The sequence below is a fragment of the Gopherus evgoodei genome, chromosome 21, assembly GCF_007399415.2.
Source record: "Gopherus evgoodei ecotype Sinaloan lineage chromosome 21, rGopEvg1_v1.p, whole genome shotgun sequence".
Taxonomy (NCBI): domain Eukaryota; kingdom Metazoa; phylum Chordata; order Testudines; family Testudinidae; genus Gopherus; species Gopherus evgoodei.
Window position 1 is genome coordinate 9201679 of NC_044342.1, and position 126677 is coordinate 9328355.

At 42.0% G+C, this 126677-nt stretch overlaps 5 protein-coding genes and 2 pseudogenes across 5 annotated transcripts; 2 read left to right on the plus strand and 5 right to left on the minus strand.

Annotated features, from left to right (window-relative positions):
• Positions 1-3937: 3937 nt before the first annotated feature.
• LOC115637991 (olfactory receptor 6F1-like) lies at positions 3938-5797 on the minus strand. The gene is made up of 2 exons (XM_030539597.1): positions 4812-5797; positions 3938-4118 (listed from the first exon to the last, which is right to left on the minus strand). Exons 1-2 carry the CDS (start codon positions 5795-5797, stop codon positions 3938-3940), a joined length of 1167 nt encoding a protein of 388 aa, XP_030395457.1.
• A 14874-nt stretch (positions 5798-20671) lies between these two features.
• Positions 20672-21604, minus strand: LOC115638272 (olfactory receptor 13A1-like). Its single transcript, XM_030539856.1, has one exon. The coding sequence runs from the start codon at positions 21602-21604 to the stop codon at positions 20672-20674; it is 933 nt and encodes a 310-aa protein (XP_030395716.1).
• Positions 21605-33870: 12266 nt separating this feature from the next.
• Positions 33871-34769, minus strand: LOC115637992 (annotated as a pseudogene).
• Positions 34770-40439: 5670 nt separating this feature from the next.
• On the minus strand, positions 40440-41375 carry LOC115637993 (olfactory receptor 6N2-like). Its single transcript, XM_030539599.1, has one exon. The coding sequence runs from the start codon at positions 41373-41375 to the stop codon at positions 40440-40442; it is 936 nt and encodes a 311-aa protein (XP_030395459.1).
• A 23145-nt stretch (positions 41376-64520) lies between these two features.
• On the plus strand, positions 64521-65459 carry LOC115637994 (olfactory receptor 8S1-like). Its single transcript, XM_030539600.1, has one exon. The coding sequence runs from the start codon at positions 64521-64523 to the stop codon at positions 65457-65459; it is 939 nt and encodes a 312-aa protein (XP_030395460.1).
• A 19758-nt stretch (positions 65460-85217) lies between these two features.
• On the plus strand, positions 85218-86165 carry LOC115637995 (annotated as a pseudogene).
• Positions 86166-104037: 17872 nt separating this feature from the next.
• LOC115637996 (olfactory receptor 11G2-like) lies at positions 104038-105617 on the minus strand. The gene is made up of 2 exons (XM_030539601.1): positions 105588-105617; positions 104038-104979 (listed from the first exon to the last, which is right to left on the minus strand). Exons 1-2 carry the CDS (start codon positions 105615-105617, stop codon positions 104038-104040), a joined length of 972 nt encoding a protein of 323 aa, XP_030395461.1.
• Between the last annotated feature and the right edge of the window lie 21060 nt (positions 105618-126677).

Below are 126677 nucleotides of genomic sequence, written 5' to 3' on the forward strand. Positions count from 1 at the left end.
CTCCCTGGATCAACAGCTGTAGTTACACTAGCACACATATGCCTATGACAGTGGAGTAAGCTCAGTGAATCTCTGGACTTTCCATTCCCCCTTCAGCTGATATACTCAGTGACAGAGTTCGACTTCCTTATTCATGTTGAGTATTTCTTTCTCTTGTGAGCAGTCCCATTGAAATTCATGTAACTCCTTAACATAAGGCTCTAAAAAAACATGAGTAAAGGTGGTAAAATCTGGCCCAAATATATACTCAGTGTCATTCAGATCTATTGAACTTTTCTTCCCTTACTTCTGCAGAAACAGCACAGCCGTAAAGAGTCAACTACAGTTGTGCCAACCACAATCTAAAGCCAGTTTTGAATTTAAAGTTCAATTGCACTTGAGCAATGAAGGTAGTTCATAATGTGCTGATTCCCTGGCAGGATGATTCACTGGGACCCCTGCCTTACTCGGGGCACAGTATGGACGCACAGGGGGTGAAATTAAGGAGGTGCAGGCAGCCACACATCAGGCATTTTCCAACATTCAAGTCCTTGTCTTTGCAAGTCAAATATTGCCTTTGTCTGTTGTTTAAGACAGGTTTTTAATACAATTTAATTACATGATTGTAGTAGAAAGATAGCCTGAAGAATGGGTCTGGTGTAAAGCCTGAGGCCTGAACCAAAGCCAGAAAAATTTATGAGCAACAGTCAAGCCCTATCAAGAACAGATGCTTGCCTGAAATGCAGCACCAGTATTGCTAGCATTCCTAAAACACACTTAATGCGTAAACACATTCCAGCAGTCCAACGCAGCAACACCCCAATCTAACACATAATGGCATAGTTTGACAATAGCAATGAAGAGTGCCATTTTTTTTTGTGAAACACCAGAAGAAATGTACAAAGACAGGTGGTGAATGGAGGAAAAAGAGGGCGGTAACAAACACATCATGAAATATATAAGATTATATATAAGTTGGTTACTCCCAGTTGTTTGTCTCAGTCTATAAATGTCGGGATACATCACTTTAAGCCTTCAGCTGGCCTAACTTTAGGAGTTTGTTTGTCAGTAATAAGCCTGACCAGGTGCCTTCACTACTAACAGGTCTCTGATCACTGGGCAGTTCGACTGGATCCTGCTGTACAGTCAGTGAAGCATGCAGAGAGAACACACGTGCAGCCAACATCTGACAATTGAAAAGTTTCATGGTTTACACAGTTTCATCACGTTTAAGGCCAGAAGAGACATGATCTCAACCGTCTGATCTCCTGTATCTCTCAGGCAATGAAAGTTCACCCAGATACCCCTATGCTGAGCCCAACTACTTTAGCTAAACTAAAAATTTAAGTCCTCAGGAGACTGCACTATGGTGAGCCAAAGGCAGAGAACAGGACAGACCAAGGTGACCCAATTGCAGGGAATTGATCAGCTGAGACATGATTTTGACGTGTGTTCACCAGGAAATGGGCCAAAGATATCAGATTGTCATCATGTTTTACCAGCATTTAGAAAGTAGCAGAAGCACCTGTATTCATATCAGTGGAAAGCCCAGCTGACTGCTCCCGATGAGCTAGCCTGTTTGCAACAACTGGGGAATTGGGGATTTAAATAACTGACATATAAACACAACACACCTTGATGGACTTTAAACTGTGTCTTCACTAATATATCCCATTGGTAATGGAGGGTTTGCAGTTAGGACATTTAGATATCAATTAACAGCAGCATTGATTGTGTCATATCCTCTGAAATATTGCCAGTAAGTTGCAATGAGTTTTCAACAGCGAAGTCCAAATTGTTCCCTGGTGTAACTCCTCTGTTTTCACTGGTTACACCAGGGGTTCATCTGAAACAGTGAGTTTTTATCACTGAAATACTGAGCTTGGTTCTAATAACAGATACGACGGAGACTGTAAAAAGACTCAAACATAGCTGGAGAGTCTTGATCCTTTATTTCCAAACACTCCGAGCCAGAGTTTTAATGATATTTATTTGCCTAAAAATGCAGACAGGAACCTAGTGAGATATTCAAAAGCAGCCGGGGGCGAGATACAAAAAAATGGACTTTGACTCCTAACTACTATAGGTGCCTAAGTCCCAGAATCCTGCCTCAGTGGGATTCTCTAAACATCCACGCAGCTGCTTCTGAAGTCTAAAGGCATCTGAACTCAACTTGTAGCCTACTTTTTGCAGTCAAATTCCTTAGTGGGCTTAGAGTTCTGTCTCTGGGCAGGTGCACTGCAGCCTGAGACCAGGCATCTGGATGCATACATCCCTGAGTCTCTCCACCTAACTCACCTGAGAGGTCCAATCTGGTAGGTGAGCTCACAGAAAAAGGCTGATGTAGAAGTAGGGACTTCCTTGTCACTTTTAGCCTAGTGCTTAGGGTACACAGCTGGGATGTCAGAGATCCCTGGTTCAAGTTGCCCCTCTGTTGGAGGAGGGAAAAGGGGAATTTTTGCCTATCCTTAATTGAAAATATGAGTATACTGAATCTATGCTGAAGTGATAGCTACAAGTGTTCTAGAAGAATGAAGGAATGAAAGAATAACTTGGGCCAAAAGTTTCAATCCTTGATTCATGATGTTTAGGTTCCTATATTTTTATTTGGCTGTGGAAATTAGCTTAGAAACCCATATTCAAAAACAATCTACCCAAAATAATGAGGCTGTTTTTCATTGCTACACACTGATTTTCTCAGCTAACTCAGACAGTTCCAGATGTGGATATATGCATTCTGTAGTTTATTATGTATTGAGAGATCTTCATGAAGCAAACCGCTCCTATCATACTAATTTTCTATCACCACAGCCTGATTAAAAAGAGGAAAACAAAAAGTCAGAAGCCACTAATCTATACCCCTCTGACTCATTAAACCAGCAGAATTTATCCTACATTCCTATACATTGACAAAAAAAACACATTACTTGGATTCTCTGAATTCATGTGCAGTTTAGCCACAGAATTTCTCAGGGCCTCCTTAACACTGGTATTTCGCAGGCTATAAATGAGGGGATTGACTAGGGGAGTCAGGACTGTGTAGAAGGGACAGAACCCTTTGTTCAAGTCTCTCAGTGTTTTGGATAATCAAAGTCTTGTAGAATAGTGTAACAAAGATGAGGTGAGAGAAGCAGGAGGGAAAGGCCTTTTTCCTGCCAGTGGTGGAAGGTATTCATAGGATGGGGAGAGATGATGCAGATATAGGATATTAAAATTAAGAGGAAAGGAGGCAGAATGAAAACACAGGCAAATGTTGCAATGTATCATTACTTTATTTCTCTGAATTCAGACCCATAAGATGCAAGAACACAAAAACTGAGAGACAAAGCAGGCTGCTCCCTAAAACAGAGAGGCACAAGTCTAGGCTGGCTGGCTGCAGAATGACTCACAACAGCTAGACAAGGTCAGCTCCCAGATTGCTGCACTTGGTGGCACAGTATGGGGATGAGGTGAGCAGCCCTCAGTGGTGAAAGAATAGGTTAAGGGCTGTTGAGAACAGCTGGACATGCACAGATCCATGGGACCGGATCTAATGCATCCGAGGGTGCTGAAGGAATTGGCTGATGTGATTGCTGATCCATTAACCATTATCTTTGAAAGCTCACGGTGATGACTGGAAAAAGGCAAATATAGTTCACATCTTTGAAAAAGAGAAGAAGGAGAATCCGGGGAACTACAGACCAGTCAGCCTCACCTCAGTCCCTGGAAAAATTGTGATGCAGGTCCTCAAGGAATGCATTTTGAAGCACTTGGAAGAGAGGAAGGTGATCAGGAACAGTAAACATGGATTCACCAAGGGCAAGTCATGCCTGACCAGTGTGATGAAAGATGAATGCTCAAAAAGTAACAGAGTAACAGAAAGAAAGAAAGAAAGAAAGAGTAAGCTCAATAATGGGTAACCCTTTTCTGAAGGAATGAAATGGCCATGTCTAAGGAACTATATCAGTGAATCTGTATTTTATACAGGCTGAAATTTTCCCTTTAAGATTCTATGCCTGCTTCTGAAATCAACTCGATTCAGAATAGTTTTTCTCAGGGACTGTTTGACCTCTTTGTTTCTCAGGCTGTAGATAATAGGGTTGATCATGGGAGTCAGAACTGTATAGAAAAGAGAAAATATTTTGTGTAGGACCTTGGGACTGTTGCTTGATGGAAACACACAGGGCCAGTGAAAGGAAGTTTCGCGTCCTAGGTGAAATTTTCACCTTGCTCCCCCCTAGCCCTGCAGTGTGCCCCCGCCCCCATGGCAGCTCCCCGCACTCTGCAGCAGCTCCCCACCACCTGGCCCAAGGAGCCCTGCGGTACCTCCCCACTCCAGCTCACCTCTGCTCCGCATCCTCCCAGAGCACTCTGTCCTGCTGTAATTCTCCTCCCAGGCTTGCGGCGTCTCATAGCTGATTGGCGCCGCAAGCCTGGGAGGCGAGAGAAGTGAAGCAGCGACTGCGCAGTGGAACCCTTGGGCTGTCGGCGGTGTGCTGACCCATGGGACACCCGGGGCTGTCGGCTGCCATGGGGGCGCACTGACCCAGGGGACCCCCTGGGCTGCCAGCAGCGGCACACTGACCCAGGGGACCCCCTGGGCTGCTGGCTGCTGCAGTGGCGCACTGACCCAGGGGACCCCCTGGGCTGCCAGCAGCGGCACACTGACCCAGGGGACCCCCTGGGCTGCTGGCAGTGTAGTGCTGACCCAGGGGACACCCTGGGCTGCCCGCTGCAGCTGCTGCTGGCAGCTCAGACTCCTATCCATCCCAGCAGCAGCGGCCGCTCAACCACTTAAAAAAAATGAAGGGCGCTGGTTTTTGGAGCCTCCAAATCTTGGTGCCCTAGGCAACCGCCTAGTCCGCCTAAATTGTTGCACCAGCCCTGGAAACACATAGACAGTAATCACGCTCATGTATAAAATTGTCACCACAGTGAGGTGAGAGGAGCAGGTGGAAAAGGCCTTTTGCCTCCCTGTGGTGGAAGGGATTCTCAGAATGGCAGTGATGATATAAATGTAGGATGTCAGTGTCAGTAGCAAATGCACAAGTGTCCCAATGGTAGAGACAGTAAATGTCGCCAGTTGCAGAGTCTGGGTGTCAACACAAGACAGCTTTATCATGGGTGAAAAATCACAAAAGAAATGGTCAATTTCTTTGGAACCACAGAATGTTAATTTGAACAAGGAATAATTTAGTGTGCCAATGACCAGAAAACTATATACCCAGGATCCTGCCACTAGCTGGAAACAAACTCTACCATTCATCAGAGCAGCATAACGGAGTGGATGGCATATTGCTAAATACCGATTGTAAGACATTGCTGCAAGCAGCAGATTTTCTGTTGTTGCTATGACAGCAAAAAAATATGTTTGCACAAGGCAGCCCTTAACAGAAATGGTTCCATCCCCAGTTAGTAGACTGGCCAGCATCCTGGGCAGGATGGTGGATTTGTAGGAGATCTCCAAGCAGGTCAAGTTCCCAAGGAAGAAGTACACGGGGGTGTGGAGGTGTTGATCAACCACAACGAGCATAATGATGAGGATGTACTCAAGCACGGTCACAATGTAGATCACGAGAAACAGCAGGAAGAGAAGGGGCTGCAGTTCAGGGGCATTCCCAAACCCTAAAAGGATGAAATCCATTACCAGGTTTTCATTTTTTCTTCTGCTTTCTCCATAATATGTATCTAGAAGCATAAAGCCATTAAATATTAATGGAGTATATACAGTCAGGTTGTTCTGTCGGTTACACTGCTGGGAAACTGGACTAGGTAATCTCACAGCACTGCATCTTTGCACTGGAAAAATGAAGTTGTCAATTAACAGAGGAAGACTCATATTCTTAAGAGGCTGAGCTTCCAATATAGGTGAACCAAGAGCATGGAACCCTATTGAAGTACAGAAGTGTCCCATCTAAGTCCCGTAAGCTCTCTTGAACTCTAAATAAAGACTTTTAAGCTCCAATTTTGAAATATCTTTATCACATCAGTGTCACATCAACAAATCTATAAGACATAATAAAAAAATAATAGATTGGAAATGAAAGATGTTTAGAGTTCAACCAAGGGTACATCTCCCCTCCCCCCACAAACAAACAAACAAACAAATAAAAACCCCTAAACATACATCATGAGTGTTTCCTGATCTCATTTACACCAGGGTACATTACATCAGCGTCATATGGATTTACACAAGTGCAACTGAGATCAGAATCAACCCTATATAAAGAAATGTAAAGGAAATAAAAATGAAAAGGCATCAGGAATGAAAGTAGAGAGTCATTTTTATCCAGAAGGGAGAATGATGTGCCTGCAGAAAAATGAAAAAAAGGAGAATCACAGAGATATAGAGAGAATGAGGTGAATATATGGAGAGAGAGAGAGAGAGAGAGTTTATTTCTCAAAATTTTATGAGTAATAAAATACAGATAAGTTTAAAGAGAATTAGCAGATCCTAGCTATTAAAGCAAAGGTATCAGACTCAATCACTCTGAAATCTCTTCCTGTTTTTTATCCTACACACTTAGAATCATAGAAGACTATGGTTGGAAGGGAGCTCAGAAGATCATCTAGTCCAAACCTGTGCTGAAAGCAGAACCAATCCCAACTAAATCATCCCAGCCAGGGCGTTCTCAATCTGGGCCTTAAAAACCTCTAAGCATGGAGATTCCACCACCTCCCTAGGTAACCCATTCCACTGCTTCACTACCATCCCAGTGAAATAGTGTTTCCTAATATCCAACCTAGACCTCCCCCACTGCAACTTGAGACCATTGCTCCTTGTTCTGTCATCTGTCACCACTGAGAAAAGCTGAGCTCCATCCTCTTTGGAACCCCCCTTCAGGTAGTTGAAGGCTGCTATCAAAGCCCCCTCACTCTTCTCTTCTGCAGACTAAACACACCCACTTCCCTCATCTTCTCCTTGTAAATTATGTGTCCCAGCCCCCTAATAATTTTTGTTGCCCTCCGCTGAACTCTGTCCAATTTGTCCACATCCGTTTTGTAGTGGGGGACCCAAAACTGGATGCACTACTCCAGATGTGGCCTTCTTGATATATCTTTATATATCAATTCTTGATATATCCTAACTTCTGAGCTCTTTATCCACTGATTCATGATGCACCCATATAAATTATGTCTACACCAGGAGTGGCAACGGTACATTGACACTGGTGCAACAGAAGTGTATGTGACAGAAAAATGGAAATGTAGAAAGACACATATGCACAGAGAAGTGAGACTATATTTTTGTTTCAAAATTTTAACAAGCAATAAAACTCATGTGGTGAAAAATATAATACACACACACAAGGAGCCAAAAAACTAGAAAAAATCCTGGAGGATAGGTCCATCAATGGCTGTTAGACAGGATGGACCGGGATGGTGTCCCAAGTCTCTGTTTGCCAAAAGCTGGAAATAGGTGAGAGGGATTGGGTCACTTGATGATCAGCTGTTCTGTTCATTCCCAGTGAAGCACCTAGCATTGGCCACTGACAGAAGACAGGATACTGGGGGAGATGGACCTTTGCTCTGACCCAGAATGGCTGTTTTTATATTCTAAATCTGACAGCCATTCATTGCTCTTTTGGGGGCATGTTTTGCTATAACTTATCTACCTTCATTTCCTTTCCCCCTGGATTGAACAAGCAATCCTATTCTGTTTTATATGGCGGGTGCCTGAGCAAGTATTTTTCTTTTCTAAATCAGATTATTTCATTTTTCCTGTGCTGCTTTTACTTTCACATTGAGGATCTATTGTCAGCTGTACCCTAACCCTAATCCTTCCTTCAGATTTTCTGAGATAAGATTATAGTCTTTGCACTACCTTTTCCATTCTCTTCTACTACTGATACTCTTCAATTATCTCAGTAAACTGAGCTTTGGGTTCCTATCTGGCTGCAGGGCCGTCCAGAGGATTCATGGGGCCTGGGGCAAAGTGTGGGAGCTGCGGCACTTGTACTCATCTGGCTGCTGTCCAAGTCTTTGGCGACATTTCAGCAGCTGGGGGCCGTTCAGTCGCTCCATATTTTCAGCACTGAAGGGCCTCCCACCGCTGAAATGCCGCCGAAGACCCGAACCGGCACTTGGCCAGGGCTTATGGGGCCCTTGCCCCACTTGCCCCCGCCCCTGGGCGGACCTGTCTGACTGCCCGCATCTTACAGTGATTCTTGGTTTATTTATTTATTTTTATTATTCCCTTTCACAGAAATTAATGTGTCTCCTGGTTGGTAATTGCTCCTTCAGATGAGATCATGTAATCTCCCAAGCTATTTCTGCTGGTGGGAATCTGAAATTATTGCATAGAGGAAAGTTAATATTAGTTTTTAGAAAGGAAAAACAATGGTGCAAAGACAGTCCTATTACTAAACTCAAAGGGGAAGTCATGGAAAACAACTGATTCCAAAGGGAAAATAATGGAGGCAGGAGAACCGTTGATCCCAAAGACAAAGTTACAGAAAAAAGGGAATGTCTCATTTCAAAGGAAATTAATGCAGACAGATCTCAGTGGAAATCTCTGTTGGTCATCTGCCTTTAGCATTGGCCACACAAGGGAGTTAAAGGGTGCATATGTTTTTTGAATGACCTCTTGTTGCTCTAATTCCTGGATGGTTGGGTCTCTGCCTCCCTCGGGTAAGAATATTGTGTTTGTGGAGGCACAAATTCCCCAGCAATCTTAACACAAGCATTAATTTTACTGCAATCTGTTTTCTTCAGAGTCCATACTGAAGGGAATTTTAAGTGCCATTTTTCAGCTTGTTCAGCTGAAGTGCAGCTACTGGACTCTCTCCCCCTTTGGTTCATATAACATCCCGCCCAATATTTCCTGAATGGTGAGGAGGAATTTCTAACTTCTAAAGAGTACCTCTAGGAATATTAATCACCACACTGTTTTTCAACAACCAGTCAGATCCCAGAATAATTTCATCAACCATATCAGGACTATGGATCAAATGCTCTAATGTTAAAAATCCTTGTACCGAAATGGAGACTTGAGTCCATTCCCACTTGAGACTAGGTTTCCCTTGAAAGGATTTCAAAACTACTGTTTTAATCTTTTCCTGCTTTTGGGGTTGTTTTCATTAAGAATACAGTGGCTCCTGTATCTATTAGGGATATATCCACCCTGCTTAATGTACTCACATGGTCGTCCCTCAGGATTCCAGGAGACCATGCCTATGAACCTCCACTTCTGTGCTGCTACTGGTGGTGGGGGTTCCTCATTCAGTGGGTCCCTCTATTCTTTCTCCAATAAAGAGTGTGGATCTGGGAAGCATTGCATCAAGGAAGAAGAGGGTGGTGCACTAGCAGTTAATATTAGTCACCTCTGTTGGTGGGGTTTGCAACCTCATGGCCTCCCTGACTATCTCTAGTTTGAGGGACCCATTCCAGTGTTCTTGGTTTGCCCCGGGCGATCTGGTGAACCTCATTTTCCGTGTGCCCACATCTCTCCTTTGACTACTGGGGGGAGGCTGTCTGATATTGCCAGAGGTCTGGGTATAACTGAGCTCCTTGTGGCCCCCATTTCCCCATCCATGGCACTGGCCTCTAGTATATCCTCCTCGGGATCCCCTGATTCCCTTTGTGCTGCTTTCGTTGGTGTATGTAACTTCTGGTTCTAATGCAGCTACACAGGCAGCTCTTTGTATTTTTATAGTGGGCTGTGGTCCAGAATGGGTATTAATTGGTTGGAACAAGCCTCTTAGTTCCTCTAGGGTAGCTAGGAGACCCTCTTTCCAAATTCCAAGTCTTCCAGAGTAGTAAGGGATTAAGGAAACAGCACAATGTCTTTAGGATTCTATGGTGAATGTCACTGTATCCAGTGCTGTGGCCTTGCCCAATGACGGTAAGCCAGCCATTATCTGCATCAGACTCCGTCAGGTTAAATAATTCTTGGGGTATTTATTGGGCTTTTGGGTTGTGGCTATGGCTTGTGCTATGAAATTGTGCCTGCCTATTTGCTCCCCCAAAAGTTCCATTAAAGGCACTATGCTGCAGTTCTCATAGACTCTAATCCTATCTTGGCCTTCCCAAATATCTGAATCCGTGCAGACACTCATCAAGCAGTGGACTTCAGTGGTGTTCAGCTCTTCCCTTGGTGCGAGCAAAAATGCATTAGAGCACCATCTGGAGAAGTAGTCTTTTTTTAGGGGTCCCAAACTATCAGTCATAAGTCAGTGGCTGATACAGGGACAGTGGTTCTTGCCCCCCTCTCTGTGGGTGTTGTGACTGTAGTTTGTCGTATTGCTGCAATAGGGTTTTGTTGAATAGGTTCCAATCCCTGGGGTTCATCCCACATATCTCCATCCCAAGCTTCCCTAGGGTCCCATTTTCCCTCCCATTCAGGGATCTTGCCGTATTGGGCTTGATCCCATTCTCCTGCCATCACAGCCACTACTTGGCAGGTTAAAAACCCCAGTTTTGTTTTGAGATATTTAACAATAGATTCACAGCAGTTGTGATTGACAGGAGATTTCCTTGTTCTAAAGTTAATTTCTTTACCATTCTCTGTAAAATCTGATCCTCTTTTTGTGTTTTCTCTTTTTCCTCTACCTGTTCAGATAATCTCTTCTCTTTTATTTTAACTTCTCTTAGGATATCTTTGAGAATGTCTAATTGGCTTCGTACCCCAGTGGTCGGTATTTTCCATTTAACAGTTTCTTGTTCAGATACACCAAGCTTCTCATGCAGTGCGGCATTCTCCTCTCGGCAGCTAGCCAAGCAAAGGAATGCCTCATTGCATGCTTCCCACAATAGCCAAATTGCAGCCGAGCCTCTTTTTATCGAGGTCAATGGCCTGTAGACCAACAGATATATTGTGAATCCATCTGCCAAATCAGTTATAGTGTGCACATTGGCTAATGCTTGTTTACTCCATGGTCTGTGCCCAAACTTTTGCAAAATTGTCTAAAAAAGGAGTAATTTCCTGTATGAATTGCAATTTCTTCTGCTCTTATTGAGCTTTGTTCTTAAGGGACTCTTTTTGCCTGAACATATTTTCTTTATGAATCTCTTTTATCTTTATAACTTTTCTGTGCCCACACTTGTGCTGGAACTTACAAAGCACAAAAAATCTATATCTACTAAAAAATCTGCCTGACGGAGCAGGAGGGGGGAATGCAAAGTCCCCTACCTTTTGGGTTCGACCCTGCTACGACCGAGGTATATTCACCTAGGCAATTTTTCCCCAACAGACAGGAAGGAGCAAGGACTCTAATTCTCCCCATTAGGCCCCAGTATCTCTGTGATTGGGGGTTTATATACCTAGACAGTTTGTACAAACAGTTTACACATATATCTTATCTGTATAATTTTCCCCAACAGACGGGTCAGAGGGAGGACTCTAATCCTCCCTCTGTTGCCCAGGACCCATAAACCAGAGGGGTGCACACCTGAATGATCGATCACTTTATACGTATAGTATACCTTTTAGCAGGATTTCTACAATCAAAGAGTATGTCTTCCCCCTTTTGCTATTCTCCACCACAAATGTTATGCTTCTAAGAAGCACACTGGATCTTTTTTGGGAGGAAAGGCAATACACCATGTTTATTGACGATAAACAATTAGCATGTGCATTGAGTCAAACACACACACACAAAAGGAAGACAGGAGAATAGCAAAATATAGACCGTGGACTTCAGAAAATCAGACTTTGACTCCCTTAGGGATCTAATGGGAAGGATCCCCTGGGAGGCTAATATGAGGGGGAAAGGAGTCCAGGAAAGTGGGCTGCATTTTAAACAAGCCTTATTGCGGGTCCAGGAACAAACCATCCTGATATGCAGAAAGAATAGCAAATATGGCAGGTGACCAGCTTGGCTTAACAGTGAAATCTTTAGTGAGGTTAAACACAAAAAGAAAGCTTATAAGAAGTGGAAACTTGGACAGATGACTAGTGAGGTGTATAAAAATATTCCTTGAGCATGCAGGGGTGTAATCAGGAAGGCCAAAACACAACTGGAGTTGCAGCTGGCAAGGGAAGTGAAAGGTAACAAGAAGGATTTCTACAGGTATGTTGGCAACAAGAAAAATGTCAGGGAAAGTGTGGGACCTTTAATAAATGGGGGAGGCAACCTAGTGACAGAGGATGTGGAAAAAGCTGAGGTATTCAATGCTCTTTTTGCCTCAGCCTTCACAGACAAGGTCAGCTCCCAGACTGCTTTCCTGGGCAACACAGTCTGGGGAGAAGGGGAGCAACCCTTCATGGTGAAATAACAGGTTAGGGACTATTTAGAAAAGCTGGACATGAATACGTCCATGGGTCCAGATCTAATGTATCTGAGGTGCTGAGAAAATCGGCTGGTGTGATTGCAGAGCCATTGGCCATTATCTCTGAAAACTAATGGTGATCATGAGAGATCCCGGATGATTGGAAAATATAGTGCTCATCTCTAAAAAAAGGGAAGAAGGAGAACCTGGGGAGCCACAGACCAGTCAGCCTCACCTGAGTCACTGGAAAAATCATGGAGCAGGTCCTCAAGGAAACCATTTGGAAGCAGTTGGAGGAGAGGAAGGTGACCAGGAACAGTCAACATGGATTCACCAAGGGCAAGTCATGCCTGACCAACCGGATTGCCTTCTATGATGAAATAACTGGTTCTGTGGTTATGGGGAAAACAGTGGATGTGATCTATCTGGACTTTAACAAAGCTTTTGCTGCAGTCTCCCACAGTATATTTGCCAGTAAATTTAAAAAGTATGGATTGGATGAATAGACTATAAAGTGAATAGAAAGCTGGCTAGATTGTTGGACTCAATAGTTAGTGATCAACACTCAATATCTAGCTGGCATCCAGTATCAAACAGTCCTGGGGCCAGTTTTGTTCAACATCTTTAATAATGATCTTGATGATGGAATGGATTGGACCCTCAGAAAAAGTGCAGATGACACTAACCAGAGGGAGAGGTAAATACGCTGGAGGGAAGGGATAGGTTCCAGAGTGACCTAGACAAATTGGAGGATTGGGCCAAAAGAAATTCAATGAGGTTCAACAAGGACAAGTGCAGAGTCCTGGATTTAGGACGGAAAAATCCCATTCACCACTAGAGGCTGGTTACCAACTGGCTAAGCAGCAGTTCTGGAGAAAAGGACCTGGGGATTACTGTGGATGAGAAGCTGGGTATGAGTCAGCAGTGTGCCTTTGTTGCCAAGAAGGCAAATGGCATATTGGGCTGCATTAGTAGGAGCATTGCTAGTAAATTTAGGGAAGTGATTATTCCCCTCTATTCAGCACTGGTGAGGCCACATCTGCAGTATTGTGTCCAGTTTGGGGGCCCCCAGTACAGAAAGGATGTGGACAAACTGGAGAAAGTCCAGCAAAGGGCAAATGACAATTATCAGGGGGCTGAGGCACATGAGTTATGAGGAAAGGCTGAGGGAACTGGGCTTGTTTAATCTGCAGAAGATAAAAGGGAGGGGGGATTTGATAGCAGCCTTCAACTACCTGAATGTGGGTTCCAAAAAGGATGGAGCTCAGCTGTTCTCTGTGGTGGCAGATGATAGAACAAGGAACAATTGTCTCATATTGCAGTGGGGGAGGTCTAGGTTGGATATTAGGAAACACTATTTCACTAGGAGCGTGGTGAAGCACAGGAATGGGTTACCTAGGGAGCGGGTGGAATCTCTATCCATAGAGGTTTTTAAGGCCTGACTTGAGAACACCCTGGCTGGGATGATTTAGCTGGTGTTGGTCCTGCTTTGAGCAGAAGGTTGGACTAGCTCAGGGATCGGCAACCTTTCAGAAGTGGTGTGCCAAGTCTTCATTTATTCATTTTAATTTAAGGTTTCATGTGCCAGTAATACCTTTTAACGTTTTTAGAAGGTCTCTTCCTATAAGTCTATACCTTATAGAACTAAACTATTGTCGTGTGTAAAGTAAACAAGGTTTTCAAAATGTTTAAGAAGCTTCTTTTAAAATTAAATTAAAATGCTGATCTTACGCCACCGGCCCACTCAGCCTGCTGCTGGCCTGGGGTTCCGTTCATCTAACCTGACAGCAGGCTGAGCGGGGCCTGCAACCAGAACCCCAGCTGGCAAGGGGCTGGTAGCCAGAACCCCAGACCAGCAGTGGGCTGAGCGGCTCATCCCGCTGCTGCTCATGCTGCTGCCAGTCTGTGGTTCCATCTTCTGGCTCCTGCCAGTCAGGATCCATGCTTCCTGCCCCACTCAGCCCACTGCTGGTCTGGGGTCCCGGCCCCGCCCACATAGAGTTGGCACCTACCTTCTCCCTGGTTTTAGACCATTCTCTTCCTCTCTTTCTGCACTGAGTTGAGGGTGCGAGTGCACTGAGCACATGGCTGGGGGTTGGTGTGTAGGGTCTGGCCAGGAGCTAGACTGAGGGAAGGGGCTCAGGGTTGGAGCAGGAGGCTTGAGTGTGGAACGCTTACCTGGGCAGCTCCCATTTGGTGCAAGAAGTTCAGATGGGAATGTAGTGGGGGGTGTGGAGAAGCTTCCGTTTGGTGCTCAGGGTGGGGATGTGGGGGGTGCAAGAGTGAGGGCATGGGGTTTGGGGGGGCTGGGTATGTGTGGGGGGTGCAGAAGTCAGAGAAGGGGCATGGGATGGATGAGGGGGATGCAGGAGTTGAGACATGAAGTGTAGGGGAGTTGGGTATGTCTGGGGCGTGCCAGAGTCAGGGCTGCGGTCATGGGGGGTGCAGGAGTCAGGGCATGGAGTGTGGGGGAGATGGGTATGTGTGGGGGTGCTGGAGTCAAGGCAGGGGGATGAGTGTGTGTGAGGGGGGTGCAGGAGTCAGGGCATGGAGTGTGGGGAGCTGGGTATGTGGGGAGGTGCAGGAGTCAGGACATGGGGATGGGTGTGTGTGAGGGGATGCAGGAGTCAGGGCGGGGGATGGGTGTGTCTGAGGGGGTGCAGGAGTCAGGGCTGGGGTTGTGGGAAGATGCAGAGGTCAGGGCTGGGGACTGGATGTGTGTGAAGGAGGTTCAGGGGTCATTACAGGGGTCTGGGGATTGTGGAGGGTGCAGGGTGCAGGGCAGAGGGCTGGAGGGCATGGGGACTTCATGAGTCAGGACAGGGGGAGTGGGCTGGGATCGGAGGTGGTGGTGTTCCTAGCCCCCTGCCCTGAGCAGTTCACAGCAGGAGACTGGCGGAGATATGCCCTGATTCTTTCCTCCTTCCCCAAGGCCCTGCCCCACTTTTGCCTCTTCTCCGGATCTGAGAGCACGGCTGCCCCTACGGTTCCGGCCCTGCTTCTCCCTCTCCCTCTCCAAGGCCATCCGCTGTTCTGCCACTGGGCGGGTGCAGAGGAGGGGCAGGAACCCATCACACTGGGGGAAGAGTTGGGGAGGAGGGAACTTGGCTGCCAGTGGAGGCTGCCCTGCAGCAGCAGTCAGCAGGACCAAGCTTCTGCCCCTGCCCCCCACAGGAGAGTGCGGTGGGTGGGGAACGGAGAAGATCAGGCTGGGCAGGGCAGGATTTTTAATGGCACACTGCTGCCTGCTGGGATCCCGGCCACCAGCCCTGGTCAGCCCAGGGGCCAGCGGCCAGGACCCCAGCAGGCAGCAGCATGCCATCAAAAATTGGCTCGTGTGCTGTCTTTGGCACACGTGCCATAGGTTGCCAACCCCTGGACTAGATGATCTTCTGAGGTCTCTTCCAACCCTAATCTTCTATGATTCTATGATTGTATGACACACACACACTGTCCTGCCAGTCGATGTTGTAGTTACCAGTCCAGAGTTGAATCAAACCAGTGGCTAGGTAAGTTGATCACAGGTAGGGAGGAGCCGGGTTCTATTGGTTGTGACATGATGCTCCGGGGAAGTCTTGGCAGGTTGAAGCCAAAGTTTCTTGGCAGGGCACTCTGTTTATATAGTGATTTTCCTTCACTGGGACCAATAAGTTTTGCACTGTCATGCTGTAATCAATTGTTTGACGAGTACCTGTTTTCCTAAATTGCCTTTTATCTTGTTCTTTCATCAATGCTCTCGGGAACTTTCCCCATGCTGGTTTTGATCACAGCTATCTTGTCCCCATTTATAAGTGCCTGACTCATCTTTAGAGTCATCAGTCTGCCCTCTTCAGACATTTTAACAGGGGTTTGTTGTAATCTTCTGGTGCCCTTGAATCTGTCCTTGGTTCCTCCCTAGAACATCTGGTTTGGTGATGGCCTTCAGACTTATCTTCTAACACACACATTCCTCATGCACAAACAAAACATAACATTTTAACAGAAACATCGAGTTGCAAATGAAAAGAAAAACAATCCTGGCATTCTCTTACTTATTTTAAAATGCTAAACCTACAACAAAGTGGTGACCCTAAAAGGTCTGTTACTGCATTGAATAAGCCCAGATACAGATTCTAGCTGACACATCTCTACCAATGGCCCATTAGGCCAATACTTTCTGCTATTCAAAAAGCATGGCTGGCAGGATATGGTTAAATCATACACCGATATATTTAATGCACACTTAAAGCATGCATCAATAAACCATTTACTGAGGTCATGGATTTCACATCCAGTTAATGCTGCTGAGTCATATCATTATCTCCATCACTGAATATCTTTTTAAACTCTTTTATTAAAGTCCCCTCAAAAACCAACATACAAGCACAAACAGTTTAGCTCTATGTAAAATAAAGCATTAAGTAATGATTTCATGGCAACAATTTCCCTTATTCCCTTCCTTTTAGCCATATAGTCTTTTCTGTGGAAAACATCTGTTTACAGAGGGTTTTGTAGGGTATTAAAGATGGCTTAACTGTCCTTTTTGGGTAGAAAATAGAAAAAAAATAGTTTTGATGGTCATGAACTTTTGTTGTTGCTGGAGTCCAAACCTAGCATGAGAGAAACGCACATCAGAAAAAGAACACCAAAGACAAAGAAAGTCAACTTCTGTCTCTTGTGCTGACTCACACATGGCTAGGAAAACATAGGCCCAGCACATGGTCTGATCAGCCATTCTGAGACCTGGCAAATGCTTGTCAGGCTCTGGATGTTCAAGGGGTTGCTTTTAGCTGCCTTTCTGGTAACATGCCTACAGCTCTGTAATGTAGGTTTGAACTCCTGTGGTCTCTAAGTCAGACTCTTACTAGAAAGAAGACAAATGGAGAGGGATTAGAAAGAAGAGACACAAAGCAAGAAAGGAAAATGACACAAGGGGCAGTGACAGCAGGAGTCAGAGGCTCCTTTTCTTGTGTTTTGGGGGATTCAGCCAAAACCAGGGAGGTGAGGGTGATGTCAGTTGGTTCTCTCTGTCTGCCCAGGTTTGGTGCAGGCATCTTTCAGAAGCTGAACAAAGAAGTTCTAAAGAGGTCCTGGTGGAGCCAGGGTCTTGGGTGTTGGTGGGGTTAAACATCAAAATGATAAAGCTCTCTCCTTCCACTTCATCCATCCCTCTGTAATCCCGTGGAGTGACCCCCAGATAAATAATATTCCAGATGGTGCAGCCAAGCAACTAGCATTGGCCACCATCAGAAGATAGGATACTGGTCTAGATAGACCTTTGGTCTGACCCAGAATGGTCATTCTTATGTTCTTAGCCTCACCCAATCACAATTCACCAATCATTCTGATGATTTCATCTGTAAACATTTCCACCCATTTCTAGAATCTTTTGGCTCATTTCCAAGACAATCTGTGAATTTCCCAGGAGCTCTGGAGACTAATTAGCACAGTTCCATTCACTTAAACAAGCCAGTTTTTACCAGTCTATTTGAGACACAGTTTTGCTGAGATCTCCAAGCATCCCTCTGCAGTGTCCATCCCTTGGTACATTGGATATTCGCAGGTTCACCACTGTCAGATGATCCAGATCCTCGACTGGAGCAAATCTTATAACCGCATTGGTTTCATTGGAGCTATTGTGAATTAGAATAGCTAAGGGCTGGACAATATTTCATGCAGATGTAGCCACAGTTAGTACAAGTCCAGATATGTTTATAGATGGACCATTTGGAAATGAACTTCCCCATCATTCAGTGAGTATGTTTCACCACTGATTTGCATCTTGTGTAGCCATTTACCTTTGTGCAAAGTCCCTGACATTCTCCTCTCACCTACAGCAGCTTTACACAGGAGTAGGTCAGAAGTGCTCACCAGCACAAGGTATAAGCTGTTGGACAATCAGGTCCATTGCTTTCTTTCCAGTCATTTCAGATTCAAACCACTGTAAGCGTGAAGAAAATAAAATCAGGAAAACAAAGTGGATGTGATATGTGAAAAGGTGAAAACGAATGGGGAATTCTGATTTAATGCTCTTGTTTCCCATTTACACTAAGGGCTAGAATCACAAAGGGATTTAGACATTGCAACGCTAATGTCTGGTCTACACTACAGACCTATATTGGTATAACTATGTCATTCATGGGTGTGAAAAATCCACATCCCTGAGCAATATATTTACACTGACCTAACCTAATGTGTAGACAGTGCTATGTCGACAGGGGAACTTCTCCCACCAACATAGCTACTGCCACTCAGGAAGGTGGATTAACTATGCAGAAGGGAGAGCATTTTAAGGGTAGATGTTCCCTCTGAGTCATCACACCTATCTTTTGGGCACCTAGAAAATCACTGCAATACACAAAGCCAGAGTCAGGCATGATAGATGCCTAAGAATAGGATCCACAAAAGGTAGCATGTTAGGTGGCTGCGTGCCTAAGCTCCCCAATAGGAGATGTCAAAGAAAGAGTTGTGTACTAAGCCCAGCCCCTCTTAGGACTTCACCACCTAAACCCAGGCCAGAGGGAGACACCTACCTCTGCTTGGGATTCTCAGCTGTGGGCCTTCTCTTAGAGGTCATGGGGAAGGAGCTCCCTCATAACTCTCAGCTCCGTGGTGAAAGCACTCATCTGGTATGGGGGAGACCCTGATTCATGTCTCTCCTCTGCCTGAGGAGATGTGACCAGGAATCTGCACCAGTGCTGTAGCCATGATGATAGTATGTTGAGGGGGCTCCTTCAATCTCTCCTGCTGAAGCTGTTTCACTTTGGATAAATACTTCAAGAGCCATTGGACCAGAAAAAAAAAAGAGAGAGCGAGAGCGAGCATACAAGTATGAGAATGACTTTAGATCCAAGTGGTTAGAGCATGCACCTAGGATGTGACAGAACTAGGATCCTCTTCCTATGCTCCAGTGAATTTTTTAAAAATATTTTTATTTACAATAGAAGAGTTTCATCAGGAGAAACTGAGAGAGTCCAACATCAACATATTCCCTAGGCCAGCATTTATTGCATTCGCCTAAGAAGGACTATTGGCATCATCTACTCTGACCTCCTGCATGGCACAGGCCATAGGAAATACCTGAATTAATTTTTCTTTGAACTAGAGAAGATATTTTAGAAATAAAAACAACAACATCCAATCTGGATTTTAAAATTGCCAGTGAGGGAGAATCCACCAAACACTGATTAATTTGGACCAGATCCACAATGGTGTAAAGTAGCAGTGAACCAGGTCTTGTGGTGCAGAGGCATGTACTGTAAGCTTTGCAATGAACAAAAGCTGAACTCCTTCTTTTCTTTTCTTTTCTTTTCTTTTCTTTTCTTTTCTTTTCTTTTTTAAGTCAGAAATAGTGGGACACAAATAGACTGGTACAACCTGGCTCGTTTAAGTGAACAGAACTGTGATAAGTGATCTCTAAGGTTCCTGGTAACTTCTGGGATTGCCATGGAAATGAGCAGCAAGATTCTAGAAATGAGTGAAAATGTTTACAGTTGAAATCACCAGACTGACTGGTGAATGTTGATGGGATAAGGCCATTTGAAATATTACTTATCTACAATCACTCCATGGGATCAGAAGCAGGTGGGTGAACACCCCCATCAATTCCTGAGGCCATCGCTCCACTATGATAACATTAGGCCTTGTTTGTTGAGATTCTGAAAGATGTCCTGACCAAAACTGGCCATAGAGAGAGAAAAGAAATTATATCCTCTGACTTCTCCAGTGGTGCTCCTTAAATACCACATAATATTGGAATTGAACTCTCAGTTCCTGCTGTCATTCCCTCCCGTATGTGCCATTTTCCTTCCTTGCATTGGGTGGGGATTCCCTCCAAGGCCTTTCCCATTCCCCTTATCCAGAACACCTCATGTAGTTCTGGGAGAACTCTTCAATCAGTAATTCAGTTTGACTCTAGCTTAATCTCTAGATCTCAATAGAAATGTGGTTGAAAAATTCTGGGTTTTTAATGTCTCAAAAGAAATTCAAGAACAGAGAGAGAGTTTTATTTTGTTATTATACTTACTGACTCAGGAATAGAATAGAATAGAATGGAATAGAATAGAATATTCTGATTCAGCAAGACTGCATACAAAATAATGTGCTACACAATGGGACAGATTTTTATAGGTATTTAGGCACCTAAAGTGTTTTCCCAGCACATCTAGGCACCTCAGTTGCTTTAAAATTAATGAATTTTAGGTGCCCAGGTGCTTTTGAAAATCCCAGTAGGTACCCCGTGTGCCATAGTCCAGCTAGTGTCCCATGTGCCACAGTCCAGCTAGTGTGACTCAACATAATTCCACCAATGTCAGTGGGGTCTGATCCTCAGCCTAGCCCTACTGCAGTCAGTGAAACACATCCTCAGCTGGTATAAATTTTTGTATTTCCATTATAGTGAATGTACCAGAGCGCAGATGTATGTGTATTGAAATCCTTAGTTCTATGAAAATTTACATCACATTTAGACATGGCCTACAAGGGACAAAGCAGGTGACAATCAGATTCACTCTTGGAAAAATTGCTATTTTGAGTTGAAGGGAAGGATTTTCCTTATGGCCACTTTGATCTCATTATTGCGCAGACTGTAGATCACAGGCTTCAGGGTGGGAGTGACTAGAGTGTACATTATGGCCACCATCTTATCTTTATCCAGTGAGTAACTTGAAGTGGGCCGGATGTAGGTGTAGATTATGGTGGAGTAGTACAAGGAGACCACGAGCAGGTGGGAGGAGCAGGTGGAGAAGGCTCTCTGCTTCCCTTTGGAGCTCTGGATTTTAAAGATGGCAGTGATGATGAAGCTATACGACACGGTGGTCAGCAGGAAGTTCACCATTGCCAAGAAGATGTCAGCCATGAAGATCATTATTTCATTGAGATATGTGGAGCTGCAAGACAGTGCCAACACTGGTGGGATCTCACAGAAGAAATGCTGGATTAGGTTGGGTCCGCAGAAATCCAGGCGCAGCATGAGTAATGTGTGCACCAATGAATTGATGGTACCAACAGCCCAGACACCAGCTGCTAAACTGATGCAAATGTCCTTACTCATGAGATTGACATAGCGTAAGGGGTGGCAGATGGCAACATACCTGTCATATGACATAGCAGTGAGAAGCACAAGCTCTGTCCCTGATGACAAAGTAAAGGCAAAGAGCTGGGCCATGCAGCCATCAAAGGAGATGATTTTCTTCTCCTGCAACAGGTTTTTCAGCATTTTCGGTAGGACTGAGGAAGTGCACAAAATGTCAACCAGGGCTAAATTGGCAATGAAGAAGTACATGGGAGTGTGGAGAGGTGGGTGGATGGCAATAGCCCCAATGATCAATGAATTACCCATGATGGCAGTCACATAAAGGCAAAGGAATAGGCCAAAGATCAGCCGTTGGTGTTGAGGATGGTCAAAGAGACCCTGCATGATGAATTCAGTCACCCTGGTGTGGTTACTGGGTTCCATTGCTTGAGAGTTCCTTCTGTAGGAATAAAGATTGAATTTTTTGTCAGGTATTGCAAAAACTAGCAACGTGGCAACTGACGAATCTAGACTGACTGACAGAGAGAGAGAGAGATCTTTGTGATATTCTAGACCTTTCACACAGCATGTATTCAAACTGAGCTACATTAAAATATATTAGCACAATAAACTGTCTGAGATAATTGGTCTATATTCTCCCAACATTTGATTGTAGAAGGGAAAAAATAACATCCTGGATGTTCTCAAATAGAGGCACATGAAGTCTGTTAGAATATTTTTATAAACTACATGAATTAGGAGTTCACAGTATGATCTCAAACTTCTTTCATACACCAGAAGTCTTATTAGTAACCAAGATTCCACTCTCTGCACTAATTTTGCAAAATGTATCTATTGCAGTGTAGGACATTTACAGTATATATAATATATAGAATATATATAATCCCAAACATGACATAATAATATGTATATTTAGGTGGAATCAAGAAGCAAAAAATAAAGGATTTGATAACCCTTTTACTCACACAGGCTTAAATCAGGTTTAACCCCCTTGCAATCAAGGGGGCTAATTCTCCATTCACTGGAGATGCACTGATATACAGCAAAGAGTTCTGTGGCACCTTATAGACTAACAAACGAATTGGAGCATGAGTTTTCGTGGGAACATCCGACGAAGTGGGCATTCACCCATGAAAGCTCATGCTCCAATACATCTGTTAGTCTATAAGGTGCCACGGGACTCTTTGTTGCTTTTACAGATCCAGACTAACACAGCTACCCCTCTGATACTGGTACACAATTAGTGAAAATGAGAGGGGATTTGAGTTTCCCAAATTTCGTTTTTATGATAAGCTATACCTCTGCCCTGATATAACACGACCCAATATAACACAAATTCAGATATAATGTAGTAAAGCAGTGTTCCGGAGAGGTACAGCTGCACACTCCAGTGGATCAAAACAAGTTTGATATAACGTGATTTCACCTATAATGTGGTAAGATTTTTTGGCTCCCGAGGACAGCGTTACATTGAGGTATATATATATATTGCTTCATTATTTGGAATAGTATTAGCCTGATATGACAAGCAGAAAAGTTTCCCTCCATTATCTTCAAACTTGTCTAGTTTTAAATACAGCTTCTTCTGATTTTACTCTCATTCCTGCAGGAGTAAATCAGGATTATCTTCTTTGAAATCAGTAAGGTTACTCAATTGTAAAAATGATGAAACAGAGAAGACTATTGGGCCCCGGAAATCTAACTGATCATGAGATCATATTAGATAACTTTAGCATATTTCATAGTATAGTATTTTGTAAAAAAAAAAACACCTTTGCATTACATTTCAAATTTGATTGCAAACTTTTGAGGGGACAGAAAATAGGTTATGAATTTTCTTCCCTTCCTATCAATGTTGCTATTTAATTCATTTACTTTGGGCTTGACTACAATTAAATCCAAAAGAACTGCATTAATGTATGTTACAATTAAATCCAAATCATGAACATAGTTGTGGTAAGGTATATTCCTGCAAAGCACATTTAGCCAAATGACAAAGAGTATAACACAACACATAAATTAAATGTTACTTGACTTTCCAAAGAGCATAAAGGAATTAATCCTTTAACTCTCTTTTAATTTCATAGGGAGCTGGTGCCTATGTGAGAAAGCAAGCAAGAAATAAAGAAAGGAACAGGGAAATCAATCAAGTAAGCAAGAGGAATATTCTTACCTCTCATTCAAACTTCAAATGCAATAAAACAATCAGTAATTTAAAAACGGACTTCTAGTGAGATATGACTTGTTGAAGGTGATTGTCTTTGATATATAATGACCTTCTGTAGGGAGATCTTGGATCCCTTGTGAATCTGGTGAACATTTAACTCTCAAACAAGGTCCCAAAGGAGAATGTAAATGGGAGTCACCTAAAATAGTACAAATAAACTTTCTACATTAAGCTAACACAATTCCTCTTGATATTAGGTCCAAATGTAGATTTGTCTTCACTTTCCAAGAAACACACAAACACACACACACACACACACACACACACACACACACACACACACACACACACACACACACACACACACACACATTTCTGAACATAGTGCTACCAAGAGACATAGATACCATATTAATTAGCGGATAAACTCTCAAGGTGAAATCCTGGCCTCATTAATGGATGTCAATAGGAATGTTGACCTTTGCTTCAGTAAGGTCTGGGTGTTACTCTCAGGCTTCTTTTACTATCAATGATCCTTAATGCACAACAAATTGTATGAGCTGGCTTTTCAAGGTAAAATGCCTCCAATGTCTTTGGTAATACAATTAATAGACCAGCTTCTGGTATCACTGAGTAGCATCTTATGTCTCCATTGCTCCTGTCAAGTCATTGGGACAGATCTTCAGCTGGCATGAATCAGCTTTGCTCCAGATACCCAACAAGTGTAAATCAGCATAACCCCTTCAGAGTCAATGCTGTAAACCAGCACAGCTCCATTAATTTTGTTCTCTTTTACAAGAGTTGAGGACCAAATGGAGCTAGACAGGGGTCATTGCATGCAATCTCTGAAAGCAGTGAAGTTAAGGTTTTAATGATAGCCTTGTGTTACAACTTGATGCCATATCACCCTGCCTAGCAACCGATCTGCTACAAGTAGACACAACCAGTGGATCCCATGTGTTTCATGGTCTCTCTGAGCTTCTAGCTTAAACCTGTTGGTTACAGATTGTAGGAATGCAAGGCCTAGCAGCAGGATTTCCCTAACCAGACTCACTTTACTCTTAAAAATCCCTCAGTATTTCTAATAAAAAAGACCCTAGTCTGGTCTCACTGCCTCTGGGAGTCTGAGGTTTGTGAGTAACTGAGCCTAGGCACAGTCCCTCTTGCCCTATCTCTTCTTCTCTTCCTTCTTAGATGTGATCATGGTCAGATCCTCAATCAGAATAGTGTGTAGTTCCTATGTGGGTGTTATAGATACATCAATTTCTTGCATTATCCTTGAAAAACCTGATTAAATTATGTTTGGCATCCATTGCATTATATGCAAAGCTGATGGATTATTGTGAACCTTGGGAAGTATTATGAACTTCAAAGGACAGTACTGAACAATGGGGAAGGCAAGAATGGATTTTTGAACAAACAGTTTCAAGTGGTTTGCTGGGGGAATCTCTAGGGCAGGGGTTCTCAAACTGGGGGTTGGGATCCCTCAGGGGGTTGCGAGGTTATTACATAGGAGTCGCAAGCTGTCAGCCTCCACCCCAAACCTGACTTTGCCTCCAGGATTTATAATGGTGTTAAATACAGTGAAACCCCGCTATAAAGCAATGTTTGAGGTCCAAAAAATTCCATTGCGACAAATGCAGGGTCACAGAATAGAGGGGTTTCAAGCCAGTCAGTTTAAGTCAGTGGTCCCCAACGCGGTGCATTGATGTGTGCTGCCTAGTGCTTAGTGCCCAGCAGGACAGAGAAGCTGCGGCTCTGTGCCTGCCGGGGGCAGAGAACTCTGCTGGTGCTCTCTGTCCCCAGCAGGCGCGGGGCCGAGGCTTCTCTCCAGCTTCAAGAGGAGCCACAGATTCTATCCCCTGCTGGACACTAGGCGGGGGCACATCAATGTCCTGGCGGACGCCATGGTATTGGGGATGCTGGAGAAAAACTTAGTTCTTACTTTTTTGTTGGGTACAGCAAAGTCAGATACTTTGTTCTGTTTAGCAGCTACAACAGGGAGAGAGTGCACTAGGACATAGGGTCTCCCCTTCCTAGACAGGTCTCTCAACAGATAAACAATTACAGCAAGCATTTATACTTTTGTTACAGACTATAATACACAACAGCTGCATTTTGTTTGTACATAGGTCATCCTGATATCTTGTTTTTCTCACTTAAGAGACTCCAGTGTCCATTTCGTATTATCTACACATTATCTACACAAGGTCGAAACAACTTCTCACACAGTTCTTTTCCACTCGCCTCACACAATCCTCACTTCTACAAATCTCGCATTATTAGGGTTACAACTAGCCTGACTCTTGCTAACAGAGACTGTCTTACATTAAGATCCCCTACAAATCCCTGTCAGTTCTTTCTCTACTTCCACAGGGATCACTGGTATTAGGCCTTAAAGGAGAGCTAACTTAAGATTGCGTTATATGCGATTTCTCATGCCAGGGCACGTTATTGCGATGTTTGACTGTATTAAAAAAATTTCACTTATAAGTGGGGGGTCGCATTCAGAGGCTTGCTGTGTGAAAGGGGTCACCAGTACAAAAGTCTGAGAACCACATTTCTAGGGGGAAGTGATTGCAAATTTCCTCCTCTACTTGTGCAACCCCCCAGCCTTTTGAAGCTGGGGGATAGAGAATAAGACTGAAAATATATTATTGCCCTTATATAAATCCATGGTATGCCTACATCTCGAATACTGTGTACAGATGTGGTCTCCTCACCTCAAAAAAGATATTCTAGCACTAGAAAAGGTTCAGAAAAGGGCAACTAAAATGATTAGGGGTTTGGAGAGGGTCCGATATGAGGAAAAATTAAAGAGGCTAGGCCTCTTCAGCTTGGAAAAGAGGAGACTAAGGGGGGATATGATAGCCTAGGAGGGGGCGTATTACAGTGTAACGGGGAGATGGCAGGGGCAACAAGGTGCCTGTGGTACCTGTTATTTTAAATCCAATTAGGGAGAGCAATACATACTGAAGGATTTATCCAGAACACAGGGCGCAGCCTGTAGAACAAACCCCAAAATCCAATTAATATCACAATCCCAAGCATGGGTCCCACAATTTTTTTTCTGCCAGTGTGTGATTCTTTGTTTCTTCACCAGGGTCAGTTTTTAATGTCCTTTCTAGTCAGGAATTCCTGGACTTTGGCAGTTTTAGTGGAGCGAGTGTTTCTTCTTCCACGAAACAGTCATGGTTCAGTGTCCTACAGGGAAGAGGTTACCAGCACGTTGCCCTGCAACGGTTTTGATTCTTCTAGAAAAATTTAAAGATCTGTCAATGGACAAGGGAGAGGTTACAAACACTTCACCTTGTACTTTTGCCCTGCTGTCCAGAAGGCACAGTGGAGCTAGAAGGAGAAATAGGCTAATCATCAGCAGGAGAATTCTCCCGATGTGGAGGGGTCTGTTTGCAGTGAGAATCATGGGTCTAAGCAGTCAGTCTTTGGCACTTCACAGGTGTTGCTAGTTAACAGGACTTTCCAGCGTGGAGCCAGAGCAGTCTTTCGTTGGTGGACCTTTACACTGATCCAGTCTCCTGATTCCAAGGAGTGGCAGGGCTGCTAGTGTCTTTGAGTAGCGCTTCTTTACCTGTGAGAAAAGAAACCTAACGCATTTCATTAGTGCCTGGCAGAGTTTTGCAGATCTCATAGCTGCTTGGGCACCCCCCTTTTCTTGGTTATTAGCCAAGTCTTAGCTGTGAGCAGTGTCCTTGAATGGAGCCAGTGTCTTATTTAGAGTCTGCTAGCTATTTTTTTTCCAGTTAACTTATTTTGTTTTTTTTTCCTTTTCCCTTTTTGGCTTCTTTTAACCTACAAAGGAAACTTTCACTCTTCACTCATACACCTTTTCCCAACAACGAATACATAAACATTGCCATTATACAGTACATTAGTCTTATTATTTAATGTATGCCACATATACCCTTCCACTAAAATAACTTTATTACAGAGGTTTGGAGCAACAAGCCAGGACAAGCACACCCACTTTGAGGAGTTCATTTAGTACAATCTTTAGTCCAATAGCTTCCCACCATCCCCAGCCCTCTGGCTAGAAATCTGAGGTAGCCAGAAGGATCCCATGTACAATATGGGGAGTGGGTTAACCTTTCATGTCCTTGCTTCCAAAAACTGTTGGTATGCAAATTATAATAACAATTTTTAATTAAAAGATTTGGCCAATGAAGATTCTGTTTATTTTTACTTAAGCAAATGCATTAGACTTTAGTATATTACATTTTCCTGATTTATCCAAACACTTTGTATTTCAGGTTGAATAAAACAAGTATCTGCATTCCAATCCAACCCCTCTGCCTGATTTTAAACCAGACCATCCCATGAAAACACTAAACACAACAATTCCAGCCAGGAGACAAACACCACAAGACAGAACATAGAACACAAAACATAATTTCTATTGTGCCAGTAAATGCATGATATGTTGAATGCTGTTTAGCTGGCATCGGTTTTCTCTGATTATCTGAAAGACAAAAAAACAGGTCTGCCCCTTTTGGGCAGTCAATCATTACCTAAATATACAAATACCCTTGTTGATTTCAGGCAAAACAGAGGAATTACCCCATATTTTTTTGTATTCGTTTCATAGGCAGCCCAGGTTTCAATGATCAGATATCAGTTAGATAATTTGCATTAATACAGATGCTTTCTGGCTTGCTTTTGGATTCAAAGCTATCCACAGCTTAAAGATTCTTACCTTAAAAAGGACATAATTAATTTTACCAAAATTATGATTGCTTTTTACTTTTAACTCCTGCTTTTAAACATTGAAAGAAAACATCACCACTTATAGTGCCCCTTAGAGCCTAATAAAATTTCAATTACATAGCACTGTATATATATCTCTTTAGCTAATTTAGCTAAATTGTTCATAGCCGAATGATTGCAATTTAATAATTTCTTTGCCTGAATTTATTTACAAACATTTTAAAGACACCAAGAACTTTCCTCCTTAGCATTTTACAAAGTTCAACTGCTGTTCCCTCCAGCAACTACAGAGTTAACGTCTTACTCTTCCTTAAATCACTTGCTTGTCTCCCAACAGCCACTTTTATCAACTCAAATCACCATTTCAAGATATTGTCATGGGTATTTGAAATCTCCATGCGTACACTTACTTACTGCTTCCTTCCACTATACCCTCAGAATTTCCAACCTGTTTTCCAATTTCTCTGTCTGTTGCCTGCCCGCCTGGGCCTGATCCTGCTTTTTTCGCTGAACCACCCCTTCCGTGGGCACCAACTTGTTCCACTACCAGTTTAGCTAGGAGGGTGGGCTTCTCAACTAGCCCTCAACCTTCCTGGTCTTTTCCCTTAAACATTCTTACTCACAAGACTACCCGAGTCCTCACTCGTGAGGCTTGCCACCTGGGCAAAAACGCATAGTTCACTAGCATTTAACTATTCAGAGATCCAGAGACCCACCAATCTGTCTGCTGACACTCAAACAGAAAAGAGAATTACACAGAGAGCAGAAGGAATTACAGTCTAATTCAGGTTTTCCTACTTCTATTACACTGACCGCTACAGGGGACGGGACAGAAGGATCTCAGTAGAACCTCAGAGCTTCCTCGCACGCATGGCTTCCACTCCAAGGAATTACGAACGAGAGGTTCAGTTCCGCCCAGACTCCTAACACCCAAATGTATACAGAGCAGAAAAACAACAGTAACTGGTTAAACAGAACAGAACCAGAACCAGATAACCAGATAAGAGGCCCGCCTATAACCAGAACCAGATAGTATTTCCTTATCCTATTATCGAATCACGAACCCCAGGGGCTGTGGAGAAGTGAAGAAGAGGGGTTAAGCACCCCAGTGGCACCGCTCCTAGTTCACCGCAGCCGTCTGGATTCCAATGTCCGAGCTAGGAGAGTCCCATCTGGGTCATCAGAAACTGTTACTGAAATATCGGGTCTGCCTAGCTGAGAGCCAATTAACAGCCTGACAGGGATAAGGAAAAATGCTTTATTCTGCAGAAAAAGGAGAGCCTGTACCTTGGTACAAAAGACTCTGTCTTACACAAATTTCACAAACCTTTTATACACATTTAGACAGAGACCCTTGCATGTTAATACTTGATTGGTAAGTGTAAAATCTCATGTTCCCCTTATCTAAGTAGAACTAACTGGTTTGGAGCAGGATCATCTTGCCTTGAGGCAGAGGAAAAGAGATAGTGCAAAAATGCAGGCTACTGTGTCCGTGAACAGTACTTACTCCCCCACTCCACCTACTGGCCGCTTGTAATCTATTAAGGGGGGTCAATCAGCTTTCACAGAGGCATATAAAATCATGAGTGTTGTGGAGAAAGTGGATAAGAAAAAGTTATTTACTTATTCCCATAATACAAGAACTACGGGTCACCAAATGAAATTAATAGGTAGCAGGTTTAAAACAAATAAAAGGAAGTTCTTCTTCACACAGCGCACAGTCAACTTGTGGAACTCCTTACCTGAGGAGGTTGTGAAGGCTGGGACTATAACAATTTTTAAAAGGGAACTAGATAAATTCATGGTGGCTAAGTCCATAAATGTCTATTAGCCAGGAAGGGTAAAGAATGGTGTCCTTAGCCTCTGTTCATCAGAGGATGGAGATGGATGGCGGGAGAGAGATCACTTGATCATTGCCTCTTAGCTTCACTCCCTCTGGGGCATCTGGCATCGGCCACTGTCGGTAGACAGATACTGGCTAGATGGACCTTTGGTCTGACCCTGTACGGCTGTTCTTATGTTCTTATGTTCTTACTTCCTGAAGAAGGGAGCATTGTCTGCTGATTACTTCTTCCTAGAATCTGAAGATCAAAGGCCTATGCTGTATAAAGGAAAGACTGACCTACGCATGCAGGTTCCTGTTCTGAGCAAAAGCCAGGGATGAAAGTAAGCCGGTAAGAAGCCGGTACCAGCCTGCACGTCATTGCCCCTTCCCTCTTTCCCCGCTAGGCCATTGACAGGGTAGGCAAAAGGGGCAGCTGCACTAGGACCAGTGATTTAAAAGAGCCCAAGGCTCACGGCCACCTCTTCTGCTACCATGGCAGCAGCTAGAGCCCCAGACCCCTTTAAATTGCTACGAGAGCCCCGAGCAGTGTAGGCCAGGCAGCACGAATGGGCTGGCTGGGGAAGGCTAACCCCCAGCCCCACCCCTTCTGGGGGTCCGGAGCCAGGCCCCTGTACCAGTAAGAGTTTAATATTATTTTCACCCCTTGTTAAAGCTGTTATGAAATTGTAACCATAAAAAAAAACCCTGGGTGGTCTTTCAAGGGCTGACTCCTACCTCAAGCTGAGGTTTAGCTGGGGTGATCTCTGGTAAGCTCATTAATATGTGTATAGGTTCTTTTATTGTTTTAAGACATTTCCTCTATAATGCTTTCACCTGAACTATAAATGTGAAGTGGCTGTGTGGTAACTTATAACTATGGGCAATTACACTATTTATAGCCTCTGGAGAGAGAGCAGAGTGCAGACACAAGCCTTTTAGTACTTTCTGTGAATGACACAGAGGATATCAACACTACTCGCCGGATCAGCAGGTAGTGATTGATCTATTGGGGTTCGATTTATCATGTCTAGTGAAGACACGATAAAATCGATTCCCTATTGCTCTGCAGTCGACTCCAGAACTCAACTGTGCACAAGAGGAGGAAGCGGAGTCGATGGAGAAGCGGCAGCATAGCTGAAGTTGCTTATCTTAGGTCTAATCCCCCCGCCCCCACGCAGTGTAGACCTAGCCACAGAGTACACAGGGAATAGCAGCCTGAAAAAAACTCCAGTCAGGAGCTGAGAAGCCAGAAACCTAAAAGTTGGTTCCATTACTGGACCACAGAGGCAGAATACAGGTACAGATGCTGTGGGCTGTAACTGTAGGATACCTGTCTTCTTGCCATGTGCTCCATCCCTCAGTGCTGCTCCCCCAACTTGTGGGCCCCTGAATAGGAAAACCACTGAAATACTTAATACATCAAACATGCTATTTTGGGTAATGAAGTATGATTATTGACTTTGCAGTCATTGCCACAAACACTGTTCATTTTTTATATATATATATTCTTCAAATTTCTCATTTGTTTCCCCAATTAAAAAGAGGGCTAAGAAAACCCCAATTAAAACGAGGGCTGCAAAAAGAGTACTGTAAATCACATCAGCTTGATGCAGCTCTTTGTCCCCCTTTTGTGGCAGAATGACATGTATGAGTCTACTTCTCAACTCACATGATCATTCTTCAGCTCAGTCAAGAGAGCATAATGTTCTTAGATTCATAAATCCAGGGTTCAGTCCCTGCTGACAACATCATACAACTACACAGCAGAAGTAAAGGCCGACGGCCTCATTCTCAGAAGGGTATATGGGGATGAAATATTTTGTATGGCATTTCAGTTGAAGCATATCTTTGTTCTTGAAATAGAATCATAGAACCATAGGGTTAGAAGGGACCACAAAGGTCATCTCATATAACCCCTTGCCAAAATTCGGGATTGGTTGTGACTAAACCATCCAAGAGAGATGGCTATCCAGACTCCTTTTGAAAACCTTCAGTGAAGGCGTTTCCACAGCCTCCATAGGCAGTTGTTCCATTGTCCTCCCTTGTTACAGTTAGGAATTTTTTCCTGAGATTTAAGCTAAACCTGCTATACTATAATTTGAACTCATTGCCTCTTGTCCTGCCCTCTGTGGCAAGAAAGAACAATTTTTCTCCATCTTTTTTTTATGGCAGCTATTCAAGTATTTGAAGACTGCTATCATGTCTCCCTTAACCTCCTCTTTTCCAGACTAAACATACCCAGTTCTTTCAGCCTTTGCCCATATAGCTTGCTTTCCATCCCTTTGATCATTTTTGTTGCTTACCTCTGGACTCTTTCCAGTTTTTTTACTTCCCTTCTATACAGTAGTGATCAGAATTGGACACAGTACTCCAGTTGAGGCTTAACCAGTGCCGAGTAGAGCAGTACTTAACTTCCCATGACTTGCACATTATGCCTTGGTTAATGCAATTGAATTTAATCTTTTTTTTTTTGCAACAGCATCGCATTGTTAACTATAACAATGTGTGAATAATTGTACTTTGTAGCAGTGGAGCACAAGGTCTGTATATGACTTTCAGCACTTTGTAAAGGACCAGCACAAAGTCTATGGACCACAGAAGTCTATCTTTTCTATCTATGGTATTATTGTAGTATGTGGGTGTCTCACAAGCTATAACTTATTTATTCTCCAAACCCACCTGTAAGGTTGGGAAGTGCTATTATCTCTATTTTACATATGGGGGAATTGAGATGGCATGAGATTTTTCTTAAGCCTCTATGCCAGTAATGGGCACAATCTCTTCTACTTCCAATTGCATTTGTCCTCCTAAATCATTTATGTCCTTTCGTATACTGCCACAAATACCCTGATCCAGGTTCAATTTACTCTAAGTGACTTCAGTGAGAGCTGGATCATGAGTGATTTTGCAGGGTCAGCTGTAGAGTTCATTGTTGTCTAGTAGGTAGAGCCTTGCTTGCTTGCTTGATTTGTCACTGCTAGAGATAGATGCCTGACCATAATGATCTTGACCAAATTTTAAATCCATTGCAGAATTGACATGTGGCAGCAGTCCCAGGATCTCATGCATTTGTTTCTTATTAGGGTATTTTACTATTTAGAAAACATTCTGAGCTGTATGTGGAGGAAAATGCTTTTCACCCAACTTGTTTATCTAAGTGGCCTGTCAAAACTGCCATCAACAATTTGCTTTGAGAGAAATGAAACCCGCTTCTCTATGCAGTCTATATCGCTGCTGCTGCTGCTGATGATGATGATGATGATGATTAAAAATAATGACATTTTATTTCTCCATCAAAATATTGATTCACTTCTGAACAATGAACACTTTCTGAAGAGATTGATAGACAGATAGATAGATGTGTCTATATTTTGATTGAAAGAGCAAGAGAAGAAGAAAGAAAGGATTTTGACATGACTACAACCATACATTTACTCGAGTAAGGATGGGGGGAATGTCTCTAGGTAATCCCTATGGATCTATATACTGACATATTCACAATGAATAGCAACTTATCTCTAAGTCCCTTCAGTTACAATGAGCCACTCCTGGTGTAAGTTCCCACCCAACATGAATAAGAGTGAGAGATAGCTGACAAAGTAAACAGCAAACATTTGTCAAATAGTAGTCAAGTTCTGCCTGGAATTTTCAAAGGAACCTAATGGAGTTAGTTCTCTTAAGATCCATTCAAAATCCTAACTACAGTTTCTATCTCATTGAAAGATAAAATGTTGGGATTTTCAAAAGAACATCAGTGATTTAGGAACATAAATCCAATTGAAAATATATTGATATATCCCCAACAATACTTAAATAAATTAGAAGAATGAGTCCAACTGAAAATCAGTGAACATTGGCCATTGGCCATGGTATCCTAAAAGTCACTCTGGCAATTTTGAAAATCTACTCCAATTTCATATTCCACTTAATGCCCTCATAGATAGCACTGTGGTTCTTCCATATTACTGTCTCATTCTAGTAAAAGATTTCCATATGGCTTTTTTCACAGATCAGAGGGTTTAGCAGTGGGGTAATGACACAATAGAACACAGACACCTTTTTGCCTAAACCAAAGTAATATATGCTGGGGGCCTGACATAGGTGAAGATGATGGTCCCATAGTAGATGGTCACCACGGTGAGGTGAGAAGCACAAGTGGAGAAGGGCTTTTTCCGAGCTTTGCTAGATGTCAGCTTCATGATGTTGGCTATGATGTTGATGTAAGAAGACCTGATGATCAATAAGGAGCTCAGGATGACCACAGAGCTGTAGATGTATGCAATAGCCTCCTTAAGGTAAATGTCAGAGCAAGACAGTTTGAAGATTGGGTCTGAGTCACAGAAGAAGTGGTTGATTTTCTGAGGGCCACAGAATGAGAGCTGGGAGATTAGAATTGTGGGCAAGAGTAGGGAGAGGAATCCACCAACCCAGGAACTGGCGGAGAGGTGGAAGCATAACCTGTGGTTCATGATGGTAGTGTAACGCAGTGGGCTGCAGATTGCTAAGTAGCGGTTGAAGGCCATGACGGCCAGGAGGAAGCATTCAGTGGCTCCTAGAGAAAGGAAGAAGTAATACTGAGTCACACATTCGTTTACTGTGATGGCGATGCTCCTGGACAAGAAGTTGGCCAGCAGTTTGGGCACAGTGACTGTTGTGTACCAGATATCTAGGAAGGAGTTCTTCCCCAGGAAGAAGTACATGGGAGTATGGAGGAGAAGTTCTGCCAGGACAATGACTATGATGAGAAAATTTCCCATGAGTGACAGCATGTAAATGGACAAGATGAACACAAAGAGGAGAACCTAGAGATTCAGAAGGCTGCTAAATCCCAGGAAGATGAATTCCTTCACTGTGGTTTGGTCTGCTTTTTCCATTGCTGCGTAGTGATTGATCTGGGTATAGGAGATGAGATCAATGGAGTGATTCAACACTAGCAAACACTGGATAGTAAATAGAATATTCCTATGAATATAAAATAGAGATGGACCAGAGCCCCATGTCCAACCACTGTCAGACTAACCAGAAATTTATATCCTGATCTGAATATTGTGTTTGGCTCTTCAGTCTATACGATAAAGATCCCAGATAGGGTTACTTTCAAACTCTGAATCCATTGTAGATCGGAACACCATGCCAGGTTGCAGGACTCTTTATTTACATTGGGAAGCATTGGCTTATCTGAATGTAACCATTGACTTCATGTAAATACTGCTCACTCCTGTGATAAGGAGATTCACAGTTCAGCATTTCAGCATTTTAGGTCAATTTCTAATGTAAGCATCAGTGTGAAGTACCACAATGCAATAAACATGTTTTGGATCTGATTCGTGAAGTCATCACTCAGACCTTACTCAAAACTTTACTGACAATGGTATTTAGGTGCCAAAAGCTGCAGATCAATGCCAAGTGGAATTTACAAAAGTGCCTAAATGATTTAGGCACCTAACTCCAATTAACATTCTGGGAGTTAGATGACTAACTCATTTAGGCACTTGTTAAAATCTCACTTGGCACTTATCTATACCATTCAGTGCATAAATATCTCAGAAACATACATACATAGAAATACATAAATTAGCATATACACAAATAGACATTTGCAAACTGATAAACAAACCCAGACATACAGATATAAACAAACCATTGGGCTATAGAATCAGTCTCTCTCTCTCTCTCTCTCTCTCTCATAACATTCTTTGAAGGGTCTTGGTTTCATCTCAATGTGCTTTTTTCCCCACAAAACTGAATTATTGTTTTCCAGCCAGCCCTCGCAACCCAAACCTGAAATGAGTAATTTGGTCCAGAGCCTCAAAGTATTTAGGCTCCAAACAACACTGAAGTCTGAAGTCTACAACCTCTGAGGATCTTTGTCTTTCTCAAGGATATTTACATGAGTGTAAAGTATTTAAGTAAATCAATTTGTCGACCGAAATCCAAAGATATCAATTATGATGACAGGATAACGGTCTAGGAGGAAATGGACGGAGACCATAGAACACAAACACAAACAAACACACACCCTAAAGCCTTCAGACTGCCATGGAGGTCAATAAATATCAATCTAGGCTTGATTGAATGATAGGCAACTTTGAAACTAACAGAAACTAGATAGATAGATAGATAGATAGATAGATAGAATCTATCAATTTTGTGGTGTAATTGGTCTCCATCCTACATTTCAATCCCTTTCCCTCATATGTATGGCAAACTGAAAGAACATAACTTCATTGAAGTAAAAGGAAGTGAATCCATTTACATCTACCGATGGTTGACTCAAAAGGTATCTTCTGTTCTTTTCTATTCTAGGCCTTCTACCACATCAATATCCATGACATGACATCTGAACATTCTTCTTCCTTTTTCTGATTTTGCATGAGTGTGTGTACAATACCCTACCTTTCTGCACCTTAGATTTTGCTTTTGCATGTATCTTCAACAGGCAGCTCTTGCTTTCTGAGATCTAACTATACAAGCGAAGATCTGGCATTTATTCCAGTTTATTAGAGGAAACCCTCGGGAATCTGAGCTCTGTCTGAATACAGAATTTGTAAAAGACATAGATACAAATATATAGATAGTTTAATTAGGCAAACACTAGTGTGACCAATACTTATATTAATGTATCAGTTTAAATGTCAAGCAACAGATACATTTGCTTTGAGAGAAGTCACACTAGTCAGGAAGGATGGTGTTATCTTAAAAAACTGGGCAGGAACTTGGGGAGTCCCATGTAAATTTCTGGCTCTGCCACAGAATCCTTGTGTGATCTCATGCGAGTCACAGAAACCAAACCCTTTTGAATATATTTTGTCAGCTGTTCCCATTGACTCCAACACAATCTATCTGTCATAAACAGATAGCTAAGGGTTAATGTCTCTTTCACCTGGAAAGGAGTAACCTGAAACACCTGACCAGAGGATCAGTCAGGAAACAAGACTTTTTCAAATCTGGGTGGAGGGAAGTTTGTGTCTGAGTTCTTTGTTCTTTGTCTTGTGTCTGTACCCTCTCGGCTATGAGAATGATTTTTCTGTCTCCTGGCTTTCTAATCTTCTGTTTCCAAGTTGTAAGTACAAGATAGTAAGACAATAAGGTTTATATTGTTTTCTTTTTGTATTTACATGTGTGTGATTGCTGGAATGTTTAAATTGTATTCTTTTTGGATAAGACTGTTTATTCATTTTTTTCTTTTAAGCAAATGACCCTGTATTTGTCACCTTAATACAGAGAGACCATTTTTATGTATTTTTTCTTTCTTTTTATATAAAGCTTTCTTTTTAAGACCTGTTGGAGTTTTTATTTAGTGGGAACTCCAGGAAATTGAGTCTGCAGCTCACCAGGGAATTGGTGGGAGGAAGAAGTCAGGGGGAAAATCTCTGTGTGTTAGGTTTACTAAGCCTGACTTTGCATACCCTCTGGGTGAGGGCGGGAAAGAGATTAGCTATCTCGGTACTTGTGTTTTCCAGGACTGGAAACAGGGAGGGTGGAGTCCCTCTGTTTAGATTCACGGAGCTTGCTTCTGTGTATCTCTCCAGGAACCCAGGGAGGGAACACCTGGAAGGGAGAAGGAGGGGGAAATGGTTTATTGCCCTTTGTGGTAAGACTCAAGGAATTTGGGTCTTGGGGTCCCCAGGGAAGGTTGTTGGGGGGACCAGAGTGCCCCAAAACACTCTAATTTTTTGGGTGGTGGCAACTTTACCAGGTCCAAGCTGGTAATTAAGCTTGGAGGTTTTCATGCTAACACCCATATTTTGGACGCTAAGGTCCAAATCTGGGAAAAATGTTAACGCTGTCCCACTGATTTCAATGGTGCTACACTGAGTTATACCAGCTGAGCATCTGAACTAGGACAAATAATTGTCCTGTTCAGGGTTAGGCTTTAACTATGATCATTAATGATCTTATTCATGATAGAATGATGGAAAATCATTATAACTGACAGTGCTTATGTTTGCTTTTTATTTAATTTCTTACATTTTCATACTGAGTTATGTTTGTATAATGCAATTCATACGAAGAGCTGTATATTATACGAGATTTGTTTTACCCTCCACTGAAATGTAGCCACTTCTGAGGAAAAAACCACAATTGCCCAGATAATTTTCAGCTATAGCTGGTATTGTTAAATGAATATGTTTATGCTAATACATTTCTCCTCAGGTTGCTTTACCAGTTCTATAGGCACAGAACAATGCTACACAAGGGTCCAGGGAAGGAAGTAATATGCAGTTTGTGTAGGACGTGGGGCTACTTGTAATATGTTATTAATATTATTTGTTCCATCAGTTTCTCTGAGAGTTATTGTCATAGAGTTTAGAGTCAGAAGGGACCACCACATCATCTGGCCTGACTTCCTGAATAGCAAAGGTCATCAATCCCAACCATCCACCTACACACTAACCCAACAGACAATATGATTACAAGTAGTTAATTCAAGCAGGGGTTAGTTGCATGTATGCAAGAAAGGGTGCAAAGTTTTAGAAACCCTCCCCTATTTACTCATACTTATAAGACAATACAGGTATAATTCACTTTGAAGTTTTACTTCGGTTGATCTTGTTTGTTTTGGCAGTGGAGATGGGAGACCAAACACATGAGATATTCAAGATGGAAAAATTGAAGCAAAAATCTTTGGGTGAATAAAGGAACAGTCTCTGAAGGCCAAGGAAGTGTAAATGAGGAACAACTGGGAGCAGACTGAACTCCAGTCCTCAAGGGAAAAGGGCTCTGACATAAGTTAGACCAGAGTTTCTCAAACAGGGGTTGATGCTTCTGTAGGGAAAGCCCCTGGCGGGCCAGGCTGGTGTGTTTACCTGCCCCATCTGCAGGTCCGGCCGATTGCGGCTCCTACTGGCCACGGATCGCTGCTCAGGGCCAATGGGTGTTGCTGGAAGTGGCTCGGGCTGAGGGATGTGATGGCCACCGCTTTCAGCAGCTACCATTGGCCTGGAGCAGTGATCCGCGGCTAGTGGGAGGCGCGATCAGCCGGACCTGCAGACGGGGCATGTAAATACACTGGTCAGGCCCACCAGAGGCTTTCCCTACACAAGTGGCGATCCCTGTTTGAGAAACCCTGAGTTAGACCTATCTTAGCCATTAGAGATGTGTACAGGCCTTTTATTGTGTTACCATCATTTTCTCTTGTTATGTTGTCTTCCTACTGTAGAGATTCTGGGTATGTCTACATTAGAAATGCTATAGTGTTGCAGCTGTGTCATGTAGACACTTATTACAGTTAAGGAACGGATCTTCCATTGCTGTAGAAAATCCAACTCTCCAAGAGGCAGTAGCCAGGTTGACGGAAGGATTCTTCTTTCGACCTAGCAGTGTCCACATTAGGGCTAGGTTGTCTTAACGACATGGCATAGGGAGTGAAATTTTTCACATCCCTGAAAGATGTAGTTAAGCTGACCTAACTTTTTAGTGTAGACTAGGCCTAAGATTCATAGACAGATAGATTCCATGGCCCAGAAGGGACCATTGTGGCCTTCTAGTCTGACCCGGTTATCAATGCAGTACAGAGAACTTCCCCAGAATAATTCTTTCTCAATTAGAGCAAATCTTCAACAACATTGTGTTTGGAAAAAGCAGTTTCCCAGTGTTTCATCTGCCCTGCATCTTAGCTGACATAATTATATCTGCAAAGTACACCCTTGGTCCCATCTCTTACGATGTTTGTTCATTCCATTTTGGAATGTTGTGAGTCTGGGGTCTTTGTCCCACCTCTTTTGTAACCCATAGGAGGAGTAAGGAGTGATGTTGTGTTCTGGCCAAGGCTAGGCTTTTCTTTGGCTTTTAATGTGTCTTATGCTTCCCTCATTCCAACCTTCTTGCCCCTCCTAACTGGCTGTTAGACCTTGGCTTGAGAGTGAAGGCAGGCAGCCTTCCAGTGTATTCTCATAATTACACTCCCACCATACCTTGTAACACTTTCAACTGTTATTATCTGCTTTCCTTATACTAACAAACCCATCTGGCTGGACAGAAGCAACACACACAGTGTCTTTGTCTTTTGTTCACACGTGATAGTATAAGATATAAGAGTATCAAAAAGTCAATCCAAAATTCTATCCTAGACTCACAAACAGGCCAATATACTAACACACAGGATCCCACTGCAGGACAGGTGATGGTAAGAGGGCCGTAAACTAGAGGGGTACAGCCTGAGAGACCAGAGAAGGGTCAAAGGTGAAGCCATGATGAACTTTGTGCAAATGAAATTCTCAGTGAAATGTAATTGCAGATACAATAATTTGGTTAGGATGCCCAGAGTAAAGCTTCACATCGTGCAAAAAATTACAATGGAAACTTGAATGAACAATGGAGACAAGACCACATGTTTATCTGAAAAAAAAATGGCACCTCCTAACAGCCATTTAGGTCTGTACTTATTCCAGAGGAAGGACTCTCCTTACTGAGCCATCCATACCACTCACTGCAGTACAATGTCCCTTAATACTATTCTGGGCATTGGAGTAAAACCTGTTGGATAGCAGAAAGCACAGTCTGCTGAGCCACCCACTCTGCTCACTGCAGCACAGTGCCCCCTAGTGCTTCCCTATGTTAATTAGGGCTTTTCTCAGAGCCTTTTTCATCTCCCTGTTCCTGAGACTGTAAATCATGGGATTTATCAAGGGGGTGACCACTGTGTAAAACACTGACACTACTTTGCCTAGGTTGAATGACTGATTGACCCCTGGCCGGGCATACATGAAAATAATGGTCCCATAATAGATGGAAACCACAGTGAGGTGGGATGCACAGGTGGAGAAGGGCTTCTTCCACTCCTTGCCTGAAGACATCTTGAGGAGCGCACCCACAATGTGCACATAAGAAGCTATGGTAAATGTGAAGGAGCACAGGATCACAACAGAGGTAAGCATGTATCCGGCCACTTGCTGGATATAGGTGTCAGCGCAAGAGAGCTGGAAGAGTGGGTCTGCATCACAAAAGAAATGGTCTATTTGGTCAGGGCCACAGAAGGGGAGCTTGGAAATCATGAGTGTAGGCAGCAAGGGGGAGAGGAAGCCACAGACCCAACAAGCAATGGCCAGATTGAGAGAGAGCCTGTGGTTCATGACACCACTGTACTGCAATGGATTACATATGGCCAAATATCGGTCATAGGCCATGGTAGCCAAAAGGAAGCATTCAGTGGCCCCTAGAGAGAAGAAGAAGTAATATTGAGTAATACAGCCACCCACAGTAATGCTGGGTCTCCTGGACAGGAAATTGGAAAGCATCTTTGGAATAGTGACCGAAGTGTAGAAGACCTCCAGGCAGGACAAGTTGCAGAGGAAAAAGTACATAGGTGTGTGGAGTTGAGGATCCAGCAGTGTCAATGCAACAATGAGGGAATTCGCAACCAGGGATGTGTTGTAGATGATTAGAAAGACCAGGAATAGGGACATCTTCACCATCCATTGACTAGTGAATCCCAGTAACATGAATTCTCTCACCACAGTCTGGTTGTTCTGTTCCATGTCTCCATTAGTCTTGAAACCTGAGAGATGCATAGAATCACAGAAGTTAGACATTTGGTGGTTCAAATACTATCTCAGCTAGAAGTTATAGGAAATGTAGGGAGAGGAGGAGGAGAAGGAGAGAGAGAGAGATGCCATGATTCTGGTTTCAATATTTGTATAGATAACATGATTAAAAACAGTATCAGAGTTGTAACTGAATTTTTTGTTTACTGAAAAATGGGGCGATGATAAATGAAAATGATCAAATACTGTACATACATACTATGAATAAAAGGCTATGTTGAGCCAGGCAACCACAGGTTGGTTAGTCTAACATAAATCCTGGGCAAAATAAATGAAAGGCCAGTAAAGATTTAAACTGATAAAGAATTAGAGGATAGGAATATAATTAAAATAGACATAATTCAAACAAAGTGTGTTTTAATACAGGCAAAGTAATGCTATACATCTTGGAAAAAGGATTGCAGGCTGGACCTACAGATCTGAGGACTATATCATGGAAAGCTATGACTGAAAAGGATATAGTGGTCATAGTGGACAAACTATCAAACATGAGCTGCCAGTGTGATGCTGTGGTAGAAAAAAAACAGGATAAATGTCAGCTTTGGATATATAAACAGGGTGTTGGCCAGAGAGGCTGATTAACCACTGAAGGAACAAAACACTATCAAAGGAAATGGTGAATTCTTTGAGCTAGTCTACATTAAAGGGTTAGGTTGAACTATCTACATTGCTCAGAGCTTTGAAAAATGTCACTCCTGTGCAACACAGTCAGGGTCAGCTCTAGTTTTTTTGCTGCCTCAAGCAAAAAAAACTATGGCTCCCCCCCTCCAACACACTCCCTTTTTTTTTTTGGCTCTTACATATGTTTGCACTTTGCAGTTTTGTTTTGACTATTTAAAATTTTAAAAAAATCAAAACAGAGAATTTTTAGTTAGTGAAATAAAACAATTTCCTACTAGTGTAATTTTAACATTTAATTTTAACAAAAACACAATTCAAACAATTTGAGCTTAACTGTACACTGTAATGAAAAATGTTAATGTCTTCCAGTTTCTTAAAATTAAAAGAATGTATATGAACTGAATTTTTCTGTATTTAACACTTGCATAGTCTTTTAATAAGTCACTGAAATCTAAATTTTTTTGCAATAGCACTTTCAATTGAAATTAATGCAAGTCCTGACAAACGATTTTGAGACATGGTGGACCTCAAATAATTTTTTCATAATTTCAGTTTTGAGAAACTGCCCTCACCAGAAGCCACTGACACTGGTAATGTTAAAAGTTTCTTCACATCCTTCATCTGAATGGTATTTTTTAAAATATTCCAGCACTTTATTCAAAATCGTCTTTGCCTTGGATATGTCTATGGTTATGTTCCGCATAACTTTGCTGGTCAAATTAATTTGATTTAGAATATTATGCCAAACAACCATGCAACATAAAAATTGAAACTGTGTCATTTTCTGAGCCAATGTTTCAGCTTCATGTTGAAATGAAGGAACATACGACAAGTCCTGGCTTATTTCTAATAATGCATCGTAAATCTCTCCTGATGAATATCAAATGGTTTAATAGCATCTATCCTGCTTTCCCATCTAGTTTGACTTAGACGTTTAAGTGTGAGTTTTTGTTCAAGATACTTCTTCAAGACTGCCCAACAGTGTGTGGGAGCACTAAAAAAGTTGTAAATTGTTTGCATTGTGTTAAAATATGAAACAGCATCTTTTGATGATTTGGCGGCATCACTGACAACCAGATTGAGCGAATGTGCATTGAAAGGAATGAAAAAAGCTTGATCGTTTAAATTCAATATTTTTTGCTGTACACCTGCATGTCATCCTCATACTCTTGACTGTCATATTTTCTAAAGGTATTCCACAGTGTTCCAATCTCTGTAGATTGTTGTTCATCTTTATCAGTTAATAAAGGTAATCTTTGGTTTGATTGGTCTTCATCAGTTGATGAACAATCACCTTAAATGCATTGCTTAGAGCTTTCTCCTTGATTGTCGACTTTTTTGAAATACTTTTTTGAAGTATGAGATAGTTTTTTGAATTCTTGTTGCTATTTCTCTCTTTGTTGCCAGTAGGCAGCAATAGAAAGTCGTTTTCATTTTGTCCCGGCATTTTAGCCCTATAATCACTGGCACCGATGTGAAACAGAAATTAGTGAGAATGGCACTAATAGAGCAGCACAGTATACACACATAATTATGATTTGAGTGACCATGTCACACTGTGATGCAATATTTTTCATGTCACTCTCCTATTGCAAAACTGTACTTGCCATAGGTAAGGTGCTAGTCAATGGAGCGAGACAGCTCCACACGAGCTCAGATACACACTGGACCCAGCCCTGCTGGTGTTTTCCCAGCACTGAGGCTGCCAAGCTGGGAACCCAAGGAGCATGCAATGGCAAGAGCTCTGGGGCTGGAGGAGCCAAGGAAGACGTACTGGGCTTTCTGGACAGAAGCTGCCCCTCTGTGCCAAGTCGCTTGCCCCCTGCAGTGCGGGAGGCAGAAGGAGACTCCAGGCACTGGTGCACTGTGCGGGGCTGGGGAGGGAGGCGTCAGCCTCTGGGTCTCCAGCAGGCAGAAGCTCCCCAGCGGTCCCGGGGACCCTCCTGCCCAGCCTGACTCTTACCTTACTGTGGATCTGGCCTGAGATGGATTCATCTCCCATCGCTGCTGCTCCAGCAGCTTGGGGTTGGTGTTGCTGCTGAATCCCAGCCCTGCTCATCCTCGGTCTTCGCCTTGGCCCTGGAACAAGTTCGGCTCAGCCCAAGCGGCCTCTCCGCTGCCCTTTCCCCTCCTCCTGCAGGAGGTGGCGCAGAGAGGAGGAGGGGGAGGAGGCAGAGGCAGGGACAAGTTGAGGAGGAGTGTCCCATCCTCTGCAGCTGGGACAGGGCCACCCTCTCCCGCCACCACTCTCCTCAGGCGGAAGCCGGTAGCACAGCCCTGTCCCGGCTATAGAGGACGGGCCACTTCTCCTTGGCTTTCAGCGACAGGGACAAGCCGAGGAGGAGTGGCCCATCCTCCACAGCCGGGGCAAGGCCCCGCTACTGGCTCCCTCCTGAGGGGTTTGGGGTAGCCGCTGCCCACAGGGGATGGCAGGGACACGCTCCTCACTTAGCCAGCTCCCTGTCCCGCTGCAACCCGGTGGCAGAACAACAAGCTGTTTACTGCACCCCAGGGCTGTCAGAATCCAGTCCAGGATGCTGCTTGAGGTTTCAGCTGGAGCCCCAGCATTATGCCACCCCATGTATTTTGCCACCCCAAGCACCTGCTTGTTTAGCTGGTGCCTAGATCCACCCCTGAATGCAGTTAATTCATCCCAGTATAGACACTGCTAGGTCAGAAGGATTCTTCCACAGACCTAGATACTGCCTCTCGGAATGGCAAGTTCACTACAGTGATGGAAGACTCCCTGCCATTGCTTTGTAAATGTGTACACTACATCACTACAGCAGCTCAGCTGCAGCTCGTCCACCATATCACTGTCATGTTTCTAGTGTAGACACAGCCTAGGAGTCTTGAGTCTTCAAATTCAGAGTAGATGTCTTTCCAGAGGTTGAGCTTTAGCCAAACACAAGTTGTTGGGTAACTGGGTGAAATTAAATGACCTGTGATATACAGGTCAGACTAGATGATCTAATGGTCCCTTCAGAACTATAGGGATCTAGTAAACATCCAAGAAAAAATATTGTGAAAAATGTCATAACATTGGAAATTTGTTCCATATCAAGCAAGTTCAAAGTTTCAAAATTTAACATTAAACTACATTTGGATTTTTGAAACAGCTCTCCCCACCAACATATTTGTGGACTTTTTGGGGAGGGAGTGGGGCTTGGAGAACCTAAAATCAGATGAGTAGAATTGCTAATCAGACATCATTTTCCTTTCTTCTCACTGGAGACTTCAAACTGAACACAGCCTTCTCCTGGCTGAAATTATTGCATGGATTTTAAAAGGTGTTCGCTCTCCCCCTTGAAGAATCAGATCTATTCCAGCTGAGCTGGGATATTATAACATTTCCTACACAGATTCATTATGTGCCACTGAATGCATAAGAAACAAAACAAAATGCTACTGTTCCATCACTGGTTATTGAATGGTCAAATTTGTCTAATGGATAAGGCACCAAACTGTGTGTCAGAGGACCTAGGTTACCTTGAAAGCTCCAGACATGTCCCTGCTCTGTGCTCCATCCATTAAAGGGGTCTTTGTAGAGCACTTTGAGGATGGAACATACCCATAAGAGACCTAGAAGTGGCACACGTTCTTACGCTGTAGATATATCATATTTCCTATGTCTCTATATTTACTTTAACTGTGGGACATACTATCCAGATGGTCAGGGAGCAAAAATAAAAACATAAATAAAAATTCACCTTCCTTTTAATATCCATCTGGACAATGGAATATACATGGTGGATATGATGTTGACATTTTCACTCACCCTAGTCTTAATTCTACCCTCATGTACCCTGGTGTAAGCCAGGAGTAACTCCACTGGAATCAGTGAGCCAGTTTTCCTTCCACCCCCACTGGTGTAAATCAAGTGTCACTCTACTGATATCAGTGGTGCAAAAGCAGTATAAGAATCTAGCCATTAGTCCCTTTTCTAGCAGACCTTTAATGGAGTAATCCTGATTTTTGTGAGTGTTTGTGGAATAGTCTGGCTGATACCCAAAAATTCACTTCTTGTTTAAATTTAATCATCTCCAGTTTAAAAGACACTCACCCTTTCTGGCACTAAGCTGGGGACATTTGTCAGACCTTGGCCGTCATTGGAGCTTCTTCACGAAATGCTGGAATTTTTCAAATAGGCTGGTTTTCTGGACTTGGCTATATATCTGTGAGAAAAATCTATAGAGCAGGTGAGGATATTAGAGAGTGAGTTTGAGTTACCGGCCATGCATGTTCCATAGTTTTTGTACAAAATGTGATTTAACTCAGATGAACTAATTAGTAGAGTTGATAGGTAGCATTTATAATTAGACACAAGCCCTGGGGACACAAACTCGAGAGAAATCTAAATATTTTACACTGTGTACAAAGAAAAATGACTTACTTATAATTAAGCATTTGAAAGTTAGTGGTTGAAATCCTAGCTCTGCTGAAATCAATGTCCAAACTCATTTCATCCAGTGTGTGGGTGGGATAAGCCCAATTTATCTTTACTCATATTGAATAACTACTTACTCTGTAAGTAGGTCTGTGGAATCAGTGGGACTGTTTGTGGAATAGAGATCTACTAACCATGAGTAAGGGTGCTGGAATCACAACCTACATTCTTTCATGGCAGCCAAATTCAACTCTCCTTACAAAAATGTAAGTCAGTGTGTCATAAACAGATAGTTAAAAGTTAATAGAACAGGAGTACTTCATGTCTCTTTTGCCTGTAAAGGGTTGACAAGTTCAATGAGCCTGGCTGTCACCTGACAGAGGACCAATCAGGGGACAGGATACTTTCAGATCTTGAGGGAGGGAAGTCTTTGTGTTTGCTGTTAGTTCTTGGTTGTTGTTCACTCTGGGGGCTCAGAGGGACCAGATGTGCAACAGGTTTCTCTCCAATCTCTCTGATACAGTCTCTTATATGTCCGGAATAGTAAGTACTAGGTAGATAGAGCGAGTTAGGCTTATGGTTGTTTTCTTTATTTGCAAATGTATATTTGGCTGGAAGGAGTTCAAATTTGTATTTTGCTGAAAGGATTTTACTTTGTACTTGTATACTTAGGCTGGGAGGGTATTCCCAGTGTCTATAGCTGAAAGACCCTGTAACATATTCCATCTTAAATTTACAAAGATATTTTTTATTCACCCTTCTTTAATTAAAAGCTTTTCTTGTTTAAGAACCTGATTGTTTTTTTATTCTGGTGTGAGACCCCAGGAGACGGGGTCTGAATTCACCAGGGAATTGGTGGGGAGAAAGGAGGGAAGGGGGAGAGAAAGGCTAATTTCTCTCTGTGTTAGGATTACTGTCTCTCTCAGGGAGAGTCTGGGAAGGCGAGAGATAAGGAGGGGGGAAGGTGAATTTTCCTCTCTGTTTTTAGATTCAAGGAGTTTGAATCACAGTGAACTTCCAGGGTAACCCAGGGAGGGGAAGCCTGGGAGAGACAGTGGGGGAAAACGTTTTCTTTCCTTGTGTTAAGATCCAGAGGGTCTGGGTCTTGGGGTTCCCCGGGCAAGGTTTTGGGGGGACCAGAGTGTAGCAGACACTGAAATTGGTGGCAGCGCTACAGGTTCTAAGCTGGTAATTAAGCTTAGATGAATTCATGCTGGTACTCCATCTTTTGGACGCTAAGGTTCAGAGTGGGGATTTATACTATGAACACAGTGTATCCTAATTCCTGCCCTCCCTGACCCCACAGTTCAATTCCCAAGAAGAGAGATTGAAAAAGGTGCATCTTGTGAGTAGTGTGGTCTTTATCTGGCACCATATGATATCGCTTTAGTAGGACATCTCACTGAAGTTAGATGATGCCAGTGCTCTACAAATTGCTCCAGCTGCCTATTGTATCCCAGGTAAAATTTTTGGTGTTTGTTTAGCCATATAAATCCCCATATGGCTTGGATTCTATCAAGATTTCTAAAGATTTCTAGGGTTGGTTAAACATTTTTAATTAACATTTGTATTCAGTGGAAAATTAAGTTTTCAATTAAAACAAATTGTTCATGAAAAATGTCTCCTGTCCATAGAAATTTTCACTTTTTGTTGAAAAACCAAAGGCCTACAAACAAAAAAATGCAAATATTTCAATTTGGATGTCCTTCCATAATACCTCATGGTAGTTGTAGTTACATTTCCTCATGGCACCATTATTCTTTACAGGCTGGGTACCCCATCTGGACAACATCTCCAATGAGGCATCATGATATGGGACCCCTATGATGCAAACTCCTCCAGTCTCCATGAGGGGAGATGTGGTGCATCATGGGAGATGAAGTTTGACAAGAAAGCCTGGTCCCTGGAGAATAATTGAAGCATGAAGCACCAGAATGAAAAATTTCATGTGGATTTTCAGCCAAAATATTTTAATTTTTGGTTGGATAATTTTGTATTTTGACTGAAATATTTCCTTTTTCAGCCCAGAAATTTTGCAGGAAGGTTTTTATTTATTTATTTCTTTATTTATTTTACCTTTTCAGTAAAAAAAGTTAATCTTTTCATGGAAAATTTCAATAAAACATTTTTTAATTAAAATTTTTCATGGGAAAAAAAGACCAGTCTGACCAGCTCTATTTTTATTTCTGCTTTGCTTTTGTCATCAGAAACATCCAAGTTGCAGCCCATTTGAGAGAAAAGAAAATTTCACTGATTCGTCTCCCGTAACTGAAGTCCTAATCTTAATCCTTCCCCAATCTTAATCCTTCCCCTTTAACAAAAATATCTGTTGGCCTTGAGGGCACATTTCAAGAACTATCCTTTATAGATATTTGAGGTCCATGTAATATTATGTAGGTGATTTATTTACTTTATGCTCACTGCAAAAATGATATACTAGGTAAATCCCATTGTGACATTACCCAGAATGCGATCTGGACTGAGGGACAGCTGTGTCCCCTCAAATTTCCATCCTGGTGTGCCTTTTACACAACTTTGCTCTGAGATCAACTACTCCTGGTCTGCTCACACACAGCCTCCAACATGTCTAGCATCTCAGCTATCCTGCATGAGTGCTATACTCAGCAACTCATGAATTACATTGCAAGGCAAAACAAGCAAACTCCCAATCCCAGACTTTCCCCCAGAAATGTGCATCTTGTACTGCCTAGCACCCTCCTGGACAATACAAGCACATATAAAATCTGTCATTTCATTAATAGAAAATGATCTGCACAAATCTTCTTATCTCAAATGGAGTTCCCCAAATACTTCAGTCCAAACACACACTGGATTTGATAAAACATAGAACAAGTTTATTAACTACAGATAGATTTTTAGTGATTACACGTAATGAGGCATAAAAGTCAGAATCGGTTACATGAAAATAAGAGTTAAAACACAACTAACACCTAACCTAACAAGCTAAATGAATTCAAAGCAAAGGTCTCTCTCACCACATGCTTCAGGGGTCTTACTGGCTGGAATTCCAGTTCAGTGTTTAATTCCTTGTCCTTCATGTGTTTGTTAATACCATGGGCAGAGAGAAAGGGCATTTTTGGGGCATCTATTCCCCTTTCTTATAGTTCTCTTTTTCTTTGAAAATCATCTCCAGCTGAGCTTCAGTGCACAGAAGGTCTATGGGGATGGGAACCTCCAGATGTCTCTTTAGCAAAATGTGGATTTCTCCTCAGATCTTTTTTCCTGCCAAAGAATGGCCACTTAACCAGGTGATAGTCTATTTAATGTTGTTGACACTAAGCTGAGGCATCAGTTTGTCTTTTGCCTTTGAGGAACTGGTTTGTGCTTGCTTTTCTGAACTTAGAACGTATCTCAGTAATGTTATACAGTAGAATATTACAACTTTATATAAAATGTTTTCACACATATTTTACCAGGACAATAATGATCTGCAAATTATGAATTTTGAAATGATATCTCATAAGGCATACTTTCTACAAAATCTGTAAAAAGAGTGAATATAGGGATACAGCCTGTCACATCCATACATGACTGAGAGCCAGGAACAAGATTTTGGGTAGGATGGCATTTTTCTTCCAGTTCAAATAAGAAAGAAAGAAAGAAAGAAAGAAAGAAAGAAAGAAAGAAAGAAAGAAAGAAAGAAAGAAAGAAAGAAAACACAATATTCTGGACAAAATCATATAAGCACAAATTCCAAGTGTCATGATTACATGATTACATGACTAGCTTTAGCTCTGCCCCCTTTCTGGTTTCTTTGCGTACACTACTTCAGGAGCCAGGCCTTGTGCATTTACATCTGCTGGGATGGAATCATTCAGCTTTCTGACTCTTAGACCAATCCCTGGGCAACAGCACTATGTGTATTAGCAGTATTTACCCAACAGGTCCAACAGGGTTCAATGCTTGTGTTCTTCCTTTTGGGATTTTGTGAACAGAGAGAATGCAGGGACCAGACAACCCTATTAAAACAAAGTAGTTTTTTATCTTAACATTAGGAATAAACATAACATAAAAGAAACAAAAAGGGATTGTAAAACAACAAACAACCTCACCAACCCCCAAAGGAAGCTCAGGAAGGTCCACTTTCTTCACACTCACTAGTAGAAACTTGAATATCTACTTCTTTAGAGACAGAAAAAGTGCCTTTATATCCAGCAGCATTCCTTTGTCTTATCAGTTCCTGGAGACTGGGGGCCCTGCTAGTCCAAACCCAGTTTGGTGGGCTCAACAGAATATTGAACCTGTATCCTGAGGTCCAATGTTCTCAATAACCCCTAAGCGTTTGCTGAAAGTAGTCTTATAATTGGTCATTGTTTTGCCTTTCTGCTTCTTTCCCAGTAACACTCTTGAATAAACCCAGAAAAGTCACATAGTAGGCATTCCAATAACCAGGTCAACATACAGTATTCATAAATCATTACAGATATGCCCCACTGCTGCTACATCATTATGTATTGCAAGAAGTCAGAACATTGCTAACCACTGGCTGACATTTCTTTCATTGATCTTTATCATAGATTCAATTATCAAGACTAATGTTACTTGAGGAATCTGAATTTCTCTAATATTTTCCCCAGAGCTGCCTTCACTTCCCTGTTTTTCAGGCTGTAGATGATGGGGTTTAACATGAGCGTTAAGATGCTGTAGTGGATGGAAAACATTCTGTCCAAAACCTCTGAGGATGCTGAGTTGGGGCTCAGATACCGGAACAAGCCAGTGCTGTAGAATAAAACAACAACAATCAGGTGGGAGCTGCAGGTGGAGATGGCTTTATGCCTGCCCTCTGCAGAGCGTATCCTCACAATGGTGGAGATGATATGAATGTAAGAGACTAGGTTAACAGAGAAGGTGATGAGTCCTACCAACATTGCAGAGGTATGAAGCAACAGTTAATTGGTGAAGGTGTCAGTGCATGATAGGTCTAATACTGGAGGAGGCTCACAGCTGAAATGGTTGATTTTTTTGGGCCCACAGAAATGTGCATTTAATAAGGGAAGAGTGTTTATCAATGCACATATAAACCCCACAATCCATGCACCAATCACTAGCTGACTGCAGACATATTTGTTCATAATCCTCATATAATGCAGTGGATTACATATAGCCTCATATCAGTCATGAGCCATTGCTGCCAGAATGAATATTTCACTATAACCAGCCATGAGACTGAAGAAGATCTTGACAATGCAGCCACTGACAGAAATTCTTTTCACCTCTAGTAGGAAATTCACAAGTATCATAGGGACTGTGGCTGAGGAATAAGAGATATCTGAGAGGGATAAATGGAACAAAAAAAAGTACATGGGTGTGTTGAGGCAAGGATCAGCCCTTATCACCAGCATGATCACCATGTTCCCCACTAAGGTGATAAAATAAATAGCTAAAAACACTCGGAAGAGGAAAATTTGGAATTGTGGATCACTGGAGAGTCCCGAGAGAATAAAGTAGTTCAGAGCAGTTTGATTTTCCATTGACATTTATTTCTCAAATATGTGAGCTGTAAAAATAGAAACAGAGATTAACAAATGTAATATGATTAAATGGAAATGCTATAGGGGCATAAACTCTTGGCAATGAAGAAGCCAATGGACTGCACATCTTTCCATCTATCTATCTCTGGATTGGCACAAGGTGTTTTCCAGAGATTGCTTTTGGAAATCAATGCTAGCGAAGAATTTATCATCTCCTTGGTAGTTCTGCCAGTGTAAACCACTCATGGGCAGATGAACATCTGGTGCAAAGCACCAAAAGCCTACTTATGTCACTGGGCCAGTTCCTCACCTGGCGTAAATCACGATAACTCCACTGAAATAAATGGAGCCATGCTGCTTTACACCAACTGAAGATCTGTCCTTGCACATACTGTGTACAATCTACACTTTGAGGTGCAATTCAAGATACTGCTCTGTTTTTTTTATCTATCATATAGCTAAATTCAGTGCCTTGCATCGTGTCAGGTATCAGGGGTAGCCATGTTAGTCTGTATCCACAAAAACAACAAGGAGTCAGATGGTACTTTAAAGACTAACAGATTTATTTGGGCATGAGCTTTTCTGGGTAAAAAACTAATTCTTCAGATGCATGGAGTGAAAATTACAGATGCAGACATTATTATACTGACACATGAAGAGAAGGGAGATATCTAACAAGTGGAGAACCAGCATTGACAGGGCCAATTTATTCAGAATGGATGTAGTCCACTCCCAATAATAGATGAGGAGGTGTCAATGCCAGGAGAGGGAAAGCTGCTTTTGTAGTGAGTCAACAACTCCCAGTCCCTATTCAAGCCCAAATTAATGGTGTTGCATTTGCAAATGGATTTTATTTCTGCAAGGCACTGAATTTAGCCATATGAAGCAGAAATTCATCAACCTTATTAAAAAACTCAGACAGATATAGACAGACATCATCTTCCTCTTCAAATGCAACAGAAGGACATCATATCAAATGGACTGAAGATAAAAAATCCATTGCAATCGACACACTATACTATGGTGAGAGACTGTGCCATGCACTTTAAAAGAAACTGAGGAACCACTTGATCAGCATCCTGTACAGCACATAGGAGAAGATCAAGAATGAGCTCTCAAAACTGGAGACTCTCATACAAAACCAACCTTCCACACAAACTTCCATGTGGCTGGACTTTACAAGAACGAGACAAGCTATTTACAATACATATTTTACTTCTCTGCAGAGGAAAAAGCACAGTAAACTATATAAACTCCTACATGCTACGGGGGCTACAGTAGCGGTACCCTTACCTCACCCAACAGTATTGTTAATCTATCCAACCACACACTTAGCCCGGCAGAAGATTCTGTCCTCTCTTGGGGACTCTCTTTCTGCCCCATCACCCCTACGAACATGATTTCTGCAGTGATTTAGAGCCTATTTTCATCTTCTCTGACTCAAGGAATATTTTCAACACTCTACCGAACAGTGCACTGACCCACAGGAACCCTCCTACCAACACCACAAGAAGGCAAATTCTGCATGTACTCCTCCTGATGGTCGAAATGACAGACTGGACTTCTACACAAAGTGCTTCCGCAGACATGCACAGGCTGAAATTGTGAACAAACAGCATCACTTGCTTCATAACCTCAGCTGTACAGAAAGTCATGCCATCCACAGCCTCAGAAACAACTCTGGCATTATAATCAAAGGGGCTGACAAAGGAGGTGCTGTAGTCATAATGAACTGGAGGGATTATGAAACGGAAGGTGCCAGGCAACTCTCCAATACCACATTCTACAGGCCACTATCCTCCAATTGCACTGAGGAGTACCAAAAAAACCTACACTATCTGCTCAGTAACAAATCTATATGGACACACCCCTTGAGCCCCGACCAGGGGTATTCTGTTACCCAAGATCCATAAACCTGGAAACCCGGGATGTCCCATCATCTCAGACATTGGCACTCTTACAGCAGGATTATCTGGCTATTTGGACTCTCTCCTCAGGCCCTATGCTACAAGCAATCCTAGCTATCGTAGAGACACCACCCACTTCCTGAGAAAACTACAATGCATTGGTGATCTTCCTGAAAACTCCATCCTAGCCACCATGGATGTAGAAGCTCTTTACACCAATATTCCACATGAGGATGCACTACAAGCTGTCATGAACAGTATCCTTGATGAGGCCACAGCACACCTAGTGGCTGAGCTTTGTGACTTTGTCTTCACCCACAACCATTTCAGAGTCAGGGACAACTTATACCTTCACATCAGTGGCACTGCTATGAGTACCCGTATGACCCCACAGTATGCCAACATTTTTATGACTGACTTAGAACAATTCTTCCTCAGCTCTCATCCCCTAGCGCCCCTCCTCTACTTGTGCTACACTGATGACATCTTCATCATATGGAGCCACGGGAAGAAGGCCCTTGAAGAATTCCACTTGTATTTCAACATTTTCCATCCCACCATTAACCTCTGCCTGGATCAGTCCACACAAGAGATCCACTTCCTGGACACTACAGTGCAAATAAGTGATGGTTACATAAACACCACCCTATACCTGAAACCTACTGACCTCTATCCTTACCTACATGCCTCCATCTTCCATCCAGGTTACATTACACAATCCATTGTCTACAGCCAAACCCTAAGATACAAGTGAATTTGCTCCAATCCCTCAGACAGAGACAAACACTACAAGATCTTTATCAAGTATTCTTAAAACTACAATATCCACCAGGGGAACTGAGGAAACAGGTTGACAGAGCCAGATGGATACCCAGAAGTCAGCTACTACACAACAGGCCAAACAAGAAAAATAACAGATTACATACTGGACATCACATACAGCAATCAGGTAAAACCTCTCCAGCACATCATCAATGATTTACAATCTATCCTGGAAAATGATCCCTCACTCTCACAGACCCTGGGAGGCAGACCAGTCCTCACATACAGACAGCTCTCCGACCTGAAGCAGATACTCACCAGCAACTGCACACCACACCAGAGAAACACTAACCCAGGAACCAATTCCTGTAACAAACCTCATTGCCTACGTTGTCTTAATATCTACTCTAGCGACACCATCATAGGAACCAACCACAGCAGCCACACCATCAGGGGGTCGTTCACCTGCACATCTGTGAACATGATATATGCCATCATGTGTCAGCAATACCCCTCTGCCATATGCATTGGCCAAACTGGACAGTCTCTACATAAAAGGATAAATGGACACAAATCTGACATCAGGAATGGTAACATACAAAAGCCAGAAGGACACTTCAATGTCCCTGGACATTCTATGACAGATTTAAAAGTAGCCATACTTGAACAAAAAAAAAAACCTTTAAAAACAGACTTCAAAGAGAAACTACAGAGCTAAAATTCATTTGCAAATTTAACGCCATTATTTTGCTCTTGAATAAGGACTGGGAGTGGCTGGCTTGCTACAAAAGCAACTTTCCCTATCCTGCCTATATCTGCCTCTGGAAATTTCCACTACATGCATCTGACAAAGTGGATATTCATCCATGAAAGCTCATGCTCCAATATGTCTGTTAGTCTATAAGGTGCCACAGGACTCTTTGCTGCTTTCCCTCTCTTGGCATTGATGTGGATATAGTGGATGTAGTCCACTCCTCATCAGTTATTGGGAGTGGACTACATCCACACTGATTGAATTGGCCCCATCAGCACTGGTTCTCCACTTGTTAGGTATCTCCCATCTCTTCATGTGTCAGTATAATAATGCCTGAATCTGTAATTTTCACTCCATGCATCTGAAGAAGTGGGATTTTTACCCAGGAAAGCTTATGTCCAAATAAATCTGTTAGTCTTTAAGGTGTGACAGGACTCCTCGTTGTTTTTCTTATTATTTTTCTTATTATTATTATTATTATTATTATTATGGGGAATGTGCCTGGTTTATCAGGTAGAGTCTATATATATAATGGTATTTATTTTCAAACCTGAAAATGTGCAAATTGAAGAACATGGAGACTTTTATTTTATGTTTTAGAACTTGAATCAAAACTTTGTTGATTCACTTGGACACATCAGAATATGAATTTCACTCTCTTTATCCACTGATAGAACTGGAACCCCCCATAATTTTGTTGCCAGCTATAGCTTCAAGTCTCTGGGCCAATACTGCTCCACCATTCTGCCTGGAAATGAAGGAGCAAGTGACATTTGCTATTATTATTTCCCTATTTCTAACGGCCACAGATGAGCTCAGGGTCCCGTGGTGTCAGGCACTACACATACACTGAGTGAGAGACAATCCATGCCCTGAATTCCTTACAGTCTATACTGATAATAAAGGGAGAGGCAGAGTGTAAGGGTAAATCACTACTACGAAGCACAGTGGAAGGAATAAGAATCAGGTCTCCTGGCTCACAGTCTAATGCCTGATTCACAAGACCATTATGCCTTTCAGACAAGCAAGCTTTAAAATAAAACCTCATGATATATAAAGATAGAGTCCTACGAGAAAGGTTACAGTGATGGGATATGTGAAAGAGCTATGCTGGGTATCAGGTGAATGGAAATAAACCATTGTACCTAAAATGAGGTTTTAAAAGAATCTGGGATATGTGACTATGGATGACTGGTTGCAGATTAGATCACTAATTAATCGGGGGTGGAATTTTGAAATTTTAAAAGGACTTATACTCCTAAATAACTTAGGGCCATATTTTTAAAGGTATATAGATGCCAAGTGAGATTTTTGAAAGCACCTAGGTACCTACAACTTTGGGTGCCTAGATAACTTGAAAATTCCACTAGGAATCTACATATCTTTACAAATCTGGCCTTTGAACACTTTGTGAAATTTCATCCTGGCTGAGAAGGTGAGCAAGAAAGAAATAGATAAATCAATAGATAGATAGATAGATAGATAGATAGATAGTCCTTTACAAGGCGGCTAAACATTTAACCTTCTGTTGAATACACTTTATCAACAAAGATGGGCTTCTTTGTTCTTAATGACTGCACTGAAGATCTGCCAGGTCATGAGTGGAACAATTATGGATTCAAGACCTCTCAAGTTTATGCTCACTGCCAGGCAAAAGGAATGTAAAACAATAAATAGATCCAAAACATAAAAGGAACTCACCTGTTAACAACAGGAAGTGAAATGTTAATGCTTGTCCTTCAGTATTCTGAAATGTTGAATGAGAGATAAAGAAACAAATTCTATCACAAATATACATTCTATCTATCTATCTATCTATCTGAGAAACTCGTTTCCTTGAAAAAACATTAAGGTATTTTAGTGGAAATGGATCTAATTTGTATATATATCTCTCATCTGAACAGGGGGGCAGATCTAGCTGAGACAAATGCTCCCAACCAATTATTTGGAGTATGTTTGTTTCTTTTGGGACATGGTCTCCAAACCTCTTCTTTCCATCCTATTAGTTTAATTTGAGAGAAATTACATAAAAGTGAACAAGTAGATTGTTTTCTGCTCTAATCAGAATAGATCATTGTCTCCAGTTTTATATAAAGCTTGTAGAGGAAAAATGGGTGATAGAACAGCTAGAGTATGAGACTTTTCGTGAATTTTGCAGTTTGAACTAAAAAAAAAATTCCTACAAGATATTTGTGATAAATTTATCTCCAATCTGTTTATGTTCAATTGCCATGACCACATCTTTCTTCATAGATATTCAACATCTAGAACAAACTGACTTCAAATATGATCGGGACTCTCGATGCTATCAGGCCTACAAATATTAAAAGAGAATGATACTGACTGGGCTTTTCAAAGGACAATAAAGGACTTGCAGCTAATATTTCATAGTAGGTTTTCAAAAGTATCTATGTTCCTAGTTTCCATGTAGGCAGCAAAGCGCTTTTAAAAATCTGTCACTAGGTGCCCAGATCCCAGTGAAATTCAATTGAAGTTGAGTACTTATTTCCTCTAGCCTCATCTGAAAAACCAAATCAACAATCCAAATAATAACAATAAATACAAGGGCAACCGTGCATGAATTATGGTAAGGCTAATGGTTGGAATTTACAAGGGTATTAGGTGTTAGGTTTTTGGGTCCAGAGGTGTCTTGGGCCTGGTCTACACTATGACTTTAGCTCAAATTTAGCAGCATTACCTTGATTTAACCCTGGACACATCCACACAACGAAGCCCTTTTTTTTTTTTACTTAAAAGGCTTTTTAAATTAATTTCTTTAGTCCACTTCAGACAAGGGGATTAGCACTGAAATCAGCCTTGCCGGTTTGAATTTGGGATAACATGGATGCAATTTGACAATATTGGCCTCTGGGAGCTATCCCAAAGTGCTCCATTGTGACAGCTTTGGACAGCACCCTCAACTCAGATGCACTGGCCAGGTGGACAGGAAAAGGCCCATGAACTTTTGAATTTCATTTTCTGTTTGGCCAGTGTGTTTGAAGAGCTCATGCAGAACTCATCGGCATGATGTGCATATTGCCGGGGCACGTTGCCCGGCCCGTACCTTGTGAGAAGTCTATGACCATGTCCCTCTCTTCACCATGCTACTGTTGGCTCCTTGCCCAGTTTTGTGCAAAATAATTGTCTGCCATTGCTTTGATGGAGGGAGGGGCAACTGATGACATGGCTTACAGGGAATTAAAATCAACAAAAGAGGTGGCTTTACATCAAGGAGAAACACAAACAATTATTATACAGAATGGCCCCCTCAAGGACAGAACTCAAAACCCTGAGTTTAGCAGGATGTTGATTTCACAAAACAAATCGGGTCAATTTCTTGTTTTGCTCCATCTATCTTTTACATCTTAGGCTGGCAGCAGACAGTTCAGTATGACGGCTAGCCATCGTCATCTGCTGGCTGCTCGTCAGAAGATGGTGCAGTACAAGTGCTAGCTATCGTCACTTTCTGGGTGCTCAGCCAGAGAATGACCTGGCTGAGTCACTCCCATGTCTGCCCAGGCGCCCCTGACTGCCCTCACTGAGGTCGGCTAAAAGAGCACCCAGGTATATGACAACGATTGCTACCAACTGTAATGCACCATCTGCCACCAAAAGCAGTCCCATGTCTGCCAGCACCCAGGAGACGTACGGTGATGGTGAGCTGAGCGGGCTCCATGCTTGACATGGTATGGCGTCTGCTCAGGTAATCCATGAAAAAAGGTGTGAAACCATTGTCTACCATTGCTTTCATGAAGGGAGGGAGAGGAGGGCCTGACAACATGTACCCAGAACCACCTTTGACACTATTTTTGCCCCATCAGGTACTGGTATCTCAACCCAGAATTCCAATGGGCAGCGGAGACTGCGGGAACTGTGGGATAGCTACCCAAAGCTACCCACAGTGCAACGGTCCGGAAGTTGACGTTAGCCTTGGTACTGTGGATGCAGTCCACCAACTTAATGCACTTAGAGCACGTTGTGTGGGGACACACATAATCAACTGTATAAAAATGATTTCTAAAAAACAACTTCTATAAATTCAACCTAATTTTGTACTGTAGACATATCCTTAGATTTATTTGAAAATGCTAGCCAATAAGAACAAGAGAAATAACTGAACTAGATCTCTCACTAGCAGATATTTTCAACAAAAAGTAAGTTTGAAGTAAATCTTGGAGCATATTCATGGCAGAGGAATTTTGAACGTGAAATATAGAGTCTTTATACTGGGGAAAAAACTCATTCTAGGTGTTAGGTAACATGCATCTTACAGAATGATTGAAGCAAGGCCTTATAGTTAACTCCATGGCATTTCTCATCTGTCAGTCTGTCTGTAATGTGATAACTTTTGAAAATCACATATGATCAATTCCAAATTTTCCAGGCATGTTCTTAGCATCAGTGGGCAGAAGCCTATGGATTTTGTTGAAAACTGAAAACTGTCAAAGCCTGATTTCCACTGGTGCAAGCAGAAGGAAAATCAGGCCCACAATGTGTTCATTTGGTGCTGCCAGCAGCAGTAGCTTTCTGGTGCCCCCTCCTGTGGCCTAGACATAACATAGGCAGAAGCTTATTCTTCTATTCTCTCATTGTGTGTACAGTTCGGCAGACATACGCAATGAAGTGTACAGTGCACAGTCCAATCAAATTTCTCATGAATTATCTTTGAACAATGAATACTGTGATAAAGTGCCTCCTCTACCTTGGTAGGTCCTGTGCTTATTGGCAGATTTTGCTAGCCTCAGAGATCTTCCTGTGTTGGACCAGGAGTTGGGAGATGTTAGTGGGGAACCCAGGCCCACTCTCTACCCTGGGTTCCAGTCCAGGGCTCTGTGGACTGCAGCTGTCTAGAATGCCCTCTGGAACAGCTATAAGACAGCTACAATCCCCTGGGCTACTTCCCCGTGGCCTCCTCCCATCACCTTCTTTGTCCTCACCACAGGATCTTCCTCCTGATGTCTATTAATGCTTGTATTCCTCAGTCCTCCAGCAGCATGTCCTCTCACTTCCGGCTCCTTACACACAACTCACTAACTGGAGTGAGAGCTTTTTTAAACCAAGTGTCCTGATTAGCCTTAATTAATTCTAGTAACTTCCCAATTGGCTACAGGTATCCTAATTAGCCTGCCTGCCTTAATTAGTTCTAGAAAGTTCCTAAGTGTTCTGGAATAGTCCCTGTTATCTTACCCAAGGAAAAGGGACCTGCTTAACCTGGAGCTAATGTATCTAACTTCAACCACTCTCTTGTAGCCATCTGGCCTGACACTATCACAATGCACATTTTTATTTGAAAGTTATGGACAAGCAGGTGAAATTTGTCACATCAGCCACTAGTTCCAAATGACTAATTCAGCAAGTATTTCTGGCTCCTTTGTTTATGGCCTGATCCTAAATCCCTAAAAGAAAAGGTAAAGATTTCATTGGGCTTTAGATAACGCCTTTATCAACTATTGTACGTTCCCTTTGACAAAAGATGGATGAGACTGGAATTTTCCAAGTCAATGGGAGCTGAGCTCCTAGCTACCTTAGTTTTCTTTGACTATCCCATTTTAATGACCCTTCTAATCCAAACATTCTTGTGATATGACCCAAACTGAATCACTTGGTGATATGAACACAGAGAATCTGATTCTCCAAGGCCTTGTGCTCAAATACACCTAAATTCTATTCTATTCTACTCTATTCTATTCAAGTTCTCATGCAGCGCTCCTCATGGTAGTATGTAGAAAGATACTAAGTGACATGACTAGCATATGTCATCTATTTCTTCTTTCCTCTCTCCAGGAAGAAATTGTGTTGTGATGTATACATACACACACACATTCTATGTCATGTGTTTATATTACCAAAGTTACCAAAGTAAAAAAAAAAAGAAGAAGAAATATGATTTGCCCTCTGAGTGATTTGTGCCTTGGGCTTTCTAATGTTGTCCCTACATGCTTGTGTTGTTTTTTTTATCTTATTTTTTTGTAATTTGACCTAGTTTTCACTTTTTGTAGGACTTTTTTCTGAGTTTCAGATCACTGAACATCTCCTAGTTAAGCTAGAGTGGTCTCTTGCCATACTTCCTATATTTCCTATGCAGTGGGATAGTTTGCTCATGTGTCCTTAATAATGGCTCTTTAAAAAACTACCAATTCTTTTGAACTGTTTCCCCTTTAGACTTACTTCCCATAGGATATTACCTACAAATTCCCTGAGTTTGCTAAAGTCTACCTTCTTGAAATCCATTAACTATATTCTGCTGTTTTCCTGCCTACATTCCTTGGAATCCTGAACTCTATCATTTCATTACCACTTTCACCCAAGCTGCCTTCCACTTTCAAATTCTCAACCAGTTCCTCCCTAATTGTCAACATCAAATCTAGAACAGCTTCTCCCCTAGCGGCTTTTTCCATCTGCTGAAATAAATAAAATTGCCTCCAATCTGCGTCCTGCTGTATTATTTTCCCAATAGATGTCTGGGTAGTTGAAGTCCCCATCACCACCAAGTCCTGTGCTTTGGATGATTTTGTTAGTTGTTTAGAAAAGTTTTCATCCATTTCTTCTTCCTCTTCAGTTGATCTAAAATAAGCACTTACCATAACAACATCTTTGTTTTTAGGGCTTTTATCTTCACCCAGAGACTTTCAACCAGTCTGTGTCCTATTTCCATCTCAACCTCAGTGCAAGTGTATACGTCTTTGATATACAATGCAACACCTCCTCCCTTTTTTCCCTTCCTGTCCTTCCTGAGCAAGTTGTACCCTTCTATACCAATACTGAAAACATGTACTTTTCTCATATGTTTGTGTGTCTATCTGTCTGTCTGTCCATCCATCTGTCTGTCTATACCCACATTCCCTCTTTGGAAATTCCATGGGGAAAAATGTTAGAGCATTGGAGAGTACTTAAATATTATGAATTGACTTGCACACTTTAATTTTCCCCCTTATGTCTATGCATTTTCTTAATGATGGTTGAAAAACCCTTACTCACATTGATGAGCCTTCGTAACTTCAGGATGGTGACTAACTACTACACAGCAGGAGTAAGGGACCCATAATTCAGATCAGTGCAGAACTGTACAACAGGGTATCAAGCTGTGTCTAACTTTTACCCTTGGAATGTGGGCTCTAGATAAATGAAGCCACAAATATTAGCACCAAATTGGGTCCTATGACCTGTGTTTGATTATTATCAAACAAACAAACAAACAAACAAAGAAACAAACAAACAAACAAACAAACAAAGTGCTAAAGACACATGAAAAATTTTAGTGACTAATACTTGGTCTGTAGCCCATTGTGATGTTCAAATTTCAGCATTTAAGAGAGATTTCATTTTCATTGGATGCTTAAGGCCAGATTTTCAAAGATATTTAGGCACCTAGAGAGAAGTAAAAAAAGCACCTAAGTATCTAAAATATATTGATTGCAATAGAAGTTAAGAACCTACATGCTTTTGATAATCCATTAGGGGCCTCAATACCTTTAAAAATCTGGTTCTTCTACTAGGAGTTTTTATAGGAACCCTATAGGAGTTAGAGACTAAAATTCCAATGACTGTTAATGAGAGTTGTATGTCTAAATCCCTTTGGTCACTTTAAAAATCACAATCTCTATATTTAATAAACATTGCAACTATAGGGTGAGGTCTTCAGCTGGTGTAAGGATGATCTGTTTAATTCATTAAAGCCATGATAAGCATTGACTTTAGCCTCAGTTGATTTCAGTAGAGTTGCATCTGTTTACACTACTGGTATTCTGGTCTATTCCCTTCAGTGGAGCTACACTGGGAATAGGACCCATTTTCTAAACAAATATATCAAATAAAAGGTAAGTTATATAACTTCATTTAATGCTTCCTAACTTAAGGGCCATAAAGCTTTGATTGACTACTGAATGAGAAAAGTGCCAGCATGAGAAACGCCAGGGACCTTGTCCCAGAGGCAACAAGAACATATTTAAACAGTTTCAAGTCGTAAACAAATGATTTGTATTACCTATACCCACATAAATAGGTATGCTGGAGGAAAAGAGTTAAAATTTCACATAACCTTGGATCTCTGTATAGTATCAGAGGGGTAGCTGTGTCAGTCTGGATCTGTAAAAGCAACAAAGAATCCTGTGGCACATTATAGACTAATAGACATTTTGGAGCATGAGCTTTCGTGAGTGAATACCCACTTAGTCTGATCTGTGTATAGAATTGGGTGAGGTTTTGTTTGTTTGTTTGTTCATGTTTTTTTTTCATTTTATTCCTGTTAGCCTATATATTCTTTACATTTTTGAAAGCCAAGTTATCTGCACAAACTTCCTTTTGAAAATATTATTTAATTTGAAAATGTAAGCTTCCAGAAAATTGAGAAATTTGGGGTTTTTTTGTTTGTTTTTTTTTAAAAATCCATTTTTACAGTTCTTGATGTTGTGATTATTGAATTTTTCTTTTATATTTCTTCTTCTTCTTCTTCTTCTTCTTCTTCTTCTTCTTCTTCTTCTTCTTCTTCTTCTCTCTTTAGGATTTTGCCATTCTCTTTGTTTGGTAGTTTTGTTAGTTTATGCTTTCTTTTGCAGTGTCAATTTTTATTGATCATCCTAGATATATGGGGTTTGTTGAAATTAAAAAAAAAAGACTCTTTTTGTTTTGAAGGGAAAATGACAAATGAAAAAACGGATGCAGAATTTCTATGGGAAAATTTTAAAATATATTCCTATAGACTCAGACTCCCAGATTTTTGAAAATTAATGTAATGAAAATCATTTGAAAATGTTCACAATTTTGTGATCTCTTCCCATTTAATTAAACAGCTCTAATAAAGATTTATCTATCTGTTCATATACATTATCTATCTATCTATCTATCTATCTCACACTACCGAGCAAATGAAAAGCTCAATCTATCAACATTCAACTTTCTGCTTAAGAAGTTCACTATTCCCCTATTTTTCCCCTATCAATATGTTGAGAACTTTACTTTGGAAATTGGACAAAGGTCAAAAAACTAAAATAGTTAAAAATACATTCTGCCTTTCTTGGATCCATCTGTCTCTGTGTCTAGATTACCTATTTATTAGAGTTTATCTACTCACTGCATTTCTGTGTATATAAATTAGGTTTGCATTACTGTTTCATTTCTTTTTTCTGTTCTCACAGGACACTGTTTTGCTGAAGAATAATGGAGAATCAAACCAATGTGGCCAAATTTATTCTCTTAGGAATTTCCAGTGACCCACAGCTCCAGGTTTTCCTGTTCTTGGTATTTTTAGTTATTTATGTAATAACTTTACTGGGAAACATGCTTATCATGTTGGTGATAGAGATCGATCTTCATCTTCAATCACCCATGCACTTCTTTCTGTCCCATTTATCCTTTGTTGACATCTGCTATTCCTCCACTATTGTTCCCAAGATGCTGGAAAACTTCCTAGCAGAGAAGAAAACTATTTCTGCCAATGGCTGCATTACCCAAATGTTCTTTATTATTTTGTCATCTGGTGCTGAAATTTTCACTCTTGCAGCTATGGCTTATGACCGATATGCTGCCATATGTGACCCACTGCATTACATGGAAACAATGAAGAAACGACTCTGCCAACAGCTAGTGATAGGTGCATGGACCATTGGATTTATAGATGCTCTGGTAAATACTATTCCTCTGCTAAAATTACACTTCTGCGGTCCCAGTGAAATCAGCCATTTCACCTGTGAGCTCCCTTCACTCTTGGTCTTGTCCTGCACTGACACCTTCAGCAATGAAGTAGTGCTCCTTTCCTCCATTGCAATATTTGGATCCAGCTCCTTCCTGCTCACACTAGTCTCCTACATTCACATAATTGCCACCATCTTGAGAATACACTCCATGGAGGGCAGGCGTAAAGCCTTCTCCACCTGCAGCTCCCACCTTCTCATTGTCATTTTATACTTTGGGACAGGTTCCTTTCGATATGTGAGACCCAGCTCAGTCTCCTCTGAGGGTCTGGATATTCTGGTCTCCATCCAGTACAGCATCTTGACCCCCATGTTAAATCCCATTATCTACAGCCTGAAAAACAAGGAGGTGAAAAGAGCCATGGTGAATATGTTGAAAAAAGCATATGTTTCTCATGTAACATAAAAATGTTTATTGAAGGAGCAATGAAATGTCTATAACTGAGTCTTCAGAGTTCACATTCAGAAAAGATGGGGTAATTAAAGAGGAACAGACTTCTTCATTTTGTAGGTGGCTGTGAAAATCTTATCTGTATTATATATGAACTTGTGGACCAGATTCTAATTCTATTCTATTAGACCCCCCCAAAAGATTTGGGGATCATGGTGGATAATCATCTGAAGATTAAGTCTGAGTGTGACACTGGCCAAATATCTAATTTGTTTGTGGACAGCATAATCAGGGGAATTTTGAGTAGGAGTATAAAGATTATTTTACTTCTGTATTTGGCATTGGTGCAACTGCTGCCGGAATATTTTGTCTAGTTCTGGTCATCTCATGTCAGAAAGACATAGTGGAACTGGAGAAGGTTTGGAAAAGGGAAATAAAGATAATCAATGGTATGGAATGGCTTCCATATCAAGAGAAACTGAAAAGATTAAGGCAGCTTATTTTAGGAAAAGACAATTAAAGGGGAGATGATAGAGATCTATAAGGTTATGAATGATGTGGAAAAAGTGGATAGTGAAATGTTGTTTACTATTTCCCACAATACAAAAAGCACAGGTTACCCAATGGAATTAATATGCAACACATTTAATACAAACAAGAGAAAATATTTTTGATACAGTATATAATCAACCCATGGAATTCACTGCCAGAGGATATTGTGATGGCCAAAAGTGTAACCGTGGACAAAAAAAGAACAAGTTACGTTTATAGAAAACATAACATCACCCTGTTTTTCTGATCTAATTGGGACCGGGCCAGATTGGATAATAAAAAATAGGTGCTGGAAGTAGGGGTAATGGGGGTGCTATTGCATCTCCTGCCTTGAAGTGGTTTCCATCCTATACAGGGTTTACAGTTTGGTTCAATGACTCTCAGCACCCCCACTATAAAAATTGTTCCAGTACTCCTGGGCTGCAGCACCATCCAGCAGACACAGGAGATATTGCCCACTTCTGGACCTGTGTGCACTGGTTGTTCAGTTAATATGGAGAGTTGGATAATGGAGGGTTGTACTGTGAGTCCATCAATGGTTATTAGACAAGATGGTCAAGGGATGTAAACTCATGCTTGTGGCAACCTTAACCTCTCACTGCCAGAAGCCAGGAAGGAAAGACAGGGGTGAGTCTCTCCACAGTAGTCCTATTCTGTACACTGTTCCTGAAGCTCTGAAACTGGCCACTGTTGGAGACAGAATTCTAGGTTACATGGATCATTGGTCTGATCCTTATGGCAGTTTTTATGTTTTTATATCCAATCAGTTCTGCTGTCCACAATTCAAGAAGGATGTTTGATAAACTCGAGCAATTACAGAGAAGAGCCACAAGAATGATTAAAGACAGTCCTATCTTACCATCCCTTCCATTAACTTATCAAGCTCAATCTTGAAACAAGTTTTTTTTGCCCCCACTGCTCCCTGTGGAAGGATCTCCCAGAACTTCACTCTGATGGTTAGAAACCTTTGTCTAATTTCAAGCCTAGGCTTGTTGATGGCCTGTTTATATCCATTTGTTCTTGTGTCCACATTGGTGCTTAATTTAAATAATTCCTCTCCCTCTCTGATATTTATCTCTGTGATGTATTTATATAGAACAATAATATCTCCCCTCAGCCTTCGTTTGGTTCAGCTAAACAAACCAGACTCTTTGAGTGTTCTCTCATAAGGTAGGTTTTCCTTTCCTTGGATCACTCTAGTAGCCTTCTTTTGCAACTTACCTGCACTCTCACTAGATCCCTGTGTGTCACTCTCCCATCTCCCTGTATTTCAAGGATTGCCTGCAACAACCATGGACTTTTGTCAATGATTCTGTTTGTTCTTCCTCCCCACAATCCAGGGTCCCCAGTTTTTACCCCCAAGCCAGAGGTTCCTGTGTGACCTTCTTTCTCCCCATGACACCTTCATTCTCTTCTTTTCTCATACCATTGTCTCTTATTGTCCTCCCATACCGGAGGATCTGTGTCAATCACCATTACCCTCTTATGCCTCAGGCCAAGAGCACTGTATTCACTCTTTCTTCCTCCTCTCCGAATACCATGGTTACACATTCTTCCCCTTATTTCAGGGATTCTCTGTGGCCCCATTTCCTCTTTCCCTCATACCAAGGTTCCCGATTCCCCACACCGCCACACACACATATGTGATGATTCTTGGCATACACAGGATTATGAATCACTATATTACCCCCCAAAAAACACACACACACCACACCTCTAGCCAGAGGGAGACTTGCCTTGCTTCTCTGGGTATCAGTTCCCTGCCACTATCACCAGTCATCCACCCAAACATTCTCTTTTCTTGGCAATGCTAGGCCTCACTTTGCTTTACAAGTTAGCAGCAGGTGTGTATATCAATACAATATATAGTATTTTGTCTGGTGAAAATAATTTCCCTGGAACCTAAGCCCCCCATTTACAGTAATACTTATAGAGAAAGTGGATTCACTTAACATCTTTTTGCTAAAAGTCATGTTGTTCAGGAACATAACTACAACGTTAAGCAAGGAGTTACTGTACTAAAGCAGCCCAATATGCCATTAGCCTTCTTGGGAACGAGGGCACACTGCTGACTCATATCCAGCTTCTTGTCCACTATAATCTCCAGGCCCTTTTCTGCAGAACTGCCACTTATCCAGTCAATCCACAACCTATAGCAGTGCATGGGATTCTTCTCCATTGAAAACAAGGATATCTTTATTACCAAAGATTCAAGAGATAATAGGTCAGTATAATGGGGAAAAAAGCTTACATATGAAACAAAATCAGGCCATTCATTGTGTGGTCAAAACTTAATGGGCTAACCTTGTGTCTAAAAAAGTGTATCCTTCTCAAAACACCCTTTGCAGTGGTTCCATCAAGCTTGGTTGTGATCCTGTTTTCTTGAAAGTAAACACATTACCTGCTTGCTTCCTATATGCAAGAAGAAGGGAGTTTCCCCTCCATCTTCTCCTCATACTCCCAAAGATCATGGTTTGTACTCATAGGCAGTGTCACCCCCTTTACTTGTTTTCCCTGTGGTCTCCTCCCTGTTGGCTTCACATCTCTCACTTGACTTTCCTTGGTGACCCAGAATATACATACCAGAGTCAGGAGATTCTTATAACCCCCTTGCCAGGTGGTAATGATGGGTCCTGGGTCACAGCCTCCTATTCTGGGGCCACTGAGACCCCACATTCATCCCTCACCCCCATGCTAGAGGCTTTGTTGTGAAATCAATGGGTGCTAAGCATCCAGATGCTTTTGGATACACCACTAGATGCCTCAGTACCTTTATAAATGTGGTCCTTTGGCACTTAAGTCCCAGATGCTGGCACTAATGTGACCCACACATCCCATGCTCTGCTGCAACCAAACTCTGTAGGTGCCTCAACTTGCTTGGAACCTCCATTTCCACTGTAAGAGCTCCCTCAAGGCCTATGTTTTAGGCCTCAGGTCCCCTCAGGCCCAGTGTGATTCTCAAACAAAGTGAAGATAGGTGGGAGGGAGAGCTGATGTTACCCTTTAGCCCACGGGACCCTAGTTCATTTCCCTATCTGCCTGGCAAAGTCTTTGAACAGGATTTTCCCACCTCCATGCCCAACCCTCTGGGCTTTACAGAGTCATTCACAGGCTCTCTCTGGGCCCATGGAAATGTAATCATTTGTACACAGTGGAACAGCTTCACCAGGAGAATGAAAGGAATCCACCACTGAATATCCCTGAGAACAGTGACTCAGGCCCTCACCAGATCTATGAGACACTCCTGTGCAGACCTGTTCCCATCAGGCAGAGGGGGTCTTGAACCAGGATCCCTCATATCCTGGGTGAGTACGCTAGCTACTAGGCTAAATATCAGAGAAGACCTGTCTGCCTGCTCTCCTAGGGGTTATCGTGTGTGGAGTCAGGCAGGATCTGAGCACAATTACTGCATTGGACCCACAGATTAAACAGGCAGAGGAATCACTGTCTTCAGCTGGCTGGAGGACCACCCTGCAGCTTAGGTATAAAAAGGGCACCAGGGTGCCTGCTTGAGGCAGCAGGGCATATACCCGGAGGCAAAAACACAGCCCACGTCCAGACTACCCCGGGTTAAAATTGATTGCTCGGGGATCGATATATCGTGTCTAATCTAGACGCGATATATCGATCCCCGAGCGTGCTTATATCGATTCTGGAACTCCATCAACCCCAACAGAGTTCCGGAATCGACACGGAGAGCCACGGACATCGATCCCGTGCTGTCTGGACCGGTGAGTAATTCGAACCTAGATATTCGACTTCAGCTACGTTATTCACGTAGCTGAAGTTGCGTATCTAAGATCGATTTTCCTCCCCTAGTCTGGACCAGCCCACAAGCACCTCGGTAACGTGAACAGCAAACAATTAGGAGCTGAGTGAGTTTAGGCACCTACAGGTTTATGTGGCAGTTTAGCAGGGTGGATCACAGTGATGCCTAAATCTGGACTTTAAAGGCCTATGTCCCTTTGTGGATGTGGGCTCAGGTGTTACTCCATGTGAGTTAGTCTGGCAGAATCTGGCCTTAGTCTCATAAGCTGACTCCCTCTTAAAAGGTGTAATTCACCCATATGTGGCCACCTACACCTTCTTAAGCCCTTAACATAGAAGCTAATTGAAGCTTAGTTTTTGCAAAAAGTCTTCCCCAGAGTCCTGCTACTGTGGGACAAGTTGTTCTTAGAGAGCCAAGGCCGACATTCTGGTCACATACCACATCCCTGCTTAATGGAGCCTTAGCCAAACTTTCACACTATTGACTTTCACACAATTGCTTTCCTTCTGGCCTCGGCCAGCCAGGAGCAGCCTGGACTCAAATCTGAGAAGCAATTCTCTCCACACTTCCAACCCATCAGTGAGCGACACAGGCCGGCTCCCAAGCAGCAGCCAGCAAGGAAGCTAATGCTGGGTGCACTCTGGAATTCACTGTCCTGTCTCCAGGAGTGGTCAGCAGCTGAGGAAGGTGTAAGAGCACCTGCAATGGGACATTATGTAATGAACATTCCCCCACATCTGTGGGTTGGTTTAAGCCTTAATGCATGCTGGTTTTAAGATTAAGTCCCTGCTTCAATTACACTGCTTAAAATAAAGGAAAGATCTCAGTCTGGATCTAGCTGATTTTCTTTACAAGGTAACAAGAACATATTTCACATTATTAGTAACTGGAATGTAGTGGGGCAAGACTCCACAGAACGGTGATCCAGAGGTTCAGGTTCTGGTTTATGACTTAGGAGACTTGAACTCAAATCCCTGCTCTGCCAATTCTTCCTATGTGACCTAGAGGAAGTCATTTAGTCTCTGTGTTCCTCAGTTCCCCATCTGTAAATTGGGATGATAGCACTGCCCTACTTTGCAGTGATGTGCTGAGGATAACTATAGTAATGAGAGTGAGAAGCTCTGATTCTATGCGGAAAGGGAGGGAGGCAGATAGTGTCTATGCTAGACAGAAAGAAGCCAAATCTAACATTCAGTGTCCACTCCCCAGAACAAATTCACTGTCATAATATATACTATTCAGTTGAAATAACAGGTCAGTTATTCATCTGGTATAACTAGTGCGGTGTCATTGACTTCACTGGGGCTGCAGTGATTTACATTATATGAGCATCTATAGATGAATCAATAAACAAAATAGGTCAAAGCGTATAGATCTTTCTAACTCTGCCATATTATGCATTCTAAATTATCCATTCATTACTGATCCAGCACACTGTTAGTGTGTTAAACAGGCGATACATGTCCCAGAGGTAAACAGAACATGTTTAGACTCCTCAGAAATAATTATTCTTGGTCTTAGCATCAGAGAATAAAAGGTATTTATTTGCAACAGGGGAGGGGCAGTGATGTAAACTATATATAAATCAGATGTTAGCATTCCAGTGTGGTTGTGTCTTACATACATTTTATATAGGCACGGATCACAAGATGCAAAGCAGTGTAGAATCAGGCCCATTTGTTTGTAGAGAAGAAGGTAGAATGAGGCTGGTTTGTTTGAACCATGGCAGATCCCTGTTCTGTTTCAGACAATGGGAGTTCTGTTGTTGATGTCAATAGCACCATATAAATCTTGCTCCTAGAATATCTATATATTTCAACAACTGAAAAACAAGGCAGAGTTACCAAATTGCTACCATTAGCATGAGTGATAAAAGTTAGTCCTGGATGTCACCTGTTTTTCATAGGAAATTTTGCAAAACATTGTTTCTAAAGATTTGTTTGTTTTGTTTTCTGTTTTATTTATTTTTTTGCTTGCAATTAAAGAATCCTACCACTTGAAAAATGTTTGGTTTTAGAAATCTGAAAACTAAATAGTTTAACAAAAAAAGCAACATTGTAATGTTTTTCTTTTCATTTTGTATTTTAAAAGCTAGAAAAAAATATCAGTTTAGGGTTTTTGAAACTATTTATTTATTTATTTTGAGGGCTGTTGAATTTCTATTGAACAAAAGGAAAATTTTGAATTAAAAAAAAATTTCCCCCATGAAATTAATACACCTTCACTCTAAATGAATAGCCTGCTTGTCAGAGATGAGCAGCGTCATGAGCTCCCATTGACATCTGTCTGAATCTGGGAGGGTTTAGCATCTCTGAAGTTCAGGCCAATTACTGTGATACCTATCTATGGCTTCCAGGGCCTAAGTGTAGCCATCTGAGTTGAAATGTTTTAGCCAACATTTTAAAATTGCTAACAATGAAGCATAATGGATAGAAAACTGAATGGGGCTGCAGGAAACATATGTTTTAGTCCTAGTACTGCTGGGTGTCTATAGGAAAGATTTTAAAAGCATTTAAGTGCTTAAATGCCTTCAAAAATCCAGCCCTACATCTCTCTGTGTCCTAGCTTCCTAATTTGTAAAATGGAGGTGAGAATGCTGACATCCTTTTCAAAGTGCTTTGCGATCTATTGATGACAAATGCTATATAAGTCAACCTGTGGAACTCTTTGCCACAGGATGTTGTGAAGGCCAAGACTATAACAGGGTTAAAAAAAAAGAACAAGATAAATTCATGTAGGGTAGATCCACTATTAGCCAGAATGGGCAGGGATGGTGTCCTAAGCCTGTGTGCCAGAAGCTGGGAATGGGTGACAGGTGATGCATGATGTGATGATTATGGATTTTGTTCATTCTCTCTGGGGACCCGGCATTAGCCACTGTTGGAAGACAGGACATTGGGCTAGATGGACCTTTGGTCTGACCCTATATGGCTGTTCTTATGTTCTTATAAGAACTAGGTATTAATGTTCTATTTGTGCAGTGTCATCCATTGTGACGTAAAGACTATTCAAAAGGCAATAGCACTGTTCTGAACAGCTTACTGTCTATTGTTTCAAGATGAAAGATGGAAACATCATTTGGAAATCCTGGGGAAGATAATGGTTGTAACAGGAAGAAAAGATTTTTGTTTTGTTCATAATGTTTGTGTGTGTGTTGAGGTTTTTGTGAGCAATCAGTTAAACAGAAATAGGGTGTTGAAGGGCACTGGTTACAGAAGAAAAGATTTTGGCTCACATCCTGAATCAGGTCTGGGAATAGCACCTGTGTGGAACCCCACTTACTTCACTGGGGCTCAGCATGGGGTCCAGACATGCAGCTCCACTTCCATGATCTGGGTTTTGAAGTGCTGTTCTATTTTGAGAGGTGTTCTAAGAATGACACTATTGTTTCAAACCCCTTCTTCAGTAGAATCCAGAGTAACATCTGTCGAGGTTTACAACTAAAAAATGAGATCAAAAGCCAATAAAACTAGGGGAGTTTGAGGCAGATTCTTTTCTTTCTTGTGCATCATGAACGAACTTGCCTAGTAAATTGTTTTAAGAGCTTCATAAAATCAATGGTTTTGTACAGATTTGACTGAGGGCAGGAGTGCAAACAATGGGGTCAAATAGGTTTCAGAATTTGGCCTGGTGAATCTGTATTGCTGATGGGCAGATTTGGGTGCCTCAGGTTGAAGACACCTTAATGAGGTCTGGTTTTATACAGAGAGTGCTCAGCAATTTCAGAAAATAACCTCCCTTTAAGGGTTCCCAAGTCAACCATACAAAAATGAAAAAAATCAAATGCACCACCCACTTTGGCAAATCTTGGCCTATAACATTATACTAGATGGAGAGAACACATCATGATTTCCACATCCCATATTTAACATAGGGGCTGGAAACTAATGAAAAACATCTTTGATTTGCAAACCTGTCCCAAATGAGTCATAATTCAACAGTGATGTGATTCTTTTTTTTACTGGGATAATACTATTGAAATCATTGTACTTATGTTGTCATAACGATGGAGCAATACTTGGGTGAATCTCACCTGTCTATGGAAATCATTCACAGACAACAGGCAGACATTTGTTATGCTATTCTTATGAAGTTATCTGACCAAATACAACCTCACTGATCAGAAGGTTATTTGAAAATTGTCTTTTAATATTTCCTTAATTTTATCAGCTTCAACACAGTTAGTTATGGAATGGATGATATAAGATCTGGTTTAGAAAATGGGTTGTACAGAAGGTGTCCACAAGAGGATCTCGGTTTTATGGGTCACGATATGAGAAATACCTTGGAGAAGGTGTTGAGGCCTTTGTAATTAAAGAAAATACTAATGGAAACCCTCATGTAATAAGACAAACCTTATTTTCATTTCACTTGGAGTATGGAATTAGAATTTGGACATCTAAATCCACTTGGTGCCTTTGAAAATCTCACTTGGAAAGTGAAAACATCCCTGAGGAAAATAATGGAAAAAAATACAGTTTGTCTTATTTAATGTTTGGCTCAGAATACCATCACCACCATCTCCCTTGTTCACCTCCTCAACCTATTTGACAGCATATGCTGCCCCTTTCTTAGGTTTCCAGTTGTTTAGGATACTATCTGTATGTTTATACTGTACCTAACACAATAAATTCATGAACACTGGCGATAAAACTCTGTAGGGTTGGTCAAAATATGTCACTCAATGTTTTTTTTTTCTGTACATAATGGTAAACCTGGGTCTTTTTCAAATAGACAACATAGATATCTATTGAATTTTTTTTTTCATTTTTTACATGATCAGCAGTTTTAGACTCTCCATTTAGCAACAGGTCTGTACCATTGTTATGATTTCTTTTATCCAGATCGTCTTGAAAATGTCTTTCTTATTTTCCTTAGTCCTGCCATTGATGGGATTTTTCCCTGATGTCTTTAGCTTCCATTATCAATGTTTAACACTTCATAGCTTCTAATATGTATTCATCACTATCTACTTCCCCTTATTTTCATTCGTTATAATTTTGTTTCTATTTTAACTGCTATTTTAACTTCTCTCCTTCACCAGGATGGGCTCTTACCAACATTTTCTTTTCTCAAAAATGTGGAATGGTGGCTTTTGGGCCACCTTTTAAACCTTTTTTTAAAACAACTGCTAGTTCTAAATAACATTTTTTTCTGTCTGAATTTTTCATCACAATAAATTTTGCTCAGATTTTTCCTCAGCTTTGTTTAATTAGGCTTTTAAAAGCACCAGGGATATGTGTGTGTATAAATATATTATTGGTTGGGACCATCCTCTGTTTGCCCATAAGAACTGTAGTCAAGTCATTGTCAGTGATCTGTAGGTAATCACCAACTTCAGGCCATTTATGCAGGAAGCATGCACATTTTTGTTTCTTTGGTCATTAAGTCTATGAAATCCCGAGATGAAATTTTAGGGATGGTAATGGGGAGGGGAAAGAGTTTTTTTGTGAGAATCAGCAGCTTCTTTTTATTTTTACGTATACAAGTTTTCTCTGAAGTAGCTAAGAGACAATAAGATTGGAACTCCACAGCGTCACTTGCAGAAAGCCACTTTTCACAGGAGAAGTAAACATCGAGGAATGTTTATTAGAGGCTTCCTGAGTTATGTGTGGTATGATGACTGGAACTGGAAAAAAGAACAGAATTATGTGCAGCTAAGAAACAAAGTAAAAGAATCAGTGAGAGGCAAAAATGCATCCTTTAAAAAGTGGAACTTAAATCTCAGTGAGGAAAATAGAAAGCAGCATAAACTCTGATAAATGAAGTGCAAGAATTTAATTAGAAAGGCCAAAAAAGAATTTGAAGAACTAGGCAAAGACTCAAAAAGTAATAGCAATTTTTTAAAGTACATCAGAAGCAGGAAGCCTGCTAAATAACCAGTGGGCCCACTGAGCATTCGAGATTCTAAAGAAGCACTGAAGGATGATATGGCCATTGCAGAAAAATTAAATTCATTTTTTCCATCAGTCTTCACAGCAGAGGATGTGAGGCAGATTCCCAAATCAGAGCCATTCTTTTTAGGTGACATATCTGAGGAACTGTCTCAAATAAAGGTGTCATTAGAGGAGGTTTTGGAACAAAGTGATAAACTAAAGAGTAATAATTCCCCAGAACCAGATGGTATTCACCAAAGAGTTTTAAAGGAACTCCATTGTGAAATTGAGAACTACGAACTGTCGTCTATAACCTATCATTTCAATAAGCTTCTGTACCACATGACTGGAGGATAGCTAATGTGACACTAATTTTTAAAAACTTTTCTAGAGGTGATCCTGGCAATTACAGGTTGGTAAGCCTGACTTCAGTACTGAGCAAATTGGTTGAAACTAAAGGACAAAATTGTCAGACACATAGGTTGAACACTATTTGTTAGGGGAAAATTAACATTTTTTTTGTAAAGGGAAATCATACCTCACCAAACTAGTAGAATTCTTTGAGGTGGTCAACAAGTATGTGGACCAAAGGGATCCAGTAGATATAGTGTACTTAGAATTTCAGAAAGCCTTTGACAAAGTCCCTCACTAAAGGCTCTTAAGCAAAGTAATCTGTCATGGGATAAAAAGGAAGGTTCTTTCATCAGTTGGTAACTGGTTAAAAGATAGAAAAAAAGATAAGAATAAATGGTCAGTTTTCAGGATGGAGAAAGGTAAATAGTGGTGCCCCCAGGGGTCTGTAGTGGGACCAGTCCTATTCAACATATTCGTAAATGATCTGGAAAAAGGACTAAACAGTGGGGTGGAAAAAATTGCAGATGATACAAAACCACTCAAAATAGTTAAGTCCAAAGCAGACTGAGAAGAGTTACAAAGGACCTCACAAAACGTAGTGACTGGGCAACAAAATGGCAGATGAAATTCAATATTGATAAATGCAAAGTAATGCACATTGGAAAAAAATAATCCTTACTATATATAAAAATTGATTAGATTTAAATTAGCTGTTACCACTCAAGAAAGAGATATTGGAGTAATGGATAAGTTATCTGAGAACATCTAATCAATGTGCAGAGGCAATCAAAAAAGCTAACAGAATGTCAAGAATTATTAGGAAAGGGAAAGTTAATAAGACAAAACATATTGTTTTGCCTCTGTATAAAACCGTAGTATACCCACATCTTGAATAATGTGTGCTGATCTGGTTGCCCCATCTCAAAACAGATATATTGGAATTGGAAAAGGTTCAAAGAAGAACTACATAAGTTCATGGATGATAGGTCCATCAATGACTATTAGCCTGGATGGGCAGAGATGTTGTCCATAGTCTCTGTTTCCCAGAAGCTGGTAATGAGCAACAGGGGATGGATCACTTGATGATAACCTGTTCTGTTTATTCCCTCTGGGACACATGGCATTCATCACTGTCGGAAGACATGATACTGGGCTAGATGGACCTTTTGTCTGTTCTTATGTCATTATATTCTTATGAATAAATGGTCATTTTTCACAGTGAAGAGAGGTAAATTGTGGAGTCTTCCAAAGACCTGCACTAAAATCATTGCTTTTCAACATATTCATGAATGATCTAGAAAAAAGTAAACAGTGAAGTGGCCAAGTCTGCAGATGATATAAAATTATTCAGGATGGGTAAGCCCAAAGCCAACTGAGAAGAGTTTCAAAGGGATCTCACAAAACTGGATGGCTGTGCAACAAAATAACAGATTAAATTCAGTGTTGATAAGTGCAAAGTAATGCACATTGGAAAACATAATCCCAAATGTGCATACAAAATGATAGGGTCTAAATTAGCTCTTACTACTCAAGCAAAAGATCTTGGAATCATTGTGGATAGTTCTCTGAGAACATCCACTCAGTGTGCGGTGGCAGTCAAAAAAGTTAACACAATATTGGGACCATTAAGAAAGGGATAGAAATAAGACAGAAAATATCAAAATTCTATTATATAATGCATGGTATGCCCATACCTTGAACAGTGCATGCAGTTCTGGTCACCCTATCTTAGAAAATATATATCAGAATTGAGAAAAGTACAGATAAGGGCAACAAAATTGTTAGGGTATGGAACACGTTCCATATGAGTAGAGACTAAAAAGTCTAGGACTGTTCAATTTAGGAAAGATACGAGTAAGGGGGCATATGATAGAAGTTTATAAAAGCATGACTGGTGTGGAGAAAGTGAATAAGGAAATGTTATTTACCCCTTCATATAACAGAAGAACCAGGGGTCAGCCAATGAATTTAATATGCAGCAGATTCAAAATTTCTCCTTGTTTTAAAATCCAAGGGTTTGGATCGGTGTTGACCAGGAAATTGGTGGAAAAGTCTCTCAAGGCTACCCAGGGAAGGGTTAAAATACTTGGGAGGGAGATATTCTGAGGAGGGAAGGTAGACAGAGTTATGACTCATAAATAATTTGTGTGGTGGCAGAAAAACAAATCTAAGATGGTAATTAAGCTTAGCGGTTCTCATGAAGGTTCCCACATCTGTACCCTAGAGTTCAGAGTGGGGAAGGAACCTTGATAGGGGCATTAAGGGATCTGGGGCAAAAATATGTCTGGGGGTAGGTCCTGCTTTGAGCAGGGGGTTGGACTAGATGACTTCCTGAGGTTCCTTCTAACCTTGATATTCTATGGTAAATACAGCTATCAGATGCATTTGAAAGGATTGGTATGATAATTACACTGTTACATTAAAGAGTTCTGTATTGTTGAAAGCAGTGAATGTCAAAACATGTTTTTACAGTCCTGGTCAGGAAATTCTTCTAGGTCATGGAGCAATTTAAACACTCACACATGCAACTTAATAATAAATGGATATATACCTATCTCATAGAGTTGGAAGGGACCCTGAAAGGTCATCAAATCCAGTCCCCTGCTTTCACTAGCAGGACCAAGTACTGATTCAGCCTCAGATCCCTAAGTGGCCCCCTCAAGGGCTGAACTCACAATTCTTAGTTTAGTAAGCCAGTGCTCAAACCACTGAGCTATTCTTCCCTCAAAGCATATACTGGTATATGGCATAGATCCATCAATTGCTTAATCCAATAGCATATCGTATTTCTCCAAGTCTAAACAAAGGATGCAATGTGCGATAAAGCCCAAAAATGCGGGCAGGATATCAATTATGCAGAAAATCTAAAATGATACATCATTCCTTCCTTCAATGCGGTAAAACTTGAAATAGGCTTGTGGGTAATGCATTAGGTTTTGCTTTCAGAAGAGATCGATTCCCTGCTCCATCACTGTGGGGGCTTGAGGCAAGTAAATTCATATTTTATCTGCCTCCATTTCTTGTCTGTAACAAGGCTGCATACTGTCTTACCAGAATGACATAGACACACTAGATGGGGTTCCAAGAAGGGCCCTGAATCATCATCTGTGTTCAGGGAGGTCCTGCTGAAGCAGGGGACATTGAAATTCTGGCCAATTTTGTGACAAGCACAGTGGAGACACCAAAATGCTAAACAGCAGAGATAAACTGGTTTGGAGGGTTAAGTAATCTGGGACAGCTACAGAGTTGGTGCTAATTAGTCCCTTCAGGAAGCATGAAGGGAACTAGATGCCAGAATAAGACTCTCTAGGTCGCAGTAGGTCCCTGATCTGCTTCTGGAACAGCACAGGTAACATCAGGCTTTTGAAAGGAGGCTAAGAGTATTAGAAATGTAGGTCTGGAAGGAATATTCAGGCCATCCTTTTGTCTAGCCTGTTCTTAGAATCCTCCAGTGATGGGAATCCCACAACCTCTCTTGGAAGCCTCTTCCAGAGCTTAACTACCCTGAGAGTTAGAAAGCTTTTCCTAACTTCTACCCTAAATCTCCTTTGCTGCAGATTAAGCCTGCTTCTTCTTGTTCTACTTTCAATGGCTATGAAGAACACTTGTTCACCATCTTCTTCAATAACAACCCTCAACATATTTAAAGATTGTTTTCAGACACACCTCTTCCTCCGACCCCGTCTTTCTTTTCTCAAGACTAAACATGACCAGATTTTTAAACTTTTCCTCATGCGACAGGTTTTCTAAAACTTTTTTTTTCATATTTTGTTGCTTTCCTCTGAACTCTCCAATTTATCCACATCTTTTCTGAAATGTGGTACGCAGAACTGGACACAGTACTCCAGCTGGGGTCTCACCAGTGCTGAGTGGAGTAGAACAATTACCTCCCACGTCTACTAAATGCCTATCATGTTAACAAACTTCAGAATATTAGCCTTTTTTTTCTAAATGCATCACACTGCTGACTCATATTCAGTTTGTGATCCACTATAACCCCAAGATTCTTTTCAGTGGTACCATCACTTAGCTAGTTTTCCCAATTTTGTGGTTGTGCATTTTAATTTTCCTAAGTGTTGTACTTTGCACTTGCCATTATTGAATTTCAAATAAAAGAAAATTATCTGCTCAGCATTACAAGAGAAAACTCACTAATGGAGAAGAAATTCATCAAAACTCATTACAATATTCAGTATCAAAGGACTCTATGTTTTGCTTTTGCTACAAATTTTAAAAATCAAGCAATTGGTACATGACTGACTGAAAATGGTTCGAAGCACTGGAAAAACAAATCTTCAATTCTCTCTTCAGATGAAAAGTACAGAACATTTGAAATGCTTTCAAAATTGGAAAGAACTTGAATTATGATTGAAAAAAAAGAAAAACTATCAATGAAGAAAACTTATGTGTGATCAGGGAAAAAGAAGAATATTGGCAACAAATATTAGTGCCTCTGATTGCTTCAGTGAGAGTTCTCAGCGGGCAAAAGTTAGCCTTCCGCAGGTGTGATAGAAATGAAAAATTATACACTCCAGGTAGTGGAAACTTTTTTAATATTTGTTAAATACCTACCTTTGTTTGATCCAGTCATGAAGGAGCATCTACATAAATGTTATCAACTGATCATGAAACACAGGTTCATTACTTAGGAAACAATATGCAGAATGATCTGATTCAAATCCTAGCAAATGCCATTAAAAAGAAATTTGTAGAAGCTGCCCATTCTGCAAAATATTTTTCAATAATATTCACCTGTGCATCAGATGTGTCATGTTGAACAAATGATGATCAATCATTTTGTGGATATGGAAAAGTCTGCAGATAAAGATAATATTTAAGTGCTCATAAAGGAAAATTTTGGGGGGGTTTATACCACTGAAGTTGATGACTGGAGCATTTATGACTGAAACTATTCTACAAGAGCTTGAAACTATGTCATTATCTGTTGAAAACTTAGGTGGCCAAGGCTATGATAATGGTAGCGATATGAAGAGTGAAGACAATGGTGTGCAAAGGAGAATGATGGAAATCAATCCTAGGGCCTTTTTCGTTCCTTGCACTTCCTCTGCTGCTGCTGCTAGATCCTGTTTGGCAGCAAGCAGTTTCTTTGACATGGTGCAAGGTGTTTATGTGTTTTTCTCAGACTCAACACACCACTGGAAGATTCTGACTTACCATGTGAGTTCTCTAACTATAAAACCACTTAGTCAGACAAGATGGGAGAGTCACACTGATGCTTTGAAGCCTCTTCGGTATGAACTTGGAAACATTTATGATGCCATAACTGAAATTTCTGATGATACTACCTTTACTGGATCATCTGGCAATGTGACACATTCAGACACAGAAGCTCTTGCAAATGGCCTTTCCAAGTTCAAATGTGTGACTTCACTCATTTTGTGGTGTAATATCCTTTTCAAGATTAACCTCACTAGTAAGCAGCTTCAGGAAAAAAACTTAAACATACATTTTGCTATTCAAAAACTGAAGCAAACTAAAACTATTCTGGAGGAATTCAGAAGTGATGAAGGGTTCGAAAGAACACTGGGAGATTCTCTTAAGCTTGCTGAAGAAATAGACTTTCTGGCAGAATTTGAACCAGAACCAGTTTGCATTCAGCAAAGGAAACAGCAGTTTTCATATAAAGGATGAGACACACCTATTCAGAACCCAAAATGAAGGTTCAAAGTGAATTTCTGCTTCACAGTTCTTGATACTGCTATTCACTTGGTTGCAAAAGATTTCAGCAGATGCAGCAGCTAGAGTCAGTATTTAGCTTTCTATATGATATCCACAGCTTGCAAAATAAAACAGCAAAACAGATAAGAAAATTTTGTATAACACTGGATTCAGCATTGACTCATGAAAATTCAAAAGACATTGATGCTACAGATTTCTTTAGTGAGCTTCAGGCTTTTTCAAGACGACTTAAGAAACATTCCACTCCTGAAGAAGTACTGAAGTTTGTTTGTGAAAATAAACTCAAAGACAGTTTTCCAAACACTTTTATAGCTCTATGTAGTCTTTTAACTTTGCCAATTTCCTTAGCTAGTAGGGAATGTAGCTTCTCAAAGTTAAAATTGATAAAAAACATATCTGAGTTCAACAATGGTGCGAGAGAGACTTGTTGGACTTGCCACAATGTCAATAGAGTATGAAATAGCTGGAAAACTGGATCTAAAAGAACTAATGACTGAATTTTCAAAACTTAAAGCAAGAAAAGTCATGTTTTAAGAGCACAGTGTTTTTTATTCAGTGTTTTGTAAATACAGGTTAAAGTTCATTGAAGAGTTTTCTTATTTCTTTCTATATTGGATGTGCTGGCAGTGGCAGTTTAAGCAGGATAGCATAATGGATCGTTTGGGATTTGTAATAGTAAAAGATAATTAACATTTTTAATGCATTTTTATTTGAAATCGGACTGAAATGTCATCTAACTGTCATGTACAAATCTATTCTGAAAATTTTGTGTCTCTATTTTATCTGATCTCAAAAACATTGGTTGGACAGAGGGACAGACAAACTAAATAATTAAGACTCTGTTTAAAAAATAAATAAATATTTTTTTTTTAAAAAACGTTAAAAGGGAAAAAGGGGCAAAATGTTTCTCAGTTTACCAAAAACCTGAGCCTAGATCTGCCCTTGGGGTTTGGAGGCTCTCATTGCATGGTTCCCCTAGGGTGCCAGTTGATGGAGGATAGTCTAGGACCACCCCTGTAGACACTTGTCCACTGGGAGCTGGACTGAGACCCACTAAACTCATTACATATCAGACCTAGAAGCAGCCATGTAAGTGTAAGGAACTGGAGTCACTCCTACCATGGGATAGATCTGAACTGGAGACCTAGAAATTCATGGTGTGAAGAGCTGACATCCCTGAAGAATGCTGTATTTGGCTTTCAGCAGGTCAGCTACAAGCTGAAAATGGCTGTGAATTTTCTTTACACGCACACCTTGCCAATGTGCCTGAACTCTGTCCTCTAGGGATGAGACGGGTCCCGGGCATTCTAAGATTTATTCTGAGAGTGCCGGAATGGTGGGGCAATTAGTGCTCAGAGAGATGGTGCAATTGTGGTGAAGTGGAGACCATGTCCCATCACAGAGTAGCATGGCACGACTCCCAGCTCCACTATGATCTAATCTCTTGTCATCACTGGTAGATATTTCTATAACTTTTTTGCCTAGAGACCAATTGTATTCATTTGGAAATTTCATGATGAAATTATTACATCCTTATTCCATGTCCTACAAGAACTTATTATTGAGAAGCTGAGATAAATTGTACAGTCTTTAAGGGATCAGGATGTTATTGCAATATACACATCTTAATAAAGTTGATGTCTTCTGTCAGTGTTTGCACAATGCACAGTAAACCCATATTCTTGATCTTAATCAACAAGTGCAAGTGAGATTGTTATCTGGGTCAGCCCATCTCTGAAGTTTAAAGACAGTTCTATATTGCTGACACAATTTCATTGTTCAGGGTGCTTAAAAAACAGAAATGTAATTGCTAATTGTCCAGAGTGCTCAGAGTCAGACAGAACCCTACAGATTTAATCCCAATGGTCACTGCACAGTACAAAAAGGACCTGCCACTGAGGGTCACTAACAGACAAGCCTCTCTTCCAGAGGTAAGTGACTTTCAGAAACAGTGGATTTGCCACAGCTGGGAAGGTTTATGAGGCAGATTGTGGTGTTTTTCTTCTTTATTGTTGCATCCACATGTGGAAAATGATCAATCTATCTCTCTGTCTTTCTGTTTCTTTTTCCTTCTCATCTAATCATTCCCTCTCATTTACTCTTATCTATCTAATCTGCAGAATGTTCCCTCATCTCTCTTTCTCTCTGTCTTCTCAAAGGTATTGTGCATCATGTGTCTCTACTAAGCTAACTAATCTGAAGGAATGACTCTTATCGCCCTATCGACTCTGTCTATTAAGGCTATGACTTTCAAAGACACCTGTAATGCTTGAATCTACAGGATTGTCTCTCATCTAATCCAGACTTCAGAGTTTAGGAGAAAATAAATTTGGTCTCGTTATGTTCTGGTAATTTAAGAGGAAAGCCAATCTAAATTAGCTCATAGTGAAATATAATAGTAGACGAGACAAACTGTGCCTCTAAACTGTTTGTTATTTTAAAATCCATTTCTCACCATTGTTTTGTACCTCAGCAGTGTAATATCTCATTGTCATTAATGGAATAAGACTGAGGGAGGTAGGGAAGCTGTGACAAATATTTGGGTGCTCTGTAATAATTATTAATATTGTACCTGGATCAGCCAGTCTCAGACTACAAGAGCACAGCTACAGTGCTGTAGCTACGCTGCTGTAGTGCTGATACTGGCCACAGAGACAGAAGGGGGTTTTCTTTTGTTGTAGTAAAACCACCCTCTTGAGAGATAGTCACTAGGAGGACAGAAGAATTCCTCCACTGGTCCAGCAGTGTCTATACTGGGGTTTAAGATGGCTTAACTAGTCTCCCAGTGGTGTGAATTGTTCACATCCCTGAGCAATATAGTTAAGTTTTATGTGTACCTAAGTTGACCAACATTTTAGCTGTAGATAAGGCCTTAGGTAGCAAACTGATAGCAGATCCAGCCTGCCCATCTAGGGACAGAGAGAGGAGACCCTGGCTAACAATTGCTTAGGAGCTTACACTTAAGTTTCATTCAGAGACAACGTCAGAATGAGTAGCTATAATGGTTATAGATCACACTTGTGGGGGAGGACCCAGTCCAGATTGAACAGAGTGACTCTGTCTGAGAACCAGGTTCAGAGTTGCACAGACACACAGGGGAATCTGGGCTAGCTAGGATAAGGTAACCCTGCTCTATCTTTCCTTGTAGAGATGCAAAGGAATGGATGAGACTAAATCTGTGTGTAGGCTGCTTGTTGTTTTAAAAGCCTTTTTTTCTCCAGTGCTTTCTTCCAAGCTTCCCAAAGAGAGGAGACAAAGGTGGTCAAAACCAAACCCTGCAGAGTGATAAGGGGTCAGTACATGGAGCCGTGTGTCTGGGTTCTTGTCTAAGAATGGAAGGGTGACAAGATTCCACCCAGAGCTGAGTAAGGTGAAGATGCCAAACACTTGAGTTGGGTGCACTGAGAGAGATGAGAAACGGGAGAGGGATGTGATTGATCCTGTAAGAGTGGCTCTATCTAATTATGCCATCCTAGCCCCTGAGGTGTTGGAATTCATATGTGATCTCATCAGGACAGAGATATGGAGGGAAACTTAAGTACAGTGACTGAGTTTATCTTTCTGGGCTTCTCAGACCTCCAACATCTGCAGCTCTTTCTCTTTATCCTGGTCTTACTCATCTACCTCATCATCCTGATAGGAAATAGCCTCATAGTTGCTGTCACAGTGACTGACCTGAAGCTCCAAAGCCCCATGTATTTCTTCCTCAGGAACTTGTCAGTCCTGGAGATCTGCTACACCTCGGCCATCATCCCCAAGACCTTGTCCAACCTTCTGTCAGAGCGTCAGACCATCTCCTTCCTTGGATGTGCAACCCAGATGTATTTCTTCCTCCTCTTTGGCAACTCAGAGTGCTGCCTGCTGACTGTAATGTCCTACGACCGATATATCGCCATATGCAACCCCATGCGTTACTCGTTCATCTTGAGCAGAAAAGTCGCCATTAGATTGGCATCTGTGGTGTGGATTGCAGGCAGTGTGGTGGCATTTGAGCAAACGGTCACTATATTCATGTTATCCTTCCATGGGTCAAATAAAATTGAGCACTTTTTTTGTGATGTTATTCCAGTGCTTAAGCTGGCAAGTACAGACACGTCCCTGTCATGATGTTATCAACATGATGTTATCAACACCGTGCTCACTGTAGTGTTCATAATATTCCCCTTTACCCTGATCATCACCTCCTACATCTGCATCCTCTCCACCATCCTGAAGATGCGCTCAGCTGAAGGGAGACACAAAGCTTTCTCCACCTGCTCCTCGCACCTCATCACAGTCACCTTGTTCTTTGGCAGCGGCTTTATCACCTACATGAGGCCCGGTTCCAGTGGTTCTGTGGACACCAACCGAGCAATCTCCTTGCTCTACACGGTCATTACTCCAATGTTCAACCCAATCATATACAGTCTGAGGAACAAAGAAGTCAAGGAGGCTCTGAGGAAGCTCTTGGGCAGAAGTAGGACTTCTTAGTTCTCACAAAATTAAGTTATTTATCTCCCCTAACCTCTGCACTGTGCCTCCTTCATCTCTAATGCCTGCTTTCCCTCCTGCACTCCTAATCCCTACACCCCCTTCACTACCAATCCCTGCCCCTCTTCTACACCCCAATACCTGCACCATCCTGTGCCCCAGCCCCTGCACAGTGCCTCCTTTGCCCCTATCCTCTGCATCCCCCTCCTGCATTCATGTGAGGAAATTGACCTGGATGCACAAAGCAGCTGACATTGCTGTTAGCTCCCCTGCTGGACTTCTGCTCCTCTGCACCCCGCAGCTCTAGGGGGCTGTGAGGAGGGGATCAAGGAGCAATGTCAGGGCTTCCTACATCCAGGTCACTTTCCCTGTGGGTTGTGTAAGGGGCGGGCAGGAGACCCGCAGCTCCTGATGCCTAAGCACATCTGTTGCGCCAAAGAGGGAGCTCGGGTGCACTCAGTGAAGCCACAGCAGGCTTAGAAGTATAACAGATTTTATTGCCAAAGCATAATAAGCTTTCCGGCCTTCACGCGTTACTAAATACGTGATTTGCAGCAACCAAGCAGGCAAGCAAGAATCAATGCTTAGGCCCCTTCTCCTATGAACAGTTCCAAAGCCTCCAACCTTGTCCACGAGTGTTCGTAGCAGAGCTGCTCCAGCATGGAGAATTCCTGGGCACCTAGAAGGCCAAGGACCGCAGGTTAGACTGCTCATCTAAAGAAATTCTCATACTCATTCTTATCATCATCTCTTTCTCAGGAGGTGTTTACATCCACAAGCAGGCTCTGGTAGGAAACGCTACTGCTTTCTATTCCCACACTTAACACTCTCAGGCCTGCCTTATCTCTTCAGTTTATCCAGTCGCAGTGGCTGCAAGCCAGCCTGGCCGGTCAAAGCCAGTGCACTACAAGCTCCACCCAGGCCATCCTGTAAGAACAGGCAGAGGTAACTTGCGGTCAGCCCCAACAACAGCCCAAGTGGAGAAGTGACCTGGATGCAGTGAGCCCTGCTGTGTGTGTTGAGGGGGACTGTGTGAAGGAGTGTGTGAGTGTGTGTTGAGGGGACTGTGCGTGTGCCTGAGTGAGTGAGTGCGCTCTCTCTTTAAGAAAGCACTCAGGGTCAGGAGCCTGAACTAGGCGTGTTCAGACACAAGCAAGTGCCAGCAGCTCCAGACTCAAAAGGCAGCAGCACACACAGATCCCCCCTTCCCCATCCTGTCACTCCAGCTCAGTGGAAATAGGGTATATAGGTGTGGGGGAGGAGGATACCCCATCATCACCCCCTCCCCCCCTGCAGAGCAGACCGGAGGACACTCCTAGTCTGAAGTGGTCAAGAATAACTCCAGGGATTAACCAACAGGGATGCTGGGATCGGGGGACAGGAACAGAAGCAGCTGCACACATGGAGGAGGACAGAGGAGGGGCTCTGGAGGAGTCACCTGGCTCTGAGGGCTGGTTGTCCAACTGCTTCTTGCAGCTCGGGTTTCTCCCCCGCCCCCAGGCTGCTGCTCCAATGTCTGCCAGCCATGCAGCCTCCATCAGCCCAGATGGCTCTCAGCAGCTGGTCAGGTGGGAATCCAAATCCTGTGCACAGTGCCCGCTTGGGCAGGCTGCCTTGGAGGGAGGGGGAGGGGGCATACAGCCCACCCCAAAGGCCAGTCCTGCTTTGAGGGTGTCAACAAGCATGTGAACAATGGTGATCCAGTGGATATAGTGTACTTAGATTTTCATAAAGCCTTTGACAAAATCCTTCACCAATAGCTCATAAGCAAAATAAGTTGTCATGGGATAAGAGGGAAGGTCCTCTCATCAGTAACTGGTTAAAAGAGAGGAAACAAAGGGTAGGAACAGATGGTCAGTTCTGAGAATGGAGAAAGGTAAATAATGGTGTCCTCCAGGAGTCTGTACTGGGACCAGTAATATTCAACATATTCATAAAATATCTGGGAAAATGGGTAAACAGTGAAATGGCAAAATTTGCAGATACAAAACTACTCAAGATAGTTATCTCCAAAGCAGACTGAGAAGAGTTACAAAGGACCTCACAAAACTGAGTGACTGGGGCAACATAATGGCAGATGAAATTCGGTATTGATACATGCAAAGTAATGCACATTGGAAAAAAATAATCCCATCTATACATACAAATTTATTAGATTTAAATTAGCTGTTACCACTGAGGAAAGTGATATTGGAGTCATTGTGGATAAGTTCTCTGAAAACATCCACTCAATGTACAGAGGCAGTCAAAAAAGCTAACAGAATGCTGGGAAACATTAGGAAATGGAAAGATTGTAAGACAAAAAATATCATATTGCTTCTATATAATTCCAGGGTATGCCCACATCTTGATTACTGTGTGAAGATCTGGTTGCACCATCTCAAAAAAGACAGATTGGAAAAGAGCAACAAAAAATTTAGGGGTATTGAACAGCTTCTATATGAGGAGAGATAATAAGAGTGGTTCTTTTCAGCTTGGAAAAGAGACGAGTAAGGGGGGTGTAGCAGGGTGGCTACCCTGCTCCTACCCTGAAGGGCTTAAAACAACCCTGGGGGAAGGTTGTGGCTGAGAGCTGCTAAGCTGGGCTGATTGGGAAGTGACTGCAGCTGGGCCATGCCCCAATCAGGCCATAGCTGGCCTGTATAAAGAGGCTGTGAGCCAGGAGCTCAGGAGTCTCTCTCGGTTTGTAGAGGGAGAAGGGCCTGGCTGCAGGGAGCTAGAGACAGGGTACCTGATTGGATCAGAGCTGGGGAAAGGCAGAGGATCTGGGGAGCTCCAGCCTGAAAAGCCCCAGGTTGTGGCCTAGCATAAGGCCAACAGGTACTGGGGGTTGCAGAGGGCAGCCTAGGGGTAGGCAAAAGCAGCAGGTCCAAACCCAACCTTGCCAGTGATGAATAGACTGATACTGCAGTCTGCCCCAAGGCTTGGGGGCTAGATGATGACTGGCAGTAGCCTGATACTGAGGTGAGGTGGGGCTAGTGGGTGGGGGTTCCCTGGGGAGGGGAGACCCTGAGAGAAAGGGATTACTGCTAGGGGGCAGCACCACAGATAAAGGGGCACCGGGTCCTGGGAGGGCCTCGAAGGCCAAGAGGCAGTGGATCACTGGCCTGCAGAGGGTACTCCGGAGCTGGAATGAGCTAATTCCCAGAAGTTGCCAGCAGGATGTGCTGCAGGGGTGAGTCTCCTCGTCTACAGGGGAATATGATCCAGGTCTATAAAATCATGACTGATGTTGAGAAATTAAATAAGAAAGTGTTATTTACTCCTTCTTATAACACAAGAACTAGGGATCACTAAATGAAATTAATAAGGAACAGGTTTAAAACAAACAAAGGGGACAAAGGGAAATATTTCTTCATACAACGCACGGTCAAACTGTGGAACTCTTTTCCAGAGGATGTTTTAAAGGCCAAGACTGTAACAGGGTTCAAAAAAAAGAAATGGATAAGTTCCTTGGAGGATATGTCCATCAATGGTTATTAGCCAGGATGGGCAGGGAGGGTTTTCCTGGCCTCTGTTCACCAGGAGCTGGGAATGGGCAACAAGGAATGGATCACATGATGATTACCTGTTTTGTTCATTCCCTCTGAAGCACCTGGCATTTGCCACTGTCAGAAGACAGGATACTGAGCTAAATGGACCTTTGTTCTGACTCAATATGGCTGTACTTATGTTCTTAACATTTGACCAGGGTAGAATCAAGGAATTTTAATCCATCAAATACTTCCTTTGGTAGGATATGGAATAGTCTCCAGATGAAATCATCCATTGACTGCCATACTCATGTACTAGCCAGAAGACATCATTGCCTTCAGATGTTTGCTCAAAACTGGTTAAAATTACAATTTGGTACCTAATTAATGCAACACTTTTGAGCCTCCATAACAAGCTCTTCTCATCCCTGAGCTGGAACAAATCCCAATAGATGCACACAGGTGCTCTCATAATTACCCCAAACCCATCAGTTAAAATGCTAGTTCTTCCTGGAAAGCATTAGAGAACTTATCATAAAAAGAAAGATTGCAGATCAGGACAACACTGAATCTTCTGAAAGGACCAAAGATCCTGAACCACTGGAATTGGTCTAATATGTTTGAGGTATTTTTCTATGTTCTCTCTGCCTACTGTTTTTTCATTCATGTAATATCAGATCACCTCCCTGGCTAAACGGATTCAGCTACCAAGCTCTTCTATAATCCTGGGCTCTTGTCCCTTCTTCAGTTAAAAGTCTCTTTTGGAAAAGTTCTCTTTTTAGGTTAAAGATGGTAAATGACATTCTGGTTATGGTGAGAAGCCTTTCTAAAGAATTACCTTATAACGTGACCTGATTAGCCTAATCTTCTTTGGAAACTGATTCTACAATCAGATGTACTGAACTGAGGAAGCTTGACCCAGATCTTAGGCTAGTGTAGCTCTGAATACCTCCATCAGCTGAAGAGATGAACCATAATCTTCATGAGTTTCTCTCTGGGATATCTGACCTGCCTTGGCTCAGAGGACCACAAATGCCTTCTTTGTTCATAGAGTGAGATGCAGTCTCTAAATGTAGCTGCAACTGACCCATTGATAATTCTTCACAGTAGAGTATCCAGTCTTAAATATTTTATTCTTCTGTGGAACACACCTAATAAGGGAGACAGACTTTGCCATAAAATTGCATGAGATGTTCTGAAAATTTTGAGAGTAATCAAAAACGGGGAATTTTTATCAGAGTTGGGAGTATTTCTTCAGAACTCTAGGGCTAAGAATATGGCACACTGTAGTAAGGATATCTTTTTGTGCAGGCAATGTGGAATAATGAGAAGAGCAGTGAATGAGTAGTTAGGTGACCTGGAATCAGTTCTACAGACCAGATGTACTTTGAGATCTTTAGAAGAAATGTGCTATGCAAGTGAGAAGTATTGTTATTATCACTAGGGTCAAAAATATTAATTCCCTTCCCCTCTCTTAATTTAAATTATGGACAAAATAAATTCTAGTTGAAATTACAATTGTATATAATAGCTTTTCTTTCACCCCAAATTATGTTGTGTAAAGTTCATTAAATAAAACCTGTGTCCCAAAGGAAGTGGGGTGTGTGACACCCTTCTTTGCCACTGTCATATAATTAGGATATATTTTGTACAAAGTATGCCTTGTGATGAATCATTCTAAAAGTCTTGATCTGCTATACATTAATATCTCATTGGATTGTATGTGCTATCATCATATGTGAAGATATGAACTTTGGCTATGTATGTGTTACTGAAATGTGAGGTTGAAAACACCCACAAGCAGCCTTTCAGGGACAACAGTAAAAAGACCAAACAATGTTAATGGCTTATTGAGAAAATGCACACAAACACAACGATTACCCCAGAAAATGTGTGTAGTAGAAAGAAGGAGCCTGAAGCATGGGTCTGGGGCAAGGCTTAAAGCTTGAACCAAAGTCAATGCAAGTTATTTTATGAGCAACAGTAAGGACCTTTTAAAAGCAGATGCTTACCTGCAAGCCAGTATCCAGTACACAAATTCGGCACCAGTGCTGCTAACATTGCTAAAACAATGAATATGCAAACACATTCCAGCAAGCCAACAGAAGAACACCCCAACGTAGCACATAATAAAATGGTTTGACAAAAGTAATGAATAGTGTATTTTGTCTGAAACATCAGGAGGAAAGTAAAAGGAGAGGTAACAAACATGTCATGAAACGCATACAGTGGTACATAAGAAGTTTATCCTAGGTTGTTTACTTCAATCTATACATGTTGGAATACCTCTCCTTAACCTTTGTCCATCCTAGGGGGTTGTGGAAAGTCCTGCCTCTGACTGAGCTGCATCCATTGTCACATGCATACATGGCTTAGTATCCTCGTAGAGTCTGCCAGGTGCTATTACCGTGCTTTGTCAACAATAAACCTGGCCAGGTGCCTTCTCTACTTACCCAAGTCTTGTGGTCATTGGGGAGTTTGATTGAGGTCTACTGTGCCAGCTGTTGGTGTAGACCTGGGACAGAACACAAAGAACACACACGCAGAGCCAAACATCTGATGACATTGCTGACCCTGATGTGCTCCCGCTCTTGGTAATAGCACCTGGAAGACTCTACGAGGTGTGAGTTTGGCTAAGGTGTCTGGGAAAAATCTCAGCTTGGTTGCCACAAGTGTGTATGGTACTCATTGAGGGAGAGGCGGATCAGGTGTTAAAACCATATACTGGCCAGATTTTGACCAAGGCATGACAGTAGTGCTCTGGTGTCTGAGGCTGATGATTAGAGAGGCTGTGTGTAACTGCAGCTGGATGTATCCCTACCTGTGTGAATGCTGTTAAAAATACAAATTTGGAGGGCTTTTCAGCTTGTTACAGCAGCACAGTGTGAGAGGGAGCCCAGACTGGTGGATCAGAGGGCTCAGTGGAACCCCAATTCCAGGTGGCACCTGGGGGATCAACCCATTAGAGGGTGATACATACTTTATTTGTTTATATATGCCAGTATGTAGGGAAACTCAAACCATTTTGGACCATGTTGAAATGAGACATGGAGATCCCCGGGGTGCCACCTGGAATTGAGGTTCCACTGAGCCCTCTGACCCACCCCTGGTGGAGATGATGTAGCAATAGGACACTATAGTGAGCAGGAAGGAGCAGAGGATGATGACCCATCTCTTGGCCCTACACTCTTTAACATCTTTATCAATAATCTTGTGAATAAAACATAAAATTATCACTGATCAAGTTTGCAGATGACACAAGTTGGGGGAGTGGTAAACAATGAAGAGGACAGGTCACAGATACAGAATGATCTGGATAACTTGGTAAACTGCGGACAATCAAACAATATGGCTAAATATTAATATATACATCTAGGAATAAAGAATGTCATCCATAGTTACAAGATGAGAGACTGTATCCTGGGAAACAGTGACTGTGAAAAAGATTTGGGGATCATGGTGGATAATCCTCTGAAAATGAGCTAATGGGATTCTGAGAATTATTCCCTGCATAAACAGGAATATTGAGTAGTAATAGAGAAACAATTTAACTTCTGTATTTGGCACTGATGCAACTGCTGCTGTGTCAATTTCTGATGCTCACAGTTTAAGAAGGATAATGATAAATTGGAGAGGTTTCAGAGAATAGACACAGCAATTAAATGGTAAGAAAACCTGCCTTATAGTGATAGACTCAAGGAACTCAATCCGTTTAGTTTAAGAAAGAGACGGTTAAGGAGTGACTTGAATACAGTCTATAAGCATGTACACAGAAAAAAATATTTAAAGGGCTAGTCAGACTAGGAGGGAAAAGTATAGCATGATTCAATGGCCAGAAGTTGAAGCTAGAGAAATTCAGACTGTAAATAAGGGACATTGTTTTTAATAATGAAAGTAATTAACCATTGGAACAATTTTCTAAGTGCTGGGGTGGATTCTCCACTACTGACAATTTTAAAATTAAGATTGGATGCTTTTTTTTCCTAAAAAAAAATATGTTCTAGGAATGATTTTGGGGAAGTTCTATAGCCTGTGCTTTAAAAGAGGTCAAACTAAAAGACCAGAATGATTATTTGTGGCCTTACAATCTTGGAATCTATGATGGGCATAATACAAAAAGAGAGAGAGACCGAAAGACCCTCAGTTTGTCCTGTTTCCACAATGGTAACTTCATTTAAAATCTTTCAGATCAGTAACATTTACATTATATTTCACCATTATTATTAATTATTATTATTATTTTATTATTATTATTATTATTTCATATTCTTCTTACTCCTTCTCCAATTCTAAACACAGTGAAGGATGGATGCCAGAAGCCAGAGTGCTGTTGCTGAATTCATCCTCTTAGGGTTCAATAGCCTACGAAGATGACAGGCCTTTCTTTTCTTTACCTTTCTCCTCCTTTCTTATGCTTTGACTATAACAGCCAATGCCACCATCATTGCCACAGTGTGGAAGGACAACTACCTTCACACACCCATGTACTTCTTCCTGAGCAACTTCTCTTTCATGGAGATCTGGTACACCACAGTTACCGTGCCCAAGATGCTGTCTAGTTTCATGGTGGAGAGGACCACCATATCTGTGGCAGGCTGCATCATCCAATTCTATGTCTTTTTCTGCTTGGGAACCACCAAGTGCATGTTCCTGGGTGTGATGGCTTATAATCGCTACATTGCCATCTGCTACCCACTGCACTACAGCACTCTGATGAACAAAAAGGTCTGCACCCAGCTAGCTGTTGGCTCTTGGGTGAGTGGTTTCATTGGCCATTTGCCCCTCACCATCTCTAGCACTCAGTTCTTCTTTTGCAGCCCCAGCAAGATCAATCACTTCCTCTGTGACCTGGCACCAGTGCTGAACCTCTCATGCACAGAAACCTCAGTCAGCGAGATGGTATTCTTCATCTTTGCCTGGGTCATCATCCTCTGCTCCTTCCTGCTCACTATAGTGTCCTATTGCTACATCATCTCCACCATCTGCAGGATGCCCTCCACCATTGGCAGACAATGGGCCTTTTCCACCCATGCCTCCCACCTCATCATGGTCTCCATTTTCTACAGCACTATCACCTTCATGTATGTTCGGCCCATGGTGAGCTACACCTTCCAGGCAGACAAGGTAGTCTCTTGTCTTCTACTGTGTAGTCACCTCACTCCTCAACCCTGTTATCTACAACCTGAGGAACAAGAAAGTGAAGGAGGCGTTGAGGGGAGTGCTGTGCAGTAGAAGAAGGCTGAATTGGAAGAAGGTTGGACTCATTGACTGGGACAGTTAAGTGAAAAAAAGAGGGTTTGTGGATGACTTCAATGTTAGCCTGTCCTGTCCACCAAGGCCAACAGTTTAAATGATGATGGAAGCTATTGGTCAGCAATTGATACTAGGGTGCTATTCCCATTTCTGCATTGCAGTTAGAGAAAGAAATACCTGTGTGGGGGAGGTCAGGACTTCTGTGTTCTATTCTCAGATCTTGGAGAATTGTGGGGTTTAATGGATTAGACTGGAGGGCAGGGGGCAGGGAGTCAGGACTCTGGGTTTTACCCCTGGCTCTTTCAGAGGAGTGTGGTCTACTGATCTAGTGGGTTAAAGCAGGTGAGAGATGGGATTTAGGACTCCTGGGCTGTACATCTGGCTATGAGAGAGGAATGTGTCATAGATTCATAGATTCTAGGGTCAGAAGGGACCAATGTGATCATCTAGTCCGACCCCCTGCACAAAGCAGGCCACAGAACCCTACCCATTCATTTCTATAATAAACCCCTAACCTATGCCTGAGTTATTGAAGTCTTCAAATTGTGGTTTGAAGACCTCAAGCTGCAGAGAATCCACCAGCAAGTGACTCATGCCCCACGCTCCAGGGGAAGGCAAAAAATCTCCAGGGCCTCTGCCAATCTGCCCTGGAGGAAAATTCCCTCCCGACCCCAAATATGGCGATCAGCTAAACCCTGAGCATGTGGGCAAGACTCACCAGCCAGCACTCAGGAAAGAATTCTCTGCAGTAACTCAGATCCCATCCCATCCAACATCCCATCACCAACCACTGGGCATACTTATCTGGCGATAATCAAAGATCAATTGCCAAAATTAGGCTCTCCCATCATACCATCCCTTCCATAAACTTATCAAACTTAATCTTAAAGCCAGATATGTCTTTTGCCTCCACTACTCCCCTTGGAAAACTGTTCCTGAACTTCACTTCTCTAATGGTTAGAAACCTTTGTCTAATTTCAAGTCTAAACTTCCTAGTATCCAATTTATACCCATTCGTTCTTGTATCTACATTGGTACTAAGCTTAAATAATTCCTCTCCCTCCCTAATATTAATCCCTCTGATATATTTATAAAGAGCAAGCATATCCCCCCTCAGCCTTCTTTTGGCTAGACTAAACAAGCCAAGCTCTTTGAGTCTCCTTTCATATGACAGGTTTTCCATTCCTCTGATCATCCTACTAGCCCGTCCTACTAGCCCATCTCTGAACTTGTTCCAGTTTGAATTCATCCTTCTTAAACATGAGATACCAGAACTGCAAACAGTATTCCAGGTGGGGTCTCACCAGCACCTTATATAACGGTACTAACACCTCCTTATCTTTGCTGGAAATACCTCACCTGATGCATCCTAAAACTGCATTAGCTTTTTTAACGGCCATATCACATTGGTGGCTCATAGTCATCCTGTGATCTACCCCAAGGTCCTTCTCCTCCTCTGTTGCTTCCAACTGATGCATCCCCAATTTATATATAAAGTTCTTCTTATTAATTCCTAAGTGCATGACCTTGTACTTTTCACTATTAAATTTCATCCTATTATTATTAATCCACTTTACAAGATCATCCAGATCTTCCTGTGTGATATCCCGGTCCTTCTCCGTGTTAGCAATACCCCCCAGCTTTGTGTCATCCGCAAACTTTATTAGCACATTCCCGCTTTTTGTGCCAAGGTTGGTAATAAAAAAGTTAAATAAGATTGGTCCCAGAACCGATCCTTGAGGAACTCCACTAGTTACCTCCTTCCAGCCTGACAGTTCACCCTTCAGTACGACCCGTTGGAGTCTCCCCTTTAACCAGCTCCTTATCCACCTTTCAATTCTCATATTGATCCCCATGTTTTCCAATTTGACTAATAATTTCTCGTGTGGAACCGTGTGAAATGCCTTACTGAAATCGAGGTAAATTAGGTCTACCGCATTTCCTTTGTCTAAATAGTCTGTTGCCTTCTCAAAGAAGGAGATCAGGTTGGTCCGTCAGGATCTACCTTTAGTAAAACCATGTTGTACTTTGTCTCAATTACCATTGACCTCAATGTCTTTAACTACTTTCTCCTTCAAAACTTTTTCCGAGACCTTACGTACTACAGATGTCAAACTAACAGGCCTATAGTTACTCGGATCACTCTTTCTCCCTTTCTTAAAGATTAGGAACTACGTTAGCAATTCTCCAGTCATACGGTCCAACCTCTGAGTTTACTGATTCCTTATAAATTCTCGCTAACGGGCTTGCAATTTCATGCCCCAGTTCCTTTAATATTCTTGGATGAAGATTGTCCGGGCCCTCCAATTTTGTCCCATTAAGCTGTTCAAGTATGGCTTCTACCTCAGATGTGGTAATATCCACCTCCATATCCTCATTCCCGTTTGTCATCCTTCCATTATCCCTAAGCTCCCCATTAGCCTTATTAAAGACTGAGGCAAAGTACTTATTTAGATATTGGGCCATGCCTAGGTTATCCTTAACCTTCTTTCCATCCTCAGTGTGTAGCGGTCCCACTTCTTCTTTCTTTGTGTTCTTCTTATTTATATGGCTATAGAACCTTTTACTATTGGTTTTAATTCCCTTTCCAAGGTTCAACTCTACTTGGCTTTTAGCCTTTCTCACTTTATCCCTACATGTTCTGACCTCACTAAGATAGCTTTCCTTGCTAATCCCACCCTTCTTCCACTCCTTGTAGGCTTTCTGCTTTTTCTTAATCACCTCTCTGAAATGCTTGCTCATCCAGCTTGGTCTACAACTCCTGCCTATGTTTTTTTTCCCCTTTCTTGGGATGCAGGCTTCCGATAGTTTCTGCAGCTGCGACTTAAAGTAATTTCAGGCCTCTTCTGCATTTAGATCCACAAGTTCTTCAGTCCAATCCTCTTCCCTAACTAATTTCCTTAATTCTTTAAAGTTAGCCCTTTTGAAATCAAAAACCCTAGTCCCAGATCTATTTTTGTTTATCCTTCCATCTAGTTTGAACTGAATTAGCTCATGATCGCTCGAACCAAGGTTGTCCCCTACAACCATTTCTTCTACGAGGTCCTCACTGCTCACCAAAACCAAATCTAAAATGGCATCCCCTCTTGTCGGTTCTTCAACTACTTGGCTCAGATTCAGGATTCATGGAGTCTATTACTTGCTGTGCTCCTGATCCCCTGTGTGATATGAAGCAAGGTAACAGGCCTTACTCATCATTGTGAAACACACTTTTTTGGAAGAAAATAAGTCTCTTAAGTGGTTTATTGGTTGAGCAAAGTGAGGCCCTAAACTCAACCTGATGGTATTTCTCTGTTTCTCTGCAAAATGCTAATATTTGAATGCCCAGATCAGCATTTTCATGGATTGTTCTAGGCTCCAGTGGGCAGAACCCTATTGATTTGGGGGAAACCAGAGGAGGGAATTGGGGATACAGAGTACCCCTGACATCTGATTAACAGGACCAGATTTTCACAGCTATTTAAATGCCTACAGATGCAGATAGGTGCCTAGTGGGATTTTCAAATATTCCTAAGCGGGTGAGGTTCCTAACTCTCATTCAGATCACACCAACTCCCTCTCTGTACTCCACTCCCAAGCATACAAGCAAACACACATACATCCACACACATCTCAAGTACCTAAACACCCACATAACTCTGTGTCAGATATCCCAGCATCCCTAACACTCCACAGATATCCAACACACACCTCCAGCCACCACCCCCACACACATCCAAACCTGAATATGAGTAAACACATACCCGACAGCTACATTCCCACATATTAACATTGCGAAGCTTCCACCCGCCTCAACTCTCTCCTCACAGCCCCAGCACCCCGACATAACTTGAGCCAACACATACCTGTACCCCTTATGCACACACATATAGCCACCTCATATATATAATCATGTCATCCCCTATCAAAAGCACCCCATGCCCCATTTGTAACCCCATCCCTTGCAGATACACCCACACATTGGACACCCACATCTTCAGATGCTACACACTAGCCCAACAAAGACCCTAACCTCACACACAAAGATGTCCCACTTCTCTTTGAAATTCACACCCTCCCACTAAGAAGTTTATCTCCCAACATATTCCAACCCCACATATATCTCACTGCTTTCTCTTTCTCTCTCACACACACAAAGACGCGCGCACACACACACACACTCTTCAGCAATCTCCATCTTACATCTCTCAATACACTGAACCTTCTCCACAGATATCCATTGTACATACCCCACATCTCATTCTCCATAACACCTCAAAACAAACTTTGCACACACATCCTCACGGACAAATGAACACCTATCCCAAAGAACTAACTCTCTCTCCCACACTCTTAAGCCCTACACACAAATGTTCATACGCATTACATATTTTTATCGCACAAATGGTACTTTAGTTTATTTTATTAAATTTTCCCTCCTGGTAATTTTGATGGTAGTTAACAATAGAGGGGGAAAAAGTGTGTGTGTGTGTGTGTGTGTGTGTGTGTGTGTTGGACAGCCAGAGAAATAACCAGATGAGGAAAACAGCTTCTTAAACAAAGCTTGTACCTTGCTAGATTAAGCTTTAGGCTTTTAGTTGTGTGTTTTCAATTTTATTTGCTTTGAATCATCTCTGCTTTTAATAGGTTTTACTGGGCATCACTTAACCTATGTCCCTTTGTTAATAAATTAGTTTTATTTTTACAATAAACTGTCTCAGTGCTCAGGTTTCAGAGTAGCAGCCATGATAGTCTCAGTGCTGTGTTTGCAGGAAGGCATATATGCACCCTAGCTAAGTTAATAACCTGTAGTGTGTTTTTTTTTCTCTTTAAAGGAGGAAACAAACTTTATTATTTCTCTGAATGTTGCAGGAGAGGGCTGGATACTTCAGGGCACATAGTTTGGGGAAAATTCAGGACTGGGAGTGTATAAAGGTCACCTTATGAGTAGCCACCAAGGCTGGTGGAGACCAGGGAATGTGACTAGGGTGTTGCTAGCAGGCTTCTGGAGTCACAGTTGCTGTCCAGGGATGCACAGACATGCAGGGCGTGACCTGAATACTTGTCTGCAGCCTGCTGTTCTGTGCACTGATCTTCCTGGGTTACTCTTCTGTTGTTTCCAAAAGCCAGTGTTAACTGCACCAATGTAGCTGGCTGATTCAGCAGACCTCAACGTTAATCATAAAGAAAGACCAAAGGCTCAATTTGGTGATGAAAGGTCAACCAGGGTTACTGTCAACAAAGCACAATATCAGTAACTCGCATACCAAGCTATAGGTTCACTAGTACATGTTTGCTCATCACATAGTTTTGTCCCCATGGCCAATACAATGTTGCCCTTCCTACAACTCTAGTTCCAATGAGGAAAGGGTGCAATCTGGGAACCATGAGGATTTTTTGTATACACAGGGGATGCAGGATGGAAACTGTGTTCTATCACCTCTGTGCACACTTTGTGTCTGATATAGTAAGGCCATGTACCCTGAAGTTAAGGAATATTGATAAGCCATTGTCAATTCATTTAGAACTCTTCTTTTATACATTGAGACAAACAAGTTATGTATTACACTCCAGATGTTATTCGTTATCGTACTTGCACCTTGTACCCGATAGGTTGAACAAAACATCCTCTTCCATTATCCTGTCATTCCTCCTTACATTACAGGGGGTCTGTGTTTTCCTGTAGCATCCTCCCAGGAATGTTAGTGGTTACTATTTTAGCAAGGCATTCTTTGGTTCACTACCTACTTCGATTCATATAATAGCCATGCCTTGACCTCCAGCAAGTTCTACACTGGCTGCTGGTGCCCAGAGAAGAGAATCATAACAACAGCACAATTAAGGCACCCAGGTTAACAGGGCAGGTGGTAAAACAGCTCCTCACTAGTCCGGATTGCACTCCAGGATGTAACAGATTGGTCTGCACAGAGGAAACAGAGAGCAGGGTGTGAAGAGGACAGCCTACCATGCCCAAATACAAACATAATGAGGTCACTGAAGCCCCCGTCAGTTACTCCCAGTTGCCCCTCCTTCATCCTTTGTGCAGTTTCCTGGGCAAACCTGTCACCTGACCTCCACATCTCTCTTCGTTCTCCAACTCCTTTGGCTGGCTCTTGCAGGGTGGGCCCAGGCCATCAGTTGCCAGGATACAGAGTTTCCGGCCATTGTCTGAGTCCAGAGAAATAGATGGCAGTCACACCTACCCTCTAAGGGTCTCTGCCACCATCACACAACCTTGTCCTACCCCTAGATATTTGTGCAATGCACAGAGGAAACTGAGGCACACACTGAATTCATAAAAAAAATTAAGAAAATTTCCACTTCAGCACAGACAGAGCTAAGTGCTTTGTGGCAAGAAGAGTGTAGAATTGCAGTGAAATCATTGAGCTGGGGTGCATGACTTCTGCAGAGGCAGGTAGTTGGTGTGCAATGCAGGTGTCCAGAAGAGACTGGACTGGGCACTAAAGTGTGACAAAGTGGGATGTATAAATTGCTAGTTTGCATTGGGACAGAGTGGCACATGTGAAACTCAAAGTGCAGAGCTTGTGTTGCCTAAAGCTGGTGTTTTGGGAGGGTTTACCCTGTTGGGTACAAGCCTGTCTCATGCTGTAAGAAGGTAGTAATGATTCAGTCTGGACATTTTGAATAACCCTGAATAGTGATACAGCTATGCTCTCCCTCCCTGATTTCCCCAAACCATCCCTGCACCACTACTCACACTTGCAGTGACACGGCACTGTCCTCTATACACGAGATTATTAGCAGTGGTTAACATTCATCTGCAAAAAAAAATCTGTCTCATAAAAGAGGATTTGTTGGAATCAAAATTTTTTGATTGGAAAATCACTTTTTCTGGATGGACAATCTTAATTTTTCATTAGAAAATGTCAAAATAAAATAAAGTTTTAATTTCTTTTGTATTCAGTATTTTTGTTTCTTCTACTACAAATATGAGAGAGTGCTGTATTTTTTTCACACCTTTTCACATTCTCAGCCCCCAATTCTACAGTTGAAAAAGTGGGATAAAATCCTAGAATTGTAGGATTAGAAGGCACCTTGAGAGGTTACCTAGTCCAGTCCCCTGCACTCATGACAGGACTAAATATTATCTAAAGGTCAATGACTCCTCAGTTAATGCCCCAAAACTGCTGTCAGGTCTCCTCTCTCAATGCAATATCATCTCATTCAGTGAGTGCCTGCTCCAGATGTTCTTCTTCCACTTAATGGAGGCTGTAACAATGTTTTGTCTTGTGATTATGGCAGTGGATAGGTATGTGGCCATCTATAAACCACAGCAATACTTGACTATCATGAATCAGGGTGTGTGTGGGGGGTGGGGGGCTGGTGACAAGGGCATGGCTAGGTGGATTTGCTCACTCTATTGTACAGATTGAACTGATACTCCAGTTACCATTCTGTGGTCCTAATGTCCTAGACAATTTCTATTGTGATGTCCCTCAAGTCATCAAACTGGCCCGCACCAAAACTTACTTGATCGAAATACTGATGGACTGCAATGGTGGGCTGCCCCCCATCATAGTCTTCATCATTCTACTCACTTCGTACACTGTCATCTTAGTCAAGATGAAGACACATGTCACAGAAGGAAATCTTAAGGCTTTGACCACCTGTGGAGCCCAGATCATCGTTGTGAGCTTAATTTTCATTCCAGGCATTGTTGTCTATGCTCAGCCCTTCAAGAAACTCCCCATGGGCAAGATGGTCTCAGTCCTGTACACTCTAGTCACCCCCATGCTAAACCTGATGATCTACACCCTGAGAAACACCAAGATAAAAAAGGCTATTATCATAGACTGATGAATAGAATGCTGATGCCAGAAAAAAAAAAGACATGATTTATTCTTGAAGGGTCATTGCTATTAGAAACCAGATCTCAATATGTCATACAGGAGATATATATATACTTGTCGTGTGAAAAGAGATCAAATGCTGCTCAGTCATGAAAAATTATGTTCAGAAATAAGTCAGAGCCAAGGGCCTGAATCATCAATGAGGTCTCTGAGGCCAGCTGGTGTAAATCAGCCTAGCTGCCTGAGCTTAGAAAGCAAGATCCCTAGCCAGTGTAAATGTTCATAGGTCCATTGCAGTCAATAAGCAAAATCCCCAGCTGGTTTAAATAAATGCAACTCCATTGGAGTCAATGGACCAGAATCCCAGGTGGTGTAAATCAGCAAAGTACCATAGGCTATGTGGGCCAGATCCGTAGCTAATGAAATTTGACTTCACTCCCTGAAAGTCTTCCATCAACTGAGGATCTGAGTCTGATAATTTTTGCTAAAAATCTATGAATAATTTCAAAAATAGGAAAAAAAATCAGGGAAATCAAAATCTTTTCAGGAAAATCTTTTAAAAGAAGAATATTTTATGTATCATAAGTAATTTTCTAAATACCATAATAATATTATAGAATGTTCCAAATTAGCAATATGGATATTATATTATATGGTTATTCTTTTCTCCTTATACACAGTTGTTGAATATTAGTGTTTCTCAGCTGATTAGTAAGCAGTGTGATCTAATAAAATGCATTATTTACTTTCACAGATAATTAGAGTTAATTCTTTTATACAACATTTTTAGTTCTATTTTTGTCCATAAAGTTTAAACTAGAATTCTCTTTGGTTTCCTTTTCCACTAATCCTGACATAAAAAACATAAAAATACATTTATAAACAGAACTGGTCAATCTTTTTTTTTAATAGAAATTTATTTAACAGTAGCTTTTTACCAAAAGTTGGAAATAATATTAAAAACATTTGGGGTCTAAATGTGGTGACACATTTATCCAGATAACTGTATTCAAATGTCATCAGACAAAAAGGGCAGATATACAAGCCAGCCTCCCTGCACACACACTCATTTCAGTCTACTATCTCCTACATACACACACTGAGCAGGGCATATTTCCTCCAGCAAACACATACACACACACAGACAGTTCCACCCTCTCTTCCAGTTCTCAATTGTGTTCTGAGTACATTGTCAAATGGGAATTTTTATAGTATGACCTAGAGGTAACGCAAAATGTTGGGTGTGCTCCCCTTGCTTCATTGGAGTCTGAGCCCCCAGAAGGAAAAGTCCCCATATCCCATTGTCCACTCCCCTGACCAGCCAGTCTCTGCAGATTGCGGATAGAGCAGAACCCCCTACTGCTCCCCCAGCAGGGTCCTCTTCAGAGCCTGCTTCATCTCCTTGTTCCTCAGGCTGTAGATCAGTGGGTTGAGCAGGGGGGTCCCCACTGTGTAGAAGAGAGTCACCACCTTCCCACTGGCCCCCGAGGCTGCTGGGTTGACATAGTTGACCATACCAGAGCCATAGAACAGGCCCACAACAGCCAGGTGTGAGGAGCAGGTGGAGAAGGCCTTGTGCCGCCCAGCCCCAGCTGGCAGCCTCAGCACAGCTCTGATGACTAGCCCATAGGATGACAGGATGAAGAGGATGGTGATGAAGATTATGAGGGAGCTCAGGGCATAGCAGGAATGTTCAGCCTGGGGAGCTGGGGTGCAGGAAGCAGCCAGCAATGGGGCTGGGTCACAGACAAAATGATCCAGGGTGTTAGTGCCACAGAAGGAGAGTTGGGAGATGAGGGTAACAGGCACTATGAACCACAGGAAGCCGATAAGCCAGCAGGAGGAGGCCAGCACCCAACAGCTGTGTGAGGACATGAGGACGGGGTAGCGCAGGGGGTGGCAGATGGCCAGGTACCTATCCAAGGCCATGGTAGCGAGGAAGAGGCACTCGGTAGCCCCCATGGACAAGAAGAAATAGAACTGCATAAAGCAGGCAGGGAAGGAGATGGGGAGGCCGGGGGACACCAGGTCAGAGAGCAACTTTGGCACTGTGGTTGTGACATAGGAGATCTCCAACCAGGAGAAGTTCCCCAGCAGGATGTACATGGGCAAGCGTTGGAGGCGGGAGTCCCGCAGCACGGTCCACACAATGCACAGGTTGCCTGCCAGTGTCCCAGTGTAGGCGGAGGAGAGAAGGGCACAGAGGAAAGTGCGGCTTTCCCAGTCCATGGAGGCGAAACCCAGCAGGATGAACTTGGTCATTGGGATGGTGTCATTGGCCAGATGTATCAAGGGGCCCTGGAGATGAAAGAAAACAATCAAGAGGATTCACAGGTTCTACCCAGAGCGCTGGGAGGGGAGAGGGGTCTAGTGGTTACAGTAGTAGGAACTCATACACACACAATCATAACCACTTTCTCTCTCTCTCCTGCATATCATATTTCAAATTTTGCCTGGGATCTGACACTGAAGCTGGGTTTATTCTGCCTTTGGAAACCCTCCGCACTGGATAAAGATCCTGCACTGAGGTATTGAGCCAGCTGTCCTGCCTGGCCAATGGACTCTTGCTCCTGATTCCGTAGCTTAATCAGCTCCTATGGACCTGTCTAGGATCACAAACCCCATTTGTGCTGGTCAAAACAGTGGATGATGTCACAGAAGCAGAATGAGCTGATTTAATGTCCCTTCCTCCCTATTCTTCAAGACTAACATGGAATTGACTGGGCTGGGTCTGCACATTTGGGCACCTAAATCCACTTGAGTGTCTGGCCCTAAATCGCTTTGGTAAATGGGATTGGAATCCTAAACCAGTGAAGCACCTTGGGCAAATGTACCCCAAACTTTCTCCTCATCTAGCTAATGAGTGGCACAGAACTGAATCGAGAGGACCTTTAAAAATTCCTTACCTTGAGTTTGGACAGCTCCAAGGATGACATTAATCATGGATTGGCCCAAAAGGCTCTGCTGAAGGAAAATCTAGATCAAATATATAAAAATCTATATGAAAGTATCAATATGATTAAACTCTACAAATTATTGTTGTCCTTGAAATGAATGTATAGAGTCAAATGAGAATTATATTATTTATGGTTTATATTAGTGTTTATTTTAAAAAATGTCTCTGCCCCAAGCATTTTACACATTATATTTTCCAAAATATATTATACTGGTAAATTAAGAGTTACAGTATATATTAATTTTGAGATTCAGACTGCAAAATTAAAAAACAGCATTCTATATTAATTTAAAAATTTGTTTAAAATGAAAAGTATTCAGAATTTTGATTAAAAATAAATAACTACCTAAGATTTCAATTCCTATATTTAAAATAATTTTATAAAAATATATGTTATCAATTTCTACTTTCCATTTAAATAACAAATGAATAATTATGTATATCATGAATTACCATTTTAACTAATATAATAAATTAAGAACTAGATATTGTATTCATTACTCATTAATTGTAAGTCCATATATTATTGATTTCCAGATTCATTTCACATGTTAAATTAATATTTACATACTATGTTAATTTCTAGATTTTTTATTAAAATCTTAAATTCATAACTATATACTGTGTTGATTTCCACATTTGTTAAACCTGTTGCATTAATAATTGTATTGAATAAGAATTCCTATTATTATTAACATATTTAATAATGATATAGTCTTATTTTCATTAAAATAGTGAATTAAGAATTATACATTACTATTGTCTAGATTTGATTAAATATTACATTAGTAAGTACATTTTATACTATTTTCCAGATATCATTAAAATTGTATTAATGATAAATGGTACTTCACAGACATGGCTATAATTTTAAGCTAATATGCATATAAATGTCTAGTTTTTATGAAAAAAAAACCCAAAACTGAAAACTACATATGTTTTTAGATTTGGTTAAAATATTACATTTATAATTCTGATTTTTTTAACCTCCAGAGCCAATTAAAATATTGAGTTGATAATTCTGTGCAGGACAAATTTCCAGAATTGGTTGAAATATTGGGTTATGAATGCTATATTATGCTAATTCCCAGGTTAAAGACAAATATTAAAGCGGTAAATATGTATTTTATTAATTCATAGATTAGATTGGTAAAATTAAAATAGATAGATGAGAAATGTTAAATCAATAAATATATTTTTATATTTTTCCAAATTTGATGTAAAAATTCCTGTGTCAATTCCGGGATCCAGACAAACCCAGAGAAGTATCTGCTCTGATTATCTCAGAGCAGAGAATATACAACAGATCAGAATATCACTGGAAGGGGGTTTACAAAAAGGAACTGTATTTTGTTTTTTTCTTACTACTTCAGGAAAGAGAGGGGGAAAAAAATCCATCCAAAACATTTTAAAGTGCTTTTCTATTTCTTTTAAACTGAGACATATCTGTCTAACTGCCTATCTATTCTCACAATTACTTTTTTGTTTATCTAGCTGTCTGCCTGTCAGTTTACAATGAAAATGTGCTCTTTTCTGAAGAACTATTAGCCAGTACAATAATATTTACTGGACGCTATCAATAATTTAAGCCTTAGCAATTTGTATAACTTGAATTGGCTTTTAAACTGGTGTAGTTACACCACTGTGCGGACAAACTTTGGTCACAAAGAAGCTGATTTCAGTGTAGTTTAAACCTATTCTTAATTAATTTAAACTAAACCAGAATAATCAGTTTTCAACATAATTAAGAACATCCACATCCCTTTTGGCATTCATTTAACTATATCAGTTTAAATTCACAGTGTAAGTTAAACTGGATGAGGCTGAAATGGATATGGTCTTTCCTGGTTTTATTAGGATATTATAGGGAGGACTGGGAGATGTTTTCTGGGAGCATTAACACCTGCATTGAAGAGGTGAAGGGATTAGAACCGAAATTTGAGTACCTTTCTCCACCATGTCAATTAGTCATTGGAATTGAATGGATGTTAGTGGAAAAACAATGTCCCAGATCCCCAGCTAGTGTAAATCAGCAGAGCTCCATGGAAGAAGGATAGTCAGTTGTAGTGGTCAGTGTGGGTGAGGCTGAGAGTCAGGACTCATGTGTTCTGTCCCCAGCTCTGGTAGGGAAGTGGGACCAGAGGGATAAAACATTCGCAGTAGCATAGCTAGGGGAGAAGCAGGGTAGCAGCCGCTCCCTCACCAAGCACAAGTGGCACTTTTTTAATTGTATTCACCTGTGAGTGAAAAAAAAGGCGCCACCCACTGCGGTGCTTTTACTGACGGGGTGGTGCTCAGGGTCTGTGCTATGCAGGAGGCGGCACTGAAACTTCATCACCGAAATGCTGCCGAAGACCAGTGGAGCGAGTGAAGGTCACGCTGCTGAGGTGCTGCTGAAGACCTGGAGTGCTGCCCCGTCAGTAAAAGCACTGAAGCAGGTGGTGCCTTTTTTATTTTTCCACTCTCCCTCCTCCCTCCACCTGGCTCTGCCACTGAACAATAGGTCAGGAAGTCAGGAAGTTCTGACCTCTGGGGGCAGCCAGAAAGGACCACCCAGTCACCTATTTCTTCCCCATGTATAGCACAGGCCACCGAGAGCACCTGAAATGAGAACACAGAATTAGCACCTTCAGGAGACTAGACTATTATTTGCCACAGGCAGAGCAGGTGGGACTAAAGTGCACCAATGTCTGAGACCTCAGCTGTGGCAGGGAAATGGTTAAAAGAGTCCCATCAAGATAGTCCTGGTGAGTGACCCGCACCCACATGCTGCAAAGGATGGCGACCCCCTGCTTCCATGACAAGGTGACTGCTCATCTGAACTGAGGGAAAAATCCTTCCCCACCCCACATATGGTGATAGATGAAAGCCCGGGAATATGAGCAAGAATGAGCCAGCCAATGACTCGAGAGAGACAGACAATGCTCTGTGCCACTTCAGAGCCTGGCCCCCCCAGGCCCCCATCTCTAGCTGTGGTCTTTGCCAGAACTACAGAGGAAGGAGAGTAAAACAAAATAAAATAAACCCTCTCAGAAGATATTGGTGGGAGGGATCCCTTCCTGACCCCTGCTGGTGGCCAGATGAAACTTTGAGCATGAGATTTCCGAACACAGAACATTAACTGGAAATGAGCCCATGGGCTGCTCAGCCCTGTCTCCGCCATCACAAGCAGCTCCATCATACAATCACACTCATACATTTCTCTACCTCTGTGTTAAAACGAACAAAGTTGTGTGCCCCCAAAACTCCTCTTGTGGGGCTGCTGCCGAACCTCCTCCTTCTGATGGTTAGAAACCTTCTACTAATTGCCAGACTGACCTTGTGCCTGGTCTGGTTAGTGGTTGGAGCAGGGAGGGGTAGCTGGCAGAAAAATGCAGCAGCCAGGGAAGAATCAAAGCAAGAAGGAAGCTGGATGTGAGGTCTCAGCATCCTCCTCTCTCCGCCTCCTCTGTGAAGGGAGCTGAGTGAGAGAGGCCTGATATCTGCTCTCTGAGCCACTGGGTCCCTGGGACTTCGTCTCTGGAGTGTGTAGGAACTGCCAGATCTGGATTTGATCTCTGAACGATCTGTGGACACCCAGAACAGTGCCAGGGAGATGCCCCTGCCTCCCACCCCCCAGCCTTCTGCCCTCCCACCCCAGACACACAGCTCACCCTCTCAAACAAAACACGGTGAATGTCAAGATGAGGCCACATTGAAAGCTTGCAGTGCCAGCCCCTAGGCATGTAGCTAATCCCAGCCAGGGGTTGGCAGTACTCAGGCAGTGCTTTGTCTTCCAGGAGGTGCTGGGTTGACTTGCTCTCTCAACCCACTACTCAGGCCCCATTCCCTGAAGCAGGGACACACACACACACACACACCCCTCAGCGCCGGGTAAGCCATCCCAGTGTGGCATTGTTTTGTGGTTTTGTGAGGAAGAGAGTGGCTGATGTCTGCTCTGTGAGCCACTGGCTCTCTGGGACTTGGTCTCTGGAGCGGGTGGGAGTAGCAAGATCTGGATTTGAACCCTGAATGATCTGTGGACACCCACAACAGGGTCAGGGAGACCCCTCTTTCTTCCCCTCAGTGCCCTCCAGTCTTCTAACTCCCCCCCCCCCAACAAACACACACACAGAGCTCACCCCCTCAAACGCAACAGGTAAGGTGTCAAGATGTGGCCACATTGAAAGCCACCACAGCAGCCCTTGGGCACAGGGTAAATCCCAGCCAGTGGCTGGCAATACTAAGGCAGTGCTGTGTTCTCTAAGAGGTGCTGAGATCTCTCTCTTTGTCCACACATTGAGCAGGGTCCATTCCCTGAAACTAGGGCACTCACCCCCCACACCACAGTGCTGGGTTAGCCATCCCCATGCGGTGTCACTTTGTGGCTGCTCCCCAGCCTCAGAGCTTGCTCAATCTCAGTGCTGGGTGAGCTTTCCTCATGTGGTGCCACTGTGGAGTCATTACCCAGCTGCCCCACCCCAGAGCTGACTGCATTTGAGGTGTGCAGTGCACATGGAGTCCGCGGGCCAAGTTTAGACCTCATGCTGCTGGAGAGGGTGTGTTTCTCTTTTACGAAGCCAGGGGAAGAGCAAAATCCTATCTGGTCCCCATTGTGTGGGCCCCATACTCTGCCAGTACCTCATTAATCATTATCATTAATTAACTAGAATGTCACATACTCCCTTGCTTCTCTAGGCCAAGCTGTTCACCCAGATGGGCCTGGTCCCCTTTATGGCCAGCCCCTGGCCCACTCTGGTCAGAACCCAATGGATAAGGGTGAATATTGGAAAACTGTAAAAGCTGGCCACTAAAATCAGGCCTTTCTAATTTTCACCAAACTAAACAGGGTAATCTCAGTGGGGTTGGCTGAAGTGATTGAGAGGGATGTCGGAGTGAGGGGGGGTCTCAATGGAGTGGGAGTAATAAGGGTTCCGATCTGAATCGAAGTGAGGGGCCAAGCTTCGGGGGAGGGAAGATGGAGTTGGGGCCCACTTGACCAGTTTTATACCAGACAGTCTTCCTTTTGGCTGGTTTGTCGCCCAACCTGTGGGTGCAGGGCAGCACTTCCTTTAATATGGCATCCGTCATGCAGCATGACAAGGTCACATTGGTAGCAGGGGGCCCCCATGCTGTTCCTAGAAGTACAGGAATCTCTGGTATTCCGGGAATGCATGTGTGACCACCCTAGTTCCGCCTCAAATGCTTTTCAGCAAACTCAGCAGTCACAGGATGCATGGAAAGGTACTATCATGGGTCAGTAACTGGCTAAATGATAAGACACAAAGTATAGGAGTAAATGGTTAGTTTTCACAGTGGAGAAAAGTAAATAGCAGGGTCCCACAAGAAACTACACTAGGACCAGTATTGTTCAACATATTTTTAAATGATCTGTAAACAGGAGGCAAAATTTGTGAAAGTTACCAAATTACTCAAGATACTTCAATTTGAAGCTGACTGGGAAGAGTTACAAAGGGATATCACAAGCTGGGTGACTGGACAACCAAATTGTAGATAAAATTCAGTATTGATATGTGCAAAGTAATGCACATTGGAAAAACACAATGCCAACTATACATACAAAATGATGGGGACTAAATTAGCTGTTACTACTTAAAAAAGAAGTGGAAGATTGGATAAATGACCAGGGAGGAGTATAAAAATATTGCTCAGGTATGCAGGAGTTAAATCAGGAAGGCCAAATGACACTTGGAGTTGCAGCTAGCAAGAGATGTTAAGAGTAGCAAGATGGGTTTCTTCAGGTATATTAGCAACAAGAAGAAAGTCAAGGAAAGTATGAGCCCCTTACTGAATGAGAGAGGCAACCTAGTGACAGAGGATGTGGAAAAAGCTAATGTATTCAATGATTTTTTGCCTCTATCCTCAAAAACAAGGTCAGCTCCCAGACTACTGCACTGGGTAGCACAGTATGGGGAGAAGGTGACCAGGCCTCTGTGGAGAAAGAAGTGGTTCAGGACTATTTAGAAAAACTGGATGAGCACAAGTCCATGGGGTCAGATGCTCTGCATGCGAGGGTGCTAAAGGGGTTGGTGGATGTGATTGCAGAGCCATTGTCCATTATCTTTGAAAACTCATGGCGAATTGGGGAGGTCTCAGATGACAGGAAAAAGGCTAATGGAGTGCCCATCTTTAAAAAAAGGGAAGAAGGAGGATCCAGGGAACTACAAGCCAGTCAGCCTCATCTCAGTCTATGGAAAAATGATGGAGCAGGTTCTCAAGAAATCAGTTCTGAAGCACACTGAGGAGAGGAAAGTGATCAGGAACAGTCAGCATGGATTCAACAAGGGCAAGTCATGCCTGACTAACCTAATTGTCTTCTATGAGGAGATAACTGGGTCTCTGGATGAGCGGAAAGCAATGGATGTGTTATTCCTTGACTTAGCAAAGCTTTTGATGGGTCTCCCATAGTATTCTTGCCAGCAAGTTAAAGAATTATGGGCTGGATGAACGGACTACAAGGTGGATAGAAAGCTGGCTAGATCGTCGGGTTCAATGGGTAGTGATCAACAGCTCCATGTCTAGTTGGCAGCCGGTTTCAAGCGGCGTGCCCCAAGGGTTGTTCCTGGGCCCGGTCTTGTTCAATATCTTCATTAATGATCTGGTTGATGGGATGCATTGCACTCTCACCAAGTTTTCAGATGACACTAAACTTGGTGGAGTGTAGATACGCTGGAGGGTAGGGATAGGATACAGAGGGACCTAGACAAATTAGAGGATTGAGCCAAAAGAAACCTGATGAGGTTCAACAAGGACAAGTGCAGAGTCCTGCACTTAGGACGGAAGAATCCCATTCACTGTTACAGACTACAGACTGAATGGCTAGGAGCAGTTTGGCAGAAAAGGATCTATGGGTTACAGTGTATGAGAAGCTGGATATGAGTCAACGGTAAGCCCTTGTTGCCAAGAAAGCTAACGGCATTTTGGGCTGTATAATTAGGGGCATTGCCAGTAGATCGAGGGACATGATCATTCCACTCTATTTGACATTGGTGAGGCCTCCTCTAGAGTACTGTGTCCAGTTTTGAACCCCACACTACGAGAAGGATGTGGATAAATTGGAAAGAGCCCTGTGGAGGGCAACAAAAATGGTTAGGGGGCTGGAGCACATGACTTACAAGGAGATGCTGAGGGAACTGGCATTGTTTAGTCTGCAGAAGAGAAGAGTGAGGGGGGATTTGATAGCTGCTTTCAACTAGCTGAAAGGGGGTTCCAAAAAGGATGGATCTAGATTCTTCTCAGTGGTATCTGATGACAGAAAAAGGAGTAATGGTCTCAATTTGCAGTGGAGGAGGTTTAGGTTGGATATTAGGAAAAAAAAATTTTCACTAGGAGGGTCGTGAAGCACTGGAATGGGCTACCTAGGAAGGTGGTGGAATCTCCTTCCTTAGAGGTTTTTAAGGTCAGGCTTGAGAAAGCCCTGGCTGCGATGATTTAGTTGAGAATTGGTCCTGCTTTGAGCAGGGGGTTGGACTTGATGACCTCCTGAGGTCCCTCCTAACCCTGATATTCTATGATTCTATGAATAGTCCTCTGAAAACAACTACTCAACCTGCAGCCGCAGTCAAAATATCTAGCAGAACGTTACAAATCATAAGAAAAGGGATAGATACTAAAACAGTAAATATCATAATTCCAACATATAAATTCCTTGTACGCCTACAACTTGAGCACTGCATATAGTTCTGGTCGTTCCATCCAAAAATATGTATATTAGAATTGGAAAAGGTGCAGACTCGCAATAAAATGACAAAAGGGATTGAACAGCTTCCATATGAGGAGAGAAAAGAGATGAGTAAGGAGTGTTAGGCTAGCAGTCTATAAAATCATGAATGGCATAGAGAAAATGAATAGGAAAGTGTTATTTATCTCTTCACATAAAGCAAGAACTAGGTTAATTGGCTAATTAATTAATTGGTTAATTAATTGATTAATTAATACGCAGCAGGTTAAAAAACAAACAGACAAAAAGAAGTACTTCACACAATGCACAGTCAGCCTGTGGAACTCATTGCCAGGGGATGTTGTGAAGGCTAAAAATATAACTAGCTCAAGCAAAGACTTAAATAAATGCATGGAGGACAGTTCCATCACTGGTCATTAGCCAAGATCACCAGCCTCACAATCCCATGCTCTGGGTGTCCCTAAACCTCTGGTGCTAGATGCTATGATGCAACAACAAGGGATGACTCACTGAATAATTGCCAGGTTCTGTTTGTTCCCTTTGAAGCATCTGGCCACTGATGGAAGTCAGGACACTGAGCTAGATGGACCTTTGGTCTGACCTGGTATGGGCATTCTTACCTTATGTTCTTATGTTCACTCTCCTGAACTCAGACATCTAAGGTAGGTCAGGAATTTCTTGCAGAAAAGGAAAAGGTTTGTCATCTTGCCTAATCACCCAGTGTTTTAAACAGTCACCAACCACAATCAACACCCCATTTTAAACCTCCCCTCTGCCTCATTCAGAGCAACAACTTGAATCCAGGTCATCCACCTGCTAGGTTACTGTCCTAACCAACCTAGTCTATAGGGTATATTGAGATGTGTTTCTTTCAGATTGTACTCTGGAAGCTATTCTATGCTATATAAAATATTTAAGCATTTTACTTAAATATTATGCCAGAAGAAGAGACAGAATGACTGTATAATCTAGGGGTTAGTGCACAATTCTGAAACCTGAGCAGGGATTTTAAGTATCTAAATATTGGATTCAGGCATCAAAAGTAGATCTGAGCTCCTAACTACTTATGTTGATCTAACCCTTAGACTTTTGTTAGGTGTTGGCTTAGTACCAAATGATTTTCTGATACAAATTTAGCACAGCACATACTAATCAGATTAAGAACTGGTGAACAGACTGATTTTTTAAAAAAGTCATTAATGAGGACTCATCACCTAAAGGAGATATTTCTAGTGAGGTTCTGCAGTACCGATACCATTCAACATTTTCATCAATGATCTGAAGTAGATATATAACTTCTGACATAACTTGCAGATGACCAAAGACTGGAGGACAGGATGATGAGGACAGGGTGGTGACACAGAGTGATCTGGATTGCTTGGGAAGTGGGGCTCATTCAAACGAAATGTGTTTTAACACAGCCGTATGCAATAAGATTGAGCGAGCTAAAGAGCACTTTGATCTAGAGAAGAAAGGCAGAACAACCACCAATGGCTTGAAGCGGAAGCCAGATAAATGCAAATTAGACACAATTTTTTTTTCATTCACCACTGGAAGAAGCTACCAAGGGAAGTGGTGAGTTCTTCATCTCTTGATGCCTTCAAATCCAGACTGGATGCCTTCCTTGAAGATGCTACGGTGGATGGGAGCCATTGAATCTCCACCAGAAGATGGTTTGGGATCCTTCCTTCTCTAGCACTCAATCAACTCTGAAAACAACTGCTCCTGAATAGGGTGAAGTTGGGCTCCCTCACGCTTCTTTATCCAAACTCAAGTCACTCGGTCAGTATAGGGCTACCTGGGTGAAATTTAATGGCCTGTGATATACAGGAGGTCAGACTAGATGATCTAATTGTTCTTTTTGGCCTTTAATTTTATGAAATCTATGAATCCAGCTTTCTCCACACCTGTTTCTAACTCATCATACGCTACTCTCCTCCCAGATTTGGGGATATAGCCCAGGAATCTGGATTCATAGACTCCTCTTGCTAAAAACCCACTCCACTCCTGGAGCCAGGGGAAAATACCAGGAGCCTTCACTCCTATTCTCTTATCTTTGCAAACTCATGGTGATCAGTGGAGATCCCAGACAATTGGAAAAAGGCAAATATAGCATCCAATTTTTTTTAAAAAGGAAAGAAGGCGAATCCAAAGATCTACAGATCAGTCAGCCTCATCTCAGTCCCTGGAAAAATCATGAAGCAAGTCCTAAAGGAATCAATTTTGAAGCAATTGCAGGAGAAGAAGATGATCAGAAAGAGTCAATATGGATTCACCAAGGGAAATTCATGCCTCACCAACATTATTGCCTTCTATGATGAGATAACTGGCTTTGTAGATATGGGAAAAGCCATGGAAGTGACCTGGTATGGGCATTAACTTTAGAGAAGCTTTTGATATGGTTTCCCAAAGTATTCTTGCCAACAAGTTAAAGAAGCATGGATTGGATGAATGGACTATAAAATGAACAGAAAGCTGACTACATCGTTGGGCTCAACAGGTAGTGATCAATGGCTCGATGTCTAGTTGACAGCTGGTATCAAGCAAGAGTGCCTCAGGGGCTGGTTTAATTCAACATCTTCATTAATAATCTGGATGATGGGATGAACTGCATCCTCAGCAAGTTTGTGAATGACACTAAGCTGGAGGGAGAGGTAGATATGCTGGAGGGTAGGAACAGGGTCCAGAGTGAGCTAGAGAAATTGGAGGCTTGAGCCAAAAGAAATCTGATAAGGCTCAACAAGGACAAGTGAAGTCCTGCACATAGGATGGAAGAATCTCATGCACTGCTACAGGCTGGGGATGGACTGGATAAATGGCAGTTCTGCAGAAAAGGACCTGGAAATTACAGTGGATGAGAAACTGGATATGAGTCAAGAGTGTGCCCTTGTTGCCAAGAAGGCTAATGGCATATTGGGCTGCATGAGTAGGAGCATTGCCAGCAGATAGAGGGAAGTGATCATTTCCCTCTATTCAGCACTATTGATGCCACATCTGGAACACTACATCCAGTTTTGGTCCCCCCATTACAGAAGGGATGTGGACAAATTGGAGACACCAGTGGAGGGCAACAAAAATGATTAGGGGGCTGAGGCACATGACTTACGGGGAGAGGCAGAAGGAACTGGCATTATTTAGTCTGCAGAAAAGAAAAGGGAGAGGGGATTTGATAGCAGCCTTCAACTACTTGAAGGGGGTTTCAAAGAGGATGGAGACAGGGCTGGCTCCAGGCACCAGCAAAGGAAGCAGGTGCCTGGGGTAGTCAGTAGAAAGGCTCGGTAGTGTGTCTGTTGTTGGGGCGGCACATTCAGATCAGCAATGGCAGCACTTCGGCGGCAGCTCAATCGGTCCCCATCAAATCAGCAACAATTCAGTGGCAGGTCCTTCACTCTCTTTCTTCTTCTTTTGCAGCAGTTCGGCGGCACCTCGATTGGGTTCTTCTTTTTTTCTTTTCTTTGCTGCTTGGGGCGGCAGAAAAGCTGGAGCAAGCACTGGATGGAGATAGGCTGTGTCATAAACAGATAGCTAAGGGTTAATGTCTCTTTCACCTGAAAAAAAAAGTAACCTGAAGCACCTGACCAGAGGATCAATCAGGAAACATGATTTTTTTAACTCTGGGTGGAGGGAAGTTTGTGTCTGAGTTCTTTGTCTTTTGTTCTGGGTCTTCTGCCTGAATCTCTCTCAGCTATGAGAAGGATTTTTCTATTTCCTGCTTTCTAATCTTCTGTTTCCAAGTTGTGAGTACAAAAATGGTTTGTTGTTTTGTATTTACATGTCTATAGTTGCTGGAGTGCTTTGAATTGTATTCTTTTTGAATAAGGCTGTTTATTCATATTTCTTTTAAGCAATTGACACTGTATTTGTCACCTTAATACAGAGAGACCATTTGTATGTATTTTTCTTTCTTTTTTATATAAAGCTTTCTTTTAAGACCTGTTGGAGTTTTTCTTTAGTGAGGAACTCCAGGGAATTGAGTCTGCAGCTCACCAGGGAATTGGTGGGAGGAAGAAGTCAGGGGGAGATCTGTGTGTGTTAGATTTACTAGCCTGACTTTGCATTCCCTCTGGGTGAAGAGGGAAGTGCTTTTGTTTCCAGGACTGGAATTAGAGAGGGTGGACTCCCTCTGCTTAGATTCATGGAGGTTGCTTCTGTGTATCTCTCCAGGAGCACCTGGAGGGGGGAAGGGAAAGGTTTATTTCCCTTTGTTGTGAGACTCAAGGGATTTGGGTCTTGGGGTCCCCAGGGAAAGTTTTTGTGGGGACCAGAGTGCCCCAAAACACTCTAATTTTTTGGGTGGTGGGAGCAGTACCAGGTCCAAGCTGGTAACTAAGCTTGCAGGTTTTCATGCTAACCCCCATATTTTGGACGCTAAGGTCCAAATCTGGGACTAGGTTATTGACAGGCTGTTCTCAGTGTTGGCAGATGATACAACAAGAAACAATGGTCTCAAGTTGGAGTGGGGGAGGTCTAGGATGGATATTAGGAAAAATGTTATAACTAAGAGGATGGAATGGGTTACCTAGGGAGGTGCTGGTATCTCCATCCTTAGATTTTTTTTTAATGGCTTGAGAAAGCCCTGGCTGGGATGATTTAGTTGGGATTGGTCCTGTTTTGTGCAAGGGATTGGACCTCCTGAGGTGTTTTCCAACCCTAATCTTCTAAGATTCTATATTTCCATCTATATAGTTTTTAAATAAACAGCTAAGTGACACAGCAATCTAAACTCTAAAATCTAAACTGTCCTGGGATTTTTTGTGATTCAAAAGCCAATCAAATGTCCAAATTTTCCCTGAGTCTCACATACTTTCCAGTAACTCAAAGCTCAGCCAGCTCAACACATGAGGAAAACACTTGCAATATGTAAATCCCAAATCTGAAAACTCCATATATTTCTCAATAATCTCCCTTGGAACCAAAAATACCAGGTGCCTAATGCCCAAATCCGCAATGTAGAATTTTTGTTGGTCTTGTCTAGTGAAACTTGAGGGATTTCAGAGCTGTTTCATCTTATACCAGTGTTAGTGGAAAGGTCAGAAATAATATAATGAGATTTCTGGGGCTGATACTTCTTTGAACCTAGATGTGTTTTCTTCACCATGAGAGAGGTGAGCAATTCTGAGATATGACTTCCCAGTGGCATTCTTCATTGCTCAAAGTCAGTTGGCCCTGAGATCACTGACATGGTAGAGTGAAGGGTTGAGAATTTAGACATAATCTATGGAAAATGTTAACTGTAATACCAAGAATTTGAAACTGTTCTATGACAATTCTGTTTTGTGACAAGTTTCAAAGTTTCAAAATTTGTTTTTCTTCTGCAATGGAACAAAACTAAAACACTTGAAACATTTTCATGAAATGGAATTGGCTGAACTTTCTGGTATTGGAGTAAAAAGGTCAGGTTTTCAGTTTCTTCTGTCTATCTATCTATCTATCTATCTATCTATCTATCTATCTATCTATCTATCTATCTATCTATCTATCATCTATCTATCTATCTATCTATCTATCCTCAGAAGTGATCTGAGAGCCCTGGAACTCAGAAGTCTTCCCATCAGAAACTTAATTGAATCAATACATCTCTGGCAAGCATCTCTGCTTCAGTGAAACAGCAGCAAATTTTAATGAAAATACATTTACTTGGAAATGTTCTGACCAGCTTTTATGCATTTGTGTTATCGAGAGGGGGGAAATGCTCAGATAAGGATATAATATTTTGAGGAGAGTTTAATGCTCACTACCTGATTTTCAAAGGTACTTGGACTCTTATACTTACAGATAGGTGCCAAGTGGCATTTTCAAAATAATGTAGGTTTCTAACACCCATTGAAATCAATGGGAGTTGGGCACCTCAGTGCCTTTGAAAATCCCAATAGGTACCTATCTGCATCTTTAGGCACTGAAAGACATTTAAAAATTTGGCCCTTGATGCTTCCAGAGCATTTCCATGTATAGCATTCTTACAAAATATAAATTACCTAACTCATATATCTCCCCATAAATTCGTAGAGCCCATAGATTCCAAGTCCAGAAGGAATCATAGTGGTCATTTAGCCTGACCTCTTGTACAACACAGATCAGAGAATGTCCTCAAAATAATTCCAGTGATAGAGAATCCACCATGACCTTGGGTAAATTGTTCTAGTTCTTAATTGTGCTCACTTTGAAAAATGTATGCCTTATTTCCAGTCTGAATGTGTCTAGCTTCAACTTCTAGCCATTGGCTCATGACATCTGTTAGACTGAAGAGTGAAGAAAAAAATCTGGCCATTCATATCTGGCTTCAGCAAATCATATTTTAGCTTTGGAGCTGGCCGAGTAACCTAAGTGCAGTTTCATTAAAATTTCAGAAATTTCAAACTTCATTTGTTGCAATTTTTAATCATACATTTTAAAATATTGATGAAAACATTATCAGACACTGGGATTCAGGCTGGGGATATTAGCCATGTGCTTAGGTACAGGAATGGCTATAAATGGACAGAAACAAGGAGGTTAACTCTCCAGGTCAGACTCATCGTTACTTTGGCTGAGATTTTCAAAGCCAGCTCAAGGAGCTGAACCTCCACCCCCAGTCATTTTATAGAGCTTAAGGGCCAGACATGGTCCTGAGGACCAGATGTGGCCCGCAGGCCATAGTTTGCCCACCTCTGCTCTATGAGATAGAATTGTTGGCCACGATTTTCAGTTGTACAATGTGATGTGCTTATATGGCTTCCATAACAGAGTATCTGAGCGCTTCACAACCCTTAATCCTCACAACACCCTTGCATAGTAGACAAATTCCATTGTCGCTGTTATACAGAAGGGGAAGAGAGGAAGGAAGAGATTAAATGATTTGCCCAAAGTTACAGAAGAAGTTCCAGAGGGTTGAAGTCAATCAAATGAAGGTCTTGACAGTGTCAGGTTTGTTCCTGTTAGGATATAGATATTCAGGCATTTCTGTAAAGACATATACTTTAAGAACTTAGGTGTATTTTTATCACATAGCTAGTTATAGGGGTATAAAATAAAGAATCAATATCACAATCCACCTGTGTATGGGCCTTCACTCACTAGGATAGTCTGAGGCCTGGTTCTTAGGCTAAGGCCTTTGGCTAAGTAGCAGAGGCAGCCAGGGAAGTGGGAGAATGAAGGAATATGTCCTATAAAAGTTCCCTAAACTGATCCTTTCACATCTTTCACACCCTTTCACATCCTTTTTCTCTCTGGCCACCAGAACCCCAAGAAAGGGTGTGATTCTATGTAAGAGATGATGCAAAAGTTCAGCTTAATTTCACATTACTGCTGTCTTTTTATGTAATTTGAAGTCTTTCTATCTTTACCAAATGTTCTTATAAAATTGTTTAATGTTTTGATTTTCCCTCAGTGCATCATCATTTTGCATATTGGGGTTCCTAACCAGACAATTAGACAATCAGACCTTCTGTTTATCACAGGTCATTAAGTACCACCCAATGACCTCTATGTTGACCCCAACTCCCAGAATCCACAGAAAGCTTGAGACAATAGCTCCGAGAGGGGAAACTTCTTTGGGTTTGACTGATGCAGCTACATCTGCCTGAATGTGCAGAGACCCTGAACCAGTCACAAAGATAACTACATAAGATTGAGGGGAAGGCTGCTACTCCAGGATTGCTCTCAGCATTGCTGGACAGATGAGACAATATGGGGAAATAGAACCCACTTTTTTACAAACATGGCATCAATTCTCCCCACTCTCTCCAGGGGTGCCTCTAAGGTGGCCCTCCTCCTGCCGCAGTAGCTCCTTCCTCTGGCTGGGTATTTCAAACTGGGCATTTTCCCGTTCTCTGATCTCTCACCATCACTGTCATTTTACCTTGGGGCCCCAGACCTCGTATCTATATATTTAGCAGCCAATTAAACAGCAGGGAGCACATCTCACAGATTTCTGCCTGTGAACTATAATCTCAAGATTTTAGAATATTTTATGTTTATTAAAATGGGATAGAGGTTCTAAGCAATAAGAATCTCATATACTGGAACAAACATAAAACCAGGCATCATGGTACAGATACTGAGATCAGTCCACTGGAATAGCTCCATACCACTATGCTAATTTACAGCATCCAGAGATTGACTGTAACTGCATTATGGCAGATTTACACAAGTTTTGTGGGGGGGTGCTGGGTGGATTTGACCCCTTAATGTCAATGGAGCTACAATTGATTTACACCAGATGAGGGTCTGACCCTTCGTCATTGTTCAGTCTCTCTGTCATACCTACAATCAGTGTGAAACAAACATTTTAAAGGTGTCATATAGCATTAAAGCTTCAGGCTAATGAGTCTTTTATTTTGGTGATATCTGCAGAAAGAAAGCATATAATTGCTGAGAAAGAAAGAAAGAAAGAAAGAAAGAAAGAAAGAATGTGGGTCCATTCATCCAAATAGAAATTGAAAATCAGATACAGAAAATCAAACAACACTGAATTCCAAAGTTCCCTCCCCAGTGGGAATGAAATGCTTCTTAGCCATTAAAAGTTCTAGTCTTGAAATTAATCCCATGGGGGCAAAGAGTTAAGAACATGCACATTCATTAGGAACTTTTGTGTCCTCTTCAGATTCACAGGCAAAGAATATGTATTTGAAACTGAAGAATGGGCCAGATCGCCAGCTGGTGTAAATCCCCAGTAGCTCCACTGGAGTTAATGAGGCTTAATTCCCCAGCTGGTGAAAACCACATAGTCCATCGACATTTCATCTCCAGCTAGTGTAAATGAAATGAGCTCTGTGGAAATCAAAGGGTCACATCTCCACTTGGCGTAAACAGCCCTAACTACTCAGAACTCAACGGAACTATGTCAAATTACACCAGTTTAGGACTTAGCTAGAATCTTTTAGTGTTTGCCTCTGGCTGCATCTTAGTGACCAACATTAAACAGACAAGGCAGCATAAGCTGTGGGTTCCTCTGGTGGCTGCATCCCAAGAGCTGCTGGTGAAATGCCGAGAAAAACATCTCTGCTCTCCAAGAGCTGTTTGTGTGGCGTTATTGAAGGACTATTCCAGGCCAGCAGGGGATCTGGTGCCACTGGGCTCTGAGCTATTGTGGGTCACATGTTTGTGCTTCAAATACATATTCTATTCTATTCTGCAGGCTCCCTGGGATGCCACTTGTCCTTCAGCCCTGCCTTGTTTCTGTCCAAGAGTCCTTCCAGGGATGCTGCCATCATATGAGATTCAAGGTGGGCTGTTTCCTCCTCTGAGGGGTTACGTTTGGTCAGGGACAGTTTTCAGGGTGGTTTCTTCCCAAGGTGAGATCAGAGCTGAACTTACAGTCCTGGAGACCAGATTCAGCTATTTAACTCCAGGGCAGGTACATCCTGGGCTGCGTTCAAAGCTGAATCCCACACAACTCAGGATCAGCTCCAGAGTTGGGATGGGCTTTCAATCCCCCATTCTATTTAGTCCTTCACTTCTCAACGAAATCTGACCCAGGAGGGGAGTAGTGAGTGGTCATGCTTGGAGTGGGTCCCTGTCTGTCGGGAACTGCAGAGACCCAGCCATTAAGGGAATATGTTGATGGGCAGGGAAACAGCTGCTGGATAACACAGTGGTGGGGGCATTATTGAGAGATATAGAGACAGACAATGACTGAGAATCCTGGCAATGGACTATCAAATGCTTCTCAGGTTGGGAAACATTCCAAAAAGACCAACACTGTACGTTTGCTATTTCAGTTAACATGGTTGGGTTTTAATACACTGAAGGAAATGTAATAATAGAACTATGAATTACATTGAAATGCTAAAACTTTTACAATCATTTAAGAAAACATCTAGAGCTTATTTTTGCTTAGCAGAAAAATATTCAATTTTTATAGACTTGGAAATCAAAAGGTTTTTTTTGGTTTTGGGCATTGTGAACCAAACAATTGCTGTTAAAAACTACTGAAATCTGGAAACAAATCCCTGAACTTATTGAAAAAAGAAACAGTTTTGATTTTGCCATTACATATGTTGTTTTTATGGATCACAAAGACTTTGCAGGAAAATATTTTCAATAGATAATCCAGTTTTCCTTTGGAATAATTTAAATGGATTGAAAACTTAGATTGAAAACAAACAGATTGGAAACAGATTGAAAATTTAGACCATATTCTAAATCTATAATGAAGACAGGATGCTAACATTAATATTTTCCAATAACACCAAAATTACAAACCTGTTCACTCTATTGCAATCGTAAAGTAAAGAGCAAAATTGATACCCACAGAATATGCATTACACATGCAGTCATCTTTAGACTTAGGCACAGACAGCTGGAGACACAGCCAAAGCCTGTCTCTACCCAAGGACATTGAGGAGGGCAGCGAGACTAGACCCCAGCTCTCCTGCTCTACCACCATATCCTCTTTCCCACACAGATGCCTGCTAAACAGACAGCACACCCCCATAGTAAGACGCAGCTAACGCCCAAGAGATTTTAAACCCAAAGTAGACAGAGCAGAGAAAGGGATGGAGGGGAAACAGAGGCTTAGGCAGAAGAAGTGACCAACCCAATGTCACACAGTAGGTCAGTGGCAGAACCAGGAATAGAAATCAAATCTCCTGATGGCTGCTGACCCACCCAGGACAGACAGAAGGTCACAGGGGCACATAACACAAGAGAGAATTAGCTGAGTAATGCTATTAGCCCATCATCACAGAGAGATGGAAATGCAGCTGGGGTCTGGTGCCAAAAATCAGTTTTGGAAGCAGGCAGCAGGCTGTCTGTGTGATGTTGCAGTGGAATCCTTACAACTGAGCTGTCACATTGGATGCTTTGTGAGTCCATGTCATATTTCCCTGGAATGTGGAGATCTTGCACCATTAGCATTTTAGCATGTTACCTCCACATTCAAGTTTTCAGCCTTCTGTCTGACTAAGAGGGGGAACATCTTGGCTAGAATTCGTAGGTTTGGGTGTGCTTTGTCCATCCTTCGTACTGTATTTTATCATGCCACATCCTGAGCCAGATTTTCAGATAAGCTGAATATCAGATAGAGAAGCTCTCTGCAACACTGAATTCCTCCACAGTTCTGTCCCAGTAGGAATTAACCACTCTGTAACCATTAAAAGTGCCATCCTTGCAAATTTATCCCCTGCGTCAAAGACCAAAGAAAGTGCAGACGAGTTTGGAACTTTGGTCTCCTCAGATCAGATTCGCAGGCAAAGAATATGGATTTGAAATTGTTTATCGGTCCAGTCTCCAGCTGGTGTAGATCTGCAGTAGTACCAGCAGAGTTAATGAATCCAGATTCCCCAGCTGGTGAAAATGGACATATTTCCATGGCCGTCTTAGAGTCAGATCCCCAGCTAATGTAAATTAAAGAAGCTCCTTTGAAATCAAAAGGCCACATCTCCACTTGGCTTAAAGAGCCCAAATTATTTGAAATTGTATCAGTTTACATGGGTTGAGGACGTTTCGCTGAGCTTTTAGGGTTTTCCTCTGGCTGCTTCTTTGTGACCAACATCAAACAGCCCCATCAGCCTGAGCTGTGGGTTTCACTAATGGCTGCATCCCAAAAGCCCCTGATGCAACATAGAGGGGAAAACATTTCTGCTCTCTCAGAGTTGATTATGTGGCATTAATGAAGGAACAGGCTATTCCAAGCTGGCTGGGGAGCTGAAGCCACTGGGCTCTGAGCTATTGTGAGCATGTCTGTGTTACAAATATATACTCTATTCTTCAATCTCCTTGGCACTCATGTGGGGCATCAGCCCTGCCTTTCTTTAGTCAAGGGTCCTTCCAGGCATGCGACAAACATGTGAGATCCAGGGCAGGTGCTGTTCCTCCTCTGTGGGGTTAGGGTCAACTAGTGTAGAATGTCAGGGTGGTTTGCTCCTGAGATTAGATCAAAGCTGGACTCACAGCCCTGAATTTTGGGTTCAGCACTTTAGCCGCAGAGCAAGCAAATACTGAGCTGTGATCATGTTTGACATGAAACTCTGAGAGACTTCCAATGAGAGATCAGCACCCAACAACCATATGCTGAGTTGTATCCATGTTTGAAGAATGCAGAAGCTGTGATTTGTTATACAGCTTGGAGAGTCTTCACCCCCTCAGCCAAGAGTGTCTGAGGAGGGGAGCAGGGAGCTCCCATTTGTGGAGTAGGTCCCTGTCTTCTGGGAACTGCAGAAAGACCCAGCATCACAGGAAATACGGTGAAGGGGCAGAGAAACAGCAGCTGGATAAATCAGTAATGAGGCATTATTGACAGATACACAAACAGGGAATGATTTAAGAATCCCTGTGGTGGAGTGTCAAATGCATCACAAATTAAAGAATATTCCACAGAGACAAAACAGTAAGTTTGCTATGTGCAATTAAATATCATTATATTTAAATATATTTAAGGCTCCATAGAGTCTTTTCTTTTCCATCCAGGAGATAACAGTTGACTTTTCATAAAAATTGTGAAAACCAAAACTTTTTTTCTTTTTGTTCATTGAGAACCGGTCAATTTCAGGCAACCTGCTTAAAACTGAAACATTGTCAGTGAATTTTAAAAAAAAAAGTTTTGACTTTTCCAGTACATAGGTTATTTTTCAAGAATAGCAGAGACTTCCTTGGAACATGTCTCAGTTTAAAATCCAGTTTTCCTTTGAAATAATTTAAACTGAAAATGTCTGAATACCTCAGATTGGACCTGTAGATTTCAAAGACTGTAGGAAAACTGATATAGTCCAATAATAGTACAGTTTGAACCCAGTCACTCTATTGCAACTGTGTTTATTTCTGTTTCAAAGGGACACTTGTCGAACAGTAAAACTGAGTTAACAGCAAAGTTGGTAGCCAAGAGCATGGGTATTAAACATACTAGAGCCTTAAATAGAGAAGAATGAATTGAAGTCCCCATGGAAAGCCTGTCTCTCTTATCCCTGCCCAAGGACATAGAGCATGTCAATGGGATTAGAACTGAGATATTCTGCTCTAGAGCCATATCTTTTGTCCTACAGTACTGCCTGCTAAACAGAAATGTTGTAAATGGGGGCAGTGAACATACATATAATAAGGCACAGCTCTTCCCCCACAGAACTCACAGTCCATGAAGATAAGGCAGAGAATGGATGAAGGGGAAACAGAGGCACAGGGAGGGGAAGTGACTGGCCCAAAGTTACAGAGCAGGTCAGTGGCAGAGCCAAGAACAGAACCCAAGTCTCCTGGAGGCCACTGACCTGCACACCCTGAAAGTGACAGAGCCAAATGACACAGCAGGGAGGTAGCGGAGCGATGCTGCTAGCCCGTTGGTACACAGAGATGGAAATGAAGTCAGGATCTGGCATCATAAATCAATACATTTTCAGGCAGCAGGCCATCTACATGGTGTTGCAGTGAAATCGTTAAAGGCTAGCTGTC

Bases quoted from the DNA above. Each gene is read 5' to 3' on its own strand.
- LOC115637991 (XM_030539597.1), bottom strand. From the start codon at position 5,797: ATGAGTCTTCCTCTGTTAATTGACAACTTCATTTTTCCAGTGCAAAGA. The intron at 4,119-4,811 runs GTTGCCTAGGGC...ATCAAGCAACAG, and splicing joins CAATTTAGGCGGACTAGGCG to TCCCAAGGTCCTACACAAAA.
- LOC115638272 (XM_030539856.1), bottom strand. From the start codon at position 21,604: ATGGAACCCAGTAACCACACCAGGGTGACTGAATTCATCATGCAGGGT.
- LOC115637993 (XM_030539599.1), bottom strand. From the start codon at position 41,375: ATGGAACAGAACAACCAGACTGTGGTGAGAGAATTCATGTTACTGGGA.
- LOC115637994 (XM_030539600.1), top strand. From the start codon at position 64,521: ATGGAGAATCAAACCAATGTGGCCAAATTTATTCTCTTAGGAATTTCC.
- LOC115637996 (XM_030539601.1), bottom strand. From the start codon at position 105,617: ATGTCATCCTTGGAGCTGTCCAAACTCAAG. The intron at 104,980-105,587 runs GTAAGGAATTTT...TTTCATCTCCAG, and splicing joins TGGAGCTGTCCAAACTCAAG to GGCCCCTTGATACATCTGGC.